Here is a 144,179-nt window from a genome sequence, read left to right as displayed (position 1 = left end):
TCGGGGACCCCAATCAATTGTAGGTTTGGTCTTTTCACATAGTCCCATATTTCTTGGAGGCTTTGTTCATTCCTTTTCATTCTTTTTTCTCTAGTCTTGTCTTCACACTTTATTTCAGTAAGTTGGTCTTCAAACTCTGATATCCTTTCTTCTGTTTGATCAATTCATCTATTGATACTTTGTATGCTTCACCAAGTTCTTGTGCTGTGTTTTTCAGCTCCATCAGATCATTTATGTTCTTCTCTAAACAGCTTATTCTAGTTAGCAGTTCCTGTAACCTTTTGTCAAGGTTCTTAGCTTCCCTGCGATGGGTTAGAACATGCTCCTTTAGCTTAGAGGTATCAGGGAACCAGCCCCCAATATTTCAATATAGGTTCTTTCTATTTTTCCCTAAGTGTCGGCCAGTCTGAGAAATAAAGAGTACAAAGAGAGAAATTTTACAGCTGGGCCTTCTGAGGTGTCATCACATATTGGTAGGACTGTGATGGTGACCTCGAGCTGTAAAACCAGCAAGTTTTTATTAGGGATTTTGAAAGGGGAGGAGGTGTACAAACAGGGAGTAGGTCACAAGGATCACATGCTTCAAAAGGCTGTAAAGATCACAAGGCAAAGGCAAAATTAGAATTACTGATGAGGGTCCATGTCCCGCTGTGCATGCATTGTCTTGATAAACATCTTAACAGGAAACAGGGTTTGAGAGCAGACAACTGGTCTGACTTGAGAGCAGACAACCCATCTGACTAGAATTTACCAGGCTGGAATTTCCCAATCCTAGTAAGCCTGAGGGTACTGCAGGAGACCAGGGCATATTTCAGTCCTAATCTCAACTGCATAAGACAGACACTCCCAGAGCGGCTGTCTACAGACCTACCCCCAGGAATGCATTCCTTCCCTGGGGTCTCAATTATTAACATTCCTTGCTGGGAAAAGAATTCAGCGATATTTCTCCTACTTGCACTTCCATTTATAGGCTCCCTGCAAGACAAAAAATATGGCTCTATTCTGCCCAACCCCACAGGCAGTCAGACCTTATGGTTATCTTCCCTTGTTCCCTGAAAATTGCTGTTATTCTGTTCTTTTTCAGGGTGTACTGATTTCATATTGTGCAAACACATATTTTTTACAATTAGATTTCATATTGTTCAAACACATGTTCTACAATCAGTTTGTCAATAGTGGTCCTGAGGCAACATATGTTCTCAGCTTACGAAGATAACAGGATTAAGAGATTAAAGTAAAGACAGGCATAAGAAATTATAAGAGTATTGATTGGGGAAGTGATAAATGTCCATGAAATCTTCACAATTTGTGTTCAGAGATTGCAGTAAAGACAGGTGTAAGAAATTATAAAAGTATTAATTTTGGGAATGGATAAAAGTCCATGAAATCTTTACAATTTATGTTCTTCTGCCTCAGCTCCAGCCGGTCCCTCTATTCGGGGTCCCTGACTTCCTGCAACACAGAGGAGTTTGTTATTACCCATCTTCTGCAGCCTATTTCTGTCAATTTGTCAAACTCATTCTCTGTCCAGTTTTATGCCCTTGCTGGAGAAGAGTTGCGATCATTTGAAGAAGAGACGTTTTGATTTTAGGAATTTTCAGCCTTTTTGCACTAGTTTTTCCTCATCTTCCTGGATTCATCTACCTTTGATTTTTGAGGCTGATGATCTTTGGATGGGGTTTCTGTGTCGGGGTCCTTTTTGCTGATGTTGACGTTATTGCTTTCTGTTTGTTAGTTTATATTGTAGCAGTCAGGCCTCTCTTCTGCAGTTTGCTGGAGGTCCACTCCAGACCCTATTTGCCTAGGTATCACCAGCAGAGGCTGCAGAACAGCAAAGATTGCTGCCTGCTTCTTCCTCTGGAAGCTTCATCCCAGAGGGGCACTGACATGATGCCAGCCAGAGCTCTCCTCTGTGATGTGTCTGTCGACTCCTGTTGGGAGGTCTCTCCCAGTCAGGAGGCACTGGGGTCAGGGACCCACTTGAGGAGGCAGTCTGTTCCTTAGCAGTGCTCGAGCACTGTGCTGGGAGAACCCTCCTTGTTAGGATCTGCTGATCTCTTCAGAGCAGGAAGGCAGGGATGTTTAAGTCCACTGAAGCTGCGCCTTCCCCCAGGTGCTCTGTCCCAGGGAGATGTGAGTTTTATCTTTAAGCCCCTGACGGGGGCTGCTGCTTTCTTTTGGAGATGCCCTGCCCATTGAGGAGGAATCTAGAGAGGCAGTCTGGCCACAGCCACTTTGCTGTGCTGTGTTGAGTTCTGCCCAGTCCAAACTTCCAGGCCTCCTTAGTGTTGTCAGGGAAAAACTGCCTACTCAAGCCTCAGTAATGGTGGATGTCCCCCTCCCCCACCAAGCTTAATTGTACCAGGTCAACTTTAGACTTCTGTGCTGACAGTGAGAATTTCAAGCCAGTGGTTCTTAGTTTGGTCGACTCCATGGGAGTGGGACCCGCTGAGAAAGACCACTTGGCTCACTGGCTTCAGCACCCTTTCCAGGGGAGTCAACAGCTCTGTCTCACTGGGGTTCCAGGCACCACTGGAAACTCCTGTGCTAGCTCAGTGTCTGCCTGAACAGCTGCCCAGTTTTATGCTTGAAACCAGGGCCCTGGTGGTGTAAACACATGAGAGAATCTCCTGGTCTGTGGACTGCAAAAGCCATGGGGAAAGTGTAGTATCTGGGCTATATAGCACAGTCCCTCACAGCCTCCCTTGGCTGGGAAAAGGAGACCCCCCTACCCCGCTCCTTGCACTTCCTGGGCAAGGTGACACCCCACCCTGCTTCTGCTCGCCCTCCATGGGCTGCATCCACTGCCTAACCAGTCCCAATGAGATGAAGAGGGTACCTCAGTTGGAAATATAGAAATCACCTGCCTTCTGCATTGGTCTTGCTGGGAGCTACAGGCTGGAGCTGTGCCTATTCTGCCATCTTTCCCAGCAATTCAAGAATGTATTAAACGTGATCTGGGTACAATGGTGTGAGCCTGTAATCTCAGCTACTTGGGAGCCTGAGGTGGAAGGATCACACTTAAGCCCAGGAGTTTGAGTCCAGCCTCACAACATAGCAAGACCCCTTCTCAAACCAATAAAATCATGTCATATATTAAATGTGAAAAGCAAGGAATACTATATTCACTTTTTCAAAGGTAACAATTTGGGCTCTCCCTCTCCCTCTCCCTCTCCCCACGGTCTCCCTCTCCCTCTCTTTCCACGGTCTCCCTCTGATGCCGAGCCGAAGCTGGACGGTACTGCTGCCATCTCGGCTCACTGCAACCTCCCTGCCTGATTCTCCTGCCTCAGCTTGCCGAGTGCCTGCGATTGCAGGCGCGCGCCGCCACGCCTGACTGGTTTTCGTATTTTTTTGGTGGAGACGGGGTTTTGCTGTGTTGGCCGGGCTGGTCTCCAGCTCCTAACCGCGAGTGATCCGCCAGCCTCGGCCTCCCGAGGTGCCGGGATTGCAGATGGAGTCTCGTTCACTCGGTGCTCAATGGTGCCCAGGCTGGAGTGCAGTGGCGTGATCTCGGCTCGCTACAACCTCCACCTCCCAGCAGCCTGCCTTGGCCTCCCAAAGTGCCAAGATTGCAGCCTCTGCCCGGCCGCCACCCCGTCTGGGAAGTGAGGAGCGTCTCCGCCCGGCCGCCATCCCATCTAGGAAGTGAGGAGCGCCTCTTCCCAGCCGCCATCACATCTGGGAAGTGAGGAGCGTCTCTGCCCGGCCGCCCATCGTCTGAGATGTGGGGAGCACCTCTGCCCTGCCGCCCCATCTGGGATGTGAGGAGCCCCTCCGCCCAGCAGCCACCCCGTCTGGGAAGTGAGGAGCGTCTCCGCCCGGCAGCCACCTCGTCCGGGAGGGAGGTGGGGGGATCAGCCCCCCGCCCAGCCAGCCGCCCCGTCCAGGAGGTGAGGGGCGCCTCTGCCTGGCCGCCCCTACTGGGAAGTGAGGAGCCCCCCTGCCCGGCCAGCCGCCCTGTCCAGGAGGGAGGTGGGGGGGTCAGCCCCCCACCCAGCCAGCTGCCCTGTCCGGGAGGGAGGTGGGGGGGTCAGCCCCCCGCCCGGCCAGCCGACCCATCTGGGAAGTGAGGGGCGCCTCTGCCTGGCTGCCGCCCCTACTGGGAAGTGAGGAGCCCCTCTGCCCGGCCAGCTGCCCCGTCCAGGAGGGAGGTGGGGGGGGTCAGCCCCCCGTCCAGCCAGACGCCCCATCCGGGAGGTTAGGGGCGCCTCTGCCCGGCCGCACCTACTGGGAAGTGAGGAGCCCCTCTGCCCGGCCACCACCCCGTCTGGGAGGTGTACCCAACAGCTCATTGAGAACGGGCCATGATGACAATGGCGGTTTTGTGGAATAGAATGGGGGGAAAGGTGGGGAAAAGATTGAGAAATCGGATGGTTGCCGTGTCTGTGTAGAGAGAAGTAGACATGGGAGACTTTTCATTTTGTTCTGTACTAAGAAAAATTCTTCTGCCTTGGGATCCTGTTGATCGGTGACCTTACCCCCAACCCTGTGCTCTCTGAAACATGTGCTGTGTCCACTCAGGGTTGAATGGATTAAGGGCGGTGCAAGATGTGCTTTGTTAAACAGATGCTTGAAGGCAGCATGCTCGTTAAGAGTCATCACCACTCCCTAATCTCAAGTACCCAGGGACACAAACACTGCAGAAGGCCACAGGGTCCTCTGCCTAGGAAAACCAGAGACCTTTGTTCACTTGTTTATCTGCTGACCTTCCCTCCACTATTGTCCTGTGACCCTGCCAAATCCCCCTCTGCGAGAAACACCCAAGAATGATCAATAAAAAAAAAAAGAAGACACATTCTAAAACATACAAAAATAGAAACAAAAAACAATGAGAGCTAAAGGTGAAAAACAGTACCTTAAAAACACTCTTGGATTTTATTGGTTAATAATGCAAAACGCTTTTTGATCTCATTAAAAATTAAAGAAGGATATTTTGGGAAGAGCAATGAAAAAAAAAAAACAATTTGGGATTTCTCAGGCATCTTCATTATAGTTAGAACAAGTTTCAGATAAAAGACAACTCTTCTGAGTTGTGCTGTTGAAAATGTTCTCCACTCTGAGCTTCAGCACTGTGAAGGATTAAACTCCTATTCAGCAAATATTCATTCCCTTCTTCTTCAAGGTTCAGGCAGAGTATAATTCCATGCTTCATTGACCTTGGACTTGGTTAGGTAAGGTGTCTTGCTTTTGCTTTGGACAGAGGAGCTTCAGTGAAAATGATGTAAGCAGATGTCTTAAGAGGCATGGCAATAGGCTGACTCACACCCTAAAGCAAAGCCTCTCCTGTAAGCAAAAAAATGAATACATAAACAAATGCTTATCTTTGTAATCCCTAGAGCTTTGGGGTGGTTCCTTGTGCAACGTTATTGGGCAATAGCTGGCAATTACAAATATTATTTACATTGTCTAAGTATGATTCTAGGTAAAGACCATTCACCTGAAAGTAGCTGAGCTGTCAAACCAGAAGATGTGGAGCTCCACCTTGAAAAGACTTGGATGAGATTATTCACCTAGAGAATGACCTGTTTTGTAAGCCTGGAATTATATAGATTACACTGAATCTTATGAAACTGAAGGCTCCATAGATTACCATTGGCTTAGCTTGATTTTATCAATTTTATCGATTTTATCAATGTGCCATGTACATCACACCTGGAAACCCTAAAAAATGACTTTGCCCTTGTTCTGTACCTTATAGAGAATCTACAGTCATTTTCTAGTTCACACCACACAATTCCTATCTTCAAATATCCTGCAGCCATATTCTACCCTTAACACAAATAACATGTCCAAAGTTTATCTGTAACTGACACTAGTTGTGAAAGAATTAGGAAAGGAAGTTTGGGCCCAAATAAGACAAATGCAAAATAAATAAAATCAGCCACAGGGAGATGCAGGCAGTTTCCAATCAACTATTTCCCAAACGGAAAGATGACTTGAGCAAATGTTGCTGCTGTCTATAGCAAGCACATGACAGTTGAGAGAAGGCTGAGGTAATTGGACACTTGATTATATATATAATTGATTATGTATATAATCAATGCCCAGAATTACACTTAGCAACTGTGGTATAATAAATAATAATAAATAATATTTGGTCTTTGTTCCCAGTTCCAGGCCCACAATTCCTATAATCCTTGGCAATTTAAGCTTTTAAATAGGAATGGGAAACAAGGTATTCTGTGACTCAGAGATGGAGCCATTGATGAAAACAGAAGAATCAAAAAGAAGAACTATTTATATTAGAAGTGGTTTTTTAGAAATACAAAGTTGAGGTGTTTACTATTACAACATCCATGCATGGCTACTTAACAATCAGTAGGAAATTTGAAATTAAATATATAAACTTGAGGGTTTTCTGGGTGGATGCAATTGTTAAAATCATAGAAATTTTAAAATACAGAAAAAGAACAAGGTTAGAGAACAGAACTTTGAAAAATGCCTAAACTTCTACACTGAGTAGAAGAAAGGAATTTAGTGAGAAAGTTTATTAAAAAACAGTTAGACCTAAAGGAAGGACTGAAGTAGTAAAATATATTGAAAGCAACAAAGGAAAGAGTTATAAGAATAAGGCAGAGGTCAACTTTCTCCATTATAAGAAAAATGCAAAGCAAAATTTGAATAAGATTCTACTTTCACCTATCAGATAAGTGGAGATATAAACATTTTATATTATTCTATGTTAATGAAAGTCTAAGGGAAAAGGCACTGCTGTACATTTTTAGTGGAGTGTAACTTGGTTCAATATCATTGGAGACAATTTGGCAGAAACAATTGTTATAATAATTTGTGATAGTCATTTGACCCAAAAATTTCCTTAGAGAAAAAATTTAGCCCACAGACATATTTACATACTCAAGCAATTATTGTAGAAGATAATTTATTATAGGATTATTTATTGTAAATAAAGGTAATAAACAAGTAACCTTTAATAAGGGCAAGTTAAAGAAATTATAGTACATACATAAAATGAAACCATATGCACTTTTTAAAAATAATGACTTGTGTCTGTATGCACTGATATGGGCAATTCTCAAGATGTATTATTAATGAAAAAAAACAGGTGCACACAGGATGCTACCACTTCTCCTACAAAAGGCTGTCTCGTGGAAGAGCGGGTGGGTGTGAATAGGTATGCTTTTATACACACAGACTAACTCTGGAAATCTTCACACATGCACAAACTAGTAACAGAGGGATTTGGGGGACTGGAGAAAAAGGTTTTCTTTTTCTGCATTTGTATTATTTAATATTTTTAATATAAGCGAATTTTTTAAAAATGAGAGACTTTGTTTTTTTTTTCTTGGCAAATTGGTTTCCCTGCCTTGGCCAACCAATAACAACCACTAGAAGTGCTCAAAGTTTGTTTCAAAATATCTTTTAAAATGTATAGGTAAACTGACCAAGAAGGAGGATTCCTAATTGGCCAAAAACTAAGTGGAAAGAGGAATTTGAAGAGATAAGTTGGCATTTTCCCCAACAGCATTTGCTGAACTCAAAGAACTAGAGTTTGGGTTTTCAAGTATAAAGTCTTTAGGGTTTTCCCAAGTTGGGGAGTCAAATAAGAGACACTCCTCTTAAAGACACACTCTCGGGATAAAGGTGACCTTTAAGTAACTCTTGCTCCTTCTTTCCACCCTTGGCCCCACCAGAGAACAGAAAGGATATTTTCCTATTATGAAGCTTGGTTTATGGAAAAGAAGGAAAAATTACAAACTAACCTTCACATGATTTTGTTGTCCAAATACATCCAGCATGAGAAAGCTTAAAATATATTAAGCCAAGAATTTAGCTGAAAATACCCGAAGTTTCAAGTGCTGAGAAGTCCACCATATAAGTCCCACAGATAAACTTCCAAGGAGCTGGACTTCACAATTAGAAATTATGAAAACACGAGGGAACAAAACACTATGAATGAGATAAACAGAAGAAAGAGACCCACAAATACATGTGACTTTTAGAATTTTCAGATACAAAATATAAAATAAGAATGGGTTGAAAATATTCTTGTAAGGAACAAGAAGAATTGTTCCTTACATGAACTGTTCCTAAAACGTAATTTTTTAAAGCAAGCTTATTTAAGAAATAACTAAATATAACTTCTAGACATTTTTAAAACATAATAAAAATTGAAATATCAATAAATGAATTTAGTAGAATCCAGATTTAATGAATTACAGAACAGAACTAGAGAAGTGTTTCCTAATGTAGCACAAAGAAAAGCAAAAGAGAAATGAGGGGAATGGAGTTCAGAGTGTCACGTTCCAATATAAATGTCCTGTGAGAATTTCAGCAGAAGAAAAGGGAGAAAATGGAAGAAATGTAATATTTGAGCAGATAATGACTGAGAATCTTTGAGAATTGATGAACTGGTTAAAGAACACCAGTCCTCAGATTCAGATTTGAATAATCTCAAGCACAATAAATAAAATAAATCCACACTTAGACATGTCATGGTAAATGTACTGAAAACTAATGACAAAAGTAATCTGCATGATAACTTGAAAAAAGATACCTAAACAGAAATGACAATTAGTCTGGACAATTGAACGCTCAAAAGCAAAAACTGTAGTCTGAAAGAGTGAAATAGGATCTTCAACATGAGAAAAATTAACTGTCAATATAAAACTATACAAAATATCTTTGTAGGAAACAAAAATTCCTCTTAGAAGTATCTTTTCTAAAGCTCCCTTAGAAAAATCTTTTAGAAGATTTTTTAGAAATAAAATGAGCCAAAATGTCTTTTTATCTTATTAAGAATGTCCTTTAAACACAGTATCTTTCAGAAATGAAAATTTAAAAAAAAAGTTTCAGTCAAGTAGAAACTGAGAACATTGCCACCAGCAAACCTTATAAGCAAAAAGGTCCCAGAAAGAATGATGAGCAAAGAAAGTCGTAAAATGTGAATAATAAATCTAAACAAACACTAGCTACATACAACAATAATAAATGTGTTGTTTTAAAGGGTTAAGATAAGATTGTCACATCCAAAACGATCACAGGTAGAGATGATCAAATTTGAATTGGTCTGAGGTTCTTGTACTGCTTGAGAGGAGATTGTAGATTTTAAAATAATAAATAATTGTATATGCTAACATTGCTAGGGTTATTTAAAGAAAGTAGAAATGCAGTACATAACTTATAAACAAAACTAAGAAATGATCAAGCATATTCTATCCTTTCAAAAGAAGGAATAGAAGTCACAGGAGAGAGAGAAAAAGAACCACAGAAAAGGCAGAACCAGGGCATCGTGGGGAGATGCAGAGGTTGAGCCCTGGCATTCCAGTATATCCAAATCCCCACAAGAGATTTAAAAAACCAGACAAAGCCTCCATAGCAAAGACAAGAACCCACAGATAACATTCCAACAAAATTAGGTGACAAGTGAGAACCAACCAGCAAGACCTTCATGGTATCCAGCTTCCATAGAGGGAGAGGAGGGAAGCAACAGATGGCTGACAGATCAAGGACAAGGGAACCCAAAACAGCCAACAAGTAGCACCCTAAAGTGTGTTGGGCCAATATGAGAACAGCAGCAGAAATAGAAGGGGTTGACCCACTCCTACAGAAGGTGAGTACAGTGTATCCATGGTAGGAACTGACTGTGCTACCGCAGCCTAATCCCTAGCAAGTCCACACACCCACCCACCCAGGCTCCCATCCAAGAGAGGGCCCAGCAATAAGGAGACATTTCTAACAGAGTAATTAAAGTTTTGGGGGTGGAGCCAAGATGGCCAAATAGGAACAGCTCCAGTCTACAGCTCCCAGCATGAGCGATGCAGAAGATGGGTGATTTCTGCATTTCCAACTGAGGTACCAGGTTCATCTCACAGGGGAGTGCTGGACAGTGGGTGCAGGAAAGTGAGTGCAGCACACCATGCATGAGCTGAAGCAGGGCGAGGCATCGCCTCACCCGGGAAGCACAAGGGGTCAGGGAATTCCCTTTTCTAGTCAAAGAAAGGGGTGACAGATGGCACCTGGAAAATTGGGTCACTCCCACGCTAATACTGTGCTTTCCCAATGGGCTTCACAAACGGCATGCCAGGAGATTATATTCCGCACCTGGCTCGGAGGGTCCTATGCCCACGGAGCCTCGCTCATTGCTAGCATAGCAGTCTGAGATCAAACTGCAAGGTGGCAGCGAGGCTGGGGGAGGGGCACCCGTCATTGCTCAGGCTTGAGAAGGTAAACAAAGCAGCCAGGAAGCTCGAACTGGGTGGAGCCCACCACAGCTCAAGGAGGCCTGCCTGCCTCTGTAGGATCCACCTCTGGGGGCAGGGCACAGACAAACAAAAGACAGCAATAACCTCTGCAGACTTAAATGTCCCTGTCTGACAGCTTGGAAGAGAGTAGTGGTTCTCCCAGCATGCAGCTTGAGATCTGAGAACAGGCAGACTGCCTCCTCAAGTGGTTCCCTGACCCCCAAGTAGCCTAAGTGGGAGGCACCCCCCAGTAGGGGTGGACTGACACCTCACACGGCTGGGTACTCTTCTGAGACAAAACTTCCAGAGGAAAGATCAGGCAGCAGCATTTGCGGTTCACCAATATCTGCTGTTCTGCAGCCACCGCTGCTGATACCCAGGAAAACAGGGTCTGAAGTGGACCTCCAGTAAACTCCAACAGACCTGCATCTGAGGGTCCTGACTGTTAGAAGGAAAACTAACAAACAGAAAGGACATCCACACCAAAATCCCATCTGTACATCACCATCATCAAAGACCAAAGGTAGATAAAACCACAAAGATGGGGAAAAAACAGAGCAGAAAAACCAGAAACTCTAAAAATCAGAGCACCGCTTCTCCTCCAAAGGAATGCAGCTCCTCACCAGCAATGTAACAAAGCTGGACGGAGAATGACTTTGACGAGTTGAGAGAGGAAGGCTTCAGAAGATCAAACTACTCCGAGCTAAAGGAGGAAGTTTGAACCAATGGCAAAGAAGTTAAAAACTTTGAAAAAAAATTAGATGAATGGATAACTAGAATAATCAATGCAGAGAAGTCCTTAAAGGACCTGATAGAGCTGAAAACCATGGCACGAGAACTACATGACGAATGCACAAGCCTCAGTAACTGACGTGATCAACTGGAAGAAAGGGTATCAGCGATGGAACGTGAAATGAATGAAATGAAGCATGAAGAGAAGTTTAGAGAAAAAAGAATAAAAAGAAATGAACAAAGCCTCCAAGAAATATGGGACTATGTGGATATATTCCAGGAGAATTTCCCCAATCTAGCAAGGCAGGCCAACATTCAAATTCAGAAAATACAGAGAACGCCACAAAGATACTCCCTGAGAAGAGCAACTCCAAGACACATAATTGTCATATACAACAAAGTTGAAATGAAGGAAAAAATGTTAAGGGCAGCCAGAGAGAAAGGTTGGGTTACCCACAAAGGGAAGTCCATCAGACTAACAGTGGATCTCTCGGCAGAAACTCTACAAGCCAGAAGATAGTGGGGGCCAATACTCAACATTCTAAAAGAAAAGAATTTTCAACCCAGAATTTCATATCCAGCCAAACTAAGCTTCATAAGTGAAGGAGAAATAAAATACTTTACAGACAAGCAAATGCTGAGACATTTTGTCACCAACAGGACTGCCCTGCAAGAGCTCAGGAAGGAAGCACTAAACATGGAAAGGAACAACTGGTATCAGCCACAGCAAAAACATGCCAAATTGTAAAGACCATCAAGGCTAGGAAGAAACTGCATCAACTAACGAGCAAAATAACCAGCTAACATCATAACGATGGGATCAAATTCACACATAACAATACTAACCTTAAATGTAAATGGGCTAAATGCTCCAATTAAAACACACACACTGGAAAATTGGATAAAGAGTCAAGACCCATCAGTGTGCTGTATTCAGGAAACCCATCTCACATGCAGAGACACACATAGGCTCAAAATAAAGGGATGGAGGAAGATCTACCAAGCAAATGGAAAACAAAAAAAGGCAGGAGTTGCAATGCTAGTCTCGGAAAAAACAGACTTTAAACTAACAAAGATCAAAAGAGACAAAGAAGGCCGTTACATAATGGTAAAAGGATCAATTCAACAAGAAGAACTAACTATCCTAAATATATATGCACCCAATACAGGAGCACCCAGATTCATAAAGCAAGTCCTTAGTGACATAAAAAGAGACTTAGACTCCCACACAATAATAATGGGAGACTTTAACACACCACTGTCAACATTAGACAGACCAACGAGACAGAAAGTTAACAAAGATATCCAGGAATTGAACTCAGCTCTGCACCAAGCGGACCTAATAGACATCTACAGAACTCTCCACCCCAAATCAACAGAACATACATTCTTTTCAGCACCACACGACACCTATTCCAAAATTGACCACATAATTGGAAGTAAAGCACTCCTCAGCAAATGTAAAAGAACAGAAATTATAACAAACTGTCTCTCAGACCACAGTGCAATCAAACTAGAACTCAGGATTAAGAAACTCACTCAAAACTGCTCAACTGCATGGAAATTGAACAACCTGCTCCTGAATGACTACTGGGTTCATAAGGAAATGAAGGCAGAAATAAAGATGTTCTTTGAAACCAATGAGAACAAAAACACAACATACCAGAATCTCTGGGACACATTCAAAGCAGTGTGTGGAGGGAAATTCATAGCACTAAATGCGCATAAGAGAAAGGAGGAAAGATCTAAAATTGACACCCTAACATCACAATTAAAAGAACTAGAGAAGCAAGAGCAAACACATTCAAAAGCTAGCAGAAGGCAAGAAATAACAAAGATCAGAGCAGAACTGAAGGAAATAGAGACACAAAAAACCCTTCAAAAAATCAATGAATCCAGGAGCTGGTTTTTTGAAAAGATTAACAAAATTGATAGACCGCTAGCAAGACTCATAAAGAAGAAAAGAGAGATGAATCAAATAGACGCAATAAAAAATGACAAAGGGGATATCACCACTGATCCCACAGAAATACAAACTACCATCAGAGAATACTATAGACACATCTATGCAAATAAACTAGAAAATCTAGAAGAAATGGATAAATTCCTCGACACATACACTCTCCCAAGACTAAACCAGGAAGAAGTTGAATCTCTGAATAGATCAATAACAGGCTCTGAAATTGAGGCAATAATTAATAGCTTACCAACCAAAAAAAGTCCAGGACCAGATGGATTCACAGCCAAATTCTACCAGAGGTACAAGGAGGAGCTGGTACCATTCCTTCTGAAACTATTCCGATCAATAGAAAAAGACAGAATCCTCCCTAACTCATTTTATGAGGCCAGCATCATCCTGATACCAAAGCCTGGTAGAGACACAACAAAAAAGAGAATTTTAGACCAATATCCTTGATGAACATTGATGCAAAAATCCTCAATAAAATACTGGCAAACCGAATCCAGCAACACATCAAAAAGCTTATCCACCATGATCAAGTGGGCTTCATCCCTGGGATGCAAGGCTGGTTCAACACACGAAAATCAGTAAATGTAATCCAGCATATAAACAGAACCAAAGACAAAAACCACATGATTATCTCAATAGATGCAGAAAAGGCCTTTGACAAAATTCAACAACACTTCACGCTAAAAACTCTCAATAAACTAGGTATTGATGGGATGTATCTCAAAATAATAAGAGCTATCTATGACAAACCCACAGCCAATATCATACTGAATGGACAAAAACTGGCACAAGACAGGGATGCCCTCTCTCCCCACTCCTATTCAACATAGTGTTGGAAGCTCTGGCCACAGCAATCAGGCAGGAGAGGGGAATAAAGGGCATTCAATTAGGAAAAGAGGAAGTCAAATTGTCCCTGTTTGCAGATGACATGATTGTATATTTAGAAAACCCCATTGTCTCAGCCCAAAATCTCATTAAGCTGATAAGCAACTTCAGCAAAGTCTCAGGATACAAAATCGATGTGCAAAAATCACAAGCTTTCTTATACACCAATAACAGACAAACAGAGAGCCAAATCATGAATAAACTCCCATTCACAATTGCTTCAAAGAGAATAAAATGCCTAGGAATCCAACTTACAAGGGATGTGAAGGACCTCTTCAAGGAAAACTACAAACCACTGCTCAATGAAATAAAAGAGGATACAAACAATGGAAAGAACATTCCATGCTCATGGGTAGGAAGAATCAATGTCGTGAAAATGGCCATACTGCCCAAGGTAATTTGTAGATTCAATGCCATCCCCATCCAGCTACCAATGACTTTCTTCACAGAATTGGAAAAAACTACTTTAAAGTTCATATGGAACCAAAAAGAGCCCGCATTGCCAAGTCAATCCTAAGCCAAAAGAACAAAGCCAGAGGCATCACGCTACCTGACTTCAAACTATACTATAAGGCTACAGTAACCAAAACAGCATGGTACTTGTACCAAAACAGAGATATAGACCAATGGAACAGAACAGAGCCCTCAGAAATAATGTCACATATCTACAACTATCTGATCTTTGACAAACCTGACAAAAACAAGCAATGGGGAAAGGATTCCCTATTTAATAAATGGTGCTGGGAAAACTGGCTAACCATATGTAGAAAGCTGAAACTGGATCCCTTCCTTACACCTTATACAAAAATTAATTCAAGATGGATTAAAGACTTAAATGTTAGACCTAAAACCATAAAAACTCTAGAAGAAAACCTAGTCAATACCATTCAGGACATAGGCATGGGCAAGGACTTCATGTCTAAAACATCAAAAGCAATGGCAACAAAAGCCAAAATTGACAAATGGGATCTAATTAAACTAAAGAGCTTCTGCACAGCAAAAGAAACCACCATCAGAGTGAACAGGCAACCTACAGAATGGGAGAAAATTTTTGCAACCTACTCATCTGACAAAGGGCTAATATCCAGAGTCTACAATGAACTCAAACACATTTACAAGAAAAAAACAAACAACCCCATCAAAAAGTGGGCAAAGGATATGAACAGACATTTCTCAAAAAAAACATTCATGCAGCCAAAAAACATATGAAAAAATGCTCATCATCACTGGCCATCAGAGAAATGCAAATCAAAACCACAATGAGATACCATCTCACACCAGTCAGAATGGTGATCATTAAAAAGTCAGGAAACAATAGGTGCTGGAGAGGATGTGGAGAAATAGGAACAATTTTTCACTGTTGGTGGGACTGTAAACTAGTTCAACCATTGTAGAACTCGGTGTGGCGATTCCTCAGGGATCTAGAACTAGAAATACCATTTGACCCAGCCATCCCATTCATGGGTATATACCCAAAGGATTACAAATCATGCTGCTATAAAGACACATGCACATGTATGTTTATTGTGGCACTATTCACAATAGCAAAGACTTGGAACCAACCCAAATGTCCAACAATGATAGACTGGATTAAGAAAATGTGGCACATATAAATCGTGGAATACTATGCAGCCATAAAAAAGGATGAGTTCATGTCCTTTGTAGGGACATGGATGAAGCTGGAAACCATCATTCTCAGCAAACTGTTGCAAGGCCAAAAAACCAGATACCGCATGTTCTCGCTCATAGGTGGGAATTGAACAATGAGAACACATGGACACAGGAAGGGGAACATCACACACAGGGGCCTGTTGTCGGGTGGGGGTAGGGGGGGAGGGATAGCATTAGGAGATATACCTAATGCTAAATGACCAGTTAATGGGTGCAGCACACCAACATGGCACATGTATACATATGTAACAAACCTGCACGTTGTGCACATGTACCCTAAAACTTAAAGTATAATAATTAAAAAAAAAATTTTATGGGAGAAAAACAGTAGAAAATAAGAGATGAAAAAGGTCCAGGTGAAAGAGATGAGAGGAAGAACAAGTCAGGAAATCTCAGAAAGAAAGCTACTAATTTTTAAACACTCCAAAAAAAAAAAAAAAAAAACAAACATGAAAAGGAGAGTTTGGAATTTAGAAGGGCTACCCTGAATATCACCACCTTCTAATATGCAAGAAATATACTTTCTCATAAAAAAATACAGGAGAAAACTCTCAAAGTTAAATCTCATGCAAAGTTATTTTAAGAAAAAAAAGGAACAAAACAACACCTTTAACACAATAAAAAGAAGCATGGCAAAAGAATTGCCCATAGAACAGGTCAAACTGTAACTTTCTATTTTAAAATTAGTCAAAAACAACCAGGCATGGTGGCTCATGCCTGTAATCCTAGCACTTTGGGAGGCTGAGGCAGGTGGATAACCTGAGGTCAGGAGTTTGAGACCAGCCTGACCAACGCGGCGAAACCCTGCTTTACTAAAAATACAAAAATTAGCCGGGTATGGTGGTGCATGCCTATAGTCCCAGCTACTCAGGAGGCTAAGGCAGGAGAATCACTTGAACCTGGGAGGCAGAGGTTGCAGTGAACTGACATCATGCCACTGTACTCTAGCCTGGGTGACAGCATGAGACTCTTATCTCAAAAAAAAAAAAAATGAAGAAAGTAATAATAATGAAGAAGGAACATGACCCAGAAACTAGAAATAGAAAAAGTGAGACATAAGTTGACATAACTAAGGAAAGAATCCAAAATAAAAGGAAAACTGATTTCAGAAGTGAAGATTAAGCTAGAAGTAACACAAGAGTGAATAAGGACAACAGGTAATACCTTAAAAGAGATAGTTAAAAGGGGGAAATGATAAAAATCCAAGCTAAATGAAAAATTTTACATGAGTATTTATAACAGCATATTCATCATAACCAAAAAGTGGAAACACCACAAACGTCTAGCAACTGATGGATGGATAAATAAAAAATAGCATACCCAATGAAACATTATTCAGCAATAAAAATAAATAAGTGCATGCCACGATATGAATGTAACTTGAAAACATACTAGGTGCAAGAAGCCAGTCACAAATGCCCACATATTGTATTATTGCACTTATATTAAATGGTCAGACTAGGCAAACTCGTAGAGAGAAAAGTTACTAATTGCTGGGGACTAAGAGAGTTGGGAGGAAATGGGGTATGATTACTTATGGGTATGGATACCTATGGTAGGGGGCTGTTAAAATGTTCTAAAATTGATTGTGGTGATGGTAGCACAACTCTGAATATACTAAAAACCATTGACCTGTCCACTTTAAGTGGGTTAGTTATATTATATAAAAGTTATATATCAATTTTAAAAGTAAATAAATGAAAAAAGGGATTTGAGAGAAATTGAGACTAATATTGAAGATAGGCTAAGAAGATTCAACATATTACATGAAAGGAGACTGTGAAGAAAACCAAAACAAGGGAGCAGAATATTTAAACTAAAATTCTAGAAAACTTTCCTAAAATATAAAATAGATTTGAAAATGTATATTGAAATAGCATGCCATATACCTGATCATATTTATCCAGAAGACTTGACACCAATACTTATTCTAGAAAAAAAATTGCTGGGCTTTAAGAAAACTAAAAAATTATTTGAATATCTAGACAAAAATATCAAGAAACTTATACAGAAACAAAAATGAATTATCTCTAGACTTTTCTACAGCAACATTTATGCAGGAAGTAATTATGTAACATATTCAAGATACTGAGGGAAAGAAAGTGTTAGCCAAGGATTTTTATATTGAGAAGAATATTAAGTATATAAAGCACAGATAAATATGCAATCAACACTCTCAGGGAATACTGTTCCTATGAATCCTTCTTGTGGAATCTACTAGAGCACAAGCTTCAGTCCAGGCGTGGTGGGCTCACGCCTGTAATCCCAGCACTTTGGGAGGCCGAGGCAGGCAGATCACTTGAAGTCAGAAGTTCAAGACCAGCCTGGCCAATGTGGAGAAACCCTGTCTCTACTAAAAATCCAAACTTAGTTGTGGCGGCATGCACCTGTAGTCCTAGCTACTCGGGAGGCTGAGGCACTGGAATCACTTGAACCCAGGAGGCAGAGCTTGCAGTGAGCTAGATCGCACCACTGCACTCCAGCCTGGGCAATACAGCAAGACTCGGTCTTGAAAAAAAAAAAAAGAACACAAGCTTCAGACAAGCAAAAAAAGGCTATTAAAAACTGTGTAGTAAAGAATTTAGTCTTGCCCAAAAAGAGTTCTGGTCCTTGCCCTCACATTCTGGGAAGCAATCTCTAGGCCCTTGGCTATCATGCCTGATGATAGTATCTCTGTTTGCCTGGGAGGATGGGGTCACACTGGATTGTCTAGCAATATGACTTAGAAGGTAGGTTGGCCCTAAACTTAGGGTAGGAGCTGGCCACTCCAGAAAGAACAACAATGTGATTTAAGGTAAGGGCTTTGAGTCATCTGATATCAGTTGAACTGGAGATCAATCACATGGGCAATCAATCAGTGATACCCTCGTGGTGGAGCACTGATAAGTACTCTGAACACCAAGGTTGGGTTAGCCTCCCTGGCTGACAAAACTGCATCTTGTCACACATCAATGCCAGAAAAGTAACACATCCTGACACCATGAAGAGAGGCCAATGGGAGCTCCATTTTTGTTACTTCCACAGATTCCACCCCATGTACTTCTTCTCTTGAATGACTTTAATCCATATTCTTTCCCTATAATAAATGATAATTGTAAGTATAATAGTTTTAGTGAGTTTTATGGGCCCTTATACCAAATCATTGAACATGAGTATGCTTTGGGAAACTCTTCTACATTTGCAGTTGGTGTCAGAAGTGAGGGCGGTCTTGTGTGAACCATGTACCCTCTAACAATTATAGCTGGCCAAGCCTTTGCAGACCACAACAAAAGGATTTGTCAGGCCAGGCACAGTGACTCACTCCTGTAATCCTAGCACTTTGGGAGGCCGAGGTGGGAGGATCACTCGAGGCTAGGAGTCCAAGACCAGCCTGGTCAACATTGTGAGATCCCGTCTCTACTGAAAATACAAAAATTAGCCAGGCACAGTGGTGCACATCTGTGGTCCCAGCTACTTGGGAGGCTGAGATACAAGATGGTGCCACTGCACTCCAGCCTGGGTGACAGAGCGAGACTCTGTCTCAAGAAAAAAAAAAAGGATTGGTGGTAAGCATTAGAAATATAATTACTATTAGAAGTAAGATTAAATAGGAGTTAAAAGGGAAAAAGTCTGGTTTGTAATGTCTGTTTGCTCAATTTAGATATTGTATAATTATAAAAATAAGGGGAAATGGGAACAGCATATACCAAAAATATTCACTCTTGTCAGTAGATATATTGAGATTGGTAATATTATTATTATTCTAAAACTTGTGTGTGTGATGTGTGATTTGAAAAGTATGAGTAATTATCATTTCAATTCTATAAACTTCTGTGTCCGTTAGAACCAGGATTCTGAGTGTGAAGAAAGGACATGCAGATATAAGAAGAAATTTCTAGAAATATTTTCTAGTCCTATTTGAATGTGTGTGTGAGGCCTAGAAAAAGTAGCCCAGTAGCAATGAATATCCCAAGTCCCCAGAAGGTGGTCTTATGTGGTCTTAAAATACCATTCACCTAGTTACTAAAGGAAACAAGGGTTTCTTGGAGCTGATTGCAAGACTGGAATATGAAATACACAAGATGTGCCTGGAAAAGTTATCATACCAGATAGCAGGGAAGCTATTTATTAAAGACTGCTAGAGTTGTGTCAAAGGACTTGGGAGACAACTTGAAGAGGCTCCCACTGGCCAGATTAAGCTTTAAAAAGCTCAAATTCATCAATAATTTATCAATTAATAATTCATCAATAGTTTAAATCCATGAGTTCATGATAACACTGTTTTGAACAAATGTGTTTTCCTTAGAGGAATGATATAGAAGAAATTATTATCTTGAAAACTAGTTCAGAAAGAGAAAGAATCAATAGTTTCTCCTGCATTTTCAACATGAACTATACCACTGGGAAACCATAGAGTAAATGGAGAAATTGATAGGCTAATCCTTGTATTTACTTAATAATGTATTCTCAAAATAGGTAAAGCTAATAATATAGTAATAAACAAAGTTATAAGTAACAGAACTAAAAGGAGCAATATACAAATTTATAATCATAAGAGATTTAACACACCCCATTCAATAATTAATTCCTTAAGGAAAAAAAATTAATGAGTAGTAATCAGTAGTCCTGAAGAAAAAATAAATAAGCTTAATCTACTGGTTGTTTCTAAAGCATTGCAACCAACAAGTGGTACATTAATTATGTATTGCCGTGTAACAAATTATCCCCAAATTTAGCAGCTTAAAATAACAGACATTTCTTATCTCACAGTTTCTATGGCTCAAGAATCCAGAAGCAACTTAACTTTTTGGGTAATTTCATCTGAAGGCTCAACTGGGGAGGATCTGCTCATTCACAGGGTTGTTAGAACGTTGGTAGGCCAGAGACTTCGTTTTCTCACCATGTGGGCCTCTCATAGCCTAGCAGCTTGCTTCCCCCAGACCAAGCAGTCTAAAAAAGGCAGGGAGTGGGTGAGAACAAGTGAGAGCATCGAAGATGGAAGCCACAGACTTTTTTTTCTTTTCTTGGTAATAGCTTTAGTGATATATAATTCACATACCATTCCAGTCACCCATTTAAGTGTACCATTTAATGGTTTTTAGTATATTCACTATTCATAGAGTTGTGCAATAATTACCACAATCAATGTCAGAACATTTTCATTACCCCAGAAAGGTATCCCCCACATACCTTTTCATTGCCATCCCGTTAGCCCATCCCTCTTCCCCATTCCTAGATAATAACCAATCTACTTTCTGTCTCTGTAGATTTTCCTATTCTGCACATTTTCATATAAATGGAATCATATAATGCACGGTCATTTGTGACTGGCTTCTTTCCCTTAGTATAATGTTTTTAAGGTTCATATATGTTGTAGTATGTATCAACACTTCACTTCTTTTTAAGGCTACACAATATTCCACATTTTGCTTATCCATTCATCAGCTGATGGACTTTCAATTGTTTCCACTTTTTAGCTATTATGAATACTGCTGCTATGAACATTCAGGTACAAGTTTTTATGTGAACATACGTTATTGTTTCTCTATCTGGGTATATGGCTATAATAGAATTTCTGTGTTGAATTGTAACTCTATGTTTAATCATTTGAGGAAATGCCAGACTGTTTTTCAAAGCAGCTGTAGCATCTTACATTTCCATCAACAATGTATTAGTGTTTCAATTTCTCCACATCCTAACCAACACTTATTATCTGACTTTTTTATTATAGCTACCCTAGTGGGTGTGAAGTGGTATTTCATTGTGGTTTTTATTTGCATTTTTATGATGACTAATGCTGTTGAACATGTTTTCACATGCCTATGGCCATTTGTGTAGTCTTCTTTGGAAAAATAGACATTTTTCAGATCCTTTACCATGTTTTAATCGGATTATTATTTTTCTTGTTATTATTGAATTATAAGAGTTTTTCTTCAGAGCTAGTCCATAAGAGGAAGAAGTTCTCTATATAATCTAAATGGAAGTTCCTTATCAGATATATGATTTGCAGATACGTTCTCCCATTTTGTGAGTTGTCTTCTCACGTTATTAATAATGTCCTTTGAAATGCAAAAGCTTTTAAATTTTGGTGAAGTTTAATTATTTTTTCTTTTGTTGTTTATGTTTTTGATGTCATATATAAAAATACTTTGCCTACTCCAAGGACACAAAGATTTACTCCTATGTTTTCTTTTAAGTAGCTCTTACATTTAAGTCTTTCATCCATTTTGAGTTAGTTTTTGTATTTGGTATGAGATAAGGGTCCAACTTCATTTTTTTGCATTTGGATATTCAGTTGTCACAACATTTATTGAAATGACTATTCTTTCCCCCATTGTATGGTCTTAGCATCCTTGTCCAAAATTAATTGACCACAAATACACGGGTTTATTTCTGGATTCCCAATTATTTCAATAATAGATATGTCTATCCTTATATTATTACCACATCATCTTGATTAGCTTTTTAGTATATTTTGAAATTGGAAATTGTGCATCTTCCAAATTTGTTCCACCTTTTAGAAGTGTTTTGGCAATTCTGGATCCCTTGAGTTTTCATATGGATTTTAGTATCAGCTTGTCAATTTCCACAAAGAATGCAAGTAAAGAGCCAGAATTGGTGGTGGACTACTGTAATCCTAGCTACTCGGGGGACTGAGGTGAGAGGATCACTTGAGGCCAGGAGTTCAAGACTAGCCTGGGCAACATAGCAAGACCTCCGTCTCTACAAAAAAAAAAAAAAAAGATGCAAGTGGGTTTCTGACAGGGATTGCATTGAATCTATAATTCAACTTGAGAGGTATTTCCATCTTAACTATATTAAGTTTTTTGACCTGTTAACATGAGATAGAGAAACTATAAGAAAATAAAGAAGTTTAATTCTTTTCTACAATATTTTGCAGCTTTCCTAGTACAAGTGTTGCACTCTTTTGTTAACTTTGTTCCTAAATATTTATTTTTATGCTATTGCAAATTTTTTCTTAAATTCATTTTGAGATTGTTCATTGCTAGTGTATAGAAATAAACCGATTTTTATATGCTGAGCTTCTATACTGCAACCTTGCTGAACTCATTTATAAATTAGTTCTGATAGGTTTTTTAGTGACTTTTATTCCATTTTCTTGCCTAATTGTCCTTGATAGAACTTTTAGTACAATATTTAATAGAAGCAGTAAGAGTGGGCATCCTTGTCTTGTTCCTAATCTCAGAGGAAACTATCTATTCTTTTGCCATTAAGTACAATGTTAACAGTGAGATGTTTGTAGATGCCCTCTATCAGGTTAAGAAAATTTCCGTCTTTTTGGAGTTTATTGAGTATTTTATCATAAAATGTTGTAGGTTCATCTATGCCACAAGGCAACACTGTCCTTCACACAGTTCTTTGTGCTGTTGCTGTGGAGCCAAAGGAAGTTGAGGAGGCTGGGGTGCCACCACAGAGGCCTGGAGAGGCATCTTTTCAAACTGGAAGGAAAAGTTGCCCACAGCACCCTGGCATGCTTCAGAAGTGATACAGGTGTCAAATGTGGCTTGACGGGACTGGAGCCCACTAAGGTGGCCCTGGATATGGAGCGCTTCTGGGAGTGGGCAGTGGTGCTGGCGGACACTGTGGTCTCCAGTGGCACATGCTACCGGGAGGTGCCAATTCTGGTGCATGGGAGCCGGGTCTTTGTGGTCCACATGCTACAGATTTCCAGAGTCCAGTGATGTCTGCCTTTGCTCTTTAGGATGGAGAGCTGCTGACCCATTCAGGGCTCAAGGCACCCAAGGACCTCTAGTATGTCCGTGACTGGAGTCCCAAATCATGCTCTTGGCCAGCCACCTTTTGAAAGAGTCAGAAGCCTTTTCACTTTGCCCCAAGCAACCTCTAGCTCCCACAGTTCAGTGCCGGGTCCTTTGTGCAGTATCCTAGTCATCTTCCTCTTTCCCACCCTGTGAAATTAGGGATACAGCCAGGCCTTCCTCCCCTCGTTTCCCAACTACTGAAAATTTCCTAGGCTATAATGAGTGTATCTTCCCTGACGTGCTTCCTTCGGGGCCTCTGCTCAGGCCTTTCTCAGAGCGTATTCAGTCCTGGGGTCTTATCCTCCAGCTTTGTTTGAATTTATTCATTATTTTGATATCTCTTCCTCCTTTTGTCCACATGTAACTTGCTTGTTCTTGGAGCTCTACCAAATCTCTCCAGAGTAAATTCTTTCTACCTCTGGGTCAAGTAGTGGTGCACTCAATGACTTGGCCCTTTCTCTATAGTACAGAGTCAGGGCTCTGGCTTCCTCCAAGAGCACTTTATTGACTCTAGGTCAGAATGAAAACAGAGCCCCACTTCCCCAGTACCTCAATGCCACAGAACCTCAGCCCCACACAGCTGCAGCTATCCTCATCCCGAGTCCACCTACCTTACTCTATACCTCTGACAGACACCTAGGGGATCTGTCATGATCATTATCCCAGTTATAATCATGACCAAAGGGGAAGGGATACTTGGGGGATATGTAGGGAATTCATGCTAGAAGCTGTTGATTCTTGAGAAGTTCCATCTTCATTTCTTCCACAGTTGGAACTTCCAGAGGAAGGAGGGAGGCCTGAGGTTTTGCACAATCCATTTTGGAACCTGTTCAGACTCAAACCTTCACTTCCCTTGGCAGCCTAATACCTAAAGCAGTATTTTGGGTTGAGAAAAACCTGGTGCAATAAGTGAACATGTATGTGAAGTATGTGTTGTTGAGGCTCACTCTGGCCCTGTGGTTCCATCTTATTCTACCTTCTATGATGAGACTGGATAGCCCTAGGGGAGAAAGAGAAGGACTGGATTTAGCAAAAATGATTTGTGTCATTAAATTTTATTTGAGCATATGCACACACATAAAGCTGTCATATACTGTAATATTGTAACATGCTTTTCAGTATTCTATTGAAATGCTCATATGGGTTTTTTGTTTTTTATTCTATTGATAGGGGACAACACTTGCTGATATTCATGTTTAAACAATCACGCATTTCTGGCATAAACTCCACTTGGTCATGGTGCGTAATTCTTTTTATATGTTTCTGTATTTAGTTTGCTAGTATTTTACTAAGTACTTTTGCATTTGTATTCATAAGAGATACTGGTTTATAGTTTTCTTTTCTTACGATATTTTTGGTTTGGGTATCAAGAAATATTGGTCCCATAAAATGAATTGGGAAGTACTTTCTTCCCCTCTATTTTTTGGAAGAATGTGTGAATAATTGATATTAATTCTTATTTAAGTGTTTGTTAGAATCCACCAGTAAAGCCATCTGGGCCTGGGCTTTTTTTCATGGGAGTTCTTGATTACTAATTCAGTTTTATTAAAAGTCTATTCACTGTTTCTTCTTGATTCAGTTTCAGTAGTTTGTGTCTTTCTAGGAATATATTCATTTCAATGAAGCTGTCTACTTTATGGGCATACAATTGTTTATAGCATTTCTTTATAAATCTTTCAATTTCTATAAAGTTGGTAGTAATGTCCCCTGTTTCCTCTCTGATTTTATTATTTGAGGTTTCTCTCTTTTCTTCCTGGTTAATTCAGCTAACAGTTTGTCAATTTTGTTGATAGTTTCAAAGATCCAATTTTTGGTCTCATTGTTTGTCTCTATTTTCCATTCTCTATTTTATCTCCTCTATAGGCTGGAGAGAGATCCGCTGAGCTGAGGTGGCAGATGCAGGGGGGCAGATGCCGGGGGGTGGGAGGGGTCATGCTTCACATGCTACAGACTCTCACTGTTCTCAGCAAGTTTTAGTGATTTTTATTGGATAAATGTTTCTTCAGTTGTAGTATATCCTTAGGATCATTTTTAGAGACTTTAGTTAGAGTTTTTATTATAATTTCCATTCATTTCACTGGGAAGTTGCTCTACAGAGCTCCTCACGTTGTCTTGCCAGAAGCAGAAGTCCTTCGTCTATTCATGAGCTAATATTGAAATGAGGTGCTGTTTTGCCATATTGCCATATTCATACTCATAGAAGTAAGTCACTAAGTCCAGCTCACACTTAAGGGGAAGGGATTACACAAAGGTATGAATACAAGAGTTGGGGATTATTGGGACTTACCTTAGAGGCTGGGGAACATAGATTAATTTTGAGTATCATGAAACATTTCTGAAAATGTTCCACTAGCTAGACCATAAATTTAAGATTCAATGTATTTCAAAAGACTGGGTCTTATACAAATCATATGCTCAAACCAAGGGTAATTAAGTTAGAGATAATAACAAAAAGATTGCAAGGTAAACTTTGTTTGAAAATTACAAAACATATTTATAAATAATATGCTGGTCAAAGACAATTATAATAGGAATAGGAAACTACCTATACCGGAACATTAATTAAAATATAAAGATTGCAACCTATATATGTATCCAAAGAAAGTCCTGGATGGAAATGCATAGACATCAGTAATTATAATAGAAAAGAGATTAAATAAAAATTGATAAGATAATTATCTAACTTACCAAGTTAGAAAATAATTTATAGAATAAACATAAAAACAGCAAAAGGAAGAAAATTATAAGGATAAGAGCAGAAATTCAAGAAATAGAAAACCTAAAATTGAGATGATAAAAAATATCAGGAGTTGGTTATTCAGAAAGTCTAATAAAAAGTGGAATGTAACTGCCAGATCCTGCAAAGACTTAAAAATTACTCAGAGAATATTTTGAGCAACCTTATGTCAATAAACTTGAAAACTTAGATGAGACAGCCAAACGATTAGGAAAATATAACCTGCCAAACAGTACTTCAAGATGAAATGGAAACCTTAAATGTACCTATAACCCTTAAGGAAAATAAACTAGCTAAAAATTTTCCCATAAAGCAAACATTAGGCACACATGGTTTTACAGGTGAGTTTGACTAATCATTTAAGAAATATAAAAGAAAAGAAGATTCCACAACTCATTTCTTGAGGTTAACATAACTTTTATAACAAAACTGACAAGTACATTCTGAAAAAGGAAAATTATAGGCCATTATTGCTGATTAGCATAGATGCAAAAATCCTAAATAAAATGATGGCAAACTGCATCCAGCAATACAAAGAAGAAGAAGAAGAAGAAGAAGAAGAAGAAGAAGAAGAAGAAGAAGAAGAAGAAGAAGAGGAAGAGGAAGAGGAAGAGGAAGAAGAGGAGGAGGAGGAGGAGGAGGAAGGGGAAGGGGAAGGGAAAGGGGAAGGGGAAGGGGAAGGGGAAGGGGAAGGGGAAAGGGAAGAGGAAGAGGAATCAATCAAGACTAACTTAAAGTTTCTAGGAAAGCAAATTTAAAGGATGTATGGTTGTCTCAATATATGCAGAAAAAGTATCTAATTACAATAAAATATCAAAGAAACTCAGCAAACTATGGACTATGGACAGAACGGTATCTTCTTTTTTTTTTTTTTTTTTTTTTGAGATGAAGTTTTGCTCTGTCAAACAGGCTGGAGTGCAGTGGCCCTACCTCGATTCACTGTAACCTCCACCTCCCGGGTTCAAGTGATTCTCCTGCCTCAGCCTCCTGAGTGCTGGGATTACAGGCATGCACCACCACACCCGGCTAATTTTTTGTATTTTTAGTAGAGACGGGGTTTCACCATGTTGGTCAGGCTGGTCTTGAACTCCTGACCTTGTAATCCACCTGCCTCGGCCTCCCAAAGTGCTGGGATTACAGGCATTAGCCACCATGCCCGGCCGAGAATGGTATCTTCTTAATAGTCTACTAGTTATGTTTCTGTTTCCTCCAAACAAGTTCAGGCTCTTTAAAGGCAAAGACCATAACTCATGCATCTTTACATCCTTTGAGCTTAACAAAGCCTAGCACACAGTAGGTACTGATTGAATGATTGTTGACTGATTATTATTATTATTCTGCCATTACTTTTAATAGCAAAACAGCAATTGCTTTTGCACCAACCTAATGAATGAATGAATGAAAAAGTGAAGGCTTGATCTTCTTGATAAAATAGTAGATGGGTCATCTGCCTAGAGTAAGAGATCTAGTAAGTCAGCATGTTGGAAAGAAGAGAATATTTAGGAATGTGGCTGCAAGTCATCAAGGGATAGAAGAATCAAATTTTGCAAACACTAAAGTAAAATGCAGGAGTAAACCTCTTTACTGTAGTTGAAATATTGACTTACCCATGCATTTCATTGTTTGTGCAAGGTACTGTAGGTGCTGTATAGGGCTACAATTAATTAGCTAATTCCCAAAGAGGATTTAGTAACTGTTGTAATGGATTATCAGCCCTTTACACCTTAGTGTAAATAAAAGCTCTGAAGGTAGGGGAAGGGTGCCATCTACTGAGAAAATGGAGCATAACAGAGCAGTGAAAGCTGAAATTTCCCATTTTTAAATTGTTTCTAGGAGTTGCCCTATCTAATTTCTAGCTCTGTCCACCACATATTTTATTAAGTATTTTTTTCAGATTATTTTAAAGCATTAATGTTTAAGAAAACCTTAGGTCTCTTCAATAAATATTTCATGCCCTTTGCAAATACATCACACTTTGTTCATATCTTTCTTAAAATTTGTAAGGTGCTTTGTCTAAATATCTGTAATTAAAAATTTAAAAATAAAAGCTAGTGAATACTACATCTCCAAAGTACAGACTATTATTTATTAACAAACAAAACTACCACTTGTTTTGTTAATAAATTCAGGAAAAGTTTTGTTAATGCGAGGAAAACATTTTCACACAAAGTGAGGACAAGGTGTGTTCACATTATTTAATGCAAAATGCAAACAAGGTGCAATTATTAACAAATGCCGAGGAGGCGGCTTTGGCAAAAAGGCATGATTGGCACTGCCGTAGACACAGGAAAGCAGATGAAATCACCAGATCAGACAAATGAGTTGTCAGTCTGAACAGACAAATAAAGAATGCCACTTAAAACACACTTTAGTTCCTAAGGGCACAGCATGGACAATACTCTCTTTAAGTTGCATGAGATATTTTGTCAAGATCCTTCCTTGTACACAGAGACTCAGTTATTATTCACCTAGGGGCTGAGCCAAACACACAGACTTTGGCTCCGTGGCATTCAAGCTGATCTCCCCTGAAAGTCCAAACATAGCAGAAATGACATTTATTGAGCACTTTCTATATGCCAGTCACTCAGCTTTTCACTTTCTATATGGTGTATCATTTACTCAAGTAACCATATGAGGCAGGTTTTACACTGAATTTAATGATAAAGTAAGAGACTCAAAGAAACTGAAGAAACTTACCCAAGTTCTTACATTTAGTAAATGGTTGAAATTCCAAGGCTAACCTCTTTGATTCTTAAACCTCTAATATTGTTTTGCACTTGTCCAGGCTGCTTAATAAGGAAAAAGTAGACAATCTAGCCAAGAAAAGTACAGTAGGCAACATCAAAGTAGACACTCTAATTCTTACATTGGGGAGATAGAGTTGAGTGAATCCCCATTAATTGGAACTCTTTGCAATATACACAAGGTAATGTTTCTCAAAGAGTTTCCATTGAAATGCTAATTCCTCACAGTGCCCCATGAAAAAGGAATTCTGCATGTTCAGTTGGGTTTGAGAAATGCTGCATCTGGTATCCTCTCTTAAAGAGCCAAAATGGGGCTACTCTGGGCACACTGCCTGTGGGGTAGCTCTGCTCCATGAGGAGCAGAAAAAAAAAAAGCAGCCAAAATGTACATTCATGTGTTAAGAAGTCCAAAAGGTAAAGAACTCTGTCTAAATGTGTTTATCCAAAGTTTCATGCAGAATTTTCCTGTGGTACATCTAACATCCCAGTGATCACCGGGTAGAAAATGCTGCCCTGGCCAGAAAGGAGTCATTGATGGGTTGAAAGTAAGGGAGTGCTAAGGTTAGATCTGCGTATTTTTTTAAGACACAGGGTCTTGCTCTGTCACCCAAGCTGGAGTGCAGTGGACAACCATAGCTCACTGCAGCCTCAAATTCCCGGGCTCAAGCAATCCTCTCACCTCAGCCACCCAAGTAGCTGCCACCACAGGTGCACACTATCATGCCCAGCCTAGATTTTCATGTTCGACATAGGATTCTGGCAGCTTGGGTTTGAGGATAGAAAAGATTGAATGTGAAGGGAAGCCAGAACCTGAAATAGGGATATTTAGGGGAATAGGGATGGAGAGAAAGGGACAAATGAAGAAATGCTTAAGAGATGGAATCAATAGCACTTGGAGATGGATCAGACATAAGAGAAAAATAAATAAACTCACAAATTGCTAGATTGGGCAACTGAATAAATGTTGTAACATATGAGATAGAGAAATTGGTTTAACTTTTTTTTTTTTTTTTAGATGGAGTCTTGCTCTGTTGCCCAGGCTGGAGTGCAGTGGCGCAATCTCAGCTCACTGCAACCTCCTTCTCCTACGTTCAAACGATTCTCCTGTCTCAGCCTCCCAAGTAGCTGGGATTACAGGCGTGAACCACCACACTTGGCTAATTTTTGTATTATTAGTAGAGACGGGGTTTCACCATGTTGGACATGCTGTTCTTGAACTTTTGACCTCGTGATCTGCCCGCCTTGGCCTCCCAAAGTGCTGGGATTACAGGCATAAGCCACTGCCCCTAGCCTAATTTGACATTTTAAACCCATTGTTTTCCAAATGTGTTTACCCTTCCCCCCCACCCCCCATGAGATATCCCATACCCTTCCCCCCCCCCCCATGAGATATCCCATGGAACTAGTGTTCTATAGAACATACTTCTGGAAACACTGCTGTGGGAGGATCATGCATCAGAAAGCCAACTGCACCATATCATCCAACTCCTACTGGGAAAATCCTAAGAAAAACTGTGTGGTGACAAAGGAATTTTGCTGTGAAAGGAACAATGTAAACATGATTTAAAGGGATATACACAGCCATCCCTTAGTATTCATAAGGGATTGGTTCCAGAACTGCCCAAAGATACCAAAATATGCACATACTCAAGTCCCAAGGTGGGACTTAAGTACATAAAGTATCTATATGCAGGTTTCAGATCCCAGAAATACTGTATTTTCCATCCACAATGTTTGGTTGTGGATGCGCAACTCACTGATAAGGAGGGCCAACTTTATTTATTGAAAAAAAATCCATATATAAGTAGGTCCTTGTGGTTAAAACCCATGTGATTCAAGAGTCAACTGTATATCTAACTTAAAACAAAAACCTAACTTTTTTTTTGAGACAGAGTCTCACTCTGTTACCCAGACTGAAATGCAGTGGTGTGATCATAGTTCACTGCTGCCTCGAATCCTTTGTCAGCCTCTCAAGTAGCTGGGACTATAGGTGGGCACCACCACATCCAGCTAATGTTTTATTTTTACTTTCTAGAGATGAGGTCTCACTATGTTACCCAGGCTGGTTTCAAACTTCTAGTCTCAAGCGATCTTCCTACCTCAGCTTCCTAAAGTGCTGGGATTACAGGTGTGAGCCACCACACCCAACCCTAACTTTTTTGTTGTTGGTGGTGGTGCCACTATAAGATCTGGAGCAAAGGATTGGCAAATAGTTCTCACACCAAATCCAGGATGTGGGCTGTTTTTGTAACCTTTTATTGGAATACAGCCATCCTTCTTTCTGTAGCTATTGTCTGTGGTTGCTTTCATGCAACAATGACAGCATGGAGTGGTTGAGGCAGAGACTGAATGGCCAGCAGAGCCCAAAATATTTACTATCTAGACTTTTATAGAAAAAGTTTGCCAAACCCTGATCTAGTGAACTGTTAAGCACATAGTGGATTCTTGGAAAGAAATGAGCTGGCTGGATGCGGTGGCTCACAACCACAATCCCAGCACTTTGGGAGGCTGAGGCGTGCAGATCACCTGAGGTCAGGAGTTTGAGACCAACCTGGCCAACATGGTGAAACCCCTTCTCTACTAAAAATACAAATTAGCCAGGCGTGGTGGCACATGCCTATAGTCCCAGCTGCTTGGGAGGCTGAGGCAGGAGAATCGCTTGAACCTGGGAGGCAGAGGTTGCAGTGAGCTGGGATCGTGCCACTGCACTACAGCCTGGGTGACAGAGTGAGACTCCATTAAAAAACAACAACAACAAAAAAAAAAAAAACCTAATTGATACATTAAAGTTCATAAATGTGAACATCAAAAAATTTGCAACCCAAGTTCCCTCAGGCTATACCAGCTGATGAGTACAAAGGAATCCCAACAACAACAAAAACCCAGCGTGTAAATCTCTGGTTCAGCCTCCCACTCCACTTGCAGAAATTAGGAATTCCATCCCTCCTAAACCTACTAAAGTTTCTAATTATGGCGCTTCTGGTGACTACCACTTGGCCTCCTTCAGTTCTTCCCCCTGCGACTCCCAGTGTTTCCTCCTGAATCTCTGGCTCCCATTCCCCAAAGTGTTGGTCCAGCTAGTACCAACACCACCCCAGTGCTCATCAGCAAACACTTAGGTTTCTCAGAGCTTTCATGAGTTAGAAATGCATTCAGTGGCAAGTAGCAGAAATTCATACTAAAGAGGCTTAAACAAAATAGGTGTTTGTTTATCCATTCAAAAAGAAGTCTAGTCATAGGTGTCCAGGGCTGATTCTGAGAAGGAAGGAAAAAGAAGGAAGGGCAAAGTGCTGAAGGAAGCATTCCAGCCAAAGTTGCCTTTTTTCAAAAACTTCACTGGTAGCCCAATCTAATGGCTTCCACTTCTATCTTGTTGTCCAGAACTAGCTCACCTGGCAACCTCTGTTTGTAAGAGCATCTGGAAAAGTTAGTGTGTGAGCTTTCCAGCCCCCGAGTAGAGGGCGGGAAAGGAAATTGGAAATGGCTTTTGGAGTAGCCAGACTCCAGTATGTGACTCAGAGCCTTGGCTGTGTTCTCCATCGTGCCCTTACCGTTGTTTGGCCAAGTGAAGACAGTGCCCCCAACCCTTGTTGGTGCCCTACTTGGATATGGACCCCACCCAACCCTGTTGGCTGTGTTCTCCATCGTGCCCTCACTGTTATTTGGCCAAGTGAAGACACTGCCCCCAACCCTTGTTGGTGCCCTACTTGGATATGGACGCCACCCAACCCTGTTCGCTGTGTTCAGTGGCTCACTGAGATGTGGAGGCTGTGGCCTCATGTGTGTCACAGCCTCAGTTCATCCCAGAGCTAGACATGGGACATAGCATGCTATGGCATATTTGGAGCAATGCCACCTTACCAGACCAACTTTGCCATGATCTCCCATCTTATTCTGAAGCTGGTCATTGAAATAAAGTTTGTAGGTATGTCAGGCATCTTAAAGAAAATTACTTCCCATGCCCTCTCTAGCATTTCATGTTAGTTCATCTTTGGGAGGTCTTCTATATCTCTCCAGACATGGCTGCGTCTATAGAGTGCATGCAGCTTGGGATCTGACTCTGGAATCTTCACAAATCTAAAAGGGGGAATGAAAGAAAGTGGAAGGAAATGGAGTTTCAGGAATGCCAGTGCTCAGGGCTTAGGTGGGGCCACAGAAGGGAGTACTGATGGAACACCTACCACTTGCCATAAGCTTAAAGTCTACATTTTAATTATAAATGTGTTGTCTATTTATAAAAAAGATCAGAAAAAAAGTCTTGGAAATACAGTGACTAGTACAACACTATATTCATAAGTTTCATAAGAATTCGTATTTGATTGGTTAGATATTGGTTTGCTGGTTGGCTATTACTTTTAGTTAGATTATATGCTAAGAAATAAAATATGTAATTTTTATTGCATGTTCTAGAAATAGCCTCACTTTAAAATCACTGATACAGAGTTCTAAATTTTTCAAATCAGAGAAGTTGTACCCAACTCAAATGCATCATGAAAACAATACTTACCCCTCCACTGGATATGTTAAATTGGTCATGTGTGAACATTAACTAGGAATATAGCAAAATTATTGCATAGTAATAATTAATTTTGGTGCAGAACATCCAAATCTCATTCATGTGCATTCTCATTTGACTTTTACAATTACTAAGTCACTCCAATTTTTCTAGATTTATCAGCCACCTCAGAAAAGTGACTGCCTTTATAGGCAGATTTTAAGGGTCACTGGTTGAGGGCCCCAGATATCCCAAAATATTTTTGCAACCTGCTCACTAAAGCTTGACATAAGAGATAAATTTTCATTCCACAATTAGAAGTGAGACCAAACAAAATTTCCACGGGATCGACCATATATTCTTCAGTGTCACACGGAGGTCCAAAGGCAATGTAGTGATTGGGAATTCAAGCTCTAGACAGACCAGCCAGTGATCAACATTGGCTCAATTATTGTTAACTACATAAAATGGAAAAATAATTCTCTCTTCCCCCATGTGTCTGTGTCCAGGATTGAAGAAAATAATATTTAGAAAGCACTCAGTGAGTCTGGCAGCTAGGAGGATTCAATAAATATTAGTCATTTTCTTGTTTTTCTGTTTGTTTTTTATTTTTGTTGTTGTTGTTTGCTGTGGTTGTTTGGGAAAGGAAAGACGATACAAAAGGCACCAAGTTATCTGAAGGGAAGTGGATACATATTCCACAGAGGAGGAGAGAAAAGGACACCAAAAGAAGGGGGAAACTTCTGTGGCACATAATGAACAAACAACCCAAACTTCCCAGTTTTTCTCTTTGGTCCACAGGGGCCAGCCAAGAGCCCATGAGCTGGAGATTAGGACTTACTGGGGGAGGCAATGCAGCAGTATACCACCAGATAGCAGCATGGAGCCACTGCTGTTTTCAGCCTTCGGCAGCATTGCGGCTTCATCATGCTGAACTCCACAAGGTTCCAAAGAATTGATTCACAGCAATGGAAATAGCAAATGTCCCAGCCAAACTCCCCTCCTTGCACCATCTAAGCCCTGAACATTGGTGTTCCTGAAATGCTATTTCTATCCACTTTCCCTCACTCAATCTTGTTGTTCTTGGGAATGTAAAATGACTAGCAAATCTGATTTACTGCAAATTCTTTTAAAAGAGAACCATTTCACACCCAAAGGAAAGAATTGCAAGGCCCATTCTGCAGCAAGTATTTGGCCTGTTTCTTTCAAATCCACAGTGGCTCAGCCACGGCTAAAATATTATTAAAACAAAACAGCTCACATGCTTATAGGCAAATCATATTTTGGCATGATTAGTTCAAAAGCAAAGATGCCAGAGAGATCCAATGGCTTTTTTGTAGAAAAGTCAAGCATTAGTCTATCAACATCTTTGAAGAAAAATTTTCAGATACTGAGAAGCTTATAAATGGATTCATACAAATAAAGTATATTTCTTCCAAAAACTCAAAAGATTTTATAAAATTTTAGCACGGATCCAAAGAAATGGGTCATTTTCCTTCATAGCTACCAATAGGAATGACTATGAAGTGATCCATCATAGATTAAAGTATACATTATTGTTTACAACAGTCATCCTACAGTGGTACAGAACACTAGGATTTATTCCTCCTATCTAGCTGTAATTTTATAACCTTTAACACATCTCTCCCTATCCCTCCCTACCTTCTACCCCTCCCAGCCTCTAGTTATCCTCTGTTCTACTTTTGAATATATTCTTTTTTAATTTTTAATTTAATATTTTAAATTGATAAATAATAATTGTATATATTCTGGAGTACCTAATGATGTTTTGAGACAAATAATGTATGGTGCTCATGAGGATCAGGGGATTTTGCATATCCATCACCTCAAAGATTCATCCTTTCTTTGTGTTAAAAACACTCAATATCCTCTTTCTAGCTCTTGAAACTATCTAATTAATACATTATTGTTTACAACAGTCATCCTACAGTGGTACAGAACACTAGAATTTATTCCTCCTATCTAGCTGTAATTTTATAACCTTTAACAATTCTCTCCTTATCCCTCCCTTTTCTCTACTCTACCCAGCCTCTAGTATCCTCTGTTCTACTTTTTACTTCCGTGACATCAACCATTTTCTAGTTTCCACATATAAATGAGAAGATGTGGCGTTCAGCTTTCCATTCTTGGCTTATTTCACTTAACATAATGTTATCCAGGCTCATCTTTGTTGCTGCAAAAGACAGGATTTCATTCTTTGTATGGCTGAATAGTATTCCATGGCATATATATTCATATTTTCTTTATCCATTTACCTGTTGTAGGACACCTAGGTTGATTCCATATCTTGGCTATTGTGAATAGTGCTGCAATAAACATAGAGGTGCAGATGTTTCTTCAATATACTGATTTCCTTTCCTTTGGATAAGTTTCCAATAGTGAGATGGCTGGATCATATGGTAGTCCCATTTGTAGTTTTTTTAGGGACCTTCATATTGTTCTTCATAGTGGCTGTACTAGTTTGCATTCCCGCCAACAGTGGATAAGAGTTCCCTCTTCTTTGCATCCTTGCCAAAGTTTGCAATTATTTTTGGTCTTTTTGATAAAGAGAAGGTCGAAAGTGTACATAATATCCCCAAATGCTACAACTTACATTTGGCTCATAGATTTAGTCAACAGATGAGAAAAACATCCAAATAACTCCCTAGAAAATAAGCACATCCAGAATCTGAAAACAAGTTATCCCTGCTTATGTCAGGATTGACTTATACTTAACCTGCTTTTGTATTGTAATAACCTAGCCTGACATAGCAATTATGTGCACACCCCTTTTCTCTGGAGATATGTGTAACTTACTGTGGGGTAAATGTGAGCCCATATTAATTTAAATAGATAATTTTAAAACACTGTTTAACAGTGACACTACTTTGAGCCAAAGAAAACAAAAGAATCTACCATTTAAAATATGTAGTCTTACCTTAAAATTAGTACCACCAGTAATTAACTTTATCAGTGATATTAACATACCACATCATGTGCCTCTAGATACAGTGCACTGGGAAGGACACAACAGCATTTAGATAGTACTATGGCTAAAAAACTCCAGGTTATTTAAACCTAGATCCAATGATGAGGAAATCACAGATAAACTCAAATTAACAGAAATTCTACAAATAAATGACCTGTACTCTGCAAAATTGCCAAACATGAAAGGCAAAAAAAAAAAAAAAAAAAAAAATGGATCACTTGATCCAGAATAAAGGAAATGAAAAAGACATGAAAACTAAATGCAATATGTGATCCTGGACTGGCTCTTTGACCAGAAAAATAAATTGCTATACAGGACATTACTGAGACAGTTGGCAAAATTCTCATAAAGACTATATATTAGACAATACTAATATATCAACATAAAACTTCCTGATTTTGATCATTGTACATAGTTACATAAGCCAAGTGTCCTTGTTCCTAGGAAATATACACTTCAAGTATTTAGGAGTAAAGGGCGATGTACTCTCAAGTGGTCCAGAAAAAATATATAATTATATGTGTAGGAGGAGAGGAAAAAAAGAAAAAGAATGTGCAAATGTAGCAAAATGTTAACAACTGGTGGATCAGAGCAGAGCGTATTTGAAAGTCCTTTGCATTATTCTTGCAACACTTCTATAAATTTTAAATTCTTTCAAAACAAAAAATAATCCATTTTAAAAATCGTAGCAACATCATCATTCCAGGCCAAAATCCTGTTATTACTTTATTAACAAAGCACCACTGTGCACAAAAAACTAGAAAATTTTTAAAAAAAAATGAAATCACCCATAATCCTCCTCCCTGTTCTCCAGGTATCACCTGTCTACAGGTTTCTTCCCCTGTCTCTAAGTCACGTGTCTCTTGCACCCTCTGCTCCAGGCCTCCATCATCTCTTGACTGGAGACTTGGGTTCTCCAGTTTTTCTTGTCCCCTTTCCATCTGATCTCGGCAGATGTGTGCCCCTCGTGCTTGGCACTTGGTAGGGGCTCAACAAACATTCGTTGAATTAATGAGTGAATGAATCACAGTAAAAACATTCTGTCATTTGCTTTTTTGGGTAAAGCAAATTGAAATGATGTTGTACACATTCACATTTTTTTAAAAAAACAGAAGTAGAGATTTGGGCAAAATGCATTCTAAAGTGCCTGCCTGAATATTTTAGCATTTGCAAAACATCCAAATGTTTAATCTCAGTTAAACTACTTCTACTGTAGCTCATCCCTAGAGTAACTAACAAGTGCCCCTGACTTTATCTTTATGCCCCCTTTTCCACACCATCTTCAGCTGGCTGCCCACATTCTACTGTACACTGTGTTTCTCTGCCTGGGCATTATAAATCAGGTGGCTATATCCAAATCTCTCAAATCAGATTAGATTGGGTTCTGCCTTCTGGTTGAACTAGAGCCTCCTGGGCCTCACTGAAATTGTGGGCCTCACTGAAATGGAAATCTGCAGGCATTTCCATAACCTGCAGGGTTGGGCACCTGATAGTAAGCATGACTCCATCACTAACCAGCTGTAGGCCTTTCTAAATTTTTAAATCTTTCCTGTTCTCAATTTTCAATAGAGTAAAAGGGAGGTGAGATTAAATAATTTTTAAAATCACCTTTAGTTCTGAAACATTATGATTCTATTATTCTAACGCTAGGAAAAGTAGAAATCAGATAACAGAAAATCAGGAGTGGAAAATTTTTTAAACTCAACAGAATGTAAGTATGATGATCATGATTTATTTTAGGGTTTGGATGCAGAGGACAAAAGAACAGGACTCCCTTCACACAAACTGGTGGAATAGAATTAAGGTAATTACAGACTGGTAGTTGCTGAAGACGATAAATGACTTAATAAAACAGTTGACCACGACTCTTAACAGCTATGGTTAAATGACACATGCCCAAATGCTATAATTAAATTCCTCTGTAACCAAATTCTGGCAGTGAGTAAGCTTTTCTTCCTTTATACTTTCAAAGGCTTGGGAAATTAAGTACAGTCAGTTTTTTAGATTACTATATCAATGGTTCTCAAAGCATGGTCTACGAATCTATTTGACGGATTAGAATAGAGATCAGAGCACTTCAGAGTGAGACAGGAAGGGTTGATGAACAAGTCCCACTTGAGAAAAGTAAAGGCCAGACTAGTTAAGTGGCTTGTCAAAGGTCACACAAAATGACACAACAGACTCACTTCCTGAATGTCTGATTGGGTATATCACCACCATGCATCTCATCCATAAAACACTTCTAACCAGTCATTCATGAGCTGGTATCTGGTGCTGTTATTGAAGTCATGGGCATATTTCACTTCTGACATTGATTCACACACTTCATCCTTGTTCACATCTCTGGGACTGCCTGTAAGCTTAGGTAGGTCTTGTACAATGAGATTCTTTGCAGTCCTGGAGTCATTGCACCACGCTGAAATGGGGGCCAAGATGGATATCCCCTGCCTCCCTGATGTGCGTCCTTCTCTAAACTGCCTGGTGAATACAATCTCAGACAACTCTTCAGGCACAAGCATTCCATTCAACTGTTTTTGCAATGGTAGTAGGAGAACAAGGCTACATATTTATTCTTCTGGGGGCTATATTTCCACCAGAGTGCATTCTGGAAATTTGGACAGTTAGAAAGCCATTGCATCACAGCACCTTGTACATGTTTTGAATTCAAACTAATATGTTAAATTAAAAAGCCAGTTCTTTTCTATAGACATTCAGCATGCCTCTTTTCTAGATTTGCCCAGATAGACAAGATGGAATTAAGAGGTACTCTCATGATGGAAGATAATTTTCTTCATTGTAACTATTGGCAAGAATAAAGATCACCTTTGCTATCTGACATGGTGATAGTAGTTTCCACTTTACCATGTGGTGGAGAAGAATGAGCACATGATCAGGCCTGTGCCAGCCTTGCAGTAAGCCACCTTCAGCACCTGGCTAATCCCTTTACCCTGCCAAAGCTAGATGAGAACTAAGGTTTTGCAGGTCCCCCCGCTCTGTGTAAAGACTCCTCTCTTCAAAGCCTTGGGATCCAGAGAGACAGCAAAAGAATCAGTCACAGAGCCCCTTGCAGTATTTTCTCACAAAAACCATATGAGGTTTTTTTAAATCAGGTCCAAAGCATCCTTAGGACAAAAAGAATGTGATTTTCTGAATCTCGTGGTCTCAGGCTTCTGCACCATCAGTAAGCCTTTCATAATCATTGGGAAGCTTCCATACATGTGGCTCCAGCCTTTCCAGGTCTCTCAAGCTCTTCTGTCATTCATAACAGTCCCATGAAACGAAAGTGATTCCTTGTCAATTCAAAAGTTTGAGCATTCCTGAGCAGGAAATTTGGATTTGGGAGGATATAATATCTAAGTCCCTTTTTCTAGAGAATTGAGACCTGTAACTTAATTTGTGAGATCATTCAAGGAAGGGGAAGTGATCAAATCGTGGGGTTCCACTCCCCTTTTTTGGGAATCAGACTGTATGAATCTGTATCCCTATTCATTGTTGTTGGTTTTATTCACATAAAGAAAATGTTCTTTTCTTCATCTTTCTGGTGGATGGAGAAGAAAAAGAATTTCCAAAAAATGCAAAATTAGCAATAGGCCCACTTATAGGTGTGTTTCTCAAGTTCCCACTATCAATGTTTCCCTAAAAATTAATAGCCAATAATTCATATTAAATGTTCCCAAATTATTAAAAAGCATATCCTCTCGAGAGAAATGTATTTACAAAGAAGTCTTACAGATAAAGTTCTAAAGAACATATTCATAATCAAAAACCACCAAACACAAACTAGAACAGGACACCACTGCATGCAAACCACATGAAACAATAGGCAAGAGAATAAGATCTGCAGAAATATTAAAAACTGGGAACTTCATACATGGAATCACATATATATGTGTGATTAATAGATTTAAATTAAAGATCTACATGATGTTCTACCTACAGCAGTGATCCCCAACCTTTTTGGCACAGGAATCGGTTTCATGAAAGAAAATTTTTCCATGGACCAGGGTAGGGGATGGTTTTAGGATGATCCAAGCACATTATATTTATTGTGAACTTTATTTATATTATTATTACATTATAATATATAATGAAATAATTATACAACTCACCATTATGTAGAATCAGTGGGAGCCCTGACCTTGTTTACCTGCAACCAGACGGTCTCATCTGGGGGTGATGGGAGACAGTGACAGATCATCAGCCATTAGATTTTTATAAGGAGCATGCAACCTAGATCCCTCACATACACAGCACTCCTATGAGACTCTAATGCCACCTCTGATCTGACAGGAGATGGAGCTCAGGCAGTAATGCAAGTGATGGAGAGCAGCTGTAAATATAGATGAAGCTTTGCTCACTCGCCCTCTGCTCACATCCTGCTGTGTGGCCCAGTTTCCAGCAAGCCACGGACCGGTACCAGTTCGTGGCACAGGGATTGAGGACCCCTGATCTACAGGATTAAACATATGAATAAAGAATGGGAGATTATGAAATAAGCAAGAATATCAAGCAAAGAATCAAAGAAAACTTCTAGTAGTTAAAATGTGGAATAATTACAAGTAATAATTAAATGGACAATTTAAAAAGCAGATTAGCCACAGATGAGGAAAAAAGCAAATTGGAAGGTAGAGTTGAAGAAATACCAAGACTGCATCTGTTGAAGAAATACCAAGACTACATCTCAGAGACATAAGGAATAGGGAAATATGAGAAGTTAAAACACTTGAGGATAGAGAACTTTCTACATTTCTAGAAGCAAAATAAAGACTGAATAAGGGATGCACAATATGTTAAAGGATAACGATGAAGTTTAATTTTTAAAAATTAATGTAAGATACAAATTTTTAAATTCAAGAAGCCTAAAGAAATACATACCTAGACAAATCAACAAGAAACTAAAAACACAAAATACAAAAAAAAAGAGTCTAAATATATCCCAAGAAATAATACAGGCTACCTATAAAGGAATAACAGCTAGACAGACAGATTTCTCCTAAACAAGAAGAGAAAAATTATGAAACTATTGTATAACAACTTCACAGTACCAAAACAATAACAAAAACAAAAAGACCCTCAACCTAGAATGATTTATCCAGAATAAGCAGCTTATAAAGAGGAGGACCCCAAAAAAGGATAATTTTGTATAGGTAAAAATGAAGATAATTTCTAAAAATTATATTATAACTAAATAAAATTATAATTAAAATTCCTTAGAAATATGAAAGATAGAAGAAATTATCATGTTTAAGTACATTCATTTTGTTTTTAAAAAGTAGATATTAATGTCTTATTAAAATATAGAGTTAACAAGATTAATTAAAAACTTAAACATAAGACCTGAAATCATAAAATCCTAGAAGAAAACCTAGGAAAATCTTTCTGGACGTTAGCCCAAGCAAAGAAGGTATAATGAAGACCCCAAAAGCAAATGCAACAAAGACAAAAATAGAGAAATGGGACGTAATTAAGGACTCTGCACGGCATAAGAAATAATCAACAGAGTAAACAGACAACCTACAGAATGAGAGAAAATATTTGCAGGTTGGGTGCGATAGCTCATGTCTGAAATCCCAGAACTTTGGGAGGCCAAGACAGGTGGATCGCTTGAGGTCAGGAGGTTGAGACCAACCTGGCCAACATGGTGAAACCCCATATTTACTAAAAATACAAAAATTAGCTGGGCCTGGTGGCATGCACCTATAATCCCAGCTACTCCGGGGGCTGAGGCAGGAGAATCGCTTGAACTTGGGAGGAGGAGGTTGCAGTGAGCCGACATCACACCACTGACCTCCAGCCTGGGTGGCATAGTGAGACTCCATCTCAAAAAAAAAAAAAGAAAATATTTGCAAATTATGCCTCTGACAAAGGACTAATATCCAGATTCTACAAGGAACTTAAACAACTCAACAAGAAAAAAACGACTCCATTAAAAGCTAGGCAAAGGACATGAACAGACATTTCTCATGAGAAGAAATTCATGCAGCCAACAATCATATGAAAAAATGCTCAATATCATCAGAGAAATGCAGATTAAAACCACAATGAAATACCATCTTACACCAGTCAGAATGGCTATTATTAAAAAGTCAAAACACAACAGATGTTGGCATGGATGCAGAGAAAAGGAAATACTTATACATTGTTGGTGGAAATGTAAATTAGTTCAACCTTTATGGAAAACAGTATGGAGATTTTTCAAATAACTAAAAATAGAACTACCATTCAACCCAGCAATCCCACTACCAGGTATCTACCCAAAAGAAAAGAAATCACTGTACAAAAGACATCTGTACTCATATGTTCATCACAGCACTATTCACAATAACAAAGTCATGGAACCAACCTTACTTAGTGTCTATCAAAGTTGGCTGGATAAAGAAAAATATGGTATATACATATCATGGAATACTATGCAGCCATAAAAAAGAATGAAATAATGTCCTTTACAGCAACATGGATGGAGCTGGAGGCCATTATCCCAAATGAAGTAACTCAGAAATAGTCAAATACTGTATGTTTTCACTTGTAAGTGGGGTCTAAACAATGGGCATGGGCATAAAGATGGAAATAATAGACACTGGGGACTCCAAAAGTGGGGAGGATGAGAGGAAGTTGAGGGTTGAAAAATTACCTATTGGGTACAATGTTCCCTTTTTGAGTAATGGGTACACTAGAAGCCACTTTTGCAATATACTTATGTAACAAACATACACACATACTCCCAAATCTAAATTTTTTTAAATAAAGTATAGAGTTAAGATATCATATAACAATTATTAAAACTGAATTGTGGATAAAGTATTCTAAATGGATCCCTATTTTCTAACTTACTAGCCATGTGAACTTGAGCAAGTCACTTCACCTCTTCAAATCTCCTTTAGTTTATTTGTGAAAACAAGTTTGATAACCAGTTTGACAATAAACAATTAATACAATTCAACTTTTATTATAAATTCTGCTGGGAAGGTAATGTCACATTACATTTATACTCATGGGTTCTGGAATTATATTGTTTGAGTTCAAATCCTGGATCCATCCCATACTACTTATGTGACTATGGGCAAATTATTTAACCTCAAGTCACAGGTTTTTCTCCTGTAATATGAGAATGAGAGTTGTCATGAAGAATAAATGAGAAGGAAAAGCAATGTACCCACAGAAAGTGCATGGCATGGTGCCTGGTGCATACTAAGCATTTTTAAAATATTGGTAATTGTTAGCCGGGCGCAGTGGCTCACACCTGTAATCGCAGCACTTTGGGAGGCAGAGCCGGTGGATCACTTGAGGCCAACCTGACCAACGTGGTGAAATCCCATCTCTACTAAAAATACAAAATTAGCCAGGTGTGGTGGTACACACCTGTAATCCGAGCTCCTTGGGAGGCTGAGGCAGGAGAATCACTTGAACCTGGGAGGCAGAAGTTGCAGTGAGCCGAGATCGCACCATTGCTCTCCAGTCTGAGCAACAAGAGCGAAACTCCATCTCAAAATATATATATATATAGGTAATTGTTGTCATTAATATTAATGTAGTAGCAGCAGCAACAGTCATGGTAGCAATATTGCTCTATTTGGGAGGCAACTTATAATTATTAACTGTGGAATATCTTTGAAAAATGTTTTTGGCAGAAGTTATGTTCCCATTCCTGACTGGAGCTCATTATAAATACCCATCTTCTCTGAATAGCGCAAGGACTTTTGAAAAAGTGTTCTGAGTAAACTAAAAGTGCTCAGCATCCAGGAACATTCTAGATGGGGAACATTCTAGATGGGGAAAAAATTTTTCCCCCTTGAGGTTCCATTTAATTCATTTAAATCTTTCTTGTGCAATTTTAACTGACAATCAGCATAATTAAAAACAACAAAACAAAAATTCCTGCCAATATTTCTAACATAAAAACTTTAAATGGCCTAACATTATGAACGTTATTTTACTTGAAGTGAACTTACTTTCTTTTTTTTTTGAGATGGAGTCTCACTCTCTTGCGGTGGCTGGAGTGCAGTGGCGTGATCTTGACTCACTGCAACCTCTGCCTCCCAGGTTCAACCGATTCTCCTGCCTCAGCCTCCTGAGTAGCTGGGACTACAGGCGCCCGCCACAACACCTGGCTAATTTTTTGTTCTTTTTTCTGAGACAGAGTCTTGCTCTGTTGCCCATACTGGAGTGCAGTGGCGTGATCTTGACTCACTGCAACCTCTGCCTCCCGGGTTCAAGAGATTCTCTTGCCTCAGCTTCCCAAGTAGCTGGGATTACAGGCGCCTGCCACCACGCCCGGCTAATTTTTGTATTCTTAGTAGAGTCGGGAGTTTCACAATGTTGGCCAGGCTGGTCTCAAACTCTTGACCTCGTGATCTGCCCGCCTCGGCCTCCCAAAGTGCTGGGATTACAGGCGTGACCCACCATGCCTGGCCGTGAATTTACTTTCGAGAGGCTTTATATTATATAATGGATGTGCACTGGATTTGAAGTTAAAACAAAACCAAACAGGCATATTTAAATGATCCTTCATCTACTGTATTAGGAAGAATATTGTGGTCCTGGACATCGCTGATTAATATTTAATCTTAACTTTCCTCAACTGTGAAAATAGAGACTTTAGAATCTGGCTTGTTTTACAAAGTTGTTATTGGATATCAGCTGAGAAAAACTTGGATTAAGTTGTAATTGAAGTCATTGTACAAATTTAAGTTTTTCTTATTTCAGAATGTGAGCTCACTCACCCATACAGATGCTGGTTCTTGAATTTTGTTTGTACTAACTGAAAAACAACTTATTTGGTTGGTTGACACATTTACGCCACTGGGGCCTGAATTCAGCTCCCTTTTAGGAGGGACAGTTTCAGAATATGCCATGAGGTGTCTGCGATGTAGATCCACGCTCTCTGCAAACGGGGCCGCGCCTCTGTAGCTGAGTCCTTTCACAGACTCCTTTAAGGAATTTCCACAGGCTTTCGCAGAGCTGTGCGCGCTCCAAAATATACATTGACATGATGATAAACCACAATGGATTTAAGTGTTTAAAGTCAGAAATACACTTTTCGAAATAAGTACTTCAGTTGGCTGGTAGAGCAGTAATACCTGGATGCTGAATTGAATTTGTTTAGAATAAACCACAGAGTAAACTTTTTCATTTTAACGTTTTGCAATGAAGCAAGGAAAAACAAAGGGGAAAATCCAATTCCATGAAACGCTTCCTTCTTTCTACAATATGAAACAATTGCAACTCGTAGCCGACTTACTCAGCCAAGCCAGAAACCCTGAAGTCTCCATAAAAATGTTTAGATTCGAATTAAAATTAAATATGCTTTCTATGCCTCCAGCTCTGTCTGCTTCTTTCTGTCTTTCACTTGTTTCTTACATCTCCTGTAATCCCTTTCTGGTGCCCAGAAAATCTGCTGCAAAAGAATCCCCTAAGCTTGAAAAAAAAATTGCAAAAACATTCAAGTGCCTATTTTTCACTTATTTATTCTGTATTTGCCTGTCAGTGTTAAGAAACTTTCTCGTCCTTTGTTGATGTATAGTTGCTATATCACTGTCTAGTTGTCTCCATTGTTTTAATTTGGGTGGAATATTGTGAAATATTTTGATGTAAGCAGCGTCTTGTGTGGCTGCGCTACCCAGAGTGAACTCCAGTGTTCTGTAGTGTGGAGGTGATTTTGTCTCATTCATTCCATTCACTCAGACATCACTGCCCCCAGCATATCCTGAGAAGTGATATATTGTTTTATTATTTTGGAAGCATTCAAGCCCCAACTTGGAACATCAGAGGCTAAAAACCCTGTTTAACTAGATAGGTGGTTCAGCAAACGCTCACCCCATATCATGTCTTCCAATCTGTGTGGTGTTTAGACGAAAGGCTGAGCTCACCCTGGGGGTAGCCCTGGGAAGGTCTGAGAACTTGGCACAAAGGCCCTTGCTCCTCTATTTCTCCTAAATTGGTTCTCTAGTCAAGAGGTGGGAATTGGAAAACAGTACTCCCACTGTGGCATCAATTTATAACAGAGTAGAGGTTGGCAAATTCTCCCTGTGGCTTAGAGGGGCCCTCCACATTTTGAAACATGGACTCACTGTGCTTGCCTCTGTCAGAAATAAAGGTCCACCACTAAACAATGTGGTTAGGATAGCATGGCCTCCGGCAGCCAGGACAACAAACGGAAGGTTTTCTAAAAGAGGGGAAAATGTTTCTTCCTTCTACCTAAGATTGCACTGCTCCAATCTCACACAGGTATCTTATACCAGCCCCCTGATCCCAGCTCCAGGCTTGACCCTGAGTACACAGTGCAATGTCCTGGAGAAGTAAGAAATTGACGCAATCATCTAGGAGCTTGGCATTATAATAGCAAAGGACTAACTGAATTTTCCACCTAGGACCTTAGAATCCCCTCTGCTAAGGGATTTTTCTTCAAAGATGTTTGGCATATTTTTTTTTAACCTTGCAAGGATGCAACAGACAGCATAGCAGAGAAGGAGCTGTCTGCCAAAGATGTTTGGCATTCTATACATTCAAAATTGAAAGTATTTTTGAACTTCATGAACAGCCTTCATTTATTTTTTGTACGACAATACACAAACTCACTCCCTGCTGTCTGTGGATTCAAAGTTCATTGCACTGTCTTTGTCCTGGCATCCCTAGAGTCCTTTTCTGCCTGAACCCTAGAAAGCTTTGACACTACTATTCACGGCTGCATTTTCATTACCTCAATAAACATTATTTCCAAGTTCCTTAAATGCCCACTCCTGCTCTCATAGGGACACTCATATGACCTCTTTTATTTGCACATTCTAAAACCCAGGAGAGGTTCAACAGATAAACAGTCAGATAGGATAGCAAGAAGCTAAGTCACCCATTTGGGTGGTAGCCAGGAAGGAACAAGCTTTGCTGCCCCTGCCCCTTGTCATGTTCAGTACAGTCACACTCCCTCCTCCCCAGCATCCCTTTATTCCCCACCCCTAACGCTCTAGGCACACACCTCCAGCCCCTCTTATCTTGCCTTATAGAACCTTTCGTTCACAGCATTTATAACTTCCTGATATTGTATCTAGTTCATTTATTGCGCTTATTGCAAATTGTCCATCTCTCTCCACTATCATATAGGTTCCATGAGGGTAGGGATCTTGCCTATTTTGTTCAGTCATGAACCTCCAGTTCCAAGGACAGTGTGACACATGGCAAGTACTCAATATTTATTGTACAAATGAACGAATGCTGAAAGATAGCTATGTCTCTAATACTCCAGTCATTATGTGTACCCTGCTCATCTCTAAATCTTTTCCTTGCTTGCTTTCCTCATTTCTAGGTGCAAAGCCTTGGCAAAATTTCAAATTAAACTTTGTCCATGTCATTCTTCTCTCTGTCTCTCTTTTTTTTTTCTTTTTTTTTGAGACAGAGTCTTGCTCTGTCACCCAGGCTAGGGTGTAAGAGCATGATCTCGGCTCACTGCAACCTCTGCCTCCCAGGTTCAAGCGATTCTCCTGCCTCAACCTCCTGAGTAGCTGGGATTACAGGCACCCGCCACCACGCCCAGCTAATTTTTGTATTTTTAGTACAGACAGGGTTTCACCATGTTGGTCAGAATGGTCTCGAACTCCCGACCTTGTGATCCACCTGCCTCGGCCTCCCAAAGTGCTGGGATTACAAGTGTGAGCCACCGTGCCTGGCCTCTTCTCTCTTTTGTTACCTTCTTCCCACATTCCACATTGCCCAGAACTTTTATTTAATCTAAACTTATCCTTTCCTTGTCCCACCCTAGCCTATATTCTTCAGAGTGCCCAATGTTTCATTATGCAATGCAGTCCCTCTTTTGGTTGCTCACCCCTTCTAAGAAAACCCATCCCATCATTTATTTTATAGTTTAGAAGGAAGGTCTCTATTCCAATTAATTGCTATAATATGCTCTGGCTATCTTTGGAAATATGTTACTGTCTTCTTGAAGATTAATGACTTGCAACACCATGCAATTTTATCGAGCTTGCCCTCTCCCTTAGAGATATCCAGATACTAAAATAACTATAATTAGTTTTGTAATCATTCAGCAATAACGAATTCTTACTCAAGACTAGGATGCAATTTTGAGAACATCAGGAGCTCAACAGCATGGCGGTTAGGGAATATTGATCTATTATTTCAGCAGATAAAAACCAAAATATAACCCCATTGTTTCAACAGAGATTTCATAAGTGTCTTTTTATTTTCCTTTCTCTTCAAAAGGTAGCAATAGAGAATAATAAAAGTAGCCAATATTTATTGGTGCTTCCTATGAACCAGTCACGGTGCTAAGTTTTTTACAGACATTGTCTTACTCAATATCCACAGGTCACTCTTTGAGGCTGGCATTTTACAGTTACAGAACTTGAGACTTTTAAATCTAAGAATGTATCCAAAGCTCCCAGTTAAAAATAAGTAAGGAGAATTATAAATCCAGCCAGTGAAGAGACCATGCCTCTAATCACCAGTGACACACCTCCCATTGTATACCCTCTTTCCTCAGCTTTTCATATCTTCTCTTCCATCCCCATACAACAATTAAAAATAAATAAGCAAATAAGTAATGAGATTTAAAAAGGAAACATAGGAAACTGACCCAAACACTAGTCTAACACCCTTGTACTAGGCATGGGAAGTCATAACGCTGAGAAGGCTGGAGATGTACAGCCTCAGCTTAGCAGGATTGCAGGAGTATTCACCAGTCTGGGTTTTATGTTGCAGTGGTGGTCCTTTGGTTTTGTTTTCCAGAGAGGGAGACAAATGCAATCTATTAAAGTTATGAAAGACATTCTTCAAAAGTAGGAATTATATACAGAAGCTGTCAAGGGTTTGGAATTCTGTTCTACAAGATGACATATATGTATATATGAAGTGAAAGAAACAGGGAGATGACACTCTGGTTGCCCAGGGTGTGTACCATAAATTCAAAACACCCCATGCCAGTCCACAACTCCCAAGTCTTTAAGGAGTCCACATATGTGTCAGGAAACACCAGCACAAGAAAATGACAAAACCAGCCTACTTATCCAGCGGGGGAGAAGTCTACTTTGCAGATGATCAAGTCTTTTTGCCTTATTCTTCCTTTTGACTTTATGACAAAGGGCATGTTATCATCTCTCACCAATGTCATCTCTCACTGTTATCAGAGGATAACAGTGGATGGGATGAGGATGTGATGAGGTTGTCAGGGTATACAGAATCCAACATTTTGAAAGATTTCTTAGAGTTCATAAGAAGGTTTAGTAGATAATCAGTTATCCAATCAATGGTATTTGTTAATTTGTAATTTTCTCCTACAGTATAAACATCCTCATTCACTTTTACATGTTCTACAGAAGCATTTTTTGTGTGTGTGTATCACTCAGTAAGTATGAAATGGTGAAATGAATAGTAATTTGAATAATAGTCACAGTCAAGAGCTGTAAAGGAAATGAAGGACACTGAGCAGGTGGAGTTCACCACAGGAGAAACTGGGGAGTGGGGGCAACATAGAACCCTGTTCAGTAGGCAGGTCACTTAAACTTTGTGAGTTTCCATCTTGCACCTACAAAGTAGGACAAATACTGACTTCATTGGGTTGTATTCCATCTTAAAGGTGATCATGTTTCTGACAATATCTTATAAACTGCAAAGGGCTGTGCAAATATGAAGTACCCCAGTGGTCTCTGCTTCTGCATTTTCATGCAGGACGTGACAGATAAAACCTATGTGTACAATGTGGGATAAAATGATAGACACCAACATATAATCATGTACAGAGCCACCTAGAGCTGTACTCAGCTCTACAGCACAGGGAAGGTGGAAAGCGAGGAAGCTGCAGTGAGGTTGAAGAGGTGCTTGAGGAACAGGACTAGGAGAGGCAGAATTAGCACACAGATTTCAGTGGAAGTGAGAAGAGACTAGAGCAGTTCTTGAAGGAAATGAAACACAGCTTTGGAAGGAAGAGAAAGGAGAGGACTTCTGGTTATGGTTAGTGGGACAATCTAGCTGACAGCTTTACCTATATATGTCGTGCTCTAAATGTTGATGGATGATATTAAGTTTCTTCTCAATGATTTGGTATATAGGTCCAATTCCTTTTACAATCTCCCCACCTCCCCCCAGTAAAATGTTTTTGTACTCCTTGCTTATTGGAGATTCCAGGTATATATTAAGGAACTATGATCATGGTAGGATGTGAAGGAGAAGAAAATTATCGAGAGAGAACATTCTGGACCAAGTCATATAATAAAACTAAAAGTAAAGGAGTGAAATAAAAGAACAAACAATTTGGCTTCTTGTAACTTTTCATAGGAGAGGTGGAGAAGTTTTTTAAATTGTCATTTTGGATTTTTGAGGGGTGGGTGGGAGAGAGGTTTAAGAGGTGGCTGAGTAAGAAGAGTAAAGTAAGTAAGAAGTAGTACTTGATATTACGGCTTTACCAGAGTCAATCAACAATTAGCTGAGGCTTTTACTTATTACAAATACATCGAGTATCTATGTAGATGCATTTCAAATATTAATAATGTCTACTTGCACAACACATGAGAACCTTCTTTGGGTTTCACAACGACCTATAGATTTTTTAAATATATATTTCACAGAAGGAAAGGTGCTGCAGATGAAGCAATCTACTCAAGACCATCCAGGTGATAAGAGGCAAGGCCAGAACTCACACCCAGATATTTGGACTCTGAATGCAACATTCTTTCCACACCCTGCTGTGTTTTACTTCTGTGTGTGCAGCAGGATTTGTGGTTGAGATTCTGGCATGAGGATCTTCATGTTTATGGTAGATGATCTTTTATCCTCAGGACCTACTGCAATCCACAGCCCCCATCCTGCACTCAGTGAACCATTCTCTTCTTCTTGCTACGGCCTCATCAGTCTCTATCACTTCCTCTCTTCCTGCTTAAACTTCCTTATAACTGGCCCTGTTTCCTTCAGCCCACCAATACTGAAGTACGAGGCTTTGCAATGAACCTGATTTTCCTTTAGTTTCCTTTAGTTTCTTACCAGGACTCGTGGGAGGAATCTGAGTCTATCTCAAGCCTATTCATTTGTGGTCACTAATCAATGACAAAAGAAGCAGAAAATAGAGTGTACAGTCACCTAAAGTTTTTGTAGGTGAACAGTTTTTTAAACGTCATTTAAGAGTTTTCCTGGAAAAAACGCATGTGTTCTGAAACAGACTTTGCATTTCGTTGCATAATAGCACCATCCAGTTGTCAGAGGAAAAGCCCAGCAGCCCTGAGAGAAACCGCGGGCTCTGAACGGGGCAGGAGGCCTGGCTTAAGACCTCACCAACACCACACTTGACACTTGCAGGGCTGTCATGTCCTGACGGACACAAGCAATGACAGACACCACTCATAACATGGAAGATTATGAGTGAAAATTGTTCTTGTGTTTATAACTGAAAAGCAGAACAAATCTGCCTCTTCTAGTCTCCTTTTTGGAATAAAGCAACTGATGCTTAAACTACATTTTATTCTTTTATTTTTCCTCTGCAAAATAAAAACTGAAGGTGAAATAATTAGAGTGCATTTAGGCGACTTGATTTGCCTGATTTTACCATGTTCAGTAATGTACCCAGCTACCCAGAGTACACAAAGTGAATATTACAGTAGAGATGAGGGGGAATTAGGAGGGGAGAAGAATTCTGACCAGGCATATGAGGAAGGCCTTAGAGAGATTTCGTATGAGCTAAGCCTTAACAGACAGGTGAAATTTTAACTGGAGCAGTCAAGAGATGGCCGTTCAAGTTCAGAAAATAGGATACATCGGGAATGGTGAGTGTGCATGGAAGGAATGCACAGGTTGAGCATCCCAAATTTGAAAATCTGAAATCTAAAGTGCTGAAATCCCAAATTTGACGCTCATAGAAAACGCTTACTAGAGCACACCAACTTCAGATTTTCAGATTTGGGATGCTCAACTGATAAGTATAATGCAAGTATTCCAAAATTTTTTAAAAAATCAAAATAAAAAACTTTTCCGGTCCTAAGTATTTCAGATAAGGGATGCTCAGCCTGCACTTAGATATTTTTATGTCTGTCTATCTAACTAAAACCTAAGGTCATTAAGGACATGGGTTGGGTCTTATGTGTCCAAAACCAAATCCCTTTCTAACTTCCTCAAGCTGCTCCCTTTATAAACGTGCCAGCTCTCAGAGGATTTTGTAAACCAAGGGAAGAAATGTGAACGTGCGCCTGAGGTGGTGAGCAGGTCTTGGGAATTTTTTCCCAAGCAGAGGAATTATTTCATTTGTGTTTTAGAAAGATTTGCCTGGCCATAGTATACAGAAGGAATGGCGGTGGGAGGTCGGGGGTAAGATTCGATGGGAGAAAAGTTAAGACAGCTGCAGTGTGATTCAGAATCACTGCAATAACCTGTCTGCCTCAATGCCTCTAGATTTTTCTAAACACAAACTAGATTTGATCCTCTCCATCTCAAAATCCTTCATAGCTTTCTCTTGCATACAGAATAAGGTCTAAAATACCAAGCATGGCATTCAAGACCCTTCATAATCTACACCCATTTTACCTTTCTAGACTTTTTCTCTTGCTACCTCCCTTCACACACCCTGGCTCCCGTGAGAACTTCTCCTCTAACATGCTATGTGTTTATTGCCCCTTTGTATTTATTGAGGCTCCCCTCTTAGAAGTTTGCTCTTATTCCTATTATGGTGATCATTTCATTTTCCCTTACAGCAGAGTGGAATTCTTTGAGGGCCAGGACAGTGTTATTCATCCATGCTCCTCCACAACGTTAGCCTAGCATTTTGCTCATTATCGACGCCTGGCAAATATCTGTTGAGCAGAATTTAACGGTAACAGCAGTACTGGTACTTGGATTCACTTAATATTTATTGAGCTCCAGAAATCATAAATAAAAAAACTGATCCACTTAATTACATTGAAATGTAAAACACTGTACAGAAATATCTTTACAAGCAGAAATTAAAGTTAAAAGACAAACTAGGGAATACACATAGAATACATACGACAAAAAGGTAATTTCTTTGATAGACCAAGGGTCCCCAAATCATTCACACCAACATTTTTTAAATGAGCAAGGGAAAACCAATAACCTGCAGTTCCATTTTTCACTGATTAGATTGGTAAGGATGAAAGAGTTTTAAAGTATCCAGTGGGACTGAGGGTGTCAGGTAAGAAACACTCACAGGCTTTGTTTATAAGCGTATAAATTGGTGTGGTCCTTTTTGGAGGGCAATTGATTTGCAGTATCTACACATTTTTAAACGCAAAAAGCTTTAACCTAGAAATTCCACTCTTAGCAATTTTACAGATAAAAACACGCACAAAGACCCAAGAACAAAGATGTTGCAACCTTGTTTATAGCACACTCATCAACAGGAGATTGCTTCAATAATGGTATATCATAAAACAGAAACTGAAGCCACTGAAAGAAATAAAGTAAATCTATAATCACAGATAGAAAATCATTCCAAACTTAATATCACTTAATATCATTAAGTGAAAAAAGCAAGGTATCCTACAGCTCACGTACTATGATGTTCTTTTTATGTAATAGATAAGCTTTTATATGCATGGAAAATCTTGAAAACTTGACACCGGCTGCTTCTGGGGCAGATTTATTGTACACTGTATACCCTTTTGCATTGTTTGAACCTGCATGTTTTTCAGTGTGGTCAATTTTAAAAGCCACCACCTCCTCAAACACACACATTTGTTGACCATTTACTATATAATAGAAGCAGACCAGGCATTATGGCTATAACCGTGAATGATATTATGTCCTCCAGGAGCTTACAAATACTAGATCCGATTCTCAAAAAGGAAAAAAAAAAAAGATGCTTTTCCGTGCTACAGACACAGTGCACCATCCTCCCCCAACCCACTGAGAATCTGTAATAAGATGGTTCCTGCAGGACAGAGATGCACATGAACACAGCAAAATGCCTTCTCTATATTTTGTCAGTTGATAATTGATATCAAAGGCTTGCCGACGCCAAAATTTCTCATGGCGCCCACTGACACAATTTATCAAATTAATTAGCTTCACCTCTCCCAAAGTAGAATCTTGGAAAGGGAAATAAATACAACAGAGGCAAATTTAACAGTGGTGATGAGAAAAACTCCCAAGACTGCCACTCAAAAGTGGTGCCATGAGATCTTGAACAACCAGGTTATAAGAAGAGTATACTGAAGTTTTCAGGGTAGGTGTAAAGAGGTAAACTAGGAATTAGGGAATTACTGAAGACAAATTTTAAACTGAACAAGTTTTGCCTGGACAGAGTCATTACATATATGTTAAGGATTTGCTGATTAAAAATCCCAAAACAATTAGTTTGTCATTGAAAGTACTTTATAAAAAACACACTTATAGAAACCAATCATCAAAGAGCTGTGCCATTACTACAAAGCTACAGTAATCAAGACAGTGTGGTGCTGGCATAAGGATAGACCTATACAGATCAATGGAATAGAATTTCAGGCCAGAAATAAACTCTCACATGTACAGTCAGCAAATTTGCAACAAGGGTGCCAAGACAATTCAATGAAGAATAGTCTTCATCAATAAACGGTGCTGGGAACACTGAATAGCCATATGCAAAAGAATGAAGCCTAACTCCTACCTCATAATGTACAAAAATTAAGTCAAAATATACAAAGACCCAAATGTAAGAGCTAAAACCATTAACACTCTATGAAAAAAGGTGGAAATCTTTGTGACCTTGGATTAGGCAATGCTTTCTTAGATATGATACCAAAAGCAACGAAAGAAAATAAGAAATTGGAGTTCATCAAAATCAAAAACTTTTATGCTTCAAAGTACACCATAAAGTGAAAATACAGCTCACGGAATGGGAGAAAAAAATTGCAAACCACGTATCTGATAAGGAATTTGTACTGGTATATATAGAACCCTTAAAACTCAGTAATTAAGACAACTCAATTTAAAAATGGGCAAAGGATCCAAATAAACATTTCTCCAAAGAAGAGATACAAACTGCCAATAGACACATTAAAATTTGGTCGACATCATTAGCCATCAAGGAAATGCAAATCAAAGCCATAAGGAGATACCAGTTCACACCCACTAGGATGGCTGTAATCCAGAGCAGATAACAAGTGTTAATGAGGAAGTTGAGAAATTTGGAACTCTCATACACTGCTGATGGGATTGTAAAACAGTGCAGCCACTTTGAAAAACTGTTTGTGCCTCAAAAGGTTAAACAGTTACCACGTGACCCAGCAATTCAACTCCTAGGTATATATCTTAAGGAGAAATTAATGTCCACATAAAAACTTGTACAAAATGTTCAAAAAACAGCATGACTCATAATAGGCAAGAAGTGGAAATCCAAATGCCCATCAGCTGATTCATGGATAAATAAAATGTGGTATAGCCATACAACAGAATGCTTAAGTACTGATACATGCAACAACATAAATGAACCTTGAAAACATTAGGCTGTCAAAGAGGCCAGTCACAAAAGACCACATATTATATGATTCCGTTTATATAAATGTCCATAAATAGGCAATAAGATAAACAGAAAGTAGATTACCAGTTGCCTAAGTGTTGGAGGTTGGCATTAGAAGAAAATGGGAGCCAGGCACGCAGATACAACTCCAGGTACTCAGGATGCTGAGGCGGAAGGATGCTTTGAGGCCAGGAGCTGAAGCCTGCAGTGAGCCATCATGACGCCAATGCACTGAAGCCTGGGCAACAGAGTGAGATCTCATCTCTAAAAAATAAAATGAGCCAGGCACGGTGGCTCACGCCTGTAATCCCAGAACTCTGGGAGGCTGAGGAGGGTGGATTACCTGAGGTCAGCAGTTTGAGACAGCCTGGCCAACATGGTGAAACCCCGTCACTACTGAAAATACAAAATTTAGCCAGGCGTGGTGGCTTATGCCTGTAATCCCAGGTACTTGGGACTCTGAGGCACAAGAATCACTTGACCCTGGCAGGCAGAGGTTGCAGTGAGTTGAGATTGTGCCACTGCACTGCAGCCTGGGCGATAGAGCAAGTCTCTCTCAAAAAAATAAATAAATAAAAAGTAAAATGAAAAGGGGAGTGAGTGCTAACAGGTACAGGGTTTCAGTTTGGGGTAATGAAATGATTACTTTCTAAAATTGATTGTGGTGATAGCTGCACAACTTCATGAATATACAAGATCACTGAATTGCATACTTTTAAGAGTTGATATACATGACATATCTCAATAAGGCTGTTATCTTTTTAAAGTCTTTCAGGAAGTCAAGTAAGAGGCATGTCTTTGTGTGGACTCCATGTGCCACAGTCCTAGGAGGGAGGCTCTGGTGATCACTCGAACCCTGCAGCTCTAGTTCTGCCCCCACATCCAGGTTTGGACTGAGCTATCCCTTGGTCCTGAGCATTTAAACGTTTCTCCCCTGGGCCAGTTGCAGTGACTCATGCCTGTAATTCTGGCACTTTAGGAGGCTGAGGCAGGTGGATCACTTGAGGCCAGGAGTTTGAGACCAGCCTGGCAACATGGTGAAACCCCATCTCTACTAAAAATACAAAAATTAGCTGGGCATGGTGATGGGTGCCTGTAGTCCCAGCTACTTGGGAGGCTGAGGCACGAGAATCACTTCAACCTGGCAGGCAGAGGTTCCAGTAAGCCAAGATAATACCGCTGCACTCCAGCCTAGGCAACAGAGCGACACTCATCTCAAAAAAAAAGTTTCTTCCGCAATCTCCAGAACTATAGCTCCCTACAGAGTGCCACTGGTAAGCCAACTGCAGTTCTTTTTTTTTCTTTCTATGATGGAGTCTCGCTCTGTCGTCCAGGCTGGAGTACAGTGGCGCCATCATGGCTCACTGCAAGCTCCGCCTCCCAGGTTCACGCCATTCTCCTGCCTCAGCCTCCCAAGTAGCTTGGACTACAGGCACCCACCACCACGCCCAGCTAATTTTTTTTTGTATTTTTAGTAGAGACAGGGTTTCACCATGTTAGCCAGGATGGTCTTGATCTTCTGACCTCGTGATCCGCCTGCCTCGGCCTCCCAAAGTGCTGGGATTACAGGCGTAAGCCACCGCGCCCGGCAGCCAACTGCAGTTCTTGAACTACATCAACCTCAACCCAGAGGCCCAGCGGGCACGAGGGCCTGGTGGGAAGGCAGGTGTCCAAGTCTTTACCTGAAGTGCTCAGCAATAAGGCAAAGGTACTGAAAATAAAGACTCAACAAGAGTGGCATCAGGACAACTAGTTACAAGATGAATGTTGATATTGGTATGTACCTTCAAAGGAGTGACATTAAAATTCCAAGCCCTTTAACAAGTGTGCTTAAAAATACAAAAATACTTCTTACACAGGTAGGCATTCATTCTTTTCTGGTCCTATTTTAATCCATCATTTTTATAGCAGTCAATACAAATCAAAAGAATTTTGGAAATGATTCATTTTTTATTCAAATATAACTACATTTAACAATCAAGGTCATGTGGCTTAGAAACCTGAGCTTGGTTTTAGACTCAGACAGACAGTTCATTGTCGGCAGCCATTAAAACAATGTTCTTGACCCAAGACCAGATGAAGAGAAGGGACAAAAGCAATGTTTTCAAGTACACATTAAATTTCATTCAATAATAGTATGTCTTCATAAAACTACCATGAATAAAACAAACGATTCTAAAAGGCAGTGGGCATAAGGAGGGCTGCTTCACAGTCTACCCCAGTCACCACATTGAATAATCGTATTGTGTTTATATCATAAAGTGAAGTTCTAGTCTCATCCCAGTGTTGAGTTCACCTGATGAACCCTGACCCTTTTCCCTGCCCAACTCATCCTGCAAATAGAAATCTTACTTCTAAGGGAATCCATTTGTCTTTCTTCCCATTACTGTGGTTCAAAAACTGATACTACAGCTGCAGAAGGCAACCCAATATTTAAGGATTTTAATCACAGAATCCTGTAACTAAGACTTTCTTTAAAGAAAGACAACCAGTTCTTTTTTATGTCATTTATTTAGAAAAACCCATTTGCCCCTAGTGAATGTACTAACCTTATTTAAACAAAGATAAGTGAGGGAAGTAAGAAGTGATTTGAGGAATGAGCCTGGGATCTGAGGCCCACCACACATTCCTTACCTTCAACTTACCTTTCCAGTCTTCTCCCACCACTGCTCCACCCACCTGAGATTCTAGGTGGAGCAATCTACAGGATACTCTCTGAATGTGGTTCCAGCTTCTCTTGCCTCACACTCTTGCTCATAACATTTCCTTTCCTTGGAAACATTGCCTTCATCTCAGCCCCATTCAGTCTTTACTTGTTCACATCATACTCTTCTTTCAAAACCCAGTGGAAAAGCTCAATTTCTCATGTAGCCTTACCTAACTCCATGCCTCCAGAAAGTCATGCAAACTCATGCCACAACACAGCCAACAGCAACATACCATCGGCATGGCACTGAGAGCAAGCAAAAAGGACACGGGGTGACTTCACTGTCTCCACTTGAAGAACTTAAGGTCTGTCTGGGTGAGGGGTGTACAGTCTTAAATATTACAGCAATCATTTATTAGAAATATTCATCTGCTTCTAAGTTATATAAACACTTTTAATGCAAACATTCAATAGGGCATATTTCCCACTGCTCTCAAGATTTCATCTCTTTCTGCTGCCGTAGGCATAAATGGCTTCACTCCGTTCTTTCTTCTCTGCATCACGATAGAATTCTGTGTACAGGCATTAAAATAAAAAAGAAGAAACCAAAATCAGTCATGTATTAAATGCTAATCATTTGCCAGTAATTTGCTATTGCTTCCTCAAAAAGGAAATTCTAAAAACCAAGTTTTTTTTAAAAAAAAAATCCCAAAACCTAATTATAGGACTCCAGATAAACGTATTTAAATTAGTAACAATTAAATAGAAGTACTCATTCCCACAGGAATACATTAACAGCAATTGGGATGAGAATATACAAAGTACAAAGTACAAAAGTATATACAGTCTGTCAAGAAGAGCTACTGAATAATCGTGAAATAAAACCAACAGTGCATTTAGCAAAGCGAAAGGAAATAGCTGGATCCCGTGGTTCAAGGAAACAGAAATTATATACCAATGTTTTCAGAAAAATGGACCATTTTAACTTCCACGGATGGCAGTGAGAGAGAAAAAGGCAGAAATTGAAGCCTAACATGATGTGTTATGACAAGGGAAGTTAAACATTCTGTTCATCTCCAGGAAAACTAAATTTATAACAAAGACATTGTTTTAGGGCTGCAGATACTTAAATGTCTAAGAAGACCCACCTATATTAAAACTGCATTCTTATAGCTTAGAGGACGACGAGGCAGCTAACAAGAGCTCTCAAGGATCTTTCACGGCTAAAGTAGCACACAGAGGATAAAGTTGAAAAGTTAAGTTTCCCTACAGCCATCAGTGGGAAAGGATTGTGGGTACTGACTAATTTTAGGCTTCAGTTTCAACCCTAGGAGATGGGTTTTAACACAAAGCTAACCAATCTAGGCTTACCCAGAATCTCCGGCAGTTTTTGTACCTCAAGAAGTAAGTGGAACACCTTTCCCTGTCATAGTTATTTTCATCCAGACATCTGGTGGAAGCATCAGATTCCTTACAGATATAAGAGAGGCATCATTTAAAAGGTAGAACAGGATCTAAAAGCAAACAAACAAACAAACAAAAGCTGCTTCCCCAGAAGCAAATAATGTGAAATAGTTCATTTGTGTTCATTTTGATGGGTAGACTAATAAAAACTGGACAATCTCGCCAGCTATCCCAGTATGCACTCTGCTCAGGCTAACATCTTCCTTTTTATAATGTGGGCCAGTTTTCTGAATATGTGATCACAGGAATTTGAGCCAAATAACTGTGATCAATTAATCCAGTAACCATTTTAGTAAGAAACTGAGGCAAGGTGCAATGTGTTAAATGACTACTGCACAACTAGAATCAGAATCCATCTCCTGACTCACAGTACATCTCTCCTGTTTTTCCAGATTTTCACTTTGGCTTCAATGTTTGATCATAATATTGGTTTCAAGATTCCAAGTAAATCACTAATAACTGGTCTACAACAAGACAACCTAAATTAACACCATTCATCTCAATGCATTTTTGGCTACCATTTACTCCATTATACAAATACACTATTATATAAGCAATTTTAATAGATATTACTTCAAAACCGAAGTCAACAACACAAGCTATAAATTCAAAGGAAAGTAGGTGCCACATGGGGATTAAATTTAAGCTGTGTGAACTGGAAGTAGATTGAATAACAAACTTAAAAGTGAAAGGTATGATTCTGTGAGGTCACCTAAAGCAGGGGTCCCCAACCCCCAGGCCACAAAGTGGTACTGGTCTTCGGTCTGTTAGGAACCCGGCCAGATAGCAGGAGATGAGCAATGGGCAAGTGAGCCTTACCGCCTGAGCTCCCCTTCCTGTCACATCAGTGGCAGCATTAGATTCTCATCTAATGCTATTAGATCCCTATTGTGGGATCTAATATCACGAACCCTATTGTGAACTGCGTGCATGTGAGGGATCTAGGCTGCAAGCTCCTTAGGAGAATCTAATGCCTTTTGACGCCCGCCCCCTTCCCCATCCGTGGAAAAATTGTCTTCCACAAAACCGGTCCTTGGTGCCCAAAAGGTTGGGGAACACAGATCTAAAGGAAAGCTTTAGCTATATGGGTAGACAGTTTGCAACACATATCTAAGAAACATGTTCTACGTAAACAGAACAAAGCTGAATTTCTGTGCCAAATATTTAATGAATGTATATATTTGGAAAATGCATATAACTAAAGAGTATAATTTTCATGGGACCAGTATGATAACTACATTATTCAAACGTAGCAAAGCCACAAGTAAGTATCGCAAATCATACCAAATAAATGCCAATAAAAGCTTACTCTTAAAACATTTTGTTTATCAGATACCTTTGTGAAAACCTTTAAGCTTTAAATAGGCTAATTATATTATCAGCCCATTACTCTCAGCCAGGTTGTCAAGGACATGGTGATATTATTGCTAGTGAAACAATAAATGTCAGTGACAGTTTAAAAATATCATACCTTCCAGTTTTCCATGTTTGGACTAAATATTCTCAGTGTTACATTTTCCTGTCTAGTTTTACAGTGACAACCAAATGCTTGCATATTATACAAATAAGGAAAACTAAAGAAAAGATGAATGTTTGTTAGAGAAATTATAAACATCTAAAAATGCTCTAGTTAAATAGGATATGCTGGCCAACAATATTTTTTCTAGAGAAATAACTTTATTCAACAACTGCAGAAAACAAAGGCCCACAAAACTAGAGCAGCCTGTTTTTCCAACTTAACACTCATGAAAATTAAAGCAAACCATCCTACCGACAAACAAGGATTTATGTCAGGATCTCTCAGCCTCTGTGTTACCGAGGGCATTCTAACAGTCTTCTTACTGAGGGTAGACAGAAAAAAAATAATTATACAGTAGTTGACAGAAAATAAATCAATACATCTCAATAGCACTAAAAGTACCTGAAATTTTGATTTTGGCATAATGATCACTTAGTGAGGAACTTCATGTATTCTCTGTACTTTGTGAATAAAAACTTGAACGTGTTTTTCCTTTGTATTGCCATGCCTCAACACAAAGGCCATATATTGGATTGAAATGCATCTACTGGCTGGGTGCGGTGTCTCACGCCTGTAATCCCAGCACTTTGGGAGGCTGGAGCGAGAGGGCTGCTTAAGCTCAGCAGTTCGAGATCAACCTAGGCGACACAGAGAAACCCCATTTCTACCAAAAATACAAAAATTAGCCTGGTGTCGTGCCGTGTGCCTGTGGTCCCAGCTACTTGGAAGGCTAAGTAAGGTGGGATAGCCCAGGAAGTCAAGGCTGCAGAGAGCTGTGATTGCACCAGTGCACTCCAGCCTGGGTGACAGAGAGAGACCCTGTCTCAAAAAAACGAAAAAGAAAGATAGTTCAATTATAATTCAGTTGTTGTTTACTCTTATTCTTAAGTTTAAGCAACCAAATGTACTAATAAAACCTAAGAATACAGTATGCATTCCAACAATTACTTCCTTATTTTACACCAATTAGCGTACAAAATAAGAATGAAATTCGGTACAGTCCAACTTTAGCAAAAACATTCATCAACTGAAGTACCAGAGTGCCTATTTTATGGCCAATAGTAGGGTAGCCAACACACCAAAAAGCCAAGTTATTGCTTAGTTGACATTATGAAAAGCTATACTGTTTCAAAAACAAAAGAGTTGAAATTTTACTTCCAGTGGCATCTTCTTTTTAACTATTTCCCTGCGTTGCAGGAAGTCAGGGAATGCTACTGTGCTTCAGTAATCTTCCAATTCAATTCCTAGAGATACAGCTTTGCAAAAGTTTAGGAGGCCGAGTCGGGCGGATCACGAGGTCAGGAGTTCAAGACCAGCCTGGCCAACATGGTGAAACCCCCTGTCTACTAAAAATACAAAAATTAGCTGAGCGTGGTGGCACGCGCCTGTAATCCCAACTACTCAGGAGGCTGAGGCAAGAGAATCGCCTGAACTTGGGAAGCAGAGGTTGCAGTGAGCCGAGATCGCGCCACTGCACTCCAGCCCAAGCGACAGCAGTGGAAGACGCCGTCTCAAAAAAAAAAAAAAGAGACACCCAGCCCAGTTCTACTATGGGAAAGATCAGGACGTCCAGGCCAAAGGAGACCAGCCTTTGCAAAAAAAAGAATGGAAAAGGGTTTGGTTATTCTGGTGTCCATTAAGTAATCACTGAATAATAATTTTATGATTTTCATTGAACAATACAAGAAAATAACCAGCCAACAGTAACATCTTGGCAAAAAAGAAATCAAGATGCTGTTCAATTATATCTACAAGCTTCTTCCTCTCCTGAAGACAATTTTTTTCCACACTTCCCTTCTTCCTAAGAGAGATGATGATAGTAAATAAATTCACAGCTTTCTTTTTTACACCTATCCTATGATGTGAGAACACAGAACTCTTCATACACCTTAGATTTAATAATCTCAACAAGGATCAGACAACCTTGCATTAAATTTAAGTTTCGTGCCTTACATGAAAGTATCCTACTCTATATTTTATTGTCAGTCAGAAATTCTTCAAAAATAATACCTAGGTAACATCACATATACCCAGTTCGAGTTTGGTGCATGAGTTTCTTCACATTTCATTTCCTTTTCCTTCCGGATTCTAAATACAAGGCACTCTAAGTTTGGATTTCCGAAAGTCCCCTCCTTTGCATGAGTTCCTCGTGTATTAACTGGAATTGAAGAGGAAATGTCAATTTACAGTGAGGAGCGGGGCTGAATTACAACATCGAGTGCTCCGCTAAAGGGGCCTTGTCTATTACTTTTTGAATGTACTAAATAAATGTTACAAGGCTCTACTACTTGCAGAGCATAACCAGAAAGAAAAACCAAGCAAAGATATGAAGGAGGGGCCACAAAACCATAGCACATTCAGGGGATAACTCTAAAATCCACTCCAAAGGGCAAACTGCTTAATAAAGCAGTTCCTGATTTCCCATCCAGTGGTTCACGTCCCCCCTCTCTAAGTAGCTTTGAAAGGGCAGGGGGAAGGAAACGTTTCTGAACACGTTCATGCCCACACGCCCCGTGGTCGGAGCCCAGGCAGGGTCCGCGGCTCTGCTAAACCCGGAAGCTGCACACGCCGTGCCGTTAACCCACTGCCAGGTGCAAAGTGGAAGGGGGCAAGAAGTCAAGGGTGGCCTGCCGGAGGTGGGCGCGCAGGGCAAGGAGAAACGAAGGGCGAACCCGAGGCCTCGCCGCCTTCCGCGGTGTAGCCCGTCAGCATCTGATCCTGGACGGCGCGCACAGGTGAACACACCTTGCTGTGCCGAGACCATGCCGAGAGAGACAAGGGGCGAGGAAAACGCAGGGAACTGGGGGTGGGGCCGGTAACTGCGCTTCAGAGGCTACACAGGAGAGTGGAAGAAGAGCTGGGGTTGCCCGGACTAGGCAGAGGTCATCTTCCTCGCCCCCGGAGCGAACAGACCCGTGTGGCGGGAGGAAGAGCAACGGGAAGAGGTCCGCGCTGCGGCGAAGCCTGGCGGGAGCGCCTCCGCGCCGCAGAAGTGCATTCGGGCCCCGCTACGGCCCAAGGGCACCCCTCTCTCCCCGCTTTTCTGCGGCCGCTTCGGAGGTAGGGCGGGGGAACCACTCACCTCCGGCCTCCGCTTCGCCAGCACCCAGGCCGTCTCCAGCTCCAAACACGTCAATGGCTCACGCAGCAGGACCTTAAGTAGCGCGCATCCCAACTTGCTGCCCCCGCTCCCCGGCGGCAGCCCGCCCAATCGGCGCGCGCCGCCGCCAGACTGACAGCCGCGCGGGGCCCTGGGCCGCAGGGGCGGTCGGGCCTCGCCCCGCCCCCGCCTGGCGAAAGGAGGGCCGAGGCGGGAGGAGTGGGCGGGGCGGTGAGCGCGACCCCGCCCCCTCTTCCCCCGCCCCACCGCGCCCCCCAGCCGCGGCCCGTCTCTTAACACTTCGGCTTGACGGGCGGCGTCGCGGCCCAATGGGCGGGCCAACTCCCGCCAGCGGCGGCTCCGAGTGGCCAGCTCTCGGGCGGAGCGCGCGCGGGGGGCGGGCGCAGCGGCGGGCGGGGTTTGGGGGCGGGCCGACGGGAGGCGGGGGCGGTGGCCGAACAGGCAGGGGGAGGCAGCGGTGGGCGCGACGTCGGCGGCGGCGGCGGCGGCGGCGGCGGCAGCTGCAAGTTGGGCTGCAGGGGCAGCGCATACACTACAATGGCTGCTGGAAAGAGGCGTAAGGAAACAATTTCCAGGCCCGCCGCGTCCAGCCCGAAATATGAGAAAAAAATTATTAGAAATTCCGCGGGCGGTGTAGAGGCGGCGGACGGGCCGGAGGGAGGATGTTAAAGCCCCGCGGTGAGTTCTCCGGGGGTCCGGGGCGGCGGCGAGGCGTTTAGCGGGAGAAATATCAGGGTTATTTAAATTATGGGACTAGCCGAGGGGGCAGAGGAGCAGCGGCGGCGGCAGGAGGAGGAAAAGTTTGTGCTACTCTCAGCCCCTGCTCAGGACCCCAGAGAGAAAAATAATAATAAAAAATAAAATAAAATAATTACGCGGGGCTGCGAGGACTCCCGAAGTCGCTTCTGACAGGGCAGGGGGCGATGCGGCTGGGGACCCGAAGGTGAGGTCGGTGGGAAAAAAAAAAAAACCTTTATTCAGGGTCTGGAAAGTTTGAAAAGTTTTCCTCCTCCTCCTCCTCCTCCTCCTCTCTGGTGCTGTGAATATTGTGACAGCGGCAGCGGCAGCAGCGAGAGCGGAAGACATTAGAGACCCGAAAAATAAGGGAAAAATTAATATAAATTCAGTTTTGAGAGTAAACTCTCCGCATTTTCCACCAAAACATCCCGGGGGAAGGTCGCTTCCCAAAGGGCCTGGCGGAAACCCGCAGTCGGCAATATTTGGGGGGCACTTTGAGTGACTTGGGGTAACTTTGCCCCTTTTTCAAAAGAGGTTTTTCTTTTCTGGAGAAATGAATTTGTTTTTGCCCTTTCCTCAGGTGGGCAAGCCGGGGTCGGGGTGCGGGGTCTGCAGGGAGGTGTGAGCCCGGGGTGTGTGGCTGCGAGGGGGGGTAGGGGGAGGGGGTGCTAAATGAAAGCAGGAGATCGGCACAGAGCAGGGACAGCTTGTTGTCAGTATCATAAACAACCAAAATGGAGGGAGAACTCAGGCATATAACCAAATAAAAATTTTTAAAAAATCGCAAAAAATCCCTAAAAATCCGGGATGCTCCCCCTTTTCTCGCTAAAGGTAAAAGTATGTACCGCCTTTCCCCTGAAGTCCATTTTGACTTTGCAGGGACCAAGGAGTTAATATTTATTTATTTTTTAAAACTTTCGAAGGGCAAAAGCCTTTTATAACTCAACCGACAATGAGAAAACGTGAAAATCCGATGCAAGAGAAGCAGGGGGAGCGAGGGGGGAGGTGGTAGTGCAGAAACTGCTAAACTTATTGGTAATGTGGACTGATCTCAGATAAGATAAACACTATATTTGCTATTTTATAACTCTCTTTTAATGATCTTTGCGGGGTTTTTTTGGGTGGAAAAAAAAGTGATGCCATTTTCTTAATAGAGTTAATATGTGTGATTGGAAGAATGAACCTTTCCGGCTTTAGATTGCATTTTCGTCGCATTTATGCTTCAGGTTTTGTTAGTGGCTCCCTCCTTTCTTTAAACTGGGCTCTGCAGAGGAGGGATAGAGAGGTGATGGTGCTCAGAGAGGCTGGAGTGCAAGGCTGGAGTACCTTTTGGGGAGGGATGTGGAGTTGCTTGGTTTCCCCCTTCCTGACATGTTTGCTTCACCTGTTCATCCTTCCTAAAGAATGTTAAGCTGAGGTTTTCTGGTTTTATGTGTATAAAAGGATGATGTCTCTTGCATCACATTGATGTTAATGGGAAAGTGCTGCTGATGTTGGTTCCACGTGGGATATGGGACAGAGCAGGGCATTTTAAAGGGACAGCTTCTCTTTTCTTATGGTTTTCATCACCTACACAGAATCACTGTCTGAGGACCAAAAGCAGAGGTGCTGGGAGGGTGTGGTGATGGAAGAGCCTTCCCTTTCTGTTACTCCAGTGCACCCACCCATAGGAGTGATGGAGGGACAGGAGGGATAAACAGCCTCAACCGAAGATGGATATGTGTATAGTTTGTATCCAAACTGTTCCTTTGTGTAACAAGCCCTCCCAGGAACTTTTCATGTTACATTGCTTTGCTTTGGAAGCTGATTTTGGAAGGAATTGTGGAAAAATGGAAATAGTTTAAGGTGTGTGGTGTAATGGTATAGCATTATTGAACAGTTATGAATTCTGTGCAGTGAGATCAAAGAGCTGTGTATGCCCATAATGTGATTTTACAGCCATTTTGTAAAAACTGTAAAATACCTTAATATTCAATTTGGCTTAAGGTACATTGAGGACTTCTGGTTGAAAATTACAGAGTGGTGAAGATTCTTTAAAATTGTAAGCAGTAGGCATTTCTTTAGGGGGAAGGAAAGCACACACACCAACACCATGGAAAAGTTTACACATCCATTTTTAAAGTCCATCCTATGCATGGGTTGTAACTTTGCGCCTTTGAAATGAAAAGATTTTTAAAATCCTGAGCCCTGTGAGTTTTCATTTTCTAAGTTGAATTTATTTGTGTTATTTAACAGAAAGTGTTTACTGACCATAAACTACTATCGGCTCTTATGTTTTAGATTTCCACGATATTTTCAAAATTTAAAATGTGTAAATTGTTAGCTGTACTATAATGGGGATTAAGGTTAATCTTCAGTAGAAATTACTTGTGTTCCATTTTCCACAGGTATATGGAGTTTCTGAAATAAATCCTTATTTCCTCTTGTTTTTATTATTTATAGACATGGATTAAAATTAGAGCTGAATTTTTAGACTTCTTATATAGAATGTTTTTTCTTGCCCTACTGTATAAACAAGTTATTATTTTTGTAGTCTATTGTATGTTAACTTGTGTTTACAACTGAGTTCTTCCAACTTTCTGTAAATACCTCTATACAACATCACATCAGTAACGTGTTTGAGTACATCATCTTGTGGTTTCTGATTTTGGAAGCAATTACAACTTTCTAAGAACTCATTAAAAGATTAATCTCATCACCCACAGTTAAATCAAAATTGATTGGAAAAGGATTAAGCTATCAATAGAGAAGGGAAACTCCTCCATGCCCAATGATCTTCTGTCCAGAGGTTTCAGAATGCCATTAAGACTTACAAAGCCTTTTCATTTTATCTTACGTTTTCATTGTATTTTGGCTCAAGACAGTTACATTGACTATAAGTAGTCAGAATTATGCTGTGCATTTAAAATAAATGAGACTTAGATCTTGAATAATTGCCACTTTGACAAACCAGATACTAATATCAATAAATTCAATCTCTATAAAAAAATGAAGGAATTCAAGTTATATTAGATTATCGTGTTATTCAGGTTGTTTGGACACTATGACTGGTTTATTGTCAATCTAAATAAAAGTGCTGGTATTGTGATTTTTTTTCTTCCTCTCATATAGGGTGGTGTAAAACTTTCTTCATGTTTGTATTTTATGCAACTAGCTACTTGTCTGTTCAGAAAACGCACTCAGAGTGCACCAATCTAAAATCTGTAATCGCTTAGAGAGTCTTATTTAGATGGGGCACAGCACAATATTTAATTTGAAGTGATTGTACTGAGCTTTTGTGATGCCTTAGAAATACTACCTGTTGAACATCCTTTTCTGAAGCTATTAAATTATACCAGTATACAGAAATAATGTCATGATATTGTGTAGTCAAAATCTTTATTTCAGTTGGAATCGGAGAAACCTCATATATTGATAGTCTTATTTGAAATTTATATGCCTACTTTTGCTACTTGAAATTCTATAAAGAATTTATCTGCTGTGGAAGATTTATAAGTGTGGGCTAATATTGACACATTCTATATCTGTATATTATTACCAAAATATTTTAGTAAATAGTAAATAGATATTTATAGCAAAATAAATTAGTGAATTTGCTTTATCAGTATAGTTTTAAAATTTGAAGGGTGCTGTTTGTGTTTTAATAACATGCACAGGTGGGGGTTATTCCTTCATTTTTAATGTAATCCTGATTGTCACTATGTACATTTTGGTTTGATATTCTGCAAATTTTCCTTTCTAAGGATTAAATTTGTTGTTTCCTAAATTAAATGTGATGCTCCTGTCTTAAGTGAGATTTGGAAAGCCAGATAACTAAAACATATATCTATAGCTATCTTTGAAGTTTTGTTTCAGTAATCATTTGCCTCTTGAGCTGTGTAGTCAAAATAATTTTATCTAAGAATGTTTTAATATTTTTTCTTTAGAATCCTGTTCTTTGGAAAATTAAGATATATAAAAAATTACCAGTTACACACATCCCCAAGGAAAAAAAAGTTTTACTGAAGAAACTTACTTACATTGCTTGGAATACATATTCTTTTTGGTGTGTTTGCAAGTGTATAAGAAATAAATATTAATTTTTTCTCTTTATATTGATAACATCTTAGATTCTTTAATTATTTGAGTAAGGGAAGAGTTTCAAAAGGAGGAAACTGAATCTGTTCAACAAAATCCAAGGTAGTGAATATGATCAAGGTAAAAGGGCTATAAATCATCCCTTGAGCCATTTTTAAATGTCTTAAGAACCTGATAAACACCTTTTCTGAAACATTGAATACTTTGAAACTATATCAGTCACTTCTGAAAAACAAAGGTAGACCTTTAGTTTCTTTAGTTCTACCAGGAATTAATATAGGTAGCATATTTAACCAATTAGTAAGTGTTTAGGTAGTCATGGAAAAGTATTTACAAGTAAGTAAAATATGAATGCAGGGTAAATCAGATTGATTAGCTGTAAAGTTAACCTGATTTTAGAATTCATGCATGGGAATTCTTTTCTATTTTACCGTAAGACTACTTTGGAGGTAACTAATTTTTGCTTTTTGTATTTTATTGCCTAAATTTTTTGAAATGCTCAAACCTAAAATCCACTGTTACTACTTTTCATTTATGTTAGATTAACTTTTATATCTTATTTGCAAATTTCATTGTAAAATTTGAGAAATTAAATTAAGATTTTTAGATTATAACATTTTATAAAAGTATTGAGCTATTAACATTTGAAGTTGTAAGAAATGTATGTGTATGAAAGCCTAGTAGAAATTATTACAGGGACATAATTTGATTTTTACTTTTAAATCGATTAGTCTGCTGTCCAGAGGTTTGCATTATACTCACTGTTTATAGCTATCCCTGCCTCCTCTTTACAGGGTGGTACTGACAAGGATATGGTGGTGTGGAACCTCCAAGGGCACTTGGGTATTTTTGTTTTCTGATTTTGTGTATGTATTGGTGTTTGTTGTTAAGAATTTTGCTCTTAAAAAAAAATGCTTATCAGAACATTTAAAAATTTTATAAAACAGAAATATCTTATTTTTTTAAAAAGGTAGTGTTATGCTGCATTAAAATTGTTAGTATTTAAAAGTCCCTGGATGTCTTATAAACAGAGTTACTACAGGATCATGGTATTAAAACTAACCACAGTGTGTGCTGGGAATTTGAGATGACTACCTAAAAAATGTGTGTGCATGTGTAGAATGAATGAACTTATGCAGTATGTCCTAGGTTAATAGGACAAGAAATTTGCTTAAAATATTTCCTTACATTTAAAAGTGGAATCTTCTTAATCTAAAAACATAGAAAACCTAGCAATGTGAAGGTGTTAGGAAGCAAAAATTTTTTTTGGTGCCTTTTAAAAATAAGAATTTTAAACAATGAAAGTATGTAACAATAAGTATGGACTAAAATGTCCAAAATTCATGGTAAAGAATTTGGTAGATAAGAATTTCAGAGTAAAATAACAATTGTGGTAAATTAAAAATTCATCTTATGTGAATAAATAATAACCAACTACAAGGCAAAAGTTGTAATTTTGCCTTAAAAATTAGATAATTGGGGAGATCTACCAAAGAATATTTTTAATACCAATTGCTGGTTTCATAATGACCTTTTTAAAATAGATCCCCAAAGCCTGCCTTCCTTCTCTTCTTAGATTTGAATTAAACTAAATTAAATTCTAAGAATAATTTGTAATGGTTATTCAGAATTTTTTTTAAATAAGAAAAATTACTTTTTGCTATTTTTATAAAATATTTTGAAGATTGTTTTGAATGTGTGTCTTCGTGAAGTGTCCTGAGAAAGTTAGAAATTATTGAAAATCATTTTCTTCATTGTTCATCAGAAAGTTTAAAACTTTAAGTTAATGAAATAAATTTTAAAACCTCAGTCTAAGAATAGTTTGCTTCATGGACTTTTTTAGAGCAATTTAAATAATTTGTTACAGACTTAGTCACATTTAAAAAGCCTTTCACAAGATAATGATAACATTTCACCAACAAAGCTCCTAATTTCTGGTATGTTTTTAGGTCTATGCTGCCGATTAAAGGAATTTTTTCTTTCCCGTTTATTAATTAGCAAGTGCTTTTCTGAAAGAGTATCTAAACTTTTGGTATAATCTTCTGGGATAGAAGTTGCCTTTACTATTAGAAAATATTTTGAGAGAGGAGGGGGCATCTTTTCTTAAAAGGCAACAGAATCCTTTACAGATTGTGAAGGATGTGCCATTAGAGAGTCTTGAACTCTTCTTTTTTGAGAATGAGAGCCCCCTTTTAGCCTTTCACTCATTAAATATTTGAATTATTATTGCAGACCAATATTGGAATTGCACATATATATATTGATTGTGATTTCCTATCTTTTTGTTTCTGAATGTGATAATATTCTCAGAATAAGTGCTATATGTTAAAGGCTGCCATATCAGTTTTTAAAAAATTATCTCTCTTTAACCAGTGGTTAGACATTAGAGCCCTTTAACTTTAAAATACATTTTTGGAGACTGTTAAACTAGAAATCAATTAGCAAATAAGGAATTTAGCCCCTTTGGCTCAAAGGCAAAATTGGAAGGTGTCATAATCAATTTTATTCCTTTGAAGATACATTAGTAAATATTTATTGAATTGTTCTTGATCATGAGAATTTTAAGAAATTAAACCTGGAAACTTAAGATAGTTCAAGTGTACAGTTTCAAAATAACACCGGTTGGATTTTAGTCTACCAGATTTTCTCGGTAACTTGATTTTTTCTTGTATTGTCTTAATGCTGGAGTTACATAGAGCTCACGTCACTTTTCTTCATACCCTGAGAGAGTTACAATAAGTAGGTTTTATTTTTATCAACTTTGGACAATGAAGGGAAAATGCTGTTTTATTATATATGAGCACTTTCCTTTTCTTAAGCTATCTTCTGTATTTCCTAAACATAATTCATTTAAGCACTGCATTCCATTGAAGAGAAATTAGCTCCATTATTCTGTGTTACACAACTGCAACTTATGGAACAGTTGTCACTTTATATATTTGGATTGTTATGACCTTATAACCTATTATAAGCCTAAAAACAAATATTAATATAACCAGCATATCCTATTATAAATAAGCTACACCTCAAACATGAATTTGTTTTCCTTGCACCTTTAAAATTGTTTCTAAATAAATCTGAGAAAATGTTCTTCATATGTTTTGCTAATTTGTCATAGACTGAGGTAATTTAATTGTATAAATTTCAATCTAGATTTTTCTCTTCTAATGTTGGTAGCATTTTACTTGATGTTTACTATTCAATTTCATAGGATTTTAGCATTAGAATAGAAATAGATGTATAATAAAATAGGTTAATTACACCAAGAGTGGTGGAAGCAGCCCTACTAGTTATTTGGAAGATTTTTAAAATGTTTCCAAGAAGGAAAGTTTCTGTGATGATCAGGCACACCAAACAGGAGTTAGTGACATTTTATGTTTTTCTTTATCTTGCTTCATAAAACGTGAGCATTCTCAGGGCTACTGTCATACAAACAAATAACTGATTTAACTATGCTGTATGTTAAGCACATCTATCAGGTCTAGCTTTTAATGTAATTTGCTCAGTTTATTTTTAAGAAAAAGGTGTAAGACATTTTTTCAGCAATAATTTGGCATATATTACGTTTTGAAAGATGCTGTATTAAAATATATTGTCATATTTGCTTACCCAAATCAAAATGAAAGTAAACTATCAAGTAACAGGCTTAATTAGACATAGAATGAAAGCTTTAAATATTAAACTGAATAACTTGATTTACTGCTGAAATATACATAATTTTAATTCAGATAGTTGTTTTTGTATCTGAATCTACTTTTTATGCCTAGAAATTTGTAAACAAAGTACAAAATACACATATAAAATTCTGTAGACGTTCCTAAGCAGCTAGCCTTTAACAGTTAATAAATTTATTAGTTTTTTTTCAAATATGTGGTCAAAATTACTTAAAGATCGTGATATATTCAATTATTTTCATTATTCTTCAAAGAAAAGTAGTGACAAATAGGTCAGTACTTGGTTGAATGTCTGTTGTATTTAAATTCTTAATTATCAAGCATTTAATACTTTTAATGGTATTTCAATTTTTTAAGTACAGTTACAGATGTTTTTCTTAAAAGCCCTTCTTTTGGGAAAGTATAAACTAATGTCTGTACTTCCTATCTCACAATATTGCTGCTGAGAGATTGGTGACAGACAGTTATTTTAAAACTTTACTTCTGTAACTGCTTTTATTTAATATGTTCTCAAGATCATGTTATTCTTAAATTCCTATCTAGGAGCACTTTTAATCATAGCCTGGGTTATCTTTTCAGCTGTATACCAGAGATACAGTTGCTCTACTTAAACATTAGATCTCATGTGGTGCTTGAATTTAATTATTCTTAGTTCACCTTTTATCCCTCAGTGCAGGGAAAAGTAGAGAAAGCAGTTTGTTGTGGGAGAAGTGCAATTGATCACATTCAGAGGCTGACTCATAATAGCTTTTGTACAATGCATGATACTCTTCCAGAATTAAAAGAAATTTTTTAATTGAAGCCAAAATACCCGCATGTCTAAGTTTGTCCTAATCAGATTTCAGGCACACTTGTGTGCTTCCATTGGCCCTTCCAAGTGTTCTTGCTGTTTGCATGTGTTTGGTTCTCAGTGCTGCCACCCTGTGTATGGCAGTGCCTTACGTAGACTAGTTTTCTGTGCTTTTTAAAATCAAGCAATAACATCCAAAATCACTTCTGGAAAATGAGCATATGTATTAAAATTAATATAAAAGTCATTGTGGTATACTCTGGTTCTGTGTTTAATGCTGTACTAAAATCTAGATCTTTTTCAAGTTGCACAGTTCAGAAGTGTGGTCTTCAACTGCTAAGTATAAAATTCAGAAAATTTTAAAGATAAGTAACTTTATCTCATCCATCATTTCACTGAAATAAAGTAGAATTAGACTAGTATTTTAAATCTAGCTTGAAATTGATCAAATAAGAAAGCAGAGGTTCTGATCCTTTAAAGATGAGATGTTACAAAATTTTTTATTTCAGCCAAGTTTTAGTTAAAGGTTTTTCCTAGTAAAAACAAAAAAAAAAAAAAAGAGCCCAAAAAGAAACTGTTTATGTTTAAAAGAAAAAGAAACTCAACTTGATTGGTTGAATTATTCCCTGAATCGTTAGCAACATGACTTTTATAACTCTCAAAATATTTTGAGTATTAATGCTATGCTTCAGCCATAAAATACTTTGGCTACCTATCAGTCTTTGCTTTTACCTATATTATCTCATTTAGTTTTCACAGCAATCTCATGAGATAGGAATTGCAGGGATAATGTGTATGCAAGAAGCAATAATGATTTCAGAAGGAATTCTGTTACTTTTTGTAAGTAAATCTTTAGAATGGACAGACCTATAGCAGCTAATTATTATATGTTATTTGGGTAGTATAAACCTAAATTATGTCCATATTGAAGTTCATATATTTAAGAAAATTGTACATTCTTACAAAATGAAGATTTCAGGCATAGAGTTGACAGAGTAATTCGAGTTAGAAAGTGCTAAATGTCAACTTATCTTTAAGCTGTACATAAGGAATTGGGGAAATTTATCAACTTATTAAGCTAAAGGAGATTTTTCTAAAGATATAAGTATAAACTTTGTCTCATAATAAGGATCTTAAATAGGTAATTTTATTAATTTTGGCCTTAAATTTGTTGCAAAGCTGTCTGATTTCAGAATAATGAATAAACATTTTTCCCCAAATTTTTGAATGGTCTTATTTCATTAAACAATGTAATTCTACATGATGACAATTGAAAATATTGCTTAGCTTGGTTAATTTTAGATGTTAGGCTTCCAAGCTAAAAATGCCACTGATGATCTTCCCACCCAGGAGAGTTAAAAGAATTTAATACAGTATATGGTATTGTCCCAATTACTAAAGAATTCCAAGTTTCACATCTCCATTTTGTTATTCATGTAATCTCCATGGGTTTGGGGGATTTGGGGATTTCTCTCTTCCTTTGTGTCTCCCCTATAATAAACACATAAATATTCCTTAAATTTATTTTAAAATAAAAATGTGATTGTCACGGGAAATGTGGCTAAATGTTGAATTGGGCGAAAAAGAAAAATTTTTTAAACTTCTCTGCTTTTATGCCTTTGGATGATGAGTTAATGTATAAAGAGATCCCAGAGCATTGTTTTTTAAAATGCTAAATGAATGGTAAAGACAGTAAAAACTATAGGTGCTCAAGGGAGGGAGAGGTGGAACTTGAGATGGGCTTTGAAAAAGGCATGAGTTAGGAATTGGCAAGAAGAAGCAGGGCTGTTCAGGTGAGAGGAATGGTTTTGGCAGAGGTTAGGAGACAGAGAAGACCAGTCTGACTGGAGAGGATGGTTTGCAAGGGTACAGTTCAGGAGCCGCTAGAAAGGTGTGCTGAGATCTGATTGTGAAAAGCCTTTATTACCAGCCTGAGGAATGTGCACTATGTGCTGCGGAAGGCATTGTAGCTTTTTGAGCAGAGGAGGATGAATTAGGAAAGTTAAGTTGATCCAGAGTCCAGAATAAACTGACCCCATGGATGTAAGACTAGCGTTACAGAAATGTGAATATGTTCCACATTGGAAGCGGGGCCCGCTGCACGCAGAGGTCTCCGGTCTTTACCACTAGGTCCATTCTGCTAGCAATTCAGACTTCAGCTATTCTGTGAATGGCTCTACCATTTTTTAGTTCCTTAGTCATGGAACCACCTTTTTCTATATTCAGTTGGAACTTCCGTCATGGGTTTAATACTTGTGTTATAGAGACATTAACGAAATGGACACATAGAAGAAGTTAATACCACTTGGGGGAATTAGACTCACAGAGGAGGTAGCTGTAGAGCCAAGAATGGCGGGGGAAGGCCGGGGAATCCAGGGAAGGATGCTTGGGCCCGCATATGCAGCACGTGCCCCATTCTTCTGCAGTTGAGTGTCAGGGTGTCAGGGGTGAGCAGAATGATGGTGGAGAAAGCTAGAAAGGGAGACAGGCCAGGAGGCATCAGGTCCCGAAGGCCACACAGAAGGGGTTTTATTCCGTTGAGAGGGTACCCACTGAGGTTCAGAGCTGGGTCTTTCATGGTATAAACCCACTCTTTTACCTGCATCCCCATTCTCTCTCCTTTTGCTCATTCCTCTCACCAGTGATTCTCAACATCTAATGTTCTCCTATAACCCTCTCACCAGATGTCTAGCTTAGCTCCCAGAGAAGACTGGGACTGTCAGTGCCCTCTTTACCTCTGGATTCCTCTGTAATGATGCCCAGCCCTCCTGTAGGGGAGGATCGGGGGGGGTGGTGGAGACGTACTGCCTAGTGCCAGGAAGGGTTGGTCTAGCTGGGGAGGCTGGGCCCCAGGGCTGTATACCGGGGCTTCTGGAGCCAGCCGGTTACTCCAGCCCCTCGTAGGTCCTTGTATTGTCACTCACCCCTCCCATCTTGGAATTTCCCATCTCTTCCTCTCCACTTGCAAAATATGCTCAGATCTTCCCAAATCAAAAAAATAAAATACACCTTTGGCTTCATCATCCCCCTTCCCTAAGTACCTTTCCCCTCATCAGTGCCAGACTTTCTGGAAGAGTGGTCCATGTGCTGTTTCTTTCATCTCCCCTTACTCTTTAGCTATCCTGCCCCTTCATTTTGAGTCTGCATTTGAAGGCAACATCCATCAACAGCCTCCCAGGCACCAAAGCTGGTGGCATCATTTCCATTTTATCCCCACTTGCCTTTCTGCAGGATTCCACATGTTTGGCAAACTCCTGCATCTCTGACTTTTCTGGCTTTGCTGTTCCTTCTCTGGCACCTCCTTTGCACTTTGTTTGGGTGGCACCTTTTTTCCACCTGTCCCCCCAACCACCAGCATTTTGGCATTCCCCAGGGTTCGCAGCATTCCCCAGTCCACTTCTCAGTGTACACTTTTCCTGAGCACCCGTTCCCACTCCTGCGGTACCTTTAGCTTGCAGCTTCTTGCTAATGAAGCCTTAGTCTCTACCTCTCTCTAGGGCCTCCATGTCTCTTTTCTGTTTACACTAACATCTCCACATCTATGTGCAAGACACCTTTCCTTTTATATCTTATTCATTCCACAAATTTTACAAAGTGCCTGCCACACAGGTCAAGTACCATGCTGGGTACTAAGCCAGGCCCCACCCACAATGAGCAAAGGACACAGTAGTTAGTAGAGCTCCCTCGGGGTGCAGTAGGCAGCATGAAGGAATTAAGAAGGAGTTCAGAGGTGAGGAGTCCTGGGGGCCAGGGAAGAGGGACCCTAAGAGACAGTGATCAGGGGAGACCTCTTGATAAAAGGCCCTTTGTATAGAGGCCTGAATGATGAGAAGGGGTGGGCCAGGAGTGACCTGAAGGGACGCTCCAGACAGAGGCCCTGAGGTCTGGAGGAGGAGCTCTACGTGCTGGAGGCAGAGGGAGCGAGATAGGGGACCGGGCAGAAAGCCATCTTGCTGGACTGTCTTGTAACGTCTATGAGGACCGCTGGCCCTGAGTGCAGTAGAACTCCGGAGCAGAGCGGGGGTTGTCCTTTGCAGGGTGGCTGTCACTTCCAGCCTCATCCTCATCTGTGCTGCCCTCTGCACATGGCTATAGGACCTGGGTGCTCCCGTCACCTCCTTCCTCCCCTGCCCCTTTGAGAGGCGTGTTGCTGGGGCACCCACAGCCTGCCTGCCTCAGCTGTGGTGACCCCTCTGTGCCTGCACAGCCACGTCCTTCTCACCGGCCCTGGAGCACTGCTCCATACCATGCGTGGGTATGCAGCTTCCTCTCGGGGCTGAGCCTTGGAGGGCAAGGACCACGTGCTGTCCTCCACCCCACTTTCTCTGTCTCAGAACCGGCACAGGGTAAATTCCTGGAGAGGAGTACTCTGTTTTCAGGGGCAGTCCAGAGGTTTGATTGTGGTGAAGGGAAGCTAGAGGAAGCCCTGAGCAGCGGTTAGAGGCTGTGTGATGCGGGCCATCCATTCCAGAGGGTGTCTGGGACGACATGAGTTCCAGGGAGAAGTCAGTAGGAGGAGGCCTGGGATCACTTCTTTGGAGTCACCCAGCCCCTTGTTAATTGTGAAGTGTGGAACAGCAAGGTTGGGAGAGAGAAGGTGGTTAAGTTTGTCTCTGCTGCTCCCTACCCACCCTGTTCCCTGCTCCCTCCATAGCTAAGCCCTGCGCAACAAGTACAGACAGACCTCCTGACCGCCACAAGGCCAGCCCTCACCTGCAGCAAGCCCTGTTACCATGGGGGTGGCAGAGACAACTACACATGCTCCAAAGAAAGACAGACACAGATGCATGAGGGAAAAGGATGCACACCCCCCAGAATACCCAGAGCAGGGGAGACCCACAATCCCAGACAGAGAAACACGTAGACCTAAGCACAGTGGGCGTGGGAGGCTGTATCTGTCTGTGCAGGTATGTGTAAATTATGTTTATATTTATATTTCAGGAGAAAGCCAGTGGGAGAAAGACAAACACAGAGAAAGAAGAGAGAAATACACCCAGTTCACACCCACAGAGGGGAAAGAGATGCACCAGCAACTCTGACTCTGTCTTTTCCCTGCTTGAGGGGAGACCCCAAAGTGGGGAAAGACACTGCACGTTCACCAGGATAGGCTGGGAAAAGACACTGAGGACACCTGGACTGGGGGAGAGAGTGACACATCCAGAAGGTGGAGGTGGGAGAGACAGATTCCAGGATGGGCAGGAGAAAGAGTTACACTCACGCCAGGATGTGAGCGGAGACGCACTCACTCCCACGGCAGAGGGAGACACACAGCCCCGGATGTGAGGGCAGGACACCAGTCCCACCAGGATTTGGGGAGAGAGGCACACATGCTCAGATGGGGGTACACACACAGAAGCATGCAGAGGTGGGAGAGAGACACAGACACCTGGTCTGCAGCAGGGAGAGAAAGACCCCCAGCGAGGAAGAGAGAGACAGACCCCCAGAGTTGGGGGGAGAGACAGAAATACACGCCAGAGTGGGAGGGCCCCAGAGATCCACAAACATACACAGCCCTGGAGGGGAGAGAGGAGCACACACACACACACACACACACACACACACACACACGCACACTAGGGAGGGAGAGGGTGCCTGCACCCCATGTGGGAACACAAGACAGAGCAACTCCAAAGGGAGGCGGCACATGTGTGCACACACATGCACACCCCCACGCATCTGGATGGGGTGAGGGGAGAGAGAGAGACACATGCATAGAGGAGGACACACACACATGTATTATGCACGGCAGGAGGCAGGAGGGAGGCCCACACCCTTGCAGAGGAGTTAAGACAGGCCAGGTGAAGGACAGCACACCAAGGGCAGTGACAGGAGACACGCGGGGTCAAGAGATGTGCACACGCTGCTCGTCTATGCGTGTGGTACTTGCACCATCCCCGAGACTTGGGGCAGGAAACGCTCGCGGTGCCACCCAGTTCTGACTGACGTGTCCTCACACCCCACTGGGTGTGCCCATAGAGCCAGGTCTGAATGGCAGTCAGCGCTTGGCCCCTGAAAGTACCTGAACTCTTCCTATCCTCCTCAGGTCACCCATATCCAGACAGAAGGTCACACCAAGTTCCTTTACCCTAATTAAAATGCTGGAAGTATACAGCGGAGGCATCACACACTCATATATCCGGTTCTATCCTCTGAGCGTGATGTACACACTTGAGAGTACAACAGTAGAGTGAAGAACCCCTTGGTTAAACCAATACAGTAAATGCTGGTGTATCACCAGGTTCAACAGTTAGTGCCTCCACAGCCAGGCTTGTTTCTTCTATCCCTTACCCATGCCCATCCCCATTCCCTCGGGCTTGTTTATTTTCCTGCGGGTGTGAAGTTATTTCATGCCATTTATATATTTATGATCATGTGCCTTTGGCTCCCCAGCTCGTTCTACTAGGGGTTCTCTTTTCCTCTGCTCCCTAGACAGCACCTTTCTGGCCAACTCTGGTTCCATGGCACTTCTGTGCTCCCCAAATTCCCCTGTGGTGCCCATGTTATAGCAGTGAGCACGCAGCTGGCTTGCCTTGCAGTTTGGTGTGTCCTCCCACACCCGCGAGACTAGGTCTGTCATCTTGATATCACTGCTCACCTGCACACAGCAGGCACTTGGGAGGTTTTGTGAGACAAGTGCCCCGAGCTGTAACAGCTCAAAGGAGAGACTTGTGTTGCCCATCTTGGGCTCTGTCTTCTCACCAACCCAGGGTTCCCTGGGCGCTGGCCCCCTCCCGGCTTGCACCGTCACCTGTTCTCCCACACGAAGCCAGGCGCCTTGAGCTTCAGGACCTCCTGTCTCCTTAGATTTGGGCTGAGGTGGCCTCAGGCAAGGGAACCTGCTCGGTGATCTCTCCAGCTGCTGGCTATGAACTTTGGGCCTCCTCACATCTGTCTCACCCCCTGCAGTCTTCACCAGCCCTGGACGCTGGCTTTCTGGGTCGTGGCTCCACCACCACCCTACCCCAGCCTCTCTGGCACCTGCCCTCTGCATGTTCTCCCCTGCTGGCCCAAGAAGGCTGGTTAGCTTCCATGAAGAGTGCAGGTGGTGGGCCAGCTAGCTCTGTAACAGACCCCGTGAACTGGGAAGTGACTCCCTTATCTGGAATAATAGTGCTGTCTGACTGCAGTGCTTGCCCTGTGCTGACTGTTCAGGGCACCTACACATAGTGATGCCATTTATCCTGGTAATGGCTCCCTAACATGGGTATTGTCTTGATTCCCAGTTATAGAGGAAGAAAATGAGCAGAGAGAATTTAAGTCACTAAGTATTAAATGAGATAATGCATGAAAAAAATTCTCAGCAAAACACCTGGTTCCATTCAAGTGGTCAAATGGTTTTTGGTTGGTTGTTCTAAACAAGCTTATTCACTCTATTTCATGAAATTTTGGCTAATAATTATGATAATAATAGTCTCTAATAGAACTAGAAATCTCTGATAGTCATTAGGTAACTTTACCCCCCAAGTTCACTAAGAAAATTGAGTCTGTCAGATATGCACCCTCAGCAGCTTCTTCGCTCACCACCCACCTTATTTGCTTTCTAACCCCTCCTTTTCTTGGCTGCAGAGGAGCTCTGCTCTTCTGCCCAAGGCTCATCCACTCTTTCACTGTCCCATTGAATATGGGATTGTGTTTGGTCCCACTGACTTCTTCCCTTCAGCCAGAGGAGGTGTTCAAGATTCTCCAGACCAAAACGGTTCAGAGTCTTCACTTGTCTCTGCCATCTCCATTCTCTTTCTCCTACAGGCCTTCACGTCTTTCTCAAACCACACCCGGCAGACTCCTGCCTCACCACTCCCCCGAAGCAACTTTGGCAAAGGTTTCATGATGGCCTCCTGCCCCACACGCATGCTGCACCCACATACACACATGCCACACACACACAAACACACACACGCCACACACACACAAACACACATACATTCACACACACACACACACACCCAGTGCTGAGTCCAGCAGATGCTCTTCCGGTTCCTCCACCTGCCTGCTCCATGACCGAAGTCTCTCCCACTGTAGTGCACCCACTGCATGCATGAGCCACCATTTTCTGCCACCTCAGCCTGACACAGCTCCTTGATCTTGCTACGCTCATTTATTCTCCACCTTTATTAGTTAAAAAATAACTAGTCATCATATGCTGAATAGTTACTTGATAGCCTAACTGCAATATTTCTTTTTCCTTTTTTTTTTTTTTTTTTTTGAGACAGAGTTGTGCCCTCTCACCCAGGCTGCAGTGCAGTTGCATGATCTCAGCTTACTGCAACCTCCGCATCCTGGGTTCAAGTGATTCTCTTGCCTCAGCCTCCTGAGTAGCTGAGACTACAGGCATGTGCCACCATACCCAGCACATTTTTTGTATTTTTTTAGTAGAGATGGGGTTTCGCTATGTTGGCCAGGCTGGTCTCAAACTGCTAGCCTAAAGTGATCCAACAGTCTTAGCTTATCAAAGTGCTGAGATTACAGGAATATTTCTTTCTAAAAAATAGTTTACCTAATGAAGGCCGGGCGTGGTGGCTCACGCCTGTAATCCCAGCACTTTGGAAGGCCGAGGCGAGTGGATCACGGGGTCGAGAGATCGAGACCATCCTGGCTAACATGGTGAAACCCCATCTCTACTAAAAATACAAAAAATTACCCAGGTGTGGTAGCAGGTGCCTGTAGTACCTGCTACCGAATAGCAGGTGCCAGCTATTTGGGAGGCTGAGGCAGGAGAATGGCGTGAACCCGGGAGGCGGAGCTTGCAGTGAGCCGGGATCGTGCCACTGCACTCCAGCCTGGGCGACAGAGTGAGACTCCGTCTCAAAAAAAAAAAAAAAAAAAAGTTTACCTAATGAAAGATCTGACTGTTAAACATTTGTTACTGTGTCACTTGTACATCAGTCTCGAATGCTTAGAAATAACCGTTTAGCCTCAGTAGAGTAGAATTATCAGTTGATTGGTCTGTGGCCTTTGTAGCAGGGTCAAGGGTACAAAAATGATCATGTGCATTCCTTAGGTTGGAGAAGATGTAAACATCATAAACTGTATAAATAATTTCTGACTTTGTCATTGTCAACCAGCTTTTTTTATGTACCCAGAGCTTGTGGTACATGTACATGTAGGTTTACTGTGTAGGGTGAAGTGTAGTGCTGCCTTTAGGTGTTTTCAAAAAACTTTTTATTGTAGAATATTTTAAAGATATACAGAAGTACAGAGAACAATAGAATGAATCCTCACACCCATCGCCAGTTTCAAGTCACCACACCTCAGCAGCCAGTCTTGTTTCCTTCGTCCCCTACCCATACCCATTGCCTCTCCTGCAGACTCTTTTGATGCAGTTATTTCATATCATTTGTATATTTCTTGGTGTTTCCAAAAAGTACAGACTCTTTTTAAAGGTATAATTACAATACAATTATCACACACCAAAAGAACAATAATTCCTTAATATCTAGTGAGTTTTCAAATCTGCCTACTTATCTTTTGTTTTTAAAGATTTCCATGATCCAAATCCAGTAAGGTCCATACCTGCTGTTAGCTGTTATATTTCTTAAAGTCTTTTTTGACCCACAGTTACTCATTTTTTTTTCTTCCTTAAAACGCATTTGTTAAAGAAACGGGTTTTTTGTCTTTTGTGTTTGTGTCTGTCTGTCTGTCCTGTAGTGTTTCCCCCAAGTCTGAGTTCTGCGGATTGCATCCCTGTTGTATTCTTTACACGCTCTGTAAGGTTCAGGTTCTGCTTTTTGCCTCCAAACACGTTATAGTCTCTTAAAAAGGAAAGCTGGAAAGATTGAATGTGGAAGAAATACATATTGAATTAAGTGCCATAAGCAATCATGATAACATTGCTACCAATATAGTGAATATAGCTATTTATCATAGCTGTAGTGTTATGGTGTAGAATTAGTGTTCCCATCATTTTAAAAAATGCATTAAAAACTAACAGATATTTCCTTCTGGAATGTTCTTCTATAAAACTATGTAACACTTTAAAAAATTGAATTGGGATCTTTGTTTTGTATCTTGCTTTTTAAAAATGTAACATTGTATAAAGATTGTTTCCCATGTACTTGTATGTTACTTCTTTGTATTCCTCAAAAGCTATACCACTTGAGAATGAATGACCACAGTTTATTTAGCCTTCCCTAGTTGTTGGCGAGTAGGTAGTTTCCAGTCCAGTCTTTAAATAATGCAGTAATGAATGACCTCATGCATGAATCTTTATGGGTGTCTCAGGTTATTTCTTAAGTTAAATGCTTAGGTGTAAAATGAGTGGGCGAAAAGATAAGTGCCCACTTTTCTTTGGCTTGGCAATTGCATGGCAGCTTTGACCTCCAGGGAAGACTTACAGTCGCTGTCGCTGGTAGTACACAGGAGTGCCCATTTCCTTCACTTTCCCCACCATGGGCCACAGCCACTTACAGCAACCTTCCCTCTCTCTACACTTGTTGATTTCTTTTGTTTTAATTTGTCCTTCGTGTTTTCCATTCTTAGCCATCACCACCTGCCGTCATTGCATTTCCCTTTGATACCTGGGGCTGCTAATCTTCCCTGTACCAAAAATCCCAGTTAACCCCAACTTGTTATCGTTTTGCCTAAAAGATTGACACTGAGTGAGGGTGCATAGTACATTCCTCAATATGAAATGCTTGATATGTGTAGATTTGTAGTGTCTACTTTGGCAGTTCAGAACCTGTGTTCCTCCTTTCTGGGTTTTTTTTTTTTTTTTCCTGTGTTTTAGATTATTGATGTTGCCAGATAAATGAAAGATCACCCTATGTTAATACCACAGGTTCTGTTAAGGTGGGGAGAAAAACACACCTGCCAAACTCTGAATTAAATGGAATTTGTAAAGCAGATAAATTAAGGGAGTAATTATTCACATTACCCAACAATTTGCCTTTAAAAAAAAAAGGATTGAAATTGGCACCTCTTTTGGTACCTTTAGTTATTATCTATCTGAGCAATGTCAATTGAGAATCTAAAGTATTAGAACTCCAAAAGTCATCATCGAAGTGCTCTGAAATTACAGTGCATACTAAAAATACCTCACATTTGCATAATGCTTGTAAAGTCGCATCATTGTCTGGAACACCCCACCCCTGTGAATTTGAACCCTAAAATGGCCATTGCTGACCACAGGCTCGCGTCCTCTGCCTCCACTTCCTTCCTTGCTCCTGCTGACTTTGTCTCTGCTGCTACAGTTTATGCTTCTGGGCCTCCTTCTCTCTAGCTCAGGTCTCACATACTCCCTGCTGCCACCGCTGGCTCCTGCTAGTGCTCTAGAATGTTCTGCTTCTCCACTGCTCTCTACTTCATCTTCCTGCTCCCAGCCCTGGGAGAATCCTCTCCTCCTGCCTTTTCCAGATGACTCAGGACAGTGACATTACTGGGTGATCTAAAAGCAGCGCGTGTAAAGCAGGCCTGCAGTGATGGCATGAGTCCAGGGCCTGTGGTCGTTTGGCCCTCCTTGGTCACTCTCCAGCCCTGTCATGGGAACATACCCCCATTCCCTTTAAATTCCGTAGCGCCGGGCTCCCACGTTCCTCCAGCACGTCAAGCCACATTTCCCATGCCTGCCCTTGCACGTGCTATTTCCTCTGCTGGAATGTTCTTACCCCTTTAGTTCACTGGACCAATACCTACTCATCCTTGAAAACTGCTCATGTGTCACCTACTCTATGAAGCAAAATTAATTACTGTGTCCTCCCCCTGTGCCTTGATGGTCTTTGGTTTGGCATCTGCACACACCCTGTCCTCCTCTATCTCTTCTTATGCCCTGGGTACTGCCCCCTCTAATTCATTATCCTTTCTCTCCCTTTCCCTCTCCACCTGATCCTTCCTGTCAGCATTATAAACATGACAAATCTCTGCCATCTTTTAAAAAATAAAACAGTGACAGCTCACTGTCCTCTCTGTACCTTCCCCTTCAGCTGATAGCATTTCTCCAAAGAGGAATGTGGACTTAGTGCCCCCAGTTCCTCATGCAGCACTCCTTCCTCACCCCAGGCCTCCATTCTGGTTCCCCAAAGTATAATAGTTCTTTTCAATTTTACTAAAAACCTGCATGTCACACAACCAGGAGGAAGTAGGGTTTAGTCCTTACCTTGGCTCTACCTCCCTGAAACATTCTCTTCCCTTGGCTTCTGTGACCTTAGAGCATCCTGGCTTTCCCTGCTACTCAGTGGCATACCTTCGACCTGTTGCTGGCTTCCCCACTCTGTCCATTCTCCAGATAGTCCCTCCTTTCCCCTCTCCGTGCCCCTTTCCACACCTTGCAGTGCCATGGTCTCTGCTGTATGCCATCTTCCCCCTAGTCCTTACCCTGCTCTTCAAATCCTTTGCCACTCACTGTGTTATGTGCCTTACATGCAGTATCATTTATTCCTCACAACAACTCTGTAGGGCTTCATTATCTCACTTCATAGCTGAGGAAACTGAAACTGAAGAAAGATAAGTCATTTACCCAAGGCCGAGAGCTAGTCCACTTGACTTGCTGTCACCAGGTGAGATTGCTTCCACACCACTGGCTGAGTGACCTGTCCTGCAGCCCTTCCATCTCCAGTTACACTTGTTAAAGCAGTGGCTCTCAGCCTTCAGTCGACTCCAGCCTTGCCTTTCTGCAGCCTCCCTTCCCACCACTTTCCTTAAGACACCATCAGCTCCAGTCACAGGAGGAATAAGCATTTCTACCCTAGTCTGCCCTTTTCTTCTTCTCCCCCGACTGGGACGCACTCCCCACCTCTCCAGCCTCACCTGTGCAGGCCCACATCTTACCTCACCCCAATCTCAGTTCAGTTGGCTCTTTTGTCCCAAATTCCCATCTCCAAAGCTTGGAAAGATCTTTTCTTTCTGTGAATTCCCACTGTACCTAATCTATACTTACCTTGTGGCATCTTCTACCTTCTGTTTTGCATTATCAATAATTATAAATTATGAGTATCCTTTTGGGATACCTCCTTACTAGACCCCAAGCTCCTTGATGGTAGAACTGGTGACTGATTAATCTTTGTGTTCACCATGATACCTTGATAGTTAAATTAAATGATAAGGATTTGTTTATCTGTAAGTTTGTTCTTATATCCCTTACCCGGAGCTCTGTGCAGATAGGGGGTCTATACTGGTCTGTTGGGGAAGACGAACTTTCTGGACATGACCACAAGATGGCAACAGTGACTGCAGCGTCCTGATATCTGTAGAGGGTGGGCCAAGTCAAGAAAGAGAACAATGTCTTCTTGATTGCAGGAGACTCAAGGGAAATCCAAGAGAATTTTCAAATTTAAAGCATTGTGTCAATGCCCAGTTATTCACAGAGGTGAGCAAATAGATTGGACAACTGTTTTCTTCCGTGGGTTCATTTGGCCAACAGCATGGAAAGCTCTCCTCCTGCCCTTCCTCTCATCTTCCTTTTATTCATTCAGCACATACTTGAGTTTCCCCTGTGTGCATCCACTGTTCTAGGTACTAGACATACAGAACTGGTCAGTAAAAGGCAGGATCCTGTTCTGATAGAGCTTACATTTTGTGGCCTTCACTGGGACCCAGTGGAAGATATTGCAGACAGAACCAAGAGTTTCCTTGCTGTTTTTTGTTACTTCTGGAGTCATCTTTTCCCCTTTGCCCCAGCATGGATTGATCCATAGTTTTATATTATCCCCACACGTTTCATTTCAACAAGCAAAGGCACCACTGGTCAGCGAATCACAGTGACTAATTTTGTTTTAGCCATGATTATTGGTGGCCTTCTCCCCTGCTTCCCAGTTACCCAGTTAATCAAGAATCGACTGTGTTCTTCTTACAGTTGAAGATATGGAAGTTAAAGAAAGGTAAAAAATCATGTCTAATGTTGCACAGGTGGATACATGAGAAAGTACATACTCAGGTCTTGGTATCATTCATTCCTTTCTGATCATTGTCAGTAAAGTTTTTTAAAGCAAAAGAAAGCAAACAAGTCCAGCATTGTGATAGGTGCCTATAGACAAATTTGACATACACTGTGTCTGTGCTAAAGGTGACTTATAAGGTGGACCTAATGTAAGTTTACTTAAAGTTGCATGTAGTGTTTAGAAACATTTCTTCAAGGGGTAAACAAGAGTGTAAGAAAAATATACACGTAATAATTTAGAAGCATCAGCTATCACACATTGCTTGTTTTAAGACTAAGAAGTTACTATCTGTTAGAGCAGCCTCCTTTGCGGTATGAATCTTAGTTGAGTATTCATTTTTTTTCCCGTATCAGATCCCTGTCCCCTCCCTGCATCTTCCCCGCATACCAAATGGCTCTGCAAGATGGGATTCAGTTCCATGCAACCTCTTGCCAAACTTGCCTTCATTTCAGGAGGACGAGAGAAGGGGTTTAATTTGAAAGGCTATGTGAAAGAGGCATCCTGTGTTGTAGAACTCACAGTGTGGAATCTTGGCTCCTATGTGCTTCAGTCGAGTAGATTTTTTTCTGACATGTAGCTATTTTCTCTGATTTTTAGCTATTATAATATTTTCATAGGTGCATTATCATCTTTTACCAACCAAAGTTAAGCCATAAACAGGGGTCAGTCCATTGCTGGATAGTCAATAATTACATATTACCCAAGTTACTTTTCAATTTAACATGCAAACTGACTGCTGGCTTCCGGTGGATCAGTTTTACTTTAGCTGTGATTTGGGTTTATGTATGACCATGGCCACCATAAAATTTAAGGTACACCCTGCCTATGCCACAGAGATGAGTAAGATCAGAAGTATGCTACTTCACCAAATATCACTTTTAATACAAATCTCATTATATATGAGCCTTGTTCTCAGGAACTATTCCCATTGTTTGTCCTTCAAAGATTCCATTGACTGTGATTCCGTATAAGAGCCTGTGCCCAAAAAAAACAAACCCTTATTTTTTAAATCCATATCAGGCCAGGGCAGCACTTACTTCTGAGTAACACTCTGAATATAACAGCTTTGCATTTTGAGCCCTCAGAACTATGCTAGAGACTTTACATACATCACTTTAATTCACACACTACTGCAAGGTAGATGTTTTTCCCATCCTACAGAGGAAAATGCTGAAGAGAGACTAAATACATCATTGAAAGTAGTTACACAGATAGTGAAGGTCAGACAGGATTCAAGCCTAGTTCTGATTCTTGCCTTTGTCTCTCTGCTGCTATTCCCCTGCACTGCTTTAGGTTCTGAATCAGGGCAAGGATTCATGTTTTCGGGCCCTCTCCAAGTCAGAGTTTTAAAGTAGCATTGCAAAGGTGATTTCCAGAACTATACTGCCTGAGATGATGGAAAGACCTTCTCTCTGTAACACATCTGTGTATCGCAGTAGGGAAGGAGACCAGGGGAATGGGGGCAAACTGAGGAGTGTATCATCATGCAGTGTAGGGGCCACCCCAGATCCTGGTGCTGAAGCTTCAAGAAGGAGGAGGCTGGGACTTTGCATTGATGGGTTTTAACCCCATTTTGTTAATTAACTGTCAGCAAACACTGCAAAGGCTTAAGTGAGTTTATAGTTTAGGAAGGTCAGGCCAGGCACAGTGGCTTATGCCTGTAATCCCAACACTTTGGGAGGCTGAGGCAGGTGGATTACCTGAGGTCAGGAGTTCGAGACCAGCCTGACCAACATGGTGAAACCCCATCTCTATTAAAAATACAAAATTAGCCAGGCGTGGTAGAGCATGCCTGTAATCCCAGCTACTCAGGAGGCTGAGGCAGGAGAATCACTTGAATACGGGAGGCGGAGGTTGCAATGAGCTAAGATCGCGCCATTGCACTCCAGCCTGAGCAACAAGAGCGAAACTCGGTCTCAAAATAATGTAATAATAGTAATTTAAGAAGGTCACTTTTTTTTTTTTTTTTAATGCTAACCAGCTGGACATGGTGGCTCACGCCTATAATCCCAACACTTTAAGAGGCCAAGGCTGGCAGATCAGTTGTGGTCAGGAGTTCAAGACCAGCCTGGGCAACATGGCAAAACCCCGTCTCTACCAAAAATACAAAAAATTAGTTGGGCGTGGTGACATGCACCTGTGGTCCTACCTACTCAGGAGGCTGAGGTAGGAGGATCACTTGAGCCCAGGAGGCGGAGGTTGCAGTGAGCCAAGATTGCACCACTGCACTCCAGCCTGGATGACAGAGTGAGATCCCATCTCAAAAAAAATAAAAATAAATAAAAATGAATAAAATAACCTAATTAGAAACTGAAAGGAGAATGACCACTTAATTGTTTCGGAGACCAACAAAGGCACACAAAGATTGGTTGCTTTCTGAAGAATCTAAAAATGGCATTGGGTATAGGAGTTGGGGAAGCAAGTTGTATAGGCACCTACACTTAAGATAATTTGTCAATTATACAAATAATTTTTAAAGTTTAAGCCCCTTCTGACATGACACGTCCATGGCTCCTTCACCCTTCTTGTCTCCTGCAGAGCTCCAGTCTGCCTCTCTTGCTCTTAGCTCCAAAAACAGTGAATCCCCTGAAGTTACCTAGACCCACCATACAGTTTGTGACTCCCTCTACCTGGAGTACCTGCCCATGCCTGGCTAATACTTGTTCTTTTGTTACCTTGGCTTCTGTGTTACTTCATTTGTTTTATTGAATTAATCAAAGGCAAGCCTATCAATTAGCATGGCACTTCTTTCTTTTAAAGCAACTGCTAATGAACATTTTTTAAAAGGCTATGCAGAGGCTGAATTGAAACACTTCAGGGGGTACTTCCTTTGGTATTTGATAAATGGAACGTATCCCAGAACTATTTATCATCCGTAGGTCTCAGTTCCAGTTAGATGTATTCTTGGAGACTTTAAATCATGTAGTGTGATATGCCAGCCCATAAAGCAACAGGTGAACCGAACTGGCTTCCTCCAAGTTTGACAGCTGAGAATGTGGCTCTAAAACCTGCCTAGATATATATCCTTTTCTAGTAAGGTCTGAGTGCAACTCACATTTAAGCCAATATTCCTTTCCTCTTTTTTCCCTCCCTCTGAATGGGAAGGAGAGATTTTAGTCATTTTGAGTCATTGCACTTAAAGGATTTTAGTTTATCAGTTTGCAGAAAGTTTTATTTTCGTACTTCTGTAAATTTATGTGATGATGAGTTTCTCATCATTTTGTTTTTTATAATACAAAAACTCTGCCATTTTATTGTTTTTTAACAGTTTTGGGGGGTATAATTGATATTGTATAAACTGCCCATATGTGAAGGGTGCTTGCAGTTTTCACATATATATGCATACGTCCCTGAAACCATCACCATTGTCAACATAGTGAGCATATCCGTCATTTCTAAAAGTTTGCTCATGGCCTTTTGTGATGGATCCCTCCCTATCCTACCTTCTGTCCCTAGACAACCTCTGATCTGCTTCCTGTCCTCTATGGATAAGCTTGCATTTCCTAGACATTTGTATAGATGGAATCGTGCAGTATGTACTCTTTGTTTTGCCCAACTTCTTTCATTCAGCCTGCTTATTTTGAGGTTCATCCATGTTACTGTATGTATCAATAGCTTATTCCTTTTTGCTGCTGATTAGTAGCCCATTATAGGAATATACTACAACTTGTTCATTTGTTTTGGGGTTTTTGTTTTTGTTTTTCTGAGACACAGTCATACTCTGTCACCCAGACTGGAGTGCAGTGGCATGATCTTGGCTCACTGCAACCTCCGACTCTCAGGTTCAAGCATCCCAGGTTCAAGCCTCCCAAGTTCAAGTGATTCTCTTGCCTCAGCCTCTGGAGTAGCTGAGATTACAGGCGCCTGCCACCACAACCGGCTAATTTTTGTATTTTCAGTAGGGATGGGGTTTCACCATGTTGCCCAGGCTGGACTCGAACTCCTGACCTCAAATGATCCATTCACCTTGGCCACTCACTCACCTTGGCCTCCCAGAGTGCTGGGATTACAGACATGAGCTACCGTGCCCGGCTAAAACCTGATTTTATCCATTCACACAAGGATAGACCTTCGGGTTGCATCTAGTTTTGACTATTATAAACAAAGCTACTATGAATAGTCATGAACAAGTCTTTGTGAAGACCTATGTTTTCAGATCTCTTGGTAAATAGCTAGATGTGAAATGCTGTGTCATATGGTAGACACATGTTCAACTTTTAAATAAATTGCCAAACTGTTTTTCAAAACAATTGTACCATTTTTACCTTCCTGTCCATGGTAGATAGGAATTCTATTTGTTTCACATTCTCAGCAGCTCTTGATACTGTCCAGTGTTTTTAATTTTGGTCATTCTAATGGGTAGATAGCATTATCTCACTGTGGTATTAATTTGCATTTCCCTAATGATCAGTGATCTTTTCGTGTGCTCCTTTACCATTCATATATTTTCATTGGTGAAATGTCTGATCAGATCTTTTGCTCATTTGTTAATTGAGTTGTTTTTTATTGTTGAGTTTTAGAAGTTCTTTATATATTCTGGGTGCAAGTAGTTTATCAACTTACAGTTGATCTCTGCTTTGCAGAGATGTTGTTCTAATCTTCTAATGGCTTGTCCTTTTTATTCTCTTAACATTGTCTTTTGAGGGGAAGTTTTACATTTTGATGAAATCCGACTTATCAGTGTGTTTATTTTATGGGTTGTGCTTTTGGTGTTGTGACCAAGGACTTTTTGACTAAATGAATGCCACAGAAATTTTTCTGCTTTCTTCCAGAAGTTTTATAGTTTTAGGTTTTATATTTAGGTTCATGATCCATTTAGAGTTAAGTTTTCTATATGGTGTGAGATGTGATTCCAATTTCATTTTCTTGATGTGTAGATATCAAACTTTTCCAGCAGCATTTGTTAAAAAAACATTATTTTTGGTGAAATAATTTTTTCTGATTATAAAGACATTTGTAAAGATTGTAAAGACATTGTAAAGATTATAAAGACATTTGTATAATGTAGAAAAGTATAAAGCTTATATCTTCCTAATCTTCTGTTTGTAATTTACCTAGGTACATTTAACAGTATTGGGAGAAGGAGAGCTAGTTTTAAGTGCATACTTTTAAAAAATTGGAATAATAGTGTAAATGCTTACTGTATGTCCTGCTTTTTACAATTTTAACATTGTAACTTTCCCCACATAACTTAGTATTCTTTAACTGCTCTTTCCCATAGGATTTAATATTCTTTAACTGCATGGTTTTTAATGGCTGCATAGCTGTTCTGTCACATGCATATCACACTTCACCTCTTCTGACATTATCAATTTTTAATCTTAAAATATACTTTGAACATCTTTATACTTAAATATTTTTTATTTTTGCTTAAATTTTTCTAAATGAATTATCAGGTCAACATATATTAACTTTTATATGGCTTTGATTACATAGTTGCACAATACATTCCAGAAAGGTTTCAACAATTTACACTCCCATCAGCAGTAACTAAGCAATTTAATCCTTTATTGCAAGTTTTGTTTGTTTGTTTTTGTAAAACCCTCAAGGATACCCTGGACACTCCTGTGCTTCTCTTAAAGGCAAATATTTTTCCCCTAGCCAAGTGCCATTCTCCTTTCTCATTCTTCCCAGACATAGGACCCTTCTACTCAGCACTGGCCAAGGTGAGCAAACTCCATGCATTTCTTGCCTTTGCTACCAAAAAACTTAGCAGGATGAACATACCTCCCTCCTAAGTCTAGTTTGATAAAGAAGCCCCTTTTCTTATCCAGGGCAAAAGCCTCTCCATCTTCTCTAGATCCCATTCTACCCTGATTCTTCCAAGAATGCCCCACTTTCTTCCCCGCCTCTTTGTCCTCAGCATGGAAGCATTCTCTAGTCTCTCCCCCTGGGATCTTGAGTTTCCCCCTACCTTGTTTTTCTCTTCTCTTTAGGTGCGAAGCTCCTAGAAAGAAAACATCCTCTTGTTGAATATCATTTGCTTATCACCCAATGAGCTATCCTTATTTACACATTCTCATTCTCCCTCCTCCCATTCTCTCACTCCCTCCCGCCCCACCCAATAACTTCTCTTGCTGAAGTTTGGTGTCCTCATGCCTAAGTGGTGAACCTATGGGCCAGTTCTGTAGCTCTTAGCATTTTTATCTTTGTGGTTTCCGCCACATTTTTCTTCCTTCTCCTTGAAGTTCTATCTCTGGTCTTTCTCCCCTTAAATTAGCTGATTTTGCCTCATAGAGGTGATCTTTAGGCTCTATCAGCAATTAACCAGTAACTTGGCTTGAATCTGTCTCTGTAAGAGTTGGCTGTACAACTATCATTGTCTTTCTTCCTCATATCTCTTTTTGTTAATACTATTAGGCACATAAGTGGACTTTCTTCTAGTAAATCTTATTTTTGCTGGTTTTCATCTCCGCTTTGGATAACTCCAACACATATCTTCTGTGTCTCATTCAAACAAGCACTTCCTTTCCTCCCTCTCCCGTCCTACCTCCCCAAGCATTTGCTGTTCTCAGTGCTTTCAATCCATCTCATAATGAGTACAAGAGTGTGAACAGTCCAGCCCATTGGGCACTTTTCTCATCTGAATCCGTACAGCATGTATAAATTACACTTCACGGTAGCCAGAAGGTCATCTTAGAATCTAATCATCTGTGGTTCTAATCTCTGACTTCTTTTTTGGCAGTCATGCCCTCCCCTACAACCACACACACACTTTTTTCTTTGTCTTTCTTAATTGTACATTTTTTAAGGCAAAAATCACCAAATATCCATAGTACTCTTTTCCTTTTCTGACCTTCTGTGGTACTTTTTTATACCATATAATATTGTTTTTAAATGTTGATTTGTCACTCTGATACCACGTTATGGCAGATCTTATTTAACATTTATATTTCTTAACTTGACAAAAGGTATATATTCTTTTTTTATATACATACTTTAAGTTCTGGGATACATGTGCAGAACGTGCAGGTTTGTTACATAGGTATACACGTGCTATGGTGGTTTGTTGCACCCATCAACCCGTCATCTATATTAGGTATTTCTCCTAATGCTATCCCTCCCCCACCCCCACCCCCTGCCAATGACAGGCCCCGGTGTGTGATGTTCCCCTCCCTGTGTCCATGTGTTCTTATTGTTCAACTCCCACTTATGAGTGAGAACATGTAGTATTTGGTTTTCCGTTCTTGTGGTAGTTTGCTGAGAATGATGGTTTCCGGCTTCATCCATGTCTCTGCAAAGGACATGAACTCATCCTTTTTTATGGCGGCATAGTATTCCATGGTGTATATGTGCCACATTTTCTTAATCCAGTCTATCATTGATGGACATTTGGGCTGGTTCCAAGTCTTTGCTATTGTGAACAGTGCCACAATAAACATACATGTGCATGTGTCTTTATAGTAGAATGATTTATAATCCTTTGGGTATATACCCAGTAATGGGATTGCTGGGTCAAATGGTATTTCTAGTTCAAGATCCTTGAGGAATCACCAAACTGTCTTCCACAATGGTTGAACTAAGTTACACTCCCACCAACAGTGTAAAAGCATTCCTATTTCTCCACATCCTCTCCAGCATCTGTTGTTTCCTGACTATTTAATGATTGCCATTCTAACTGGCGTGAGATGGTATCTTATTGTAGTTTTGATTTGCATTTCTCTAATGACCAGTGATGATGAGCTTTTTTTCATATGTTTGTTTGAAACATTTCATATGTTTCAAATGTCTTCTTTTGAGAAGTGTCTGTTCATATCCTTCGCCCACTTTTTGACTGGGTTTTTTCTTGTAAATTTGTTTAAGTTCCTTGTAGATTCTGGATATTATCCCTTTGTCAGATGGATAGATTGCAGAAATTTTCTGCCGTTCTATAGGTTGCCTGTTCACTCTTTGATAAACCTGACAAAAATAAGCAATGGGGAAAGGATTCCCTATTTAATAAATGGTGTTGGGAAAACTGTCTAGCCATATGCAGAATACTGAAACTGGACACCTTCCTTACACCTTATACAAAAATTAACTCAAGATGGATTTAAGACTTAAACGTAAGACCTAAAACCATAAAAACCCTAGAAGAAAACCTAGGCAATACCATTCAGGACACAGGCATGGGCAAAGACTTGATGACTGAAACACCAAAAGCAATGGCAACAAAAGCCAAAATTGACAAATGGGATCTAATTAAACTAAAGAGCTTCTCCACGACAAAAGGTATATATTCTGCAGCCACAACTAACCTGTGTGCTCCTACGGAACAGGGATCATGTCAGTCTATACCCACAGTAACTCAGACTGGAACCATACATAATAGGTGTTGGTAATGTTTATTCCATCAGTGTCAGATATTCGTCTTAGGAGAGTGGTAACCATGTATAATTGAGCCTTGACCCTCTGTTGTAGGGAAATGAAGCAGGTGATTTTCTGCATAGAACTTGTGGCTTCTTTTTCTCTCTTAGTTAATATCCCTAGAGATCAGTCTTCATAACCTGCACCAACAGACGGATGCAAACATTGAATACTTCAGAATACATTTTGCATTTTCTTTGTATGTCGTTGAGGATGGACATGACCTGGGAATTTAATTGAAAACAAGCAATAATCGCATCATAAAGACTAATTCAAGAGCTCAGAAATTGTCCCTGGCTCCTTATTCTGCCTCTGCTTGAGGGTGCTCAGTGGCTTGCACCCTTCTCTGTGGACAGGTGGCCTGGTCTCTGACTGAGGAAAGCACTCATGGGGCAAGATTTCTCCCATAGCAATTGTTAAGGACAAGATAGACACCACAAAAGGTTTTTCTGAAAACTGTGTTGCAGAGAAGATAATGGGTGTGTTTAGAACATAAATAAAATAAGCAGCAGTTTTGAGAAATGACAGTAAACTTGAAATAATTTATCAAAAATGTGAATAATCTAGATAACTGTGATTCGGGAGGAAATATATAAATCTAGGGATATTAATTTGTGTACTTTTCATTTTTCCATGTACTATACATTTTTAACAGGATTTAAGATACATTTTTCAATAAAGTGCAAAGAATGTGAATAAATGATAATGAATTAAAAGCAGTTTGGTTCATATGCCATTAACCAGATTGGCCTGACTTTTGGAATTTAAAACTAACTCTTCTTTTCTTTTTAGGTTGCCTCTTGGTGCTGCCTTGGCCGTATTTGGCACCCAGAATGCTTCATTCTGTGACGGTCTATTAATAAGGTTGCCTTGCTAGAGTTTGGAGCAGGGCCTCAGGTAGGTGGCTTTTATCATTATATGGCATGACTTTCAAAGTGATTAATTATTCCAGTTCCTAAATACTATAAGATATAATATTAAAAGCTTTGAAAAGCATGCCACATAATAAGCATGCCACTTACAATCTTAGGGTCTATCAGTATGTACTGTGATGGGGACTTCAGTAATAATTATGGTCGAATGGGAGGCTTGAAATACTAGCAAGGAGCAGTCTTCCTCACTCTTTGCACAAAACACATAGCTGCTGTAAAAACTTAATTTGTTCCTGTTCCCCAGATAGCCCACAGATGTACTCTTAAGCTCTTCTTTCTCTAAATCTTGCACAGTGATACAGTATCCCATGTTGCCCTTATATCTTTTTTTTTTTTTTTTTTTTTTTTTTGTCTCCTGGGCGGGATCCTATTACCTATGGGCAGGTGGAGAGGGGGATTAGACTTGCTCACAGGGATGGGGCAGATGCTAGAATAAGGAACCCAATGCAACAATAGCAATTTGCCAGCATTGTTGGGAAGAGGACACACACAAGCTATCTAGATTTCCCAGCCTGTAGGCGCAGCTCAGTGTCACAGAATCAAGGTGTAGCAATACTTGGAAATCCAGGCACACGTGGATTTGGTACCAGGTAAGTCTGTCAGTACGACCTTCAAGATAGGGTAGAGGTTGAGAGGCCAGGACCCCCAGCCCTAGGACGGGGAGACTGGAAAAAAAAACAATGGTGGCTGTGACAGATACCAGGGGATGGGCTCCTGAACTCTTCACTGATGGCAGATGGGGGAAAGGAGGCCTTGGGCAGGGTTTCACAAGATACATCAACAGAGCTTGATCAAATCAAAGGTACACGAATTAATCGGGCTAAAATTTTCTATAAGAACAACATTCTATGGGTTTAAGCATCAACACCGTTAGCATTAAAATTTTAGCTATCAGTATACTGTAAATATTTTAGCTATCTGTATACTATAAAAATTTTAGCTATCTATATGCTATAAAAATCTTTAGTGTTAGGGGTTATGGATTTTTTTTTTCTTTTTCTACTTTACTGTAGTTTTTAAACTTGTTTTCAATGAAGTTGTTTTTTAGTAGCTAGAAAAAGGAAAAATGACTAGTTTTACTTAGCCAAACTAAATTTATGCAGGTTTTCTCCTTTTTTATTCTCCTATATCTGTAATCAGTTGAAAATTTCCTCTGATATTTTAAACATGATCCTCACATTTTATTTTCACATGAAGGATACCCTCTTTTAAAGATTTTGAATTTTACTTTGTTCCTTTTTCCTTCCCATAGAACTTCACTGGCTATTTCTAAATGATAAATCATGATCAACCTGTAGTTCCATGTGCTTAAGGAGCTATGGAACAGGACATTTAAAGCAGAAGTGTTCTAAACGTCCAGGCTGGCTGAGTGCTACCCAGGTTTGTATCCGTGCTTGGCGGGCTCTGGGTAGCACGTGCCTGAGACTCCCTGGCTTTTGAGGTCTGCCGAAGCAGGTGACGCCTCTCCTGGGGACACAGAAGCAGTACGGACTCCCAGGTGGCGGTGGTGCTTTCCCTAAGTTCCTACCTCTCTGCCAAAACAAACTAACCATGTATTTCTCTGGGGCTTGTCTTCTGAGCTTGCTTTATAACCAATTTGAAATTTCAGGAGACCTGAAACATAGTTACCTGCTAGCTTTGATTCCTGAAATTTCCTTAAAGGGACCACAGTTCTGTTCAGCAAATGTCTATCAAATGTCTGCTACATGCTAGGGTGCTGACCAGGTGCTAGGGATACGAGGATGAATAATAGTATCCCTGCAGATGAATTTACTGTCGCTGGGGGAGAGACAGGTCAGACAGGTCATTTCAAGAAGAGCTTTCCAGTCCATATTAAGGGTGAAAGGTTCAGAGAGGTAAGGTTTTCAAGGTCATTCTTGATCAAATAGAATTGGTCAAGGAATATAGATAACAAACCTCTTCTAATTGTTCCAGCCAGGAGAGTACATGGGGTCCTCTGGAGGCAGAGGAGAGAGCGGCTACCCTTGACATGATGGTTTTGCCTAGAACTGATCCTGTTTACCCTTAACTGTGTGGGAATAAATAGAAATAGTTGTTTCTAGAAGTGATTTTATCCTGGACATGCACATGAGCATAACTTAGGGAGGACAGATGGATGGTATGTGCAGACCTGAACCAGGCCATGAATTCTGTTTTCATTACATTTTTTAGTACTACTAAAGCATCAGCACATACACAACATTTATGCCATAGCACAAGCCTGTCTTTAAAGTACACTTTACTTTGAGATGGCTTAAAACTAATTTCTGCTTGAGCTTTTATAGATAAGTACAACTTATATTTATAGCTAAGTAAAACTTTCTTTAGCACTTTTCTTATAAAGTGTCTGATGTCTGCCTTTTTGTTTGAATTTATAGGCAGATTCAGTATGGGTGCTTGACAGTTCAGACATGAAATCTGGATTATTCTGTATTTGCGATTTTAATAGCATTAGGCAATTTACTATACATGAATGGAGGCATGTTCTCTAGATATTTAGGTTCCTTCATTGTGAACATTTTTATAGTTGGTGTCAAACATTTTTGTTGTACCCCCAGAAACTTAATCAGTTACTGGTAATAAGATCAATAACTTACCACAATTTGGGATACATACAGTTTTCAGATTGAGCTGACCTGTGGGCTACCTACTTTGTAATCAGACCAAGATCACCAATATTTTGGGACTGTTTTATAGAAAAAAAAAAAAGCACAGGAAATTATCTAAAAATAGAGTATTGATTAAGCAGTCTTACTTTGCATTCAGATATAATTGTCCTTCTTTGCTCTCTGAGGCATCATTGCTTCCCTTTTGCACAATTTCTTTTTCATTTCCTCTTTGAAAATACTAATGGCCCCATGTGAAAAAAATGAAAATATCTCAGTGTTGTACCACCCATTGTATTTTTAAGTCTTTTTATTTTGATAAAAATACACAATCATAGGGAACCCCCCACCCCCACCCCAAATAGCAGTTGAAATGAAGTGCTTCTAAGTTGTGGATCATTAGAAGGGAGCTTTCAGTTGGGCATGGTGGCTCACGCCTGTAATCCCAGCACTTTGAGAGGCCAAGACGGGTGGATCACTTGAGGCCAGCAGTTCGAGACCAGCCTGGCCAACATAGCAAAACCCCCATCTCTACTAAAGATAACAAAAAATTAGCCGGGTATGATGGTACATGCCTGTAATCCCAGCTGCTGCGGAGGCTGAGGCATGAGAATCGCTTACACCTGGGAGTTGGAGGTTTCAGTGAGCCGAGATTGCACCACTGTACTCCATCCAGCCTAGGTGACAGAGTGAAACCCTGTCTCAAAAAAAAAAAAAAAAAGAAAAGGAAAAGGGAGTTTTCAAAAGAGAAAAAAAACTTTTAACTTAACGTGGCATTTTTGCTCTATAAAATAAACAACCAAGGAAAATATGTCTGAATTGGGAGATAAAATTTACTTGATACTCCTTCTTCATTGGGTTATCTGTTCATTCTCTCTGGCTACTCTAGAAAATGAGTGGCCTGAAAAGGAACATCCTGCTTGTACAGATAAGAGAACTGATATTGGGGTTTTCTGATTCCACTTTGGAATTCATTGACTTTTTCCTGTTGGTTCTTACAGACAAAAAGTTATGCCATTTTTCCCCTCACTTCTCACTTCTCAATTAGTTTTTATTATCTGTATACTAAATATAAGACATTTCTAAACATCAGTAAGGCTAATTTTTATGGTAAATTTCAAAAAGATGTCCTAGAACTATATTTTAATGAATTGCTCAAAATGAGTTAAAAATATAAAACGCAGTAATTCAAAAAGGGCATCCTTATTTTTGATTAACTTTAGTTAACTATGACATCTAATTTAGGAAAGTAAATAGTGTAGTTTTCCACAATCCAGTTATAAAATGCATTTTTGGGGACCTGCTGTAAACTCAGGCGAGTTAGGTGCATGTCTTGGCTATGTCTCCTGCTTCACAGTAGTTGCTCCAGCTCCTTTCTGTTCCCCTCTGTAGGGACCAGCAGCCCCAACTGAGAGTCTCGTCCTTCCTGCCCCATACCAAGGACTAATGCAGGCATCAGGCGTGTTTTCACTTTGGAAATTTTTATTACGAATGGGAGCCAGACTGATGTTATCTACTTGTATTAGTTGATTTCTTAGTATTAAGATTAGAGAATGCTTGTTTTCTGAGGCAAAATAAGTATTTTTAGATAACCTTTTATTACAATTGCTATTGTTTTAATCTAAGACTTTTCAAATAGCTGCTTAGTTTCAAAAAAAATACTGTTCTATTAGCTTATTCAATTTGTTGGACCAAATTGTGTTCATACTACATTATCTTTGACTTGAATATAGATACACAGTTGTCCCTTGCTATCCATGAGGGATTAGTTTCAGGACTTCCCTGGGATACCAAAATTCACAGATGCTCAAGTACCTGATATAAAATGGCATAGTATTTGCATGTAACCTATGCACATCCTGCCATGAACTCTTCACATCATCTCTAAATTACTTATAATACTTAACACAATGTAAATACTATGTAAATAGTTGTTATACTGTACTGCATATGAAATAATGACCAAAAAAGTCTGTGCATGTTCAATACAAATGCAGTTTTTAAAAAATATTTTCAATCCATGGTTGGCTGAGTCCATGGATGCAAAACCCACAAATACAGAGGGTCAACTGTAAATTCTATCTTATGTCTATTATGATGACTAAGCAAGCCTGTAGGTCATTGTGATGCTGGTAAGCACTTGGCCCTGTTTTAATTTTTTTCATTCATTCAACAGTTACTTTAACTGCCTTTTATGGGAAACAACAGTGAATAAAACTGGCACAACCTCTCTGCCCCTGTACCGTCTGCAGTTGATTTTTCATTCTTAGGTTTTTATAAGATAGTTTTTTTCCTGTTATTTTTCACTAATAAGTGATTTTACAGACTATGGAAAGTGAATGCTGTAAAAATTTACAAATTATGCAGAAACACCGAAGTTATTTCTTAAAAATGTTCTAAGTATACTGTTGCCCTTACTTCAAAACTGACTGCCTTCAGTTGGGTTATCTTAGTAATAGATTCTTTCATATTATTCAGAACTCTCTTGTGTTTCATACATGTAAATTACAATATTAAGAACTGGTAAGTTTCTTTTTGCAACCTACTTTATTTACTCTATATGGAAAAACCTGTTTTAAGGAAATTTTTTGACATCTTCTGAATTACTTACTAAAGGCATCTTGTAAGCATACAGGAGAATAAAGCTTTGATGCTTGATGGTATTTGCCCTTAATTAGCAAAATCTGTTTGACTTTTAAATATGAAATAATTATTGATGCAGGTAAGTGAAAAAATTCACAGCTCTTAGCAAAATGATTATCAGAACTATGGAATTTAAAATAAGCAGTTTTAATACAGGCCTGTTCTTTTGCTGGCATCTCATAGGAACTGATTTTAGTAGACCCTCTGATGTATGACTCATTTTGGCTTGTTAGTTTTTTATATGAGTCACTGTTTTAGAATAATGTAAAACATCGGAAGATAAATCTGGGTGTGTGTGCACAAACACGCCATACTCTCTCTATTGTTTCTGTATGCAAAGTTGCCCTGGAAAAAATTGCTTCTTCTGGTACCAACAAAAACTAGAAGGGTATTCTGAACTGCTGTTCATCTTAGAGTGATTTGAAATGGGTGTATGTATTTTCTACTTTGGTTCACAGTTCATCAGACCAAGGCAAAGGAGAATTTTCGTCACTTGAAAAGCACAATAACCAATCTTTGTGAGTTTTTTTTTTTTAAGTAGAAAAGAAAAACATGAGTACCAAACCAAGTTTTGTTGCACTTTTCAGAATAGTACTCCTGGTGCTTTTTAAGTTTTTCTTAATCCTATACAAGAGAATATACAGATAATTTTATCTAACTTTTCAGTTAGGATTACATAAATACAAACTGTATATTTTTTATTATATCAATCCAAAGAATAATTTCTAACCAGTCCTGCTTTCTTTTTTGGGGGGAGATATTTAGTAGAACTTTGAAATTATTTGGCAACTCATAAGAACTCAAAATAGGTTCAATTTAGGGAAATTAAGAAATTCAAGATTATGTTTTGGGATAAAATAAAATGATTGGCTGTGTTATTTTAGACTGTAAAATACATAGAATGGGTGATTTCTAGACTATTGGAATATGTCACAATATACATAATTTTAAACTGTGTTGAAATACTTAGATGCTAAAGGTTTTTATTGTAAAATGTCATTGAACAATAAGCATAAATAAAGATTTTATGAATGTATTTGAGAATGCAATAAAATTTATATGGATTGGAGAATAAAGGAAAAAATACATAAACTTATTGTTTACTAGTTAACTTGGGTTTTCAATTTGTTTCTACCCAAATCGTTTTCCACTCAGACAGATGTATTAGCTATTACTTTACATTAACAGTTGTTTAAATTATTTAAAACTGCCTTTATAAACTGTCTTTTAAACTTTTTAAGTCTTAAATTTATTTCCTTTTGGATATTTGGCAGCTCTAAAAGAGAAAATAGGCACTATCCCCTCTTTTGATCTTTTAAGGATAGTGACAGGATTTATCCACTTGCAAATTGGTTTGCTAACCTGCCTTGTCATAGAAAACAGTAGAATAAAAGTGAAGTCACAGTTTTAGGGCATTCATCCCTTCTTTATCACACATATGCTGTCAAGTTGTTCATCTTCTGTGGGCCTCTCACCTTAAAATGGCAATGATGGTAAACACATCCACCTCTCAGATTCATTGAATTCCAGGGAGATAATAGAGATGAAAACACTCCACACGTGTCAGGTATTTATATTCTTAAAATAACATAATACACAAAATGGTCTTTCATATTCGTAATTACCCTACAAAAAACTCAGTATGTGCCCTGGGCAAGTAAGTATTTGCAAAGTTAATGTTATTATTTTGTAATTTTGATGTGCAGAATTCCGTTCTTCCATTTATGCATGTCCTGTGCTTTACAAAAGAATGGAGCTTTTGCTTTAATGTTTAAAATACCTTTATAGGTCTAAATTTTTGCTTTTCTTGTCTTTTAAACTATAAAAAAATGCTGCTTTCAGATATACCCTTGGCATTTTTATAATGATGCTTGAATGCCTTCTATTAAATACTTTATTTAGACATCATCAAATTCTTCAAGTATGAAAGTTTTATTACAGGGGATATTTTTAGATTTGTGTTAAGAATCTGAAAGTTATTTTTATTTAACCTGTCATTAACATATCTGTTATTTTAACTGTTTGATTTAATTATCCCTTTATAATCATGATTTCTGAATGTTCATCTTTAAAATACTCTGAGTTTACTGATCTCTCATGCCTTGTGCTCTCTACAATAGGTGATTCTATTCTGCCTTTTGACCGTTATTCTTTTCATGTTTACTTGTACGATCAAGAATTAACAGATTGTTTTCTGTGTGTGATCTCAGTCTACTAATGATCATACTACTGATAAACATTATAAGCTACTTTAAGAGTTTTCAACAATGACCTCTTAAACCAAATGATGCTCTCTTCCTAACACCCCTTTCTTCTGTAGCAAATCTATATTTAACTTCTCTTGCATGCTTTTGAAATCTAAAGAGTGCAGAGTTGTTGCTACATTTCAACCATCCTTGCAGCATCCTGAAAAATAAATTGGCAGGTGTTGCAGATAGCAAAAGTGTAGCTCTGAGAGGCCCCCGTTGTGCTAGTGTGCACAGTATGGGCTGAGTGCTTTCACCGGGAGCCTGTTGTTCTTTGGGTGGCTCCAGATGTACCCTCCGAAAGGGGCCTAAAATTGTCACTTCCATAATATTAATAAACTTAATAAAATTTTGATCATTTGGTTTATAAACAGTAGCCCTAATATCCATTTCAGTAGGTAAGTCAGATTTTAGAAATAAATAAATTTGGGAAAGAAGTGGGGAGTCATTCAGCATCACAAATTGCTATTTATCTAGGTAATACTTTTTATTTATGCATTTATTTGGTCACGTAAATGTGCTTAGACCTAATAAACATATGTAGTTGGTGAAAATTAATGCATGACTCGTAAGCAGAGTATGGAATGTAAGCATGTGCCATGAAACTGCAATTCTTTTATCCTGTATTTTCCATCATTTACATACCGGTTCCATTTAGAGGATAGTCCATTTTCACTTTTTTTTCATAGATTGGCCAAAATGGGAAGGATTGGATTCCACTCTCTTCCACGAAGAGTCAATGGGACTGGCTAAGATCAAAGTCTGAGGCTTTTTCCATCAGTAATCAGGTATGCATTGAACTAAAAATCACTATAATTCTATGCATGCACCTTTAAAGTATTTGACTGATATGCATATTATGAATGTGGTCTTTTATTAGATTTTGAGCTCACAACCTTATCCTATAGTTTGAAATGCACCTATGATAATTAATTTGAGTTTTGTAATATACTAAAATAAAAAGGTATTATCAGCCATGAAAAAATTTCAGCTGGTCTTAGAAAAGTGTAATATTTGAAATCAGTGCAATCTTCATTGCTCAGTATGTACATCCAAAGATAACAGAATTCATTTGTTACTCCATATTGATTATCACCAATTTTAGTAACAATCAAATGTTTGTATATTGCATATTGGTGCACTTCTAATAATTTTTTTTAATAACTTAGAAGTTGTTTTTCTTAACTGGAATTCTTTGCCCATTATGGTTGGATTTTATAACACAATGGCAAATATGACCAGTCTTTGAAGTATTTTCAGATATTAGTTATATACAGGGATTTAGATACTTGCATTCCATGTAGATTCTGCAATTGGGAAATGTTCAATTTGTTTCCCACGATGTTCTAAATAGGTGCATAAAAGTATCAGGTTAGGAAATCAAATAATGAAAATTAAGGTTTGTTTCCTGCCTTGGTAGAATGCTTTATACCAGTTTATAGTGTCATTACTGGTCACAGCAGAGTAGCTGTTTAGATATTTCCAAGGGAAGCAGAGGAGCTAGCTTTTGAATGAGAATATAACAGAAATAGAGCAAGAAGCCCTTGAGATCCAGAAAATCTAAAACAAAAAGAACATATGTTACCATTGGTAATGTCAGTTGCATTGTGTTAATGTCACTTTTAAACAGCAAGGCGGATTTTTAGACCGTTTGAATAGCACAAAGGCCTTGCCTGTATCTACCTAATAAAGAAAGACACCTGAAGCAAGTACTGATGAACTTACCCATATGCCTTACTATGTTAATAAAGTGAGTGGATAATTGCTGTATTTTGCCTGTTTAGAAACAGCCTTTACATTAAAATAAAGTTAGACCTATTGTAACATAGAGTTAATTTTACAAAAATGTAGGTATTTAGAGCTCCTGCGAAAGTATAACTGGAATCCGTGAAAGTCAGTCTAATAGTAACTTGGTAGTAGCTTGGGACAGCAAGTGTCAGTGTCAGTCTGGTGCCAAAACACAGGTGATATAAGGAAGTTGGTTTTAAAAGAGGTTGCAGGTATTATTTCTATGGTCTCTTAAAAGTACATCACAGGCCAGGTGTGGCGGCTCACGCCTATAATCCCAGCATGTTGAGAGGCTGAGACTGGAGGACTGCTTGAGCCCTGGAGTTCAAGACCAGCCTGGGCAACATATTGAGACCCTGTGTCTACAAAAGATAAAAAATAATTAGCCAGGCATAATGGCATGTACCTGCAGTCCCAGCTACTCGGGAGGCTGAGGCACTTGAAGATAGCTTGAGCCCAGGGAAGTCAAGGCTGCAGTGAGCCATGATTGCCCCACTGCACTCCAGCCTGGGTGACAGAGTGAGACTCTGTCTCAAAAGAAAATAAGTACATCACTCAACTAGCCTTTATAAACGTTGAGGAATTGGAACTTTGAGGAGTTGGTTTTCTTACCCTAGAAACAGAGTCGATAATATTTACTATGTTTTGTCGATGAATTTTTAAAGGTTTTAATTCATTTTTAAATTTTTTGTTTAAAAAGATATACTCCTTGCTGTACAATATGTACATTTCATTCTTTTTTGCAGCACCAATAACACATTGAAACTCTGACACACCTTTTTACCAACCTTAAACACCTCTTTGATGATGTGTTGTGTGCCATGTCAGAAGTCCACACAGGTCTGCTGCACACAGGTTGCAGGTGTGTCCAAAGGCCAATGCCCTCAGCTCTTGGGGATGCCTGCTGACTCGTTTACCTACTAACCTCAGTGTGCCTAAAATTTTTGTGATGTGAAAAACGATGAGGAAAATTACATTAACCATGTCTTTCTCCCAAAATGACAAAGAGCCATGCTCTTCACCTAATAAAACATCAAAAGGTTTTACTATTTGAAGAATTTGTATTTGTTAGGAAGATGAATCATTTCTACTCTTGACTCAGGAATCCCTCAGAGTATGATGACACTGGTATAATGCATCACTTCGGGTGGTGCATTCAACTCTTTCAGGCCTCTAGTGTCTCTCCGTGAAGTACCTCTTCCACAGACTCAATGGTTCACAAGGTGCCTAAAAGAGTTTTCAGTTGCTTATCTCTGTTTTCCTATAGTGCAGTCTGACTAGAGCTGACATGCACAAATCAAACTGATTTTTAGAGACTGAAATATTTGCTGAAACGTTTTTAGTCAGATTTTATGTTCTCTGATCTTTTGTAAAAATTGAAGCTTAATAATGCCACTTTTTAGAGTCATGTTTTGATTCTTCATGAGAGTTCCTGAAATCACTACTGCTATGCCTAAGTAAAACATGTGTCAAGTGGAATTTCAGGGTATGTATGAACTGTTCATTCTGAGCAATGCATTTCTATGTATTTTGACAAATATAAAGAAACCTATGGGGTTTCTAATGTAATGTGATGATATTACATTAGACCAGCTGAATCCATTTTATTGGTTTCTTTTTTAATTCAAAAGCATCACATAGCAAATAAAATTTTTAAAAATTGAGTTTAGTTACAAACTAGTTGTTTCTTATTTTTTTTTCCAGTCCCTTTTTGCTTTCTTTTACGACCACATGAAACTTGAGAAGCCACCTAAAGCTATATCATTTAGTGGAGTTGGGCAGTTCCCAAGTGTCCAACAAGAAGGCCTGGTTTAGGCTGCGATGGCCACTGTCATTCCTGGTGATTTGTCAGAAGTAAGAGATACCCAGAAAGTCCCTTCAGGGAAACGTAAGCGTGGTGAAACCAAACCAAGAAAAAACTTTCCTTGCCAACTGTGTGACAAGGCCTTTAACAGTGTTGAGAAATTAAAGGTTCACTCCTACTCTCACACAGGAGAGAGGCCCTACAAGTGCATACAACAAGACTGCACCAAGGCCTTTGTTTCTAAGTACAAATTACAAAGGTATTAAACTCTATTTGTCTTTCAGATTATATTTTCTCTTATGTTGGCTGTTTGAAGCCATTGTAAACGTATGTATTTGTATACACATTTTTCAGCTAATTTGCAAAGAGGAAATGTTAAGTAGATTAGACATTGGTTTAGTTTTTAGTATTCTAAATCACATACTTTTATGTGTTAGTGTCTTTGGACTTTTTAAAATAAAATGCTTAATGAGTAGAATTTCCATTTGTAGAAAGAAATTACAACAAGAAAAGGGTAAGGACGTTTACGTGAGTATATTCAGTCTTGCTCATTTGCTTTTGTAATGATAGCTGGAAACCAGCAAAAACTAAAGTGGCAACTTAAATGGCTCAAGTTTTGCAGTAATTAGGTATATTAACTATCCTCGTGGTATATATTAAGTTAAACAGTTTCCATTACTAAGGGAATTCTGTGTTAGCATAGTAGTTTAGCTTCCATTTGAAAAGTGAATACATGCCATTTTTGTCATAATAACTACTTATAGATTATATCTGTGTTTAAAGGCACATGGCTACTCATTCTCCTGAGAAAACCCACAAGTGTAATTATTGTGAGAAAATGTTTCACCGGAAAGATCATCTGAAGAATCACCTCCATACACACGACCCTAACAAAGAGACGTTTAAGTGCGAAGAATGTGGCAAGAACTACAATACCAAGCTTGGATTTAAACGTCACTTGGCCTTGCATGCCGCAACAAGTGGTGACCTCACCTGTAAGGTATGTTTGCAAACTTTTGAAAGCACGGGAGTGCTTCTGGAGCACCTTAAATCTCATGCAGGCAAGTCGTCTGGTGGGGTTAAAGAAAAAAAGCACCAGTGCGAACATTGTGATCGCCGGTTCTACACCCGAAAGGATGTCCGGAGACACATGGTGGTGCACACTGGAAGAAAGGACTTCCTCTGTCAGTATTGTGCACAGAGATTTGGGCGAAAGGATCACCTGACTCGACATATGAAGAAGAGTCACAATCAAGAGCTTCTGAAGGTCAAAACAGAACCAGTGGATTTCCTTGACCCATTTACCTGCAATGTGTCTGTGCCTATAAAAGACGAGCTCCTTCCGGTGATGTCCTTACCTTCCAGTGAACTGTTATCAAAGCCATTCACAAACACTTTGCAGTTAAACCTCTACAACACTCCATTTCAGTCCATGCAGAGCTCGGGATCTGCCCACCAAATGATCACAACTTTACCTTTGGGAATGACATGCCCAATAGATATGGACACTGTTCATCCCTCTCACCACCTTTCTTTCAAATATCCGTTCAGTTCTACCTCATATGCAATTTCTATTCCTGAAAAAGAACAGCCATTAAAGGGGGAAATTGAGAGTTACCTGATGGAGTTACAAGGTGGCGTGCCCTCTTCATCCCAAGATTCTCAAGCATCGTCATCATCTAAGCTAGGGTTGGATCCTCAGATTGGGTCCCTAGATGATGGTGCAGGAGACCTCTCCCTATCCAAAAGCTCTATCTCCATCAGTGACCCCCTAAACACACCAGCATTGGATTTTTCTCAGTTGTTTAATTTCATACCTTTAAATGGTCCTCCCTATAATCCTCTATCAGTGGGGAGCCTTGGAATGAGCTATTCCCAGGAAGAAGCACATTCTTCTGTTTCCCAGCTCCCCCCACAAACACAGGATCTTCAGGATCCTGCAAACACTATAGGGCTTGGGTCTCTGCACTCACTGTCAGCAGCTTTCACCAGCAGTTTAAGCACAAGTACCACCCTCCCACGTTTCCATCAAGCTTTTCAGTAGGATTCTGGGACATGGATTCATTACAGAAATGTATGTGTAGCTGTGCCCTAGATGACCATTTTTATTTTAGTGCCTACTTTAAAACAGTATAAAAATTTCTGCTTTTGTATAATACAAATTTTCATTAAGCCAGTATAAAATAGAAACTAGCTTTTAAACTGAGCTTTGGAACCATTTGTGTTCAGTTAAGTTTACCTGGGTATTTTGTCCTGATTCACTGCCAATTGTCACATTTTAAGACTTTTTTTTTTCCATATAGGAAAGCCATTATTAGTAGTAAACTTTTACAAATCCCATTTTCAAATTACTTTTAGATCTTAAAATTTTCATTTTTGTCTAATAACAGTGGCTCTACCTTTTGACATCTGGCTCATTAAAAAATTTAGCAATAGAATGTAAATTGTATAAAAAGTTTGTGAATAACTCAAGGGTTTAAATTTTCTTACTAGCTTCTAAATGGATTAATAATCAAGTGCTTCAAATGAATTAAGAGTCCAGTTTCGGAAGATAATAAATGTTTGTTAGATACACCATAATTTCAGATCAGTATATTCTGAAGACTCCCTGTTGTCTGGCTAAAATATTTGCCATCTTTATTATGAGCCTTTAAGGAAAACAAACCCTAAACACAAAGCATCAGTATTTATAGCAAAAAGAGACTCTGTTAGGTGACATGGCATTTCGTGTCACTTAATAGTTGGCCCTAAATTAGTACACAGGATATTTTGTCGTGTTTCATCCTTCTTAACATGCTATCTTTTCATTTAATAATAGTAATAGTGTATGGCATTGGGGTCTTCAGAGTCGATATATAGGTAGATCTCTTTAGTCTTTTCCACCTTTCACATCCAAGGGGTGGGTCAAGTGCAGCCAGCAATTTATTTTCATTGTTGGCCCACGGTTAGTCCATAATCTAGAGCCATTGTGGAACTGCAGCCATGAGGTGTGTTTATCCCACAGTGGATTGACTCAGCCTCTGTGGGTGACAGACTTCTAAGCAGGAAGATAGACGTGAAGCACATGGTTACATTTGGGAACTTGTGTAGGGATCATGGCCCCTGTAGCCAGGGTTAAAAACTGGACTTTTTAGAAGTAAAGTAAAAGCATATCGCTTATATCATTTCTTGCTGAATTTGATATGTTTTTCTTTCCCTTAAGAATCAAAAGCAGAAAACAAAAACAACAGTCCTACTCCGATGTTATCTTTCTGATTCAATGTGAATCCATCTTTCCTTGCAATATTTTGGATGGAGAATTTGAAGTTAAATGCATTAGAAAACTACCTGATGAACTACCACAAAGTTTTAAGTGACTAGAAATATATACAGTAAAATCCCACTTTCATGCATCTCTGGGAAATGATAGGAGTATTGCAAATAAGTTGAGTTTGTAGAGGGTAACAAAGTAAAGTAAAACAAACCTATCTTGGTTAACATGAAAATAACAATTGAGAATATATTATATTCACTGAATAATTATAGGCTTTTCCTCACATTAGACAACCAACATAATCTTCTTAAAGGTCTAATTAATATATTTTTCTAAGGGTCAGTTGGGACATTAACCTAAGAAACATATCTATTAAGCACTTGTTAACACCTTATTTTAGGACCCTTTCCGTTGGGGATGGGGGCAAGGGTGGGAGGTTTTTAGAAGAGTATATATCTCTTTAAAAAAAAACAGAAAGAAAAATATTTCTGAGCACTCATTAGCCCTATATGGAAACTTCTTTCCTTTTTGTAGGGCCAGTTATCACTGCAGATTGCAATGTTTACCAAGAATTTCTAAAAATGAGTGCAGATTACTGAATATAATACATTATTTAAAATATTTGGGAGTAGTATAATTTGTGGAGAAATGTAAATTGTAATAATGTAAATGGGGGCTTCAATATATATATATAATACACACACACACACACATGCACACATACCGCACTTCATAGAATCAAAGTTGCTCTCTGAAGGAGCTTTGGCTCCTGATATTTTATCATGCTCCTATATTTTTTTAATCCTTGGAGCAGTAGTTTTTATACTTATGTATTTAAATTTTATTATGAAAAATTACATTTATTAAAAAAGTGTGTTCCAAAGGCATTAAAATTATATATGTTAATAAGGAAGTACATTTTTAAATTTTTCAAACTGCTCCTAGCTTTTGATTAGGAGAATATTTTTTCTGAAAGTAGGCTTTTCGCTCTGCTTCATTACTGCTTCCTTTAGTTTCTATGAAACAGATTGCTTACCTAAATCTTTAGTTGAATGATTAGTGTTCAATATTGCTTTAATCACCATATAAAAGGAAAAAAATTGGTGACAGAGCACAAATAGAAAACCTATTTTTAAATAGAAATCACAAATAGCAAGTGTGGAAGCACTACTTTATTCTGTTTAAAATGTACTTAAGAAGTCATCAAATTAGTGAACTGAGACATTGGCCTTAGTAGGCTGTATTCACTGCTAATTTAAAAAAGGGAGTACCAGGATTTATTAAGTAAAGCATTTTGGAAATGGGGAATAGCGCCATATATGTATGTATGTGTATGTGTGTGTGTGTGTGTGTATATATACACACACACACACATACTTAAATCTTGCCCTGCATGAAATTCAAATACATGGAGGCACATCTTCAGGGCACCAGTGTTAAAATTTTGGAGTCTTAATTTTCATGTGTACACCTCTTTGCCTGTTCCCACCCCCAGACTTGAAATAACACTTCAGAGTAAGAGGGAATTCAGCTAATTTGTTTTTAAAATTGACTGTAGTGGTCACTAAACCCTTTTTGAGAGAATTTCTATTAAAGATGAGGCAGACTCGCTTATTTGAATTGCACAATGTTCTAACAAGGATGTAACACAGAATTGGCTTTTTTTTCCCTAGAAAAAGATTGTTTGTTTCTATGTCAACTAGATATGATTAAAAATAAGTATTGCCAATGCTGTTTTCATTCTCTAGTGGCCAGAATCATTATCCTTGAAATTTCTGGTAGTGCCTTAGCTTGGTTAAAAAAAAAAAAAAAAAAAAAAAAAAGGGATTAACATTAAATAAAAGTAGTTTAGAATTTGGGCCTCAGACAAGATATTGAACCTCATTCAGTTTCACTTCCACATGTATGTACAAGTTAGGTCACCAAACACGGAAGTGTGAGTGTGGAAGGATCTTGGCACTGTAAGCAATGCTATCCATTGATGTATACAAGTACCTTTATAGTTATCGATCACTGTTAAAACTTTCATTTTAAAATCCTATTACCAAGTTCAGTTTTTTAAAACTTCAATTGTCCTGGCTGATTATGCATCACTCTGTGTGCAACTTTTTTATTTCATTTAGTGTTTCTTTCAAGCTGTGTATTTTTGCCTATTTGTTGCTTGTGCTTTATTTTTCTTAGTCATTTGTGGAATATAGTGATATATTGTGTTAATTTGGACAGTAGCGGTTTTTAAAAACCATATACTGACTGAAACATGAGCCAGAGCCGATTGCTTTATTAAGCTAATAATGAATGTTAAAGAGTACATATTTTCAGGATCGTTCATCTAGTGAGCAATACACATATTATAGGCCAATATTTTTTTAAAAAATAGAGCTTGGTCAACCTCTATACTACACATATTACAAGATATAGCACTTTCAAAATGAATCTAAACCTTTACAGAAACTTTCTTATAGGTTATGCCTTTTATTTTAAGACTTATTATAATTCAAGTGCCATTAGATGATATATATGTAGGCCTTTGATATATAATGCTTTGTGTACAAAAATGGTAGATGGTATTTTAAACAGGTACATTTTTACAGTGTTTTCTTATCAATTTGCTATATTGCACAGAATCAGTGTGTGTCTTTTCATAAGGTTTTACAATGGTTTATTTTTTTACAAGGTTTACGTGTCTCAAAGCACACTGTCTTCCCAGTACGTAAGTTAAAAAATACCAGTTCACCCAAGTTGCTTCTAGCCTACTGAGATCCATGTGACATTGGAGGAGATCTTTTAAATGTTTAGTATTCGTCATTAGCAATGGCTGGCTGTTAGTTCTGGTAAATGTGTGCCTAAGTTGAATTTGTCTTGTTTTTCTCACACTGTGTCAGCAGCCATGTCTACAACACAGATAAGTCTGTTGTGATCACATAGATCTACATAAGTTGTGCAGTTTTGTGCTAAAAACCCATAGGGAGCTCCTTTGGGATCATAGAAAAGAAGATCATGCAACCAGCATTGGTGAAGGCACACTCAGATTGCACTTAGGGCCTTTCTATGATGTTGTCAACCCTCTGAGGATGGAAGGCAGTGTCTTTTGATGTTATCTAGCCTAGAAATGACACAGAACTATTGCTAATGTATAAAACACTTCATTATATAAGCTTCAGTGGTACAGATGAACCAGAATGAATGTTTATCTTCTCAGAAACACTCCTTCAATATTATATTGGATCATGCTGCTAATGTAACTTGGGCTACAACTCTTCATGGTGCTACAAACTTCTCTGTCTCATTCAGTCGTATTTTTTTATCCATAGAAAAAGGACTACATTAGGTGTAAAAGTGTACAATATATTTTTATACTGTGACTTAATTTGTCATTAACAAACTTTTACACCACCACAATGTATTCATGTGCACTTGCAAAAGGAGATCTCGGACATGCAAATGTTACCAGAACAAACCCAGCTTTTGTCCACAAGGTGACTGTAACTCAGAATGGAAAGTGGGCTTTATAATAGGGTGTGGAGTGAAGAACATGCTGTATGTTACTAACAGCCCTTTGAATTTAACAAAAACTGGGAATCCATTAGGAAACGGATTGCATCATACCTGAACATAAGCTGGACTGCTGAAATTGTATTTTTAGCTAATGAAAAAGTGTTTGGACTAGTACTCTAAAAATGTTCTAATGATAAAGTTTTGAGTCAAAATAGAAAAGAAAAAAATCTGCATTCCAGGCCGAATTTTGTATATTTTTATTGCATTTAAAATTGCTATTCTGTAATATTGGGAAATCAAGTGGCTTATCATGTATATCGTGTACTTAAAATGTATTCACAAACTACTGTTGTATTTGTATAAAATATAGACAAAGATCATATTTTTTGTGTGTGTATAAGCTCTGTAAAATAGCAATCACATTATGAAGCTGCAGTGATACTACATTTTAAACATTCACATCCAAAGAAGCAGACTATTTATTGTCCATATACCAGATTTAAAATATTAATTTGCTGCTAATTAAATAATAGTACTGCAGCTTCTTGTGGCCTACAGTGTTATGTTTGCTGTAAGAATAAGATATGTGAATTCCACAAAATATATGAATAAAATTATAGAATGGCTTTAGATAATGTAGATCTTCCTGAAATTTTAATAGATGATACTTTTCTATTTGCTATCACATTTTTTCTTCAAATTATAAGTATTTTCTCGTTTGATTAATAGTCTAATAGCTGGGTCTAGGACAATATTGTTGAAATGTAAAATCTAGGTTTTTGGTTTGTTTTAAAACTTTTGTATCTTTAGAGGAAGGATAGAAATTTTAAGTTAAAAAAGTCAAAAGGTGATGCATCAAAACTTGAATCCAGATGAGTTTAGAATTCAAAAAAGGATATTAGTTGCTTGTTTCTGGGAGATAAAATTGGTATTTAGCATTTATTTAACATTTATTGTTTGTCAGTACTAAAATTATTCTTTCAGAGTTCCCTTTGGGCTGTTTGCCTAAAATTTTGCTGAAGAAAGCTCCCTTGACAACTTGTGTGGACCAAAATGGCAATCACACACATATTTCAGCTAAAACTCATCTGCTAAATGGTCAGCAACACAGCTTCCGGGACAGGTGTTAATTCTAAAAATTCGGTTAATACCTTTCCAGGAACCAACTGTAGAAATAATTTGTTATGTATCTCATAGCACCTCTTTCAGTATAATAGGAAAAATTCTTCCTTTACCTTTTTGACTTTCCTATTTTCAGAGGGGTAAAGAAAATGAACATAAATCCAGTGTGGCAATTCCTTCCTCTTTTCACTTGTTTAATTTCTGCAAATTAATGCAGTATTTCTGTATTATTAGAATTAACACTAAATATGTTTTAAATTCATATGAAATCGTTCAAGGACTTCACAGAAGGAAAACACTTGTGCCCTTTTGCCTTTTTCAGAATATGTCTGCCATTCTTTGGAGGAGCTAGTTTTACCTTAAAGAAAATGAAAACACTTTTCTCCCTGATATACTGTTAACAGCATAGCACATAAATTCCCAGGTTCTTTCTGCTTGAGAAAAGGAGTGGGAAAAGAGCACGGTGCTTGATGGAGACTGTATCCATGAAGGAATGCACAGAATATCTTCTTTACTGTAGTCTTTGGCTGCCATTATTGCAGATGAAAATGAACAATTTTTTTATGTAAACAGGCTAACTGCGTTACTCAATAGATAGATACTTTAAATGTAAACCAATGTGTATTATAAATGCACAAGTGGAAAATTCTATAAATTTGAATCTTTTTTTTAAACAGGCAGATAGTCCCTTTGAAATAACACCTGAGTCAAGGTCTTAGGGTTTTGAGAGAATGAGAGTGGGAAGAATAAAGGCCCCTCACATAAGGTTTTCTGCTTTATGGTATTAGAATTATTGGAAAGGTATTACTTTTGGTTTATTCTATTTGTCATTAGAGAACTTTAATAATTTCTTGAGGCTCCTTTCAAAGTGTTGCTAGTGCAACTAGTAGTCTTACCGGAATAATGTTAGTAAACTGCTGTTTCTAAAAATAATTGATCTGTTATTAGGATTCACACACACCTGATATTTTTAAGCAGGTTCCTATAAACAGATTCTCATGACCTAGGAATGTTCATTGTGTAAGGAAGTTAATAACCTAAGCCATGATGCCCTATTTAAAGATTTTTAAGTTATGTCGGCTTTTCCCACCCCAGAATTAATGGTGATCAGTGGCTGTAACAAATATAAACCCTGTAAGTGTCTTGAAGACCATATTGTCTAATAACTCCAGCCAGTAAGTTCAACTCATCCCCAGCTTTCTGAGTTAAATTTTTTTTTGCAGTGGTAAAGTGCTACTTTTGTATTTTGTCATAAATTCTTTTATTGGATATGTCCATATTTATTCCTATATGCTAGCTTTATTGAGTTAGTTAGTGACCCTGAAAATGTTCCTCCATCCTTAATAGTACCTGCGCATTTCCTCCTCTGCCTTTTTCCGTCATTATCTTATGGAGTTACTCACTGTTCCTTATACTGGAGCCTGTGCTTATCTGTCCCTTCACCTCCAGTTGTTCACCATCCCTGGAATGCGGGATTTCTCCTCCTGCACGAGAATTCCACGTGCCAAAATCTTACCCATTATCCATCCTCCAACCCTTTTTTAATTATCTCTCTTCCACAAAGCCTTCTGGTCTCATTCACTGAACAGTAATTTATTTTCCCTCTAAACATATATTACAGTTGATTAGATCATCTCAGAATAATATTTTTTCTAGTACTTGAGGGTAAAACCCTATCCACATAGTTCCAAGCACAGGGTAGATAATCAAGTATTTGTTGGATGCATGACAAACAGTGCTTCCCTGAAAGACTCAGCCATTTTAAGATTTAGGAGACTTTTAAAAAACCTTTTCAAAATTTGACACTAGAAATTAATTAATAAAATAATTTTGACATGGGGTATCTCTGTTCTATGGAAAAGTTTGTTTTATACCCTGAAGAGTGTGTAATCATCCTTAAACTTCCTTTTGTTCTGGTTTTCTGCATCAGTGTGAAGAGATGCTACACGTGTACTGTCTCTTCACAAGTACATCATCACTAAATGCTTTCCCTACAATGGACCAAAACTAGGGAGCCATTGAAGATTCTAATCCTCCTTTGAACTTCAAAGGCTCATTAAGCTCTGAATTAGACGGATAAAAAGAAAAAATACACAGGTCCCAGAGACCTACAATTTGAAAGAGAATGAGACTTACCTGAAACACTGAAAGAAGTCAGTGGAGCCAGGTGTGGAAGTTATCAACCAGGTGTTGAAGCAAAAGACGAGTTCTGATACGTAAGGATTCAGAAAGTATACTTTGTATTTTTTAATTACAAATAATCCAGAGAAGCAAAAATCGAATCAATATGGACATCTCCAGAAAGCAGAAGGTAAACGTGGTGATAAGGAGTTACCAATAACTCGGTTAAATCTAAATTATTGATAATTTGCTAGTGAATAAGTATTTTTGAAAGTGATTGATGCTAATGTAATATAAATATTCTCAATGGCTATTTGATAAACATAAAAGTGGCTAGGGTTGACATATCAAGTTCCTATCTCCCCCTCCCTCTCCCTGCTCTCCCCCCCCCACCCCCAGCCCCCACCCACACAAAGGAATAAAAGACCCCTGTTAACCCTTTGGAGACATACATGGAACCACAGAACAAGGTGCTATGGAGTTCGAGTTGGAAAATCCAGTTTGGGGAGCAATTTAAAGCAAAAGTAATACAGTATTTTTCTAGTGTCCATGCCAGTTATTTCATGTTCTTGTTTTATTACATTTACTAAAACCTCCAAGAAAATACAATGGCGATAGGCATTGGTGTCTCATTCCCGACGTTAACTGAAATGAATTTTTTTTTTTTTTGATAGTTAAGATACTCTCTGATAGTTTGGGGAAAATCCAGGCGTTTCTCCTATAACATCGTTTCCTGAAGAACTTTATATTCTGTAAACACTGCGCACGAAATAACGGGGCTTACCAACGAGGAGTGCCAGAACCTGCCGGGCGGACGCCGGGCCAGGGGCTAAGAGTCTGCGGCACCTGGACCCTCCTCCCTCAGGGGGTTGGGCCGGGGCGCCCCGCTCAGGGGCGGAGCAAGGCGGTCTGGCGCCCCCACCGCAATTTTGTGCGGAGCGCAGCTCGCCCTGCATGGGCGCTCCGGCCCGGAGGCAACCTGTACCCACCAGCCTTCTCCCGCGTCCGCTGCGCCGCTTTCCCTGGCGCGCGGGTCTCGGCCGCACCTGGCTGCGGGCTCCGCGCCCCGCGCTAAGGACGCGGATGATGCGGGGCCTGCGGCTCTGGGACAGCCCGGACGGCCTAGGTGTACGACCTGGGGCGGCGTGGATGTGACGCCTGCATTCGGCCCCTCCTGTTAGGAAACCCCTTCTGAGCAGAACAGACGGCTGCCTTTATCACACGCAAGAATTACCAAGTTTGGCTGCCGACTTCTAGGAAATGCCTTTTCAGCATCTGTTGATGCGTCCACATAGGTTTTTCTACTTTTCGTTTATTGGTGTTTTCATCTTTGTTGAAACAGGTTGGCATTTTGGGAACTATCTGCTTGTTGTCGACACATTACTGGATTCTCTATGCTAATACTTTGTTTAAACATTTGACTCCATATCAATATGTGAAATCGGTACCTAGTTTCCTTTTTACTGAATTTATTAGCCTTTGGAACTCAAGTTATTTTGGCTTTAGAAAGACTGGTTGGGCGGGGAGGAGGGTGGAGGATGGGGCTGATTTTCTTGCCGTTCTGGAAGAGCTTAACTATGGGAAATTCAGCCTGCTCTATAAAAGGCGGATGGTGCTTGAGGCGCCCCTTCCTCAGGGCAGTTCCTCCTTCCCATCTTTACTCAGGCAATTGCTCACTTCAAATGCTCCAGTTGTTCTTGGATCCATTTGGGGACTTGGAATTGCCAGGAAATCGCCTATTCCCTGCAGAGTCTCACCTGTGCTGCCACAGGATTTGCATGCTGAGAGTCTTTCATCTCCACTGAAAGGAGACTCCCTTTTATGTCTGTCGCCCTTCTAGTCTGACTTCACCAAGCTGACACTCAAAAAATCTCACCATCATTTGTGATGTGAGATTTGTTTGCTTTAATTTTATGTGTGTGATAGTTTTATGTGTGTGATAGTTTACTATTGGTTTTCAATTTTCACCTAATCTAACATTCTTTGTCTTTAATGAGTTTATTCAGTTCATTCATAGTTAAGACTGATTTTATTCCTCTTACTCTGTGCTTATTACTTTAAGGATGGTTTCTCTTTTTCGTTTACCTTATTTTTCTGAGTTTGATAGAGTTGTTAATCATTCCACTTCTTCCCTTTTTTAACTTTGATGTTGCTTTGTATGTTTTAGTCTCTTTAATCACTACAGTCCCTTTTCCCCTGCTTTTTATTTTTTGTTTGTTTTGTTTTTGTGTTTTTGAGATGGAGTCTTGCTCTGTTGCCCAGGCTGGAGTGCAGTGGCGCGATCTCACTCACTGCAACCTTCCCCTCCCGGGTTCAAGCCATTCTCCTGTCTCAGCCTCCCAAGTAACTGGTATTACAGGTGAGTGCCATCACGCCTGGCTAATTTTTTGTATTTTTAGTGGAGACGGGGTTTCGCCATGTTGGCCAGGCTGGTCTCGAACTTCTGACCTCAGGTGATCAGTCTGCCTCCGCCTCCCAAAGTGCCGGGATTACAGGTGTGAGCCACCACGTCCGGCCTTCCCCTGCTTTTTAATTCTTATCACACATGACTCTTCTTTTATTTGTAGATGAAAATACGAACTATTTTCCTCCATTGAGAACGCCCCATAACACACTAATTCTTCCCTACTCCTTTTCTCTACCCTGTTCCTCACAAATGGACCCATTTACCACCCCCACCTACACACACCCCATGGCACACTCTAATATTTTGCAAGGAAACTTTAGCATTATTATTTTCCATAACTCTGGATGACCATCTAATTAAATGTATTCTGATGGCGGATTAAGTGCTATAATCTTTATTTCGTTCTTTATTATCATTTCTCTTTCTCTATTGAGATTTCCTATGTGTTCATTCAGTGAGCATGTACTTTTATGTCTTTCAGTATCACCTTCAGATCCTTTTCTGCTGATCCCAGCCATTGCTCCTTCCCAGGGTCTTCCCACGGATCACCTTTTCTCTTGTCTATGGCTCACATGTTCCTGTTCGTCGTTGTTGTTGTTGTTTTGTTTTGTTTTGTTCTGAGACGGAGTCTTGCTCCCTCACGCAGGCTGGAGTGCAGTGGCGCTATCTTGGCTCACTGCAACATCCGCCTCCCAGGTTTAAACGATTCTCCTGCCTCAGTCTCCCAAGTAGCTGCGATTACAGGTGAGTGCCACCACACCCAGCTAATTTTTGTATTTTTAGTAGAGACGGGGTTTCACCATGTTGGCCAGGCTGGTCTCGAACTCCTGACCTCAGGTGATCCACCTGCCTGGGCTTCCCAAAGTGCTTGCGATTACAGGCATGAGCCGCCTCGCCCAGACTCTGATATATAGATTCTTTTAGCCTAAATTTGGCCCCTTGGGGTCTGCCCATTGTATGGGTACAAGAGTCAGACAGAAATGTGGGCAAAGTTTATATACAGAATTTGCCTCCTGTTCTGGGTCTCTCTGCTTTCTGGGATTCTCACCTCCTCCTTCACTTTCCAGCTGCTGTTTTCCCTCCAAACTCTATTGTCTGATTTTTCAAGTCAGTAAGACTACAAAGTTCTATCTGAGATTTAGTTGCCCCGGGAGTGTGATACACTTGGAAAGTGAATTTTATTTGCCTTGGTTTATAATATCTGCATCTGAAAAACGTATGGAATCTGTTAATTCTCAGAAAAAGTTCCCAGTTTTTATGGGTTTATGGCCTTTACATACAATAGGAATGAAGGATTTTGTGTGTGTGTGTGTGTGTGTGTGTGTGTGTGTGTGTGTGTGTGTAATCTTTGTAGGTAGCAAAGATTCTGTGTGATGCCTAGGTCATATAAGTCTATGATTAACTTTATAACAAACTTTCATCCTGTCTTCCAAAATGGCTGTACCAGTTTTTTATTCCCATAAATAATGAATGAGAATTTCTGTTGCCCCACATTCTTAAGCTGTTTTGATATTGGTCTCAGGGGGTTTTAGCTAATTGTTGTTTTAATTTACATTTCCCAATAACAAATGATGTTGAGAACCTTTATATGTTTATTTTCCAACTGCATAAAACATTTTTAGTAAAATATCTGTTCAGATCCTTTGTCTATTTTTTATTGGATTAATTTTGTATTAGGTTGATTTTTTTATTGTTGAGTTTTAAGAATTCCTTATGCATTCTAGATATGAATGCTTTATCAGATAAACGATTTACAAACATTTTCTCCCAGTCTGTGGCTGGTCTTTTCATTGTTTCAACAGTATCAAAAAAAGCAAAAGTTTTCCATTTTTGTAAAGTCCAATTTATGTATTTTTTTCTTTTGTGGATTGGGCTTTTGAAATTGTATCTAAAAATTTATAACCAAACCTAAGGTCATGAAGATATTCTAGATTTTTTTCTATAGGTTGTGTATTGTTATGTTTTACATGTAGACCATGATTTAATTTTTGTATAAGATGTAAAGTATATTAGGTTTGAGGTTCGTGTGATTTGGGTTTTTTTTTTTTTTTTTTTTTTGCAAATGGATGGTCATTTGTTTTAGGACCGCTTGTTCATTTCTGGCTTTTCTATTCTGTTCTATTGATGTGTGTATTTATCACTTCACCAGTCTCACACTATCATAATTACTATAATAGTCTTGAAATCAGGACACATGCATCTTCCGAGTATATTTTCCTTTTTAAGAGTTGCCTTGGCTATTCCTTTGGTTCTGTGTACATTACATAGATTGTATATATTTTAGAATCTACATATTGATACCTATTAAAAAGTTTCTTTGGATTTTTATTTGGGTTGTGTTGCATATATAATTTGGGAAACATGAACACCTTTCAAATATTAAGTCTTTCAATCCATGAACTTAGTATCTTTCTTCAGTCATTTAGATCTTCTTTGTTTCATTGGTATTGTATAGTTTTCTACATACAAATCTCCCACATATATTATAAGACTTATATCTAAGTACTCCTTTAGTGTTATTGTAAATGGTATTTTTTTAAATTTCAGATTCCAGTTTCTATTGGTGATGTATAAGAATAAAATTGACTTTTGTATATTAACCTTATATCCTGTGACCTTGCTAAACTCACTTATTAGTTCCAGGTAGGGGTGTGTGTGTGTGTGTGTGTGTGTGTGTGTGTGTTTCTTGCTTTCTGCTGTATATGCCTTTTATTCCTTTTTCTTGCCTTATTGAACTAGCTAGAACTTCTAAGATGATGTTAAGTAAATGTGTTAATTAAAAACACCTTTGCCTTTTTCTGTATTTTTATAGGGAAAGTATTCAGTCTCTCACCATGAAGTATGATGTTAGTTGGAAGTTTTTCATAAACATCTTTTATTAAGTTAAGGAAATTCCTTTCAACTTCTAGTTTGTATGAGTTTTTTAAAATTATGAGTAGATGTTGAATTTTGTTGAATGTTTGTTCTTCATTCACTGATATGTTTTTTCTTATCTAGTCTACTCATATAGTGAGTTGCACTGATTGATTTTGAATGCTGAACCAGCCCTATATTCCTGAGATGAGCCCAACTTCGTTGCGCAGTATTATCCTTTTTTATGGACTACTGGATTTTATTTGCTAATATTTTGTTAGGGATTTTCATGTCTGTGTTCATGAGAGATGTTGATCTGAAGTTTTCTTGTGAATATATGAGGAAAAGTGTGTATATATGTGTGTGTGTATCTATCTCTATAGATATAGAGATATATATACATACAGATAGATATATCTCTACCAGTCCATAGTTATGCATCAGCAAATTTTAATACAACAACTCAGAGTTCAGTCTAACCTTCCCCCTTTTTAAATATTAACTCTCTTCTCCTGGTTCTTATTATCCACAATGTATTTACTTACTTACACAATTTTATAATATACATAAAAGTACTTCATAATTGCTAACCCATATCTACTCACAAGAGCAGCATAGTACTTGTTTACAGTTCTTTTGGTCTTTACCCCAAAGGCGTGTAGTCAAAATACTGTGTTCACAGTTACCCCCCATCACTTTCAGTTTAGTCATGTTATCCGTTTAAAATATAGCTGGGTTTGGGAGAGGTTCCAAGATGGCCGAATAGGAACAGCTCCAGTCTACAGCTCCCAGCATGAGCGACGCAGAGTACAGGTGATTTCCGCATTTCCAACTGAGGTACCAGGTTCATCTCACTGGGACTTGATGGACAGTGGGTGCAGCCCACGGACCATGAGCCAAAGCAGGGCAGGGCATCACCTCACTCGGGAAGTGCAAGGGGTTGGGGAATTCCCTTTCCTAGCCAAAGGAAGCCATGACAGATGGTACCTGGAAAATCGGGACACTCCCACCCTAATACTGTGCTTTTCCAATGGTCTTAGCAAATGGCACACCAGGAAATTATATCCCGCACCTAGCTCGGAGGGTCCTATGCCCATGGAGCCTCGCTCACTGCTAGCAAAGCAGTCTGAGATCGAACTGCAAGGCAGCAGCAAGGCTGCGCAAGGGGCATCTGCCATTGCTGAGGCTTGAGTAGGTAAACAAAGCGGCTCAGAAGCTCGAACTGGGTGGAGCCCACTGCAGCTCAAGGAGGCCTGCCTACCACTGTAGACTCCACTTCTAGGGGCAGGGCATAGCTGAACAAAAGGCAGCAGAAACTTCTGCAGACTTAAATATCCCTGTCTGACAGCTTTGAAGAGAGTAGTGGTTCTCCCAGCATGGAGTTTGAGATCTGAGAACGGACAGACTGCCTCCTCAAGTGGATCCCTGACCCCAGGGGAGCCTAACTGGCAGGCACCTCCCAGTAGGGACCAACTGACACCTCATACGGCTGGGTGTCCCTCTAAGACAAAGCTTCCAGAGGAAGGATCAGGCAGCAACATTTGCCATTCTGCAATATTTGCTGTTCGGCAGCCTCCGCTGGTGATAACCAGGCAAAAAGGGTCTGGAGTGGACCTCCAAAAAGGGTCTGGAGTGGACCTCCAGCAAACTCCAACAGACCTGCAGCTGAGGGTCCTGACTGTTAGAAGGAAAACTAACAAACAGAAAGGACATCCACATCAAAACCCCATCTGTACATCACCATCATCAAAGACCAAAAGTAGATAACACCACAAAGATGGGGAGAAACCAGAGCAGAAAAGCTGAAAATTCTAAACATCAGAGCGCCTCTTCTCCTCCAAAGGAATGCAGCTCCTCGCCAGCGATGGAACAAAGCTGGATGGAGAATGACTCTGAGGAGTTGAGAGAAGAAGGCTTCAAACGGTCAGTAATAACAAACTTCTCCAAGCTAAAGGAGGATGTTTGAACCCATCGCAAAGAAGCTAAAAACCTTGAAAAAAGATTAGACCAATGGCTAACTAGAATAAACAGCTTAGAGAAGACCTTAAATGACCTGATGGAGCTGAAAACCTTGGCAAGAGAACCACGTGATGCATGCACAAGCTTCAGTAGCCAATTCGATCACGTGGAAGAAAGGGTATCAGTGATTGAAGATCAAATGAATGAAATGAAGAGAGAAGAGAAGTTTAGAGAAAAAATAGTAAAAAGAAATGAACAAAGCCTCCAAGAAATATGGGACTATGTGAAAAGACCAAATCTACTTCTGATTGGTGTACCTGAAAGTGATGGGGAGAATGGAACCAAGTTGGAAAACACTCTGCAGGATGTTATCCAGGAGAACGTCCCCAACCTAGCAAGGCAGGCCAACATTCAAATTCAGGAAATACAGAGAATGCCACAAAAATACTCCTCGAGAAGAGCAACTCCAAGACACATAATTGTCAGATTCACCAAAGTTGAAATGAGGGAAAAAATGTTAAGGGCAGAGAGACAGAAAGGTCGGGTTACCCACAAAGGGAAGCCCATCAGACTAACAGCTGATCTCTCTGCAGAAACTCTACAAGCCAGAAGAGAGTGGGGGCCAATATTCAACATTCTTAAAGTAAAGAATTTGCAACCCAGAATTTCATATCCAGCCAAACTAAGCTTCATAAGTGAAGGAGAAATAAAGTCCTTTACAGACAATCAAATGCTGAGAGATTCTGCCACCACCAGGCCTGCCTTACAAGAGCTCCTGAAGGAAGCACTAAACATGGAAAGGAATAACAGGTACCAGCCACTGCAAAAACATGCCAAATTGTAAAGACCATTGATGCTAGGAAGAAACTGCACCAACTAAGGAGCAAAATAACCAGCTAACATCATAATGACAGGATCAAATTCACAAGTAACAATATTAACCTTAAATGGAAATTGGCTAAATGCTCCAATTAAAAGACACAGACTGGCTAATTGGGTAGAGTCAAGAACTGTCAGTGTGCTGTATTCAGGAGACCCATCTCACATGCAGAGAAACAGATAGGCTCAAAATAAAGGGATGTAGGAAGATCTACCAAGCAAATGGAAAACAAAAAAAAAAGCAGGGGTTGCAATCCTCATCTCTGATAAAACAGACTTTAAACCAACAAAGATCAAAAGAGACAAAGAAGGCCATTACATAATGGTAAAGGGATCAATTCAACAAGAAGAGCTAACTATCCTAAATATATATGCACCCAATACAGGAGCACCCAGATTCATAAAGCAAGTCCTTAGAGACCTACAAAGGGACTTAGACTCCCACACAATAATAATGGCAGACTTTAACACTCCACTGTCAACATTAGACAGATCAACTAGACAGAAAGTTAACAAGGATATCCAGGAATTGAACTCAGCTCTGCACCAAGCGGACCTAATAGTCATCTACAGAACTCTCCACCCCAAATCAACAGAATATACATTCTTCTAAGCACCACATCACACTTATTCCAAAATTGACCACATAGTTGGAAGTAAAGCACTCCTCAGCAAAAGTAAAAGAAGAGAAATTATAACAAACCATCTCCCAGACCACAGTGCAATCAAACTAGAACTCAGGATTAAGAAACTCACTCAAAAGAGCTCAACTACATGGAAACTGAACAACCTGCTCCTGAAGGACTACTGGGTACATACTGAAATGAAGGCAGAAATAAAGTTCTTTGAAACCTATGAGAACAAAGACACAACATACCAGAATCTCTGGGACACATTTAAAGCAGTGTGTAGAGGGAAATTTATAGCACTAAATGCCCACAAGAGAAAGCAGGAAAGATCTAAAATTGACTCCCTAACATCACAATTAAAAGAACTAGAGAAGCAAGAGCAAACACAAGCAGAAGTCAAAAAATAACTAAAATCAGAGCAGAACTGAAGGAGATAGGGACACAAAAAAAACCTTCAAAAAATCAATGAATCCAGGAGGTGGTTTTTTGAAAAGATCAACAAAATTGATAGACCTCTAGCAAGACTAATGAAGAAAAGAGAGAAGAATCAAATAGACGCAATAAAAAATGATGAAGGGGATATCACCACTGATCCCACAGAAATACAAAAACCATCAGAGAATACTATTAACACCTCTATGCAAATAAACTAGAAAATCTAGAAGAAATGGATAAATTCCTGGATACATACACCCTCCCAAGACTAAACAAGGAAGAAATTGAATCTCTGAATAGACCAATAACAGGCTCTGAAATTGAGGCAATAATTAATAGCCAACCAACCAAAAAAAGTTCAGGACCAGACGGATTCACAGCTGAATTCTACCAGAGGTACAAAGACGACTTGATACCATTTCTTCTGAAACTATTCCAATCAAAAGAAAAAGAGGGAATCCTCCCTAACTCATTTTATGAGGCCAGCATCATCCTGATACCAAAGCCTGGCAGAGACACAACCAAAAAAGAATTTTAGACCAATATCCCTGATGAACATCAATGCAAAACTCCTCAATAAAATACTCGCAAACCAAATCCAGCAGCACATCAAAAAGCTTATCCACCACTATCAAGTTGGCTTCATACCTCGGATGCAAGGCTGGTTCAACATACACAAATCAATAAACGTAATCCATCATATAAACAGAACCAGAGACAAAAACCACATGATTATCTCAATAGATGCAGAAAAGGCCTTTGACAAAATTCAACAGCCCTTCATGCTAAAACCTCTCAATAAACTAGGTATTGATGGGACATATCTCAAAATAATAAGAGCTATTTATGACAAACCAACAGCCAATATCATACTGAATGGGCAAAAACTGGAAGCATTCCCTTTGAAAACTGGCACAAGACAGGGATGCCCTCTCTCACCACTCCTATTCAACATAGTGTTGGAAGCTCTGGCCAGGGCAATCAGGCAAGAGAAAGAAATAAAGGGTATTCAAGTAGGAAAAGAGGAAGTCAAATTGTCCCTGTCTGCAGATGACATGATTGTATATTTAGAAAACCCCATCGTCTTAGCTCAAATCTCCTTAAGCTGATAAGCAACTTCAGCAAAGTCTCAGGATACAAAATCAATGTGCAAAAATCACAAGCATTCTTATACACCAACAACAGACAAACAGAGAGCCAAATCATGAGTGAACTCCCATTCACAATTGCTTCAAAGAGTATAAAATACCTAGGAATCCAACTTACAAGGGATGTGAAGGACCTCTTCAAGGAGAACTACAAACCACTGCTCAACGAAACAAAAGGACACAAAAAAAGGAAGAACCTTCCATGCTCATGGGTAGGAAGAATCAATATTGTGAAAACGGCCATACTGCCCAAGGTAATTTATAGATTCAATGCCATCCCCATCAAGCTACCAATGATTTTCTTCACAGAATTGGAAAAAACTACTTTAAAGTTCATGTGGAACCAAAAAAGAGCCTGCATTGCCAAGACAATCCTAAGCCAAAAGAACAAAGCTGGAGGGATCACGCTACCTGACTTCAAACTATACTACAAGTCTACAGTAACCAAAACAGCATGGTACTGGTACCAAAACAGAGATATAGACCCATGGAACAGAACAGAGCCCTCAGAAATAATACCACACATCTACAACCATCTGATCTTTGACAAACCTGAGAAAAACAAGCAATGGGGAAAGGATTCCCTATTTAATAAATGGTGCTGGGAAAACTGGCTAGGCATATATAGAAAGCTGAAACTGGATCTCTTCCTTATGCCTTATACAAAAATTAATTCAAGATGGATTAAAGACTTAAATGTTAGACCTAAAACCATAAAAACCCTAGAAGAAAACCTAGGCAATACCATTCAGGACATAGGCATTGGCAAGGACTTCATGACTAAAACACCAAAAGCAATGGCAACAAAAGCCAAAATTGACAAATGGGATCTAATTAAACTGAAGAGCTTCTGCACAGCAAAAGAAACTACCATCAGAGTGAACAGACAACCTACAGAATGGCAGAAAATTTTTACAATCTACCTATCTGACAAAGGGCTAATATCCAGAATCTACAAAGAACTTAAACAAATTTACAAGAAAAAATCAACCCCATCAAAAAGTGGGTGAAGGATATGAACAGACACCTCTCAAAAGAAGACATTTATGCAGCCAACAGACACATGAAAAAATGCTCATCATCACTGGCCATCAGAGAAATGCAAATCAAAACCACAACGAGATACCATCTCACACCAGTTAGAATGGCAATCATTAAAAAGTCAGGAAACAACAGGTGCTGGAGAGGATGTGGAGAAATAGGAACACTTTTACACTGTTGGTGGGACTGTAAACTAGTTCAACCATTGTGGAAGACAGTGTGGTGATTCCTCAAGGATCTAGAACTAGAAATACCATTTGACCCAGACATCCCATTACTGGGTATATACCCAAAGGATTATAAATCATGCTGCTATAAAGACACATGCACATGTATGTTTATTGTGGCACTATTCACAATAGCAAAGACTTGGAACCAACCCGAATGTCCATCAATGATAGACTGGATTAAGAAAATGTGGCACATATACACCATGGAATACTATGCAGCCATAAAAAAGGATGAGTTCATGTCCTTTGTAGGGACATGGATGAAATTGGAAATCATCATTCTCAGTAAACTATCGCAAGGACAGAAAACCAAACACTGCATGTTCTCACTCATAGATGGGAATTGAACAATGAGAACCTTGGACACAGGAAGGGGAACATCACACACCAGGGCCTGTCGTTGAGTGGGGGGAGGGCGGAGGGATAGCATTAGGAGATATACCTAATGTAAATGACGAGTTCATGGGTGCAGCACACCAACATGGCACATGTTTACATATGTAACAAACCTGTACTTTGTGCACATGTACCCTAGAACTTATAGTATAATAAAATAAATAAATAATTAAAAATAAAATTAAAATATAGCTGAGTTCATTTTTGTGTTCTACTTTTTTTAATTCCCTGCCCTCGCTGATGTTTTATTTAAGTATCTTTTCTTTAAGTATGTGAAACATTAACATGGTTCTAACATTCAGAATATATTTTTAAACTATGTCAAAGAAGTGCCACTTCTTCATCATTTTTATCCTATTCTCATACTCTCACATTTTCTCCCCACATCTTACCCATCAGCTTTGGTAAGCAATCTCATTAGTTTCCAGTCTATTCTTCCTAAATTTCTTTCTTTTTTTTTTTTTTTTTTCACAAATAAGCAAAACATATATATTTTCTTATTCCCCTCCCCTACTTTTTATACAAAAGATGTATTATGGGATATATATTGTTCTATGTTTTGCTTTTTCATGTAACAATATATCCTGGAAATCACTTCAAGTCAGTCCATAGAACTCTTCCTTGTTATTTATTTTACTGCATCATTTTATCTTCTGTGGATGTAGCATAGCTTATTTAACCACTCTCCTATGTATGGCCACTTAGATTGTTTCACATATTTTGCAACTGCAAATAATGCTGCAATTAATAACTGCATATGCATTTTCACATTGTTAGCAATGTATCTTCAGGGTAAATTCTAGATGTTGGATTGCTGAGTCAAAAGGTAAGTGCATATGTGGTTTTGTTGATTCTCCAAGTTTCCCTCCAAAATGGTTATGTGAATGTATATTCCCATTTATGTTGCTTTTAAGAAGTCATTTTTCTCTTTATACATTCCCCCAACATCTGTAGTTGTTTTCATGGAAAGGTGGGTCTAAATAAACTATTTCAGCATTGTAGGGAATAATCCCTTGTGCATCACTCTTTTTTTCTTTTTTGTTTTTTTTTTCTTTTTGAGATAGAAAAGGCTCAAAAAGCCTTTTTGCCAGGCTGGAGTGCAGTGGCACGATCTCAGCTCACTGCAACCTCTGCCTCCCAGGGTTCAAGCAATTCTCCTACCTGAGACTCCTGAGTAGCTGGGACTACTGGCACGTGCCATCACACCCGGCTAATTTTTGTATTTTTAGTAGAGACGGGGTTTCACCATGTTGGCCAAGATGGTCTCGATCTCTTGACATCATGAACCGCCCACCTCGGCCTCCCAAAGTGCTGAGATTACAGGCATGGGCCATCATGCCCGGCTGTGCGTCACTCTTAAATATGAAATCAGTCAGTGACCACTGGATGTTTCAGGCAACATTCCACATGAAGGAGACAGAGACTTAAATGGCAAAAAAGAAAAGTGGAAGCGCAGATGAAACAAAGGCAATGAGGAATAGAAAATAATTTTTAAATCTTCTCATTAATATTCTGTATAAGAAAGGATATTTTGTCCACAAAGAAAAAAACCTTATTTTTTTTAAAAAAAGCAATGTGTGTATATATGTGACATAGAGATATATGTATATATACACACACACAAGCATGCATATATGTATTTCCTAACTCTGCCATCTGAGCAGGCTTAGAAGCAGTGATAGCTAGTAGTAATGAGCACACTAAATACCCAAATCTTGGTTTCCAAGTACCATTCTCCACTAAAACATTCAGGGCTGCTTCTAGGAGTGGGGAAAGTAAAGTACAAGACAATCCTCTAACATATTGTTATACTAGAAAGTAAGGAAATCCTTAAAGAATGATGGGAGAACATGTGAAAAAGGACACAGAAGCCAACTTCAAGGGGCACCCACTGGCTTCACTTGGGCAAAAATAAATAAATAGTGATGGTAATGGATTATAACCCGTAGAATAAGACAAGAATATATGAAGCCATGGTTATAAAAATAAAATGAACAGTTAGCTGGGCACAGGGATGTGGGCACGTAATCCCAGCTACTCAGGAGGCTGAGACATGAGAATCACTTGAACCTGGGAGGTGGAGGTTGCAGTGAGCTGAGATCACGCCACTGCCCTTCAGCCAGGGCGACAGAGTGAGACTCTGTCTCAATAAATAAATAAATAAATAAATAAACAAACAAACAAACAAACAAATATGTATTGAAGTAGAATTCCAATTAATAATTGTAGAAAGAATGATGAAATTGCAAAGCCAGGAATTGGCAACTATGAATCATCAGTGGATACCAGCTAAGGGGCAAAACTATGTTGTTGAAAACCAGGTTATTTACATAAGATTAAAGTATCTCCCCACGAAACCTAGAAGTGAAATAAGAAGGCTATTAAATTCTTAACTGATAGCAAAAAAGTTATAGGTCACCTGAATAAAAGTCTAACTTGAATTATAAAAACAGACAGTCACAACCCTTCAGTCAGTTCCCAGACTCACAGAGCCAGTGTACAGGCCCAGAACCACTTGAATGAAGAGGCTGAGTCTCCTTGAAGAAGGACCCCAGACACTGCCAAGAATTTATATTGTTAATCTTTTTCCCAGCCTTCCCTAAAAAGACCTATGGCCTTCTATCAGGGTAACTGTGCATGAGGGAAAGGAAATAATTAGACTTTCCAGAGACTACCAGACACTGGCTTTGAGCTGACACTAATTTCAGGTAACCCAATATGTCACTATACTCCACCAGTCAGAGTATAGGCTTAGGTCCAGTGATCAATGGAGTTTTAGCTCAAGTCCAACTCACAGTTGGCTCAGTGTGTCACTGAACCCATGCTGTGGTTGTGTCACAGGATCCTTGGGGTGTTGCTTCGCCAGCCAGAAACCTCTGTGGCTGGTGGTGCCTTTGCCCGAGTTTTGCTCAGGCCCACTGGGCTCATTCCACCCACTCAGCCTGGCAGGCTGCACTTGGCTTGTGCTACCAGCCCAGATTCCATGACTGCCAAAGGTGAGCCAGGCACAGAGTGGCAAGGGGTGTGTGAGTGAGCGTGGGGTCTGGCCACTGCACACAGCCAGGCATGCCGGCTGCAGTGAGGTGGGCAGGTCCAGGCACTGGCACAGGTGCCGGCTCCATGCGAGGCTGCAGTTGGACCAAGCGTACTGCAAGTGGCTTCCACTGTGGGCACCAGGGAACATGGTGGTGCCCAGAAGCTTGGAGATGCCAGGAACTGCAGAGCCCCAAAGAGGGTATCACAATACTGGCCCAAGGAGCTCCTAGGTCTGGGCTCCTTGATGTCCTGCAGCTCTTCTCTCATTCTTGTCACCTGCAACATGGCGAGTGATGGGGTGTGTTTCAGCCCTGTTTGTGTTACAGCTTTTTCAGTCCTGTCATTTGGCATGTCCCAAGTTCTTATCCTGCATCCAGGAAGAATGAGGGATGCAGAAAACTGGAGGGTAAGCAAAGCAAAGAGATTCTTTATTGAGCAACATTAAAGCTCTCAGGGGACCTGGAATGCATAGCTCCTATCTGCAGGCAAGTCATCCCAACGAGTGTCAGCTCTCAGCAGAGAGGAGACCCAGAGTGGGTAGCTCCTACCCACAGGGAGGGTCCTGACCAATGTGCAGCCCTCAGCAGAGAGGAGACCTGGAGTGGGTAGCTTCTATCTGCAGGCAGGTCATCATGTTGTCTCTGTGAGTATGACTGAGTCTAGGGTTTTTATAGGGTTCAGAAGGGAGGAAGTGCAGCTGATTTGTCCATGGGCAGCCATGGGTGGGCCCAGAAGAAGCACCATAAGTTCTCACTCCAGGCTGCAGACTGCACTCAGAACTGAAAGCCCAACCCCCATGATTCAGGTGGTCTCTGGCTTGAAGGGACTTCACCAGAGACCTGCCTCCTTCCGCCCAGGAGCCTGCCTGCCTCCTGCCACCATCTACACGTCATCCATGACACCCAGGCTGTTCGGGCCAAGGGGCACCTGCAGGCCTGTGCACACCCACCGTCAGCACCCCCTTGGCCTCCCTCCTGAGCTCGTTAGTGATCAACGTCTGGAGAAGGCTGAGGCGGCAGGGGGCTGGCGTGTCAGTGCCACCCCAAGTGTGTGCACACCTAGCCAGGTCAGACAGCATCCAGGGCTCAGCCAGAACTTTACTCCAAAATTGGAGCTGGCACCAGGAGCGGGGAGAGGCCAAGCCGCAGGACCAGGCACTTCTAAGCCTGTGGGGAAGGGGGGTTTCCTGGGCCCCAGAGAGTACAGGGATGCCCAGTATGCAGCCATGGCTGAGAGGCTGCAGCTGCACCAAGAAGGGCAGTGCTCTCACCTGCTAACTTGGAAGGGGGTGGGGCTTCCACCTGTTCCCGGGTCCCTGTGGCTCCATGGAGCATGCAGCCCTAGCTGGGCCTGCCCTGCTGCAGCCAGTGTCATGGCAGCAGCTGCTCTAGACAGGCTGCTGCTGCCATCAGGTGTACCTCTGTTCTGGAAGGCGTAATTGAAATAGATATACTCAGCAGTTGGCAGAATCCCCACATTAGTTCCCTAACCTGTGTAGTGAGGGTTATTATTGTGGGAAAGACCAAATGGAAGCCATTAGAGCTGACTTTAGCTAGGAAAATAGTAAATCAAAAACAATACCACATCTCTGGTGGGACTGCAGAGACGGTGCCACCATCAAGGACTTGAAAACTGCAGAGTGAAAGACTGCTGCCTGGCCACTGGGGATCTCCTTGCCTCTGAATCAATAGGCAAAAAGGGGAGTTACTGATCTGGCTACAGTGATTGATCCCGATTACTAAAGGGAATTTGGACTACTACTCCGCAATAGAGCTAAGGGAGAAAATGTCTGGAATACAGGAGATACCTTAGGGCTTCTTTAGTATGACCATGCCCTGTGATTAAGGTCAATGTAAAATTACAACAACCCAATACAGGCAGCACTGCTAATGGCCCAGACCCTTCAGGAATGAAGCCTTGGTTCACCCCACCAGGTAAAGAATCACAACCAGCCAAAGTGCTTGCTGAAGGCACAGGGAATACAGAATGGGTAGCGGTATTTGTAAGTAGTTACAAATACCAGCTACAATCATGTGATCAGTTACAGAAATGGGATTGTAATTATGAGTACTCCTCCTTATCTTGCTATGAATATGTTTGTGTGCATTAACATACATATACACATATATGCAAATACCTTTGCTTTATCCCCTTTCTAATTCCCTTATGTAACATAACATGAATTAACTTTATATCATAATATTTAAATGTAGTTAAGTATTTCAATTATAGTATTTAAGTTATGAGATATCAGGAGAAGGGTAAACATCATTCTAGGATTTTACCTCATCTTCTGGGGAAGGGGTTAGTGTGTTTCTGCTGGTATGCAGGATAGCTGTATCCTTTTAGGCAGAATTATCACTTTGTTATTATATTTATTTGGAAATAAGCATGGTTTGAGGAGATGTATATGGGTGCCCAGGTTGACAAGGGGCAGACTTGTGATGGTTAATTTTGTATATCAACTTGACTGGGCCATGAGATGCCCAATTATTTGGTTAAACATTATTTCTGGATGTGTCTGCGAGGATGTTTTTGGGTAAGATTAACATTTGAATTGATAGACTGAAGAAACAGATTGTCCTCCCAATCGTGGGTGAGCCTCATCCAATCCATTGAAGACCTGAATAGAATAAAAGGATGAGTAAGAAAGAATTCTTTCTCTCTGCCTGACTGACTTTGAGCTGGGACAATGGGCTTCTTCTCCCTTTGTACTCAACCAGACTCAGACTGGAACTTACACCATTGACTCTCCTGGGTCTCCAGTTTGACAACTGCAGATCTTGCAATTCTCAGCTTCCATAATCACATCAGTCAATTCCTTATGGCAGAGAGGGGTGTGTGTGTTTGTGTATTCCTGCTGGTTCTATCTGGAAAACCCAGACTAATATATATGTGAAACATAAAGCTTAAGTACCAGTGTGAATGCAAATGTAATAAATGAGTTGCATTTCCCTATAAAAAGACATACACTGTCATAATGGATTATTTTAACTTAGCCAGTTGTTTACAAGAACCACACTTAAAGCCAAGAGATAAAATAAGATTTAAAATAAATGGATATTCCTGTTCTAATATCCAGAAGATTAGTAAGAAACAAAGAAGGAATTAGATTGTGGACATAAAAAGAAGTGACTACTGATAAGGAAGAAACATGTTGGAGAAAAAAACAAGCTTTCAAGTCTGTAATTTTACATTTTTTTAACCACATGGGAACCAGTGGAAGTTGTGCTAGGGGCATTTTGTCATGTGCCTGCATGCAACTATAATTTTATTGTGATTTAAGAACAATTTTAAAATCCTGGCTCCCCTCCTATTAAACATAGTATTGGAAGTTCTGGCCATGGTTATCAAGCAAAAGAAAGAAATAAAGTGTATTCAGATAGGAAGAGAGGAAGTCAAATTATGTTTATCTGCCGATGACATGATCCTATATCTAGAAAACCCCATTGTCTCAGCCCAAAAGCTTCTTAAGCTGATAAGTAACTTCAGCAAAGTCTCAGGATACAAAAATCAATGTGCAAAAATCGCTAGCATTCCTATACATCAACAACAGACATGCAGAGAGCCAAATCATGAATAAACTCCCATTTATAATTGCTACAAACAGAGTATAATACTTAGGAATACACCTAACAAAGGAAGTGAAGGACCTCTTCAAGGAGAATGACAAACCGTTGCTCAAGGAAATCAGAGAGGACCCACAAAAAAAATGGGAAAACATTCCATGCTCATGGATAGGAAGAATTAATATCATGAAAATGGCCATAGTGCCCAAAGTAATTTATAGATTCAATGCTATTCCCATTTAACTACCATTGACATTCTTCATGGAGTTAGAAAAAAACTATTTTAAAATTCATATGGAACCAAAAAAGAGCCCGTATAGCCAGGTCAATCCTAAACAAAAAGAACAAAGCTGGGGGCATCACCCTACCTGACTTCAAAGTATACTACAAGGCTACAGTAAACAAAACAGCGTTGTACTGGTACAAAAACAGACAAATAGACCAATGGAACAGAATAAAACACTCATAAATAAGACTGCATACCTACAACCATCTGATCTTCGACATACCTGACAAAAACAAGCAATGGGGAAATGATTCCCTCTTTAATAAATATTGCTGAACGAACTGTCTAGCCATATGCAGAAAATTGAAACTGGAACCCCTCCTTATACCTTATACAAAAATTCACTCAAGATGGATTAAAGACTTAAATGTAAAACCCAAAGCAATACAAACCCTAGAAGAAACCCTAGGCAATACCATTCAGGATATAGGCATGGGCAAAGATTTCATGACAAAAACACCAAAAGCAATTACAACAAAAGCAAAAACTGACAAATGAGATCTAATTAAACTAAAGAGCTTCTTCACAGCAAAAGAAACTATCATCAGAGTAAATAGACAACCTACGGAATGGGAGAAAATTTTTGCAATCTATCAATCTGAAAAAGGTCTAACATCCAGAGTCTACTAGGAACTTAAACAAATTTACAAGAAAAAAAAATCCCATTAAAAAGTGGGCAAAGGACACGAACAGACACTTCTCAAAAGAAGACATTCATGCAGCCAACCAACATGAAAAAAAGTTCTAGAGAAATTTCTCATTAGAGATAGATATGCAAATCAAAACAATAATGAGATACCATCTCATGCCAGTCAGAATGATGATTATTAAAAACTCAAGAAACAACAGATGCTGTCGCGGTGCAGAGAAAAAGGAAATCTTTTATACTGTTAGTGGGGATGTAAATTACTCCAACCATTGTGGAAGACAGTGTCGTGATTCCTCAAAGATCTAGAAGCAGAAATACCATTTGACCCAGCAATCCCATTACTAGATATATACCTAAAGGAATATAATTCATTGTATTATAAAAATACATGCACATGTATGTTTATTGTAGCACTATTCACAATAGCAAAGACATGGAATCAATCCAAATGCCCATCAGTGATAGACTGGATAAAGAAACTGTGGTACATTTACACCCTGGAATACCACGCAGCAATAAAAAGGAATGAGATCGTGTCCTTTGCAGGGACATGAATGGAGCTGGAAGCCATTATCCTCAGGAAATTAACAAAGGAACAGAAAACCAGACACTGCATGTTCTCACTTATAAGTGGGAGCTGAAGGATGAGAACACATGGACATACGGGGAGGGAACAGCACACACTGGGCCCTGTCGGGGCTGCAGGGCAAGGGACAGCATCAGGAAGAATAGCTAATGGATGCTTGGCTTAATACCTAGGTGATGGGTTGATCTGTGCAGCAAATCACCATGGCACACGTTTACCTATGTAACAAACCTGCACATCCCGCATATGTACCCCGGAACTTAAAATAAACATTGATGTAAAAAAAAAAAAGTGCTGCCTTCCCACCTCAGCCCCCAACCAGAGTATTTCTTATTTGATGCTTCACAGTAGCTTGTTTTCTTGAAACACTGTGTATGTTTTTAGATAACAATAGTAGGAAAATAAAAATAAACATACTTTTCACTCTATACTTTATGGGTTCCAAAATAATAATGGCATAAATATTCTATCTGGTATTGGCAATGAAAACGGGCAGGTGTGTGATATAGTTATGTTGGAATAGTAGATACAGCCCACTGCTAATGACTAAATTGGTTAGAATCATAATCTAGATGATAGATAGATAGATAGATAGATAGATAGATAGATAGATAATGGATAGATAGATAATGGATAGATTGATGATTGATTGATAGATAGATAATTAATAGATAATAGATCTGATCTGCCCAGAAATGTATAATTGAAGTCAGAGAACAACAACTTAGGCATGTCCACAGACCCAGTGGCAGAATGAACAATATTTGTTACATGTGTAGTTCTTTATGATTTACAAAACTCTCCCAGCCATTATCTTCTTTCAGCCTTATAAAAGACAGAGCATATTTTATTATCCTCATTTACCTTCTCTAGTAAGGCATTTTTTCTTTTTTTCTTACTAGAGATATAAGGCTTAGGAAAAAAGTGAATACTACGATAAATGAATACTAGGAAAAAGACATCACAATCACAAATTATTAATATCAGAAAACAGATTTAAGATTAAATATTCAAAAAGAAACACATGGATACAAATAACATTAAATGAACAATGTTTAAAGCAAATATAATAAACTTGGCAAGGTGCAATGGCTCACATCTATAATCCTAGCAATTTGGGAGGCTGAGGCAGGTGAATCACTTGTGCTCAGGAGTTTGAGACCAACCTGGGCAACATGGTAAAACCCTGTCTCTACAAAAAACCAAAAATTAGCTGGGCATGTGCCTATTGTCCCAGGTACTTGGGGGGCTGAGGCAGGAGGATCCCTCGAACCCAGGAGGTCAAGGCTAAAGTGAGCTGAGGATGCGCCACTGTCCAGCCTGGGGGACAAGGTGAGGCCCTGTCTCAATAAATAAATAAATAGGAAAATATAATAAACTTAAATTTAAAAACATGACAGGTAAATATATAAATGGAAATTATTAGAAATGCAAAAACTTAATTCTAAAAATTATATTAGAATGAGGGAGTTTAATAAATCTTTCAGAATTAGATATAAAAGACAAAAATAAGAAAGGACATAATGTAATCAAACGTGTGTAGTTATTAGATAAATCTTTGTCATTTGAAAAAGGAATACATACACACCCATATGTGTGTCCAGGTATTACAAAATTCCTTATTCATTTGGTCATAAACACATTTGGAGAAGTATACATTTTAGGGACACATTCTCTTAACAAATATAAATAAATAATCAAAATATGACTTTAAAAATTACGTAAGTATTTGAAAACTAAGAAACATCCTCCAAAATATTCCTTAAAGAAGAATTCCAAACTGAAATTACAAACTACCTTAAAAAAGCACAATGAAAAGGAGGCTGTCATACCAGAACCTCTGAGTCAAAGAAGTTGTTCTGGAAAAAAAAATCATTGTTTGACATTTCTTCATTATTAAAGAAGAAAGACAGAAAATATAGGCACTTTCTGTTTATCTAAGGAGGAAATGGTAGGCATCCTCCAAACTCCATTCTCTCCTTTTACCACAGTGAAAGAATAGTAGGTGGGTCGTGGTGTGTGTAGCTGATGCCCAACTACACTGCAGTCCCCAGATTCCCTTGCAGCTAGATGTGGCCATGTGACATAGTTTCACCAGTAAAATGTGAGTGGAAGGCTGTGTACCACTTCTTGGTACAGTGGACATGACTTCTCCACATTTCCTTTTCTCTCCCCACAAGCTGAAAACAGCCAGGACATGTTGGTGACCCAGTTTTGATTATGCAGACTGGACACTGCCTTACAGCAGCATCAGCAAGCTCTTTCGAAAATGGCCAGAGGGAAAATAATTTCGTTTTTGTGGGCCATAACTACTCAACTCTGCCATAACTCTCTGCCATAACTACTCAGCTCTGCCATTATAGATCAAAAGCATCCACAGGCAGTATGTAAACAAATTAGCGTGGTTGCATTCCAATAAAACTTTATTTGCAAAACAAGCCACAGGTAGAATTTGTCTGCATGCTGTAGAGTGCTAATCCCTACCTTAGAGAGTGGCAGCATCATCCTGTTTGCCTGTGTTCCTGAAATAAATATGTAGAATAGATCACCTACCCCTCCTGGACTGTTCCATGAAAAAAGAAATAAAGACGTTTTGGGATCCTCTTTCTACAGCAATTTAGTCTTCATCATAACTAATACATAACCTTAAGAAATTAGGGAAAAAAGACAATAAAATGAATCTGAATAAATTAAATAGATAAAAATAACGTGAATTCAATGAGGTAAAAATACAACAAAAAATAAATGCAAAATTAATTCATTAAACAAAAAAATGATAAAGTAGAAAACTCATGTTGAGCCTTATAAAAAAGAGATTTAAAAAAGATAGAGTAAAAGAATTATAAGAGACTACTAAATCTATGGAAATTATTTTGGAAATGTAGAGGACACTGATAGTTTTTGAGCAAAGTATTAATTACCCAAGGAGTAGAAAATTGAACTAAATTACTACAGACAAGAAAGGAAAAGTGATTTAAAAATCTATTATTTTAAAAAACCAGGACCCCATGGATAAAACTTACAGCTGAGTTCCATTTAAACGTGCAAGGGCATGTATTCATTCATTCCACAAATATGTACTGAGTGGTTACCACCAGCCAGGCACAATTCTGGTCCTGGTGAAAAAGCAGTGAACAGAACCCAGGGTTCCCACCCACATAGAGATTACATTTTACTGGAGGGGGACAGACAATAAAGAAACAAATAAATACATGATACATACTGTGATGATAAATGCTGTAGACAAAGACAAAGCAAGGTGTGAGAGAAAATAAATATTCCTAATGATAGTAAGTTTCTCTAATAACACATCTTTGCATGTGATTGTCATCTGTACATCCTCATGCATGAAATGTCTCTTTTTGTCTTTTGCCTATTTAGATTGAGTTTTTTTTTAACTGCTAAGCTTTGAGAGTTCTTAATATATTCCTTAGACTAGTTCTTTGTTGGATATGTGGTTTGAAAATATGTGGTGTGTGGATATGTGTTTTCTCCCAGTCTGTAATTTATATTTTCACCCTCTTAACAAGGTCTTTTGTAGAGCAAACATTTTAAGTTTTTATGAAGTCTAATTTATTAACTTTTTCTTTTGTGGATCATGTTTTTGGTGTCCAGTCTAAGAAATTTTGGCGTAACATTAGTTCTTGCAGATTTATCTTATTATTTCTTTCCCTAAAAGTTTTATAGTTTTACATTTTATATTAAGTCCTTGATCCATTTTAAGTTAATTTTTGTATAAAATGTGAAACTCAGGGAAAGATTTCTTTTTTTGCCTATAGATGTCCAATTGCTCCAGAAATCATTCACTGAAAAGGTAGTCTTTCCTGGGTTTGTTTGTTTGTTTGTTTGAGATGGAGTTTTGCTCTTGTTTCCCAGATGGAGTGCAGTGGCGCGACCTTGGCTCATCGCAACCTCTGTCTCCTGGGTTCAAGTGATTCTCCTGCCTCAGCCTCCTGAGTAGCTGGAATTACAGGCATGCGCCACCACACCCAGCTAGTTTTGTAGTTTTAGTAGAGACAGGGTTTCGCCATGTTGGTCAGGCTGGTCTAGAACTCCTGACCTCAGGTGATCCGCCCACCTCAGCCTTCCAAAGTGCTGAGATTACAGGCGTGAGCCACCGCACCCAGCCATCTTTCCTGTTTTTAATTACTTGTGAATCTTTGTCAAAAATCATTTGGGCACATTTGTGTGGATATCTTTCCGGGTTCCCTATTCTGCTTTATTCATCTATGTGTTTATCCCTCTGCCAATACTACACAATCTTAATTGGTATAGCTATAAAATCAGTCTTGAGATGGAGTAGACAGATTCCTCTCATTCTTATTCTTGCCTTTCAGAATTGTCTTAGCTCTTCTGATTTCTTTGCAGTCCCATCTAAATTTAAAATATTGTTGTCTATGTCTGCAAAAAAGTCTTGCTGGAATTATGTTACACCTGAATATCCATTTGGGAATTGAAATATTTACTATAGAGTCTTCCAATCCATGAACCGTGGTATGTCTCACCATTTATTTAGGTCTTCTTTGATTTCTTTCATCAGTGATTTGTAGTTTTGTAGTACATAGTATACAAGTTCTGTACTTTTTTTTTAGATTTACACTTTAGTATTTTTTAATGATTGTAAGTGGGACCGTATTTTTAATTTTGGTGTGCACATGCTCATTGGTAATTACCAATGAACAATTGAAGTGCAATTGATTATTTTATGTTTATCTTGTATCATGTGACCTTGCTAAACTCACTTATTAGCTCTAGGGTTTATTTTTATTTTTTGTAAGTTTCGAGGGGATTTCTATATATCTAAGTATGTCATTAGCAAATAGGAACAATTTTGTTTCTTCCTATATGATCTTTTTGACTTATTTTCTTTTCTTGCTTTACTGCGCTGGCTACAACTTCTCATGCTATGTTGAATAAGAGTGTTAAGAGCAGACATCCTTGTATTGTTCTTGATCACAAGGGGAACATATTCAGCTTTTACCATTAAGTATGCCATTCAGTGTAGGTTTTTATAAATACCCTGTATCAATTTGAAGATATTCCCCTTCTATTGCTAGTTTTTAAAGAGTTAATCATGAATGGGTGTTGGATTTTTCAAATAGTTCTTCTACATCAATTGCTATGCTGATTATGCACTTGTACCACCTAAATCTTTTTTTTTTAATGGTCTATTAATGATATGGCATGTAAAATTGAGAGACCTTATCCATTCCCCTCACCCTGCACTGTAGTGATCAGGAAGAAATCAGGAAATCACTATGGATAGAGCTTTGCACTCAGAACAGGGGCCTAAAATAGATGAGTGCATTGTTCCTAAGTGCACAATGCATTGGCCAGCTTGCTGGTTCTCATACTGGACTTGATGAGTAACACAAGGGGCTACGCTTATGGCTGGGCTGAGGAGGGCAAAGCTAGAGCTGCCTTCATGTTTCTAGAGCTGCCTAAATGTGTCCCCTTCATTTAAATTTCAAATGAATGTCCGAAGGTATTTCTGGGGCACCTGTCAAATTCCAGCAGTTAATGGAAAGGTGATTGGGGCTATTAGCTATCTAGAATTGTTGGTTTGTTTAGATGAAAACCAATTTTGGCACAATAAGTCCAAATACTAAGAAGCTCAATCCCTGCAGGTGGGAGAAGAGAATGTACAGTTGTCTCTAGAAAACAGCAGTTCTAACATTTATGAAACACATGGGTGTTAATGCCACTCCATTGACTGAGATCAGACCCTGAAAAAATGCCGTGGTCACCACTTGCTCCTGAGTTCTATTAATTACAGGAAATTTATGATTTAATAGCAATTATAAGAGATACAAAAGGATTATTTCCCAATTCTTAAACCTCTCAGCAACTTCACTTAAATCATCAAACAAAGGCTGCGAAGACTCTAAACACAGCAGTGCATACTCCTGGGGGCCACCTCTGCTCCCCACTGTGGCCTCCTGGACCCTCTGGAGTAAGGTGGGGAAGGGACTCCGCAGACACTCAGGGCACTGTCTGTTGAGTGCAAGTCCCAGATTTAGCCTCCCTTACTCTGTAAGTGCTTATTCTCCATATGGACATCAGATTTAAGGGGTTCTATAGGAGCTCTTCCGAACTGAGATGAGGAAGGAGAATGAAGAGAAACTGCATTCACTCAATTAGAATTGCGAGACTCCCAAATGAGACTTCCTGTCCTTTTGTTGTTGTTGTTGTTAAAG

General features: G+C 39.6%; 2 protein-coding genes across 18 annotated transcripts, besides 11 other annotated features; one reads left to right on the top strand and one right to left on the bottom strand.

The window, feature by feature from the left end:
* Window positions 5,239–5,439: a silencer, noted in NCBI's record as "peak7027 fragment used in MPRA reporter construct". NCBI's record gives its function as "represses an SCP1 promoter by STARR-seq MPRAs in K562 erythroleukemia cells {active_cell/tissue: K562}" and the evidence as "EXISTENCE:reporter gene assay evidence [ECO:0000049][PMID:32103011]".
* Window positions 57,366–64,386, bottom strand: CHCHD7 (coiled-coil-helix-coiled-coil-helix domain containing 7). 12 transcript variants are annotated; one of them, NR_133934.2, is made up of 6 exons: window positions 64,338–64,386; window positions 63,266–63,413; window positions 61,508–61,577; window positions 59,644–59,786; window positions 59,421–59,495; window positions 57,366–58,844 (listed from the first exon to the last, which is right to left on the bottom strand). NR_133934.2 is itself a non-coding variant. In NM_001011667.3 (5 exons), exons 2-4 carry the CDS (start codon window positions 63,322–63,324, stop codon window positions 59,670–59,672), a joined length of 246 nt encoding a protein of 81 aa, NP_001011667.1. In that variant the 5' UTR covers window positions 63,325–63,413; window positions 64,338–64,386; the 3' UTR covers window positions 57,366–58,844; window positions 59,644–59,669. The 12 variants fall into 12 exon arrangements, 8 of the variants coding, with proteins under 8 accessions (NP_001011667.1, NP_001011668.1, NP_001011669.1 ...); NR_133935.2 differs by having other exon boundaries at window positions 59,669–59,786; NR_133936.2 differs by having other exon boundaries at window positions 59,644–59,742.
* Window positions 62,138–62,637: an enhancer, noted in NCBI's record as "H3K4me1 hESC enhancer chr8:57126097-57126596 (GRCh37/hg19 assembly coordinates)". NCBI's record gives its function as "activates a minimal SCP1, AML or CMV promoter by ChIP-STARR-seq in primed H9 embryonic stem cells {active_cell/tissue: H9 hESC(primed)}" and the evidence as "EXISTENCE:reporter gene assay evidence [ECO:0000049][PMID:30033119]".
* Window positions 64,208–64,277: an enhancer, noted in NCBI's record as "active region_27400". NCBI's record gives its function as "activates an Ori minimal core promoter by ATAC-STARR-seq in GM12878 lymphoblastoid cells {active_cell/tissue: GM12878}" and the evidence as "EXISTENCE:reporter gene assay evidence [ECO:0000049][PMID:35858748]".
* Window positions 64,290–64,515: a silencer, noted in NCBI's record as "fragment chr8:57124219-57124444 (GRCh37/hg19 assembly coordinates)". NCBI's record gives its function as "represses an EF-1alpha promoter that drives an FKBP-Casp9 reporter gene in an ReSE screen in K562 erythroleukemia cells {active_cell/tissue: K562}" and the evidence as "EXISTENCE:reporter gene assay evidence [ECO:0000049][PMID:32094911]".
* Window positions 64,290–64,917: a biological region, named in NCBI's record as "ReSE screen-validated silencer GRCh37_chr8:57124219-57124444".
* Window positions 64,358–64,917: a silencer, noted in NCBI's record as "silent region_19211". NCBI's record gives its function as "represses an Ori minimal core promoter by ATAC-STARR-seq in GM12878 lymphoblastoid cells {active_cell/tissue: GM12878}" and the evidence as "EXISTENCE:reporter gene assay evidence [ECO:0000049][PMID:35858748]".
* PLAG1 (PLAG1 zinc finger) lies at window positions 64,902–115,266 on the top strand. Of its 6 annotated transcripts, XM_017013576.2 has the most exons (6): window positions 64,902–65,054; window positions 96,662–96,766; window positions 98,054–98,181; window positions 104,986–105,084; window positions 107,789–108,147; window positions 108,672–115,266. In XM_017013576.2, the coding sequence occupies exons 5-6, from the start codon at window positions 107,906–107,908 to the stop codon at window positions 109,930–109,932; spliced, it is 1,503 nt and encodes a 500-aa protein (XP_016869065.1). In that variant the 5' UTR covers window positions 64,902–65,054; window positions 96,662–96,766; window positions 98,054–98,181; window positions 104,986–105,084; window positions 107,789–107,905; the 3' UTR covers window positions 109,933–115,266. The 6 variants fall into 6 exon arrangements, with proteins under 6 accessions (XP_016869065.1, NP_002646.2, NP_001108106.1 ...); NM_002655.3 differs by lacking the exon at window positions 98,054–98,181; NM_001114634.2 differs by lacking the exons at window positions 96,662–96,766; window positions 98,054–98,181.
* Window positions 69,339–69,539: a silencer, noted in NCBI's record as "peak7026 fragment used in MPRA reporter construct". NCBI's record gives its function as "represses an SCP1 promoter by STARR-seq MPRAs in K562 erythroleukemia cells {active_cell/tissue: K562}" and the evidence as "EXISTENCE:reporter gene assay evidence [ECO:0000049][PMID:32103011]".
* Window positions 84,887–84,946: an enhancer, noted in NCBI's record as "active region_27399". NCBI's record gives its function as "activates an Ori minimal core promoter by ATAC-STARR-seq in GM12878 lymphoblastoid cells {active_cell/tissue: GM12878}" and the evidence as "EXISTENCE:reporter gene assay evidence [ECO:0000049][PMID:35858748]".
* Window positions 108,307–109,506: an enhancer, noted in NCBI's record as "BRD4-independent group 4 enhancer chr8:57079228-57080427 (GRCh37/hg19 assembly coordinates)". NCBI's record gives its function as "activates an origin of replication core promoter dependent on BRD2, P300/CBP, MED14 and CDK7 cofactors, and independent of BRD4, by STARR-seq in HCT116 cells {active_cell/tissue: HCT116}" and the evidence as "EXISTENCE:reporter gene assay evidence [ECO:0000049][PMID:35650434]".
* Window positions 118,865–118,984: a silencer, noted in NCBI's record as "silent region_19210". NCBI's record gives its function as "represses an Ori minimal core promoter by ATAC-STARR-seq in GM12878 lymphoblastoid cells {active_cell/tissue: GM12878}" and the evidence as "EXISTENCE:reporter gene assay evidence [ECO:0000049][PMID:35858748]".
* Window positions 133,417–133,959: an enhancer, noted in NCBI's record as "H3K4me1 hESC enhancer chr8:57054775-57055317 (GRCh37/hg19 assembly coordinates)". NCBI's record gives its function as "activates a minimal SCP1, AML or CMV promoter by ChIP-STARR-seq in naive H9 embryonic stem cells {active_cell/tissue: H9 hESC(naive)}" and the evidence as "EXISTENCE:reporter gene assay evidence [ECO:0000049][PMID:30033119]".

The sequence above is a fragment of the Homo sapiens genome, chromosome 8, assembly GCF_000001405.40.
Source record: "Homo sapiens chromosome 8, GRCh38.p14 Primary Assembly".
Taxonomy (NCBI): domain Eukaryota; kingdom Metazoa; phylum Chordata; class Mammalia; order Primates; family Hominidae; genus Homo; species Homo sapiens.
This window is presented reverse-complemented; position numbering and strand designations above follow the sequence as displayed.

Bases quoted from the DNA above. Each gene is read 5' to 3' on its own strand.
- CHCHD7 (NM_001011668.3), bottom strand. From the start codon at position 63,324: ATGAAATGTGAAGAAACTCATGCACCAAACTCGAACTGGGTATATGTG. The intron at 61,578-63,265 runs GTATTATTTTTG...GTCTACCCTCAG, and splicing joins GTATATGTGATGTTACCTAG to TAAGAAGACTGTTAGAATGC. The intron at 58,845-59,643 runs GTAAGCCTAGAT...GCCTGTACACAG, and splicing joins AAAACTGCCGGAGATTCTGG to AATTCTATCGTGATGCAGAG.
- PLAG1 (NM_001114634.2), top strand. From the start codon at position 107,906: ATGGCCACTGTCATTCCTGGTGATTTGTCAGAAGTAAGAGATACCCAG. The intron at 108,148-108,671 runs GTATTAAACTCT...CTGTGTTTAAAG, and splicing joins TCTAAGTACAAATTACAAAG to GCACATGGCTACTCATTCTC.